General features: G+C 36.8%; 1 protein-coding gene across 1 annotated transcript; it reads right to left on the bottom strand.

The window, feature by feature from the left end:
* Window positions 1-60,461: 60,461 nt before the first annotated feature.
* On the bottom strand, window positions 60,462-142,141 carry LOC113059864 (G patch domain-containing protein 8-like). The gene is made up of 4 exons (XM_026228504.1): window positions 141,365-142,141; window positions 80,032-80,175; window positions 66,727-66,857; window positions 60,462-66,580 (listed from the first exon to the last, which is right to left on the bottom strand). Exons 1-4 carry the CDS (start codon window positions 141,476-141,478, stop codon window positions 63,154-63,156), a joined length of 3,816 nt encoding a protein of 1,271 aa, XP_026084289.1. The 5' UTR covers window positions 141,479-142,141; the 3' UTR covers window positions 60,462-63,153.
* Window positions 142,142-144,179: the final 2,038 nt, after the last annotated feature.

The raw sequence follows: 144,179 nt of genomic DNA, 5'->3' as shown, positions 1-144,179 counted from the left end.
AACTCATCAGTTGTGGAAACACAGTGATGACATCACTCACTTATCTTCAGTCAACAGCATCATGCTGAGATGATATCACTAAGAGGTTTCAATCAGCACAGCTTCTCAGCGGGCGGTCACTATGCCAACAGCGTTACCGGTCTGAGCAACATCTTAACGAGCTGATCTTAATTACATCCAGACAGGCCCTACAGAGCCTGAGACACCTGCTGACCTCATAGAACAGGAAAAGAGTGAGGGAATGAATGAAGGCATTCTCAGCACTAATGAGAGTTTAATAATGTCTGGCTTCAGTAAACTGCTGTCAGATCGGCTACCTGACAACCTGTCCATGGCTTTTGATGTGTGTGTGCATGTGGTTAACAGGTGGTCAGAATGACTTCTATGTTATAAGCATATAGGCAATTACTTCAGCACACTGTGATTGCAGATCCATGTTAACCCCCTGTGATATTACTACTTATTTCAGTCTCTGATGCTCAGAAGATAACTAAAGAAACAATTTTCAATGCAATGTTGCCTTTATAAGTGTTTGACTGCACATAAAGAACAATTATGACTGTAAAGACTTCTCATGGCATGATTGCCAATTGACTTTTTATCTCAGAACTGTGATATTTTGCAATATATCAAATATCTTATATGTTTCAGCTTTATGACATAATGACATATTATCACATGACTATAACTTGCCTTTTTATGTCACAATTATGGTTTACCAAAACAAATTATGATTTAGTTTTTTTCATGTGAAATGGGCTTCCATACTTGGACAAATATAAAAAAATTCTGAAGGTGAAAGTTTTCATTCTTTATTTCTACATCATTTAATTTGATCAAAAAATACATTTTCTAAATTTACTGCATATTTTATGCAAAACGTTTTTTTTTTCACCTTGTCCTTTCACTTCTTAGATTAACTTTTTTAAACAAATGAAATTCATAAACTATTATTTCCCTCAGTTCTCCCATGCTCTACAAAATCAAGGTTGTAGATCTCCATTGCAGAATTCCATGACATTCCATTTAAGTGATGCTCTATTATGCTTTTTAAAGTTGAATGTAACCCACTGTTAGCAGAAATCAACTTGGAACAAAAAAATCTGATACAGAGACCCAAGCCATTTTATCATGGGATAAGCCTTCATGTATTATTGAAAAGTCAACAGACAGAGACAGCACCGGGTCAGTCTAACATACTAATCCTTGTATTGATTTGTTTGGGACCTTATACAGTGTGACTTCAGAGAGATGGACTATGGTCCATGAGTGATTCTACATCTTATGGAGTTTGTGTTGTTTAAGTTTTGAAAAATGGAGCAGAGTCTTCTGAATGTAGAACTGTTGTACCATATACCTTGTGTGGTAACTGCAGGAACTTGGTTCACAAACATCTATATCCACAACCTCCAGCCTCTCATCTCCGTTCTTTCTGTAATTAAGTAGCGTCCCCTAAAGGCAAAGTCATATATGTAGAATGTTCAAATAGGATTTTGGTTCCGTTAGGATTATGTGTGATTACACCTATGTGTGTAAAGCGATTCTTCAGCTTCTTTTCTTGCCACGTCTGATTTAGCATATGTACCCTGACCTTCACCACTCGCAATCACTTCTTGAAAATCAATAGCGCTGCTGCAGTGACGCTGTACTGACACACACCAAGAACAATTGTGCATGTGTGAGACAATCCCAATCTCACCTTCAACTTTCTTAAATGTGTAATAAAAAGCAATTTCACCTCTGTTAGAAGACAAGAAAAAGCATTTCTCCTCCCTCTCTGCTCTGTTCACACAAGGCGATCTGTCAGAGAGCTCATCATATCCAGAGCTTGTTTAAAACGTTCTCCGAGACGACTAGCACAATGCGGCCCGCAGCCTGCCGCTGTTTCTCCTGACAGGCCGGCGCTGCGGCTCTGAAACAGACTGATGGGTCGCCATTGTTCTAAAGGTCATTTAGCAGAGCTGCGGTCTTCTCTGGCTAATGATGTCATAATGAGGGGTTGTGTGGGCCAGCGGTTAACAGAGTCAGACAATAGGCTTTTTCATTGCCAGGCTTAGCTTGGTGTGCTGCTAAAGGGGTGACCAAAGTAAACTAAAGTGAGCATTTTAGAATATAGTCTCCTTTTATGGCAGATCTATTATTTAATGATATTTTCTACTATTTGGCCTATATTATGAACTCTCTTATTTTCCACACTGTATGCACATTCCAACATGAATCCACTGTATGTTCTTGTGATTTGACCTTTTAGTCACTTGTGCATGTCTTTTATAACAGTATTACTCATTGTCTTACATCAGTTACAGAGAATGTCTTATGCTCATATTTTGGAGTATAATTAAGCCATTGCTCCTCTACAGGAGCGGTTAACCTCAATCAGATCAATAATCCAGTTTACTGTAAAGGCCTCAAAATTCAGAATCAATACCACCACTTTCCAACACTTAACAGCCTGTTACATAATTAAACTATTAATTACACACAGTTTAATCTCTTCATTTTTCTTTAAATAAAAGCTGTCTCAGATCTGTTTTTCTTTCTTAGTGCTAAGTGTTGTGTACCTGAAATTTTCTGAAATTGTCTTTTTTAATTGAGGCATAGTGTCTGGTCCTCATTGCTTTTTATTCTGACTGTGAGACACCCATTTAGACATTTAAAGAAACTGTGAAAACTATGAAACTGTAAGAAACTATGCGTTGTGTCTGTGTTTAAGAGACAGAATTTGAAAAGAATTTGCAATAGAATTTGGTGTTTCAAAATATTCATTTTCCATGTTTTTCTATATTATTATGAGTAAATAATAACCATATTTTAATTTTGAAGTGAATTTTTTCTTTATTTGCAAGTTGTCTATTGGATATTCCGTATATTTGTGCTTATTTTAACATTTATATAAGATTTACATTGTGTTTTCTGTAGCTTGGTAAATTTTCAGCAGTTGAAAATGAGAGCAAAATGTCAAATATCTGCAAAAATGCTCAGGGTGCTTAAACTTGGTCAGATTCTAACAAGATTAGATCAGCATTGCATCTCATTCCGAGGGACTTGCTGACCAAACAGCACTGAACAGGACTCAAAACTAATTTTGTTGGCAAACAGGAAAGGTCACTGAATGAATCTGAAGGACAGATTTTTGTGAAAGGATTCAAAAAATTTGATTCAAAATATAATTGCCTCCAAATATATCTCCGCTGGCATAGTCATGCCACAATTGAATTCTTTACACAGTTGGGATACTTTCATTTTCTTAGACAATTTTCCTTTAAAAGTGATGGATTATTAAACATGTTCTCTAGAATTGCAAAACTTCATGGAGCTTCCTGGGATGCTTCGTACTGAATCTTGAGTGTGAAAGTTTGCCAAAACATGATTTAACAGATTTGTGGTTTATAACTAAGCTCTTGGTAATGTTAATAACATCACAGGTAGCTTAATAAACCTGAAGTTCTTCATGTATGTCTTAATATAGAGTAGAATTTAGAGCCAGATTATACAATTAGTAAAGGAAATAAAGCTTATATTGTAGATGACTTATGTGTTTATTGGTATATGTCATATACTGTGTATATAATAAATACATATGTGACTCTGGACCACAAAACCACTCTTGAGTCGCTTTGGTATATTTTTATCAATAGCACAAAAAAAAAAAAAAAAAAAAAAAAAAACATTGTATGGGGCAGAATTATCGATTTTTCTTTTATGCCAAAAAGTACAGATCATGTTCCATGAATATATTTTGTAAATTCCCTACTGTTAATATGTCAAAACGTAATTATTGATTAGTAATATGCCTTGCTATGAATTCATTTGGACATCTTAAAGGCATTTTTTTTTTTTCAATATTTGGATTTTTTTGCACCCTCAGATTCCAGGTTTTCAAATAGTTGTATCTCGGCCAAATATTGTCCGATCCTAACAGACCACACATCAATGGAAAGCTTATTTATTCAGCTTTCACAATATGTATGACACTTAAGACTGGTGTTGTGCTCCAGGGTCACATATGGTAAAGTAATAGCACATCTAGTGAGGTTACACACAAATGGATGTGTAATTTAGGGCACAGAGAAAGATAGGAAAATTGGTAAGGAAAAAAATATAAGGAGGCATAAGCAGGGTTTGAGCTTTTCAATGAACAGGCCTCCTACTGAGTGTGAACATATTAATATTAATGGCTGCATTCCTCTGATTCCTGGCTCACTCAAACAACACATTTATTTGACCTGACAATTACAGCCCCACAAATGCAATAGTGTTATTCAACATTTCCCTTTCACAGCTTTTCATATTCAGGCCAACAGAAGAGGAGTTCAGAGAAAAGATTTAGGATAATTCTTTGTGAAAGGATGGATAAAACATGACTTGCCCCCATGTCATTCTTAGCCCATATTACTTACTTTATTCACCAGATCAGAAACAGAGAAAATGCTCTTTTCATACATTGCAACTGAATGGTGACCACAGGCTATCAAACTTCAAAAATAAATATAGCTGCAAGCAGCGATGGCGGGCTCAAGCCATCAGTGCAACGCCACCACTGTGGCATCAGGTAAATTATGCTCAGCGGGCACATGCATTCACAATAGCCTTCTGGCAGTCAGATATTAAGGGATACGGCAGTTAAAGGGTTAATCTGAATCATCTAGACTTTGAAATCACTTTCACAGAACCATATATATAACTTTAATAACACTTTACAATAATATTTTATTCATAAACATTAACTATGTTAACATGAACAATAATTATTTTAAGATAATTAACAATAATTAGGTTAAGACTTGACCATTGGACAAAAAATGGTGACCTCACTTCCCTCAGACAGACAGAGTGGCCAGAGTGAGATCATGTCAGTTAAGAAGTCTGACAGTTTTTTAATTTTGTGTTTCTGTCCATACAGTGTTGTAAAGTCATGAAACTATGCATATTTCCTCAGAATGATTTGATCTCTGTATGAAAAAAATGCTTTGAAATGTTTGGAAGCTGCAATTTAAAAATACAAGCCAATTAATGATTCCCTTTTCACTGTCATTTAAAAAAAACACCACTACAAAACCGTTCAAGCTAACCAAAATCCATTCGCAATTTAAGTTCCTCAATGTTTTTGCAACATGTAGACAAAGTTTGGTGTGTAATTCACAAAATAATTTTCCCCAAAATCCATATTTAAATCAAAATAGCGGACTTCCTGTTGGTTGTAGCTTATGACTGTGAATTAGAAAGTTGTCCGTCTTGATAAGAACAATTTATGTACCAAGTTTGCTGTCTGTAGCTAAAACTAAATAAAATGCATTATTAGTATTATTATTATTATTATTATTAGCTGTACACTTGATAAAAAATAAATAAATATAAACTTATGCAATCCTGTATATATACATATAAATATATATATATATATACATATAAATATATATATATATACATATACATATATATATATATATATATATATATATATATATATATATATATATATATATATATACACACATATACATACAGTTTTCTTTTATTGCATCTTGAAATAAATATTTCTGAGTTCTGTGTTTATTTATTTATTTATTTATTTTTTAATTTTAGGAAGATTACAGCCTTTAATCTCCTCAAAATAAATGTGCATATAAACCATGAACAATTTAATTATAGCTGTATTTATAAAATGCTTACTAAAATATTAATTTTGGAAGAAGTCTATATAAAGCATGAACTGACTATTTACTAATGCTTAGCTAAGGAGTGCAGCTATTATGAAGTGTTACCAATGCATTTACTAATGTTAACAATTGAGACATTATTTTAAAGTGTTACCAAATCCTTAAATAATTAAAAAATGTTTTGTTATGATTTCATTAACCTATAAGCATTTGTGAAATAGTTAAATAGCTTGCATCACAGCTTAGTCTTCATCTCTGAGCTGAACAGGTTTACTGTTACATCCATGAGATTATGTAAATTCAAATAAATGTCATGTCACAGGGTTTCAGGGGTCAGTATCAAATGAGTTTGAAATTATAATTTGCACCACAAGTATTTTTAGAATTTTTTTTTAATCCCTGAAACTGTCAGAAAAGGATAAGGCCTAAGAGATTTCTTAAGCTGTAATGAAAACAGCACAATTAGCAACAACAACAAAAAAAACAACAATTTAAAATACAGTTTTTTTCTGGTGATTAAAGAGATGTTTAAGTCTTTCTCTCTCTCTCTCTCTCTCTCTCTCTCTCTCTCTCTCACTCTCTCTCTCTCTCTCTCTCTCTCTATCTGTCTGCTACTCAGCTCACACCCCTCCCCCACTCACACTCACACACACAGACAGTCAACACACATACATTCCTCACACAGAGTGACAGAGTGAGATCAGATGTCTGACAGTTTTTTAATTTTCTTTTAATCATACAATGATGTAAAGTCATGAAACTATGCATATTTCCTCAGAATCACTGGTTTTCTAAATGAAAAATGTTTTTTAAAGGTTTGGAAGCTGCAATTTAAAAATACAAGACGATTAATGTTTCACTTTTTACTGTTATTTAAAAAAATCACCACGACAAAACCGTTCAAGCTATCCAAAATTCATTTGCAATTTAAGTTCCTCAATGTTTTTTCTTCATGTAGACAAAGTTTGGTGTATATAGTGTACTTCCCCTGTGAGGAGTATGCATTAATTCACAAAAGAATATTCTCAAAAATCCATATTCAAGTCAAAATAGCCAACTTCCTGTTGGTCGTAGCTTATGACTGCGAATTAGAAAGTTGTCCGTCTTGATAAGAACAATTTATGTACCAAGTTTGGTGTCTGTAGCTAAAACTAACCCCCCCACTTTTGACAAAAGGTGGCGCTATAGAGTGCCTCTTCCACGCCCTTTTAAAAGCTTTTGCCATGGTCTAGCTATCTTTAATACTGATATTTGTTTTGAGTTTCATGTAAATCTGAGCTAGTTATCTGCCTAAAAATCACCAGAACAGAACATTCAAGTTTGACACGTTGCCATGGCAACACTATATTAGATATAAATATCCCCACAACAGATTTTCTTCGACCGTGTTTTGTCATTATTCTGATGAAGTTTGAAGCAAATCAAGTAAAAATAAGATGCTGAATTCAAAGCATTTTGAAAATGATTAACTTTCTGCTGCCAGTTGGTGGCGCTATAACTTTGACTCCTAATAGTCACATATATATGATCGGTATCATACAATGAACAAACCAATTAAGTTTGATCAAATTCAGGAAATGTATGTGGATGTTATTAGACATTTCATGTTTCTCATTTCTCGCCATAATTTCAACGCCTCGCCACGGGCAAACCGTTCGAGATATCAAAAATCTCTTCGCAATTTAGCATCCTCAATGTCTTGAGATCGTGTTCACCGAGTTTGGTGGTGAACGGGCGGAGTTCCTCAGAGGAGTATATCAAATTCCAGAGCATGTGTTTTTCATAAAACCCTAAATAGCCAACTTCCTGTTGGGCGGAGCTTATGACATGCAGTGTGAAAGTTGTTTGCTTTGATGAGTTATATATATGTACCAAGTTTCATATGTATACGTGCAAGTATGCATGATATATGGCCCTCAGTACTACAGGGGGCGCTGTAGAGCCCCTGTGCCACGCCCGTGTATCAGACTCTGCCCAGCCCTAATGGCCGCAGGTTCCAAGGTGTGTGCCAATTTTCAAGAGTTTTTGAGCATGTTAAGGGCCCCAAAAGCCCCCGAAACCTTGAAGAAAAATAATAATAATAATAATAATAACAAATAATCCTAAGGAAAACAATAGGGCTCTCGCCCTCCAGGCTTGAGCCCTAAAAAGCACTACAGAAGTACATCACGCATTAGTCCATGCAACATGTATGCTGTATTTCAAGTCCTTAAAAGCCAAACAACAGCTTTGTTTTTGTAAGTCTTTTTATTCACTGAAAATCTTTCCCACTGCTGTACCTCTTGAATGTCAAGATTGATTCTTAGAATGTCAAGATCTGATTTACAAAAAAAAAAAAAAAGACTCCTATGAACCAATTCTTTCTAATGAGCCACCTCCACGGTCAAGGCATGAAAAAACTATTAAAACAATAATGTAAAGAATACTTTACATTGAAAATAGTTTTATATTAACCAACTTTCTATGAAAGAAGTGCAGGTAAAGACAACCGTCTTTGGCCTCGTTTGATTCATTTTACAACCAAACACCAGAAAACATAATGCCTTCACCTTAAAAATATTTTATGAAATTTAACAAGCTCAAGTGTCGATTCATTTTCAGCTAACGAATGTATTTTTTATTGAAATCTGTGCAAAGGATTGTGAGCGATTGAAGGATGCAAAGGATACGCCTATTTCATCTGAATGAAGGACACAATGCAAAGACTGCATACTAAAGATCTTTTTTAAATTGAGACGTCCTTCGATGGAACTTTATGATGAGGCAGCTTGGATATGCAGCCTTATAAAGATGCATCCTTCCCTGTGAGAAGCACTCTTAGTCTGATTTATAAATAAAGGACTCTTTGGTACTCGTCTTTTGAGTTGATCCAAACAAAACAACATCAGAATTTACCATATGAATTAGTGTGCGGAATCCTGTAAATTAATCTTGTGCTTTCTGAATCACCATTAAGTTATCATCACTTTCAATAGTCTATAATATGTTACAGAATTGGAACTGGATAACTTGCATAAAGCGAAATCAAATGTAATCAGATCAGAATTGTGTCAAATCAGGAAAAGGTCCTTTATGGTCCTTGTTGCCTTTTTAAAGCTTTATTTAGTCTCCATTCACTTTCAGTTTATGCAAACAAAACTCATACTTTGAGTGCCTTTAAAGCTTTGCACATTACTTTTTGCAAATTTTCTTTTAAACCTCTCTTGAGTATCTTCACCACATAGACTGTGTTAATGTAGACACTGCCAGGGGCTGTACACCTCCACCGGGGCTCAGGCACGTTACCAACTCCTGGTCCGCCAGCTGCTGTCAGACGTCCATAATCGTGTATGTATCTAAGAAACATTCAAGCAGATTTATGCATTCAATTTGAACTTCTTAAATGGAGAATCCCTCATAGCCCGTAGCAGTTTTCCTCTGGGCTGAGCATTTGACTTTATCCGTCCCTTTTATCTGTTGCTGAGAGCTTCGAGTCAGCATCAGGCAGTGATATGCAGCTTTGGAGCGAACGCGAACACCAGCATCAATCCCTAAAGTAATTATCTCAGCTCCTCCTCATTCCAAAAGGCTGAATATAAGTGAAGTTTTCAGCGCCCAGTGGCAGCCATGTTGCCTTTGATAAACGGTGCAACTAATAAAATTTGTGTGCAAAAGCAAGTGTATGTGTTTTAGTGTATTCTGCTTTCACACAGCCTGGCTAGGAGTATAAATTCTCCTGCACGCAGTCTTGTCTTTCTGCCATGCAGTCTCTCACACGCACACACAAAAGCAGATACAGATAGGCAGGCGAGTCTGGTTGTGCTAGATTGGAATTGTCAGAGGTGTCACATTAAATGTGCTATTATTAAGTCCAGGCTGAATTTTATGGCCTTGCAGGATCGTAAATTGGTCGGTCAGTCCCTTAAATTACGTATCCGTAGAGCGATGTGCTCTATCTGTCCTCACTTTTCTTCTGCTTTACTTTCTCTTTTTTGCTTTCTCTCTTTTTCTCCGCCTCCCTTTCAGCGCGTACATATACGAGAGCTTGATCTTGACTCTGTGGCCCTGGTTGAAATGGATGGCATGAGTGTGACGGGATGAGAGGAGAGCGGGATGCTGAGAGTGGCTGACATCGGCGTTCACAGAGGCTTTAGGGGTCACCGCGGCCCTTGGCCAAAGCCGCGACCCTCCTGAGGGAATAACAAAAGAGCCTGTCTCAGTATATCGATCGAGAGAAACATACAAGGAGCTTTTTGTGCGTTGTAAAAGTTGGGGAGTCTAAAAGTCGCACTCTGTAGCAGATCTGAACGTTTGCGAAATGTCTTTAAATGTTTTTTATGGAGAAAAAAAATCTGCACTTGCTATTAAGAAAATCATTGTACAATATGCTGTTTTATAACAAAGTTCGGGAGGAACAGTCGCAGTTCATTAACCTGATTAACACAAGTGGAGACCAATCAGTAATCAACTCATGACAAGGTATAAATAACAGCAGAACCTATCTCTGTTCATTGACAGTTTCAGCATCCCTCCTCCACCCCATTTCTCCTCACTTATAGATCCATCTACTCTTACCACAACCGGGGGGAGTACTCTGGGTTCGGGCCACATCCCGAGCTCGGAGCCCTCCACCCGGACAGCACGCCAAATACGCATAAACTTACGGTATTAATATACGTAGATGTGAACTCGTGAAACAGAATTAAGTGACGACTTGGGTCACATTGGGTCTCATTCATGAAACACGAGCAGAACGAATTTTTGTGTAAATCGCGTGTAAAGTGGTTTTGGCGTAAATTTTCGGATTCATTAAAACGTTCGTATTTTCCAAATGTTAGTTGGTACGAAAGAAATCTACACCTGCTCCCAGCCACGCGTAAATAGTGCGTTTAACGTCTGAACGTTTTGCTCATTAATACGGCTGCATTTTAATTCACCTTAATCGGGTACATATTTACCCAGCATTTTGAAAATAATATTATATATATTAATTACATACGTTTTTTCTTTTAACTTTTATTATGAGAGCCAGTAATAGGATCTGTAATATGCTGCCAAACTTCCTTTTTTAGGACCTGATACGCCACTAGTACGCTTGAAAATAAAATGTGGCATTTTGAATGAACTTCTGATAATAAAACTTCAATTTCTGCAGCTGAGAAATGTTTCTTTTTCAGTCGCTTTTGAGAAGACATGTTGAAATCCTTCGTTTGGTGTCATAATATGATGCTCATATGTAGTTGTCAGTCGGATTTAATAGGCGGGATTTATGGTAATTGAGAGTGAGCGTGCACGCGCGTCCCATTTACGACTGATTGGAATTAATTAACACACACACACATTTCACTATCACATCTGACGTTTACGAAGTTTTTGTGAATCAGGAGAAGAGTTTTCGGGAAGTTCTCTTTATGCGCAAATCACTCAGATATTTACTCGTATATTTACGGATGTTTCATGAATGAGACCCAATGTATGGACACTGTTAGTGTTATACAGTTGTTTGTGGCACTCAACTGTTTTTGATTGTTTGAACCTCAAGGACTTTGAGATGAGGTGTCTTTAGGGCCAATATTTCACTTTAACTGACCTTGTCTGTCAACTCTTGTTCTGATGTATTGATGATGCTTAATTAAAACACACTCTGGGTGAAGGGGTTAAGCTAATAGGCAGAGGAGGACGGCAGATACATCAATAACTCAGATCAGGGAAATGAAGATCTCAGGCTCTCAAAGGAGAGATAAAGATGGTGTTTAACAAATTAACATAAGAACTGAGGTGATAAAGCAGTAAAAAAAATCATTAAATTATAAGCACTTTTCTCTCTCGTGAGAACCAGCTAGCAGATCGCAGTCAACACTTAATTAAAGTTCGGGAAAAAGACTGCTGTTGACTTTAAGCCAAACATAAACAGACTTTATTGATTCTGTAGACTATGATTCAGATTATTGGTAAAAATCAGAAAACTTACTGTGAGATTCACCCCAAAGTAATTGCATTTTTTAAGCCTATTTTTAGGACCATTAACGTTTTTTGCACCGTGACACACAATTCAAAGCTATATTTATTTAAATGTCAATTTAAAGGCAGTATAAAGAAATCCTACCATTAATCTATATATAATATATGCTAGTTTAATGAAAATCAGCATTAAAATTAATAGGAAATGCTAGATGCGTGCAGAGGGATGTGCTTAATGTCATCTAAATAATGTAATTTAATTAATGTCACAATGCAATTTCTTTAATGCAAGTCAAATGTCTCTTGACTTTTCGAGAATGTGTGGAATTATTAGGAATTCAAAAAGTTGCATGTCACATTTCAGTGCATGAAGAGCTGTTTTCTTTTTCCAGATGGCCACAGAGGTGTTGGAGGATCTTCTGGAGAAGGGTGACGAAGTTGTGGAGGTGTGTGTTTAGTTTATTATCTTTTTTAAATGGAAGAAGTTACTCATTTCACAAGTTAGACAGATATTGGATTAATCTAAATAAATCATGCCAGACTGACAGATGTTAAAAAAGAAAATAAATTACTTGATTTTAACATTTAAGGTGTTTGTTTCCTGTTGTTGTGGTTGTGTATTTTCAGCTCCACCTGGTAGGATGTTTTACACCAGCATTTGATAAATTGCTCATTGTCTTGGATTAATAATATTTGGCATTGTATCCTGCTGAAATCGTAGTCTGTTTGTGTGGAAGTGCTGTGCTCTTCACTTACATGATTAGCTATGGAAATTCTGATCACAATGCTAGGGTGGCTTTGTACATTGATGGACCAGCATGCACACACATTGTTCATCTTTTTCCAACTCCCTATTGCCACATAAATGATGGTTTGCTTTGGTGCCTCAAAATTATTCAATTAGAAGAAGGCATACTGATCTTTTCTTCAGACTAGATTAAAAATTATTTATACACTACAAACAACATCCTGAGTTGATGCATAATTAATTAGCAAAACTGAAGCCATTACATTATTAAACAAATGAATATGAAACATATGATTTGAGAGATTTAATTTTTTAGAACTTTTATCACCAGTCCTGCTGAATGCTTTGATATGTTGGAATTGGAACTGGCCAATTAAATTCCTTTGATTCCCATTCCTAGTCTACGATCTGATGAGTCCAGTCACACGCACATGCACGCACGCATGCACGCACGCACACACACACACACACACACACACACACACACACTATCTCTTTTTCTCTAATAGATATCTGACAGATTGAGAGCACTTAGAGAGTGTTCTGAACATTTGGCTCAGGAGAGTCAGAGAGTGTGAAACAAAGAGACAGAGAGAGTGGGAGTGAGAGATGTTTGAACTCTCTGTGGTGTGTTATTGAGACATCAGAGGAGGATATAGAGTGTAACAGTAGGTGATAAAGTGAGGAGCACTTCAACACAGCACAATAAAAGCATGCGCACACAACTCTTCCCAAAAGCCCATTTGCATGTGACTTCCCCTTATTCAATATTCTCATTTTCCTGGGTTCAAACAAAGCTGCCCGATTGTTTCTTTCTCCCTCTCTGTTTGCCGCAAAATAAGGTTCTTTTAATCCTGCCTGAAATCAAATATTTATAGCGGTGACAGAGTGCACAGGAAGTGCTTTAGGTTTGTTTTGTTAATTACAAGTGTCTGACAGACTGTCTCTCGTGTACCCTGTTTGTATGTATGTACTGTAGGCAAGAGTGGGGTAAGATGTACCAGATTTTACATAATTTATCCTATAGGCCAGTATTCCCAAACCCTCTTCCTGGAGTAACTCCAACTCTGCTATCTGGAACTGATGTGGAATAGGGGACTGATTTACATGGCAATAAATAAATAAATTATATATATAGCTATTTTTTAGCCAGATAACTAACATTTTTATTCAATGTTTAAGCCTATAAATACAATATATTTTTGAATATTATATATCTATTTTTTATTTTATACATTCATTCATGTACAGTATATGTATTTTATAATTTTTCTGTTTCAGGTGTGGTATCTGTCGGGATGGCTGTTTTATTTGCAGCTGGATAAACCAGACATGACAAGCAACGGTGTGAACTTCAGAAAATCTTGGATGTACCTTAGCAAGGCCAAAAAGTTACAGCTCACGCACATACACATACCGTTCTTTTGGAAATGATGAGGCCATCTGATTTCATCATGGCGTAGTTTTCATTCTCCCCCACATACAGTGCACCCCCCCCCCCCAACACACACACACACACATTTTCTACCTGGCTGATTTCTCTCCTCCTCCCTTGGTCCCTTCTCATTTTTTCCATCTGTCATGGCTCTCTCAGCATGCCGTCAGCTCTTTTTCTACTGTGAAATTTCTCAAACGCCGCTGGTGTCCGAGTGCTATAGAAATGGAAAATGAAAGCCAAAGTTTGAAAGAAAATGAGAGAGGGAATAGATTGCAGGGTGAGGTATGACAATACATATAGCTCTTTTTTTTTTTTTGTTACCATCGCCTGTCCTTTTCTTGTTTTCTACTCCTCCTCCCCATTTCCATCTCTTCCTCAAGCTTTTTCTCTGTTACTGGACATTGATTCTCTCTGAAGAAACCTTTGGTCACTGCATGTAGTCTCTCTTGTTCCTCTTTCATCAGTTTTCTGTCTCTACGTCTTACATGCTTAATGTTGTTGCAGAATGTGCTACTGATGGGTAGTTACGGCCAGCCAACAGGAAAGCAGGAGACATCTATCTCAGTACTCTTATTGATTCCAGTGGCCTTTTAAAGTCTCAGACATGTAAACCTTCAAATTATAACAGCCAGACGAGTCGTAATACGAACTCTGACCCTGTCTCAGCACCCAACACTTCATGTAAAAACCTGTCTGGGTTTTAACCTCATCAATAAATTAAAAGTTATGGGATATACAAATGGATAAGGAAACATAAAGCAAAAACTGACCCCATGTGTAAAATATAGTTGAATTAAAAATTGTCATAATTTAATATGTTTTATTTAATATATATTTTTGTATTATTTTCTTCCTTTATAAATGAACATATGCTCTTTTATTTCAGAGTCATTTAAGAGTATTTCTCCATGTGCATAATTTAGAAGGACTTCACAAGGTCTTTGGAGTTTGTCTATACTGTTTAAATCTGTGAAGGAGAATCTCCGTTTGTGCTGCCTTATAAATGTTCTAAAAGGAAATTTGAGAGTTGAAATTAGCTCATTAGCACAAAACATGTAAATAAGACCTGAGAGTCATGCTCTTGGCTTTGTTTCAGACTTGTGAATATTTAACTACTTTAGCTAATGTCTCAATTATTAATCTGCTCTTTAATCAGTGTCTTATGTTGGCCAAGCTTGTTAGCTGTGTTATTAATATGGCCATAATAAAGCAAATAGTAATTATTTATTAATTAGCCTTTTTGAAGGTCATCTCTCTGCACTGTGAGATATACTGCCAGTTATGAATGAGATACTAGTATATTGCTTAGTATTAAAAGTGATAATACTAAGCAATATGTGATCACCATTGATTTTCTGCCATCTGCTCAATGTCCAGCTCTTTACACATCCATCCCTCAGTCCACCTCTCCTCCCCCTCCATATATACATACTGTACATCACTACCTCTCTTTTCTCTTTATTTCACTCCTGCCATTCCTCACTACCTGTCTTTCCATCTATTCCTTGCTAACTCTTTTCTTCCTCTTTTCCTCAATCCTTTTTTTTTGTGTGTGGTCCTGTTTATACTCGCAATTATCTGTCTTGCTGTTTCGATCACAAATGGTCTGCTGAGATTTATTGCTGCTTATACTTGGTGTTAAAGGATTAGTTCACCCAAAATTGAAATTGTACCCCCTCATGTTTTTCCAGGTCTTCATGATTTTTTCTCTGTTTATGGAACACAGAACATTTTTAATAATATCTTATCTATTCACTATTTTCAATGAAAATATAAAGAATGCTTTCAAGCTTTAAAAAGTATGTAAAATAACTATAAAGGTATCAAAAATGTATCATCTATATAATTCATGGTCCATATTCTGAGTCCTAATAGCATTTTGTGAGAGGCAGACCAAAATGTATTACATTTTTTCCCATTTTTCAGATAGTTTCAGTGTAGAAGTTCTCAGGATTAAGATCAGTTCAGTTCATTAACAAATCATTTTGATATTGCGAATTCATTGAAATAATCTGACTCAAAAATATACTTGTTGGGAAAGATATGAGAATTTTGACAGACAAAAATTTAAGCAGCACATCAGTTTTTAATATTGATAATTTGAGGAATTGTTTCTTGGCCACCAAATCAGCATATTCAAATGATTTCTAAAGGATCATGTGACACTGAAGACTGGCGTATTGGTGCTAAAAAATTCAGCATTGCCATCATAGGGATAAAATATATTTTAAAATACAGTATATTAAAATAGAAAAAAAAAACATTTTGAGTTGAATTTGTATTTCCCAATCTTACATTTTATGGTATTTTTCACTAAATAAATGCTGAGCCCAAACTTCTAAATGGTAGTGTGGACTGTATATTAGTTTGTTTGCTTTACATTAGCAGTTACAGATGCATTTTTGCCATTTCCAAGGAACCTCCAAGTGTAGTTTTGTGATCAGAAACTTGAAGCGTTTTTTAATGAGTTGGCCTGTTTTTCTTTCTCAATTTTTTTTAATTTTTTTTCTCTTTTTCTCCTCCTTTTCATATGTCATTATCTCTTATTTCTTTCCACCAGCTCATTCTTCTTCATCCCTCAGTACATCTCTTTTTATTCTTCATTACCTCCGTCCTTTGTCCTGTATTGATCTGGACTGCATTGATTGAGCTTTGAGTGCATGACCACATTTTCAGCCAGTAATAATCCTACATTTACTTATTTATCATGCTTATGTTATGATGCATATATACTCCAGCCTCTTGCTTCGTGAATAGGCAGTCACACTTTATTGATCCTCAAGGGGAAACTGAGGAAAGAAAAATGCGGAAGGCATTTCATCAGCTTTTGTTTTGTGTGGCAATATAGATCTTGTGTGTCACACTGTTACTGCAGCGTTAGTAAAGTGTCTCACGCAGCCATGGGTGCAGAATCCAGCATGAGTTTTGAGAGTCTCGTTGCACTGTCTGTAACTTAACTTGGCAGCTTTTGAAATCACACGAAAAGCACATTTACTTACACACTGTGTCACACCTTGTGTGAACTTGAGGAACTGATATACACAGTTAAACAATTTGTTTGTTAATGTGCGTAAGGGTCTTTTCACTCTTTTCACATTCCAATTAAACAAATTATGTTTCAGGTCGGTGGTTTTCTTATAGTGTATTTGAGTGAATATCACATTTCCTGGAAGAGACGCAAAAGTGTTTTTAGTTTTAAATGTGTGTTTACAGTATATCCAGATTTTGTCTGAGATTTGATAGTTTTATGTGTATTTTATGCGTAACTCTCCAGTCCAGTTTGGTCTTTTATCTGTTAAGGTTTAGAAAAAAGGTGGAATTTCAAACCACCAGCAAAAGAGAGGGGGTCAGCAAACAACAACTGTGAAAAGATGTGCAAATATTATTTATTTATATCCTGTATTGATTGTTACTGGTTTTCTTTTCCTCAGGTTTAAGCATTGTATAATCATTTAAAGGGAAAAAGGTCAATTTAACTCAAAGGGAATCATTTAAGATTTTAAAGGGAATTTGAACAGAAACACTGTTTCACGGCTGATCAGTGAGACGGCCAGCGATTCATTGAACGAGCCGTATAACATCAACTCTGCAATGGATATTAATATCCAAAGTATTGTGAAAACACTATTAATTAGCACAATAACAAGATCGGCAGTTTAAGACATTAACTTGATACTTCTCTTTTCAATATGAATAAGGCTTTATTAGACAAATCTAATACATATAAACTAATCTAACACATAAGCACACGCATTCAAACATTCACACAAGTTGCAGGAAGATCGAAAGTTAGGGAAGGATGAGTTTAAGAGAATGAAATGAAATCCCAAGTTTACAGCAATATGTGAAATTGCATAGAACAAACATCAATCACTTGATTAACCCTCGCATTGAGTTCCTCAGTGAGGTTAAAATTATATTAGATACACCAGTGATTGCATGATTCCTTTATCTTTTGGATATTATTAGCCTAAATAAGCTGAATAATTACATGATTAAATGTAAAACATTACTTAAGATGGCTAACTTTAATATCCTCTGCTAAATATAATTTCAAGGTTAATGATAATAAATTTGCAATGCTTCATTAATTGTTTCTTAATGTGCATGTGTTGTGAGGATTTGCAGCGCATTTAGTTACATGCATGTGTTGTGAGGATTTGCAACGCGTTTCATTATATGCATAGGTTGTGATGATTTGCAACAGTTGTGTTGTCAAAATGATGAAGATGTTTTCTTCATTTGCTGGTGTTTTTTCAATTTGCATGTGTTTTCTTAAGCAGCGTGTTGAGCTCTCTCGGCCACCGTATATTTCTGTTTTTTGGGACTCCTTTTTTATCCGATATTTACTTCATTCAATAACAGAAAAAAAGACACAACTCTTGATGTGAAAAATGTAATAAACAGAAGACGACGACGGGTATAATATAAAATATCAACTGTCTCAGATATATTTTTTTTTTTTTTTTTTATATTGAACGTACCGTAGCTGTTTACTTGGCTTTTTGATCCATAGACATGGAAATGGACACAGCGACCCCACTGGATTCAACGGCGACAAGTAAAGTCAATTAGAAGCGCGCACTCCCTGGAGGTCGAGCATACTGTGCAGACTCAAACTGAGCTTGATGATGTAGCTGTCACGTGAGCAACCTGTCAGACAATTGTAAGTCTTCTAATCGCTGTGCCAAGATAAATCTGAATCACCCACCGAATCTTGTAGACGTTGTTGAATAATTTTGTCCCGTTGCTTTTATGGACTCTCTATGGGCTTCTCCCTTGACTTTATGCCTCCACGTCCCCCCGATAGCCTCATAAACAGTAAAAGATTGCCTGCGAGCTTCTCCTCCTGTCCGTACGGTAATTTCTCTACTGTGTGTGAGAGAGTCGCATGTTATGACGCAATCATTAGCCTATTTTTACAAAAACTGCTTCTACGGCGCAAAAACGTAAGATACAAGGTAATGGGGCCTTTTATACATTTTCGTGTTTCTTTAGAAATATCGAATTGACAAATGGAGTCTTTAAACGGCTCAGATGCAAAGTTATTCGCTGTCAAAGTGAAGCCAAAATGAATGAGAGTCAATGGAATGCTAACAGCAGGTGGGGGTCCGCTATCCAATGGCGGCGCCCAGGGATGCTTCAATAAAATATGAAACCCTGCCCCCTGGTTTGATCAAATAGCATGCTTCCGCTTAGCCAGCTATGGATAAACTTGTAGCCCGGCAACAGAATCTTATCTTTTTTATAGCGTGTTTAATATCTGAATTCAGATTGACTTTTAGAGTAGATTGATGTTTTATGTATTCTAGTCTAGAGAACCATCCGGTGTGTTTGCTTGTATCTCTGTGCTCCCAGTTAAGTGAGAGCTGCAGAGCATCTTTCGTTCAGTTCATTATTTTTGTTTGTTGTTTTAGCTCAGGTCTGTAGTTTCGATGTAGAGCCATTCTCATCTCTTGGAAGGTGTTATTACTGCTCTTGGAGAAATCACTTCTTGTAGACACGAGCACACACAGGATTGGAGTCACTTTCGTCTATAGATTCACACAGAAACCATCCTTCCCTTTGTTATCACTCTGTGCTGTTTCCTTTTTTGCCACTCATATTTTCCTTTTTTGACACAAAGAAGTATTTGAAAGCTGACCTTTTATCTTTGAACTTTTGTGTGTGTGTGTAATATAGAAAATGAAGAATCAGGGCACTGAGAGTCATGGATATGCTAGTCGTATATTATTTACTGAAATATGTTTTTTTTCTCTGAAGTCCAGTGGAATTACATATTAAACAAAATAATATTTGGTGTTAAATGTCGAGCTAAAGTCCACAAAGAGCTTCTGCTTGTAGCTGCCCCACTTCCCCAGGTGAATGAACCGAGTTGAGAGCCGTGGCGATGGCATTGTCTGTGGACCTGTTGGCTCTATAGGCAAACTGGTAAGGATCGAAGCTGAGTAGGAGGGGTGAGACTATGTGGGTCCAGACCAGCTTCTCAAAGCACTTCGTAATGGTAGGTGTGAGTGCAACAGGCCGGAAGTCATTCAGAGAGCTGATGGGGTTCTTCAGGATTGGGATGATTGTGGAGGTCTTCAGGCGGGATGGAACAACAGCCTGAGAGAGGGACTGGTTAAAGATCTTGGTGAAGACCCCTGCCAGCTTGCCCGCAGCAGATGTTTAATGTAAATAAAAAAATAAAAATACCTGTATATATTTATATGTGCTGCATTTAGGTCTTTCACTCTAAAAATTCAGACTGCAAAGTTACAACTATCTTTTGCCGTCACAGTGTAGTTTAGCAGTGAAGGAAACACTGTTGTCTGCCTCCAAGGAAAGAAAATGATGTGCACGGTTGGGTGGGTGGGTGTGTGTGTAAACTGTGCAGATATAAATGACTATCTGTCAGCTGGACAGTAAGGCCAGTTGTGGATCAGAAGTCGGTCCAGCCCAGTAATTCATCAGAGGAAAGAGGTACAGAACAAGAATGAGAGATATGGTCTGAAGAGAGTGATTTAAGGACAGTGGGAGGAGTCCTTGATGGTAATCTGAATGATGAAAGAAAGCCGAGAAAGAGGGAAGGACAGACACAACTCAATCACTTTTCATTGCTTTCAACAAACAAGCGCACACTATGCCTGCCACACACTTTCTGGGACCAATGAACATATATATAATGATTGAACAGTGAAATATTTAATTTTATGTTACTATTACATAAGATTTGTATGTGTGCGTGTGTATACTGTACTAGATTAACTATACTTGTGACTGATTGTAATGCTGCCTTCACATACAATCGGAATTATCGTTAATACAAGAAATTAATACAAGAAATTCATTTCTGATTATCTTTAATTAGAAATTTGATGTGAAGGACTCAGAAGGGAAAATTCAGAAATAATTTTGATACCAGAGTTTCCGATTTTGGCAGGTCATAATCTTTAAACATGGCGGTAGGGAGAACCATTCCTGCTACCAGTGCTGTTCTCACAACAACTACATCCCATTGTCTTGTTGCTAAACTAGTGTATTTATAGGCTAAATATGAATGATCATTCAAAGCATATTGTATGTTTTATAAGCAGTGAAATAAGTGTGTATTTGACCGAAATTCCAGAATTGTCAGCAAACATGTATAGAATGGTGAATGTTTATGATAGTGAACCAATGGGATGCTACATTTGATTCTTTCCAACATTAAAGCACTTCAATACGACAAGCTCATAATTACGACTTCATAAGTGGGAAATAGGAAATTTGCGATAGCACGTGAATGCACCATAAAAACTTAAATAGAAAATAATTATGACTAGTGAAGATATGTTGGTGCGTGATGTCATATTCTGCTCCTGTCCCTTTTCACAGCACCGTCCAAACGAATTTTGCCTAGTCTAGTGTGACCACAGCTTAAGATGGCCATAGCAGAAGATTGCAGACTCTTTTCTGCCCTTTTATACACAAACACCACCTCCAGCCAATATCCTTCAGCACAGACCTTCTCCCCCAGACAGAGCTTCTCTGTAAAGCTGCTATTTCAGAACATAGAAATACATCAGTGGAGAAGGTAGAAGTCTTGGATAAAGCAGGGATTACTTGCAAAAAGGGGGAGATACCGTTCAGCAGTAGCTGAACATTTCCACTGTGTATATGTTTGAGAGCTTAGAGGCTGTAAAGATGAGGAGATTGAGTGTGTGATGGGTGAACTGTGGGTTTGTGGAAGGTGTTTTTGACTGTGTGTGTCAGTAGATGATGGAGTGTAACTCTTATCGGGACTGGAGATCAGGTCTCAGTAATTACAGGGTTGAACTCCAGATGGTGGCTGCTGCTGAGGTAACACATTAGCTGGAGTGCTGTCCTCCTCTAGAATGATTAAATAAACACAACTCAGATCTGTGAATCCAAATCACTGGAGCTGTGGAACAAGTGTTTCAAAGTCAATTTATTTATTGGCACAGGGAGTGGGTGGAGTGGTACAGGCAGGGTCATTCTCTGTATGCCATGCTTTTTTTTTATCCCTGCGGAAAATCATCTCAGTGGATTGCTCTCATGAGGATTATGTGTTGAATTTAGAGATATATTTGCACAAAATATTGCAAATATTTGAATTTTTATTTTTAAGGATTTTTTTATAATTTTCCCATCAGAGGAGACAGAATTTCCCATGTTTGTAGATGCTGTATGTCACCTTACTTAATGAAATTCTGTCAAAAAATCTCTTCTGTCAAAAGTCTTTTTATTAAATCCATTCTTGCTTTTTCCACATCTCTTTCTGTCTTTCTGTTTTTCCATCAATCCATCGTTCTATCTATCTGTCTGTCTCTATTTGTCCATCCATCCATTCATTTGTCTGTCTCTTTCTATCTATCGTTCTGTCTATCATTTTGTTGTCCTTTCTATTGTTTCATCCGTCCATATAAACTTTACAAACATATATACTGTATACATATACTGCACATACTTCATGTGTGTACAGTATATTTGCTCTGCATTTCATTGATTTCATACAGTTAAATGCACTGCAGTAAATATTTTTTATAAATTATTTGTTCTGATTTCTCTTTCTCTTCCAAGCCCCATCACACAAGCACTCACATATTTTAGTCACTTTTTAGGTGACTAATGCAAGTGAGCTAATGAATGTGCTTCACCGAATAACATTTAAAAGGTTCTTCTTTATTCAAATGCTTTATATAAGAGACTATATAAATTACTTATGCTTTTTTTTCTGATTGGTAAAGTGGATTTTTAAATCTCTGAACCAGGCATGTTACATTTACCTAGAAATGTTTGTTATTTTATATAAATTGGTCTATTAATTTGAGTGCTTAACCTGGAATGAAATGTACAGGAACGTTCACAGTAACCATCCAAAGTAGTTATGCATTTACCAGTATATAACAAATTATTCAAAAGACTTTTAAATGTTCTGGTCCTGTGAGCCTGTAAGAATTAAATGCCTAAGCGTTGCTTTATCATCACAATTAACCTTGATGTCGGCAGCGAAATGGCCCAACAGAACATGCAGACACATCAACACTGTGTTAAAACGCCCTCATGGGTCTCACTTAAGCTTTGTGGCCAATAACGTTGCAACGTTTGTGTGTGTGTGTGTGTGTGTGTGTGTGAAGGTCAGGTCTGTAGAGCAGGTAGGAGTTTCAGACTCTCCTGAGGTCTTATGATCGGTCTGTAAATGAGATCCCACGAGGCCCAGAGAGCCCTGTCGCCACTTGCTGTTGCTTAGCGACCGTTCCCACGGCTCTTAGGGTGATATAAGGGAGCAACGGGCTGCCCACTGACAGTGTGTGTGTGTGTGTGTGTGTGTGATGACCTGGTTAGTCTGTGAGTGTGAAGGACTCTGTGGTTTCACTCCTGAGGGAGTTAAATAAGGTTCTATGGTGCTAAAACTCATTAAATAAAAAGAAGGACCGATAGAAAAGAACAGCAAAGGAGAGGTTGATAAGTTGTGGGGTCACTCCAGCTTTTTAAATGACTGCTCTTTCAAGTATTAATAAGAAATGTGGTTTCTTAATTAAAGTCTGGTTGTTAGAGTGGACGAAACTTGTGCATCTGCATGATTTCAGTTCACTGAAGAGAGGTCTGTTCACCAAACACACTGCCAGTACCACACAAGAAATGACCTTTTAAAAAATGTGTGAATTAGTCATTGTCGCATGACTCTTTCTGAATTTTGAGGAAGTTTAGTGTGACGTCTACACTCTTTTTACCCTTGCCGTCATTAGCCACATTTATATTACATACATAATTACTGCTGCTTATTCATGTCCGGTTTGCAATGATGTTTGAGTACTCAATCAAGTAATATTTTAGGAATTTTCAGTGTAGCTTATCATTCTGTCACGGATCCGCCAGGTCCTACCACACACATTCCTCATTTCCCAAGATCACATTCACCTGAATTCTGATTTACCACACCTGGCACTCCCAATCAAGACAGCACCATAAATATCAGACACTCTCACTCAGCCACCGTCCGGTCTCGTCTCTACTGGCATACTCTAATGCTTGCGACTTTTCCTGACCCATAGCTATTTCTGTTTACACAGAACCGCTTGACCTTCATCTTCCTCGAGGAATCCACCATTGGCAAACCATCCATTGTGTGCACTGGACTCATATCCGTGATCGACTACCATTCATCTCACCTTCACTCTACTTTAAACATCACTTCAATAAACTTGTCATCTGTATTGCAGTTCTGTCTCCGTAGTCCTCTGTCCCTGACACATTCAAATAAACTATTAATTGATTAATTATTATTAGTAGTAGTATTTATCTGTAATTCGACTAATGTAATAACTTTTTGTCTTTCTGTATTAATACAGAATTTTTGTGCATTTATTTTGACCTGGAATTTGTCAAATCATGGTGTCATTTTAAGTTTTTCTTGTTGAAATGTTGTTTTTAATACATTATTACTTTGCACTCAATTCAGTCTTTATTGGTAGAGAAAATTTCAAACTCATTATGTTGTGGTTGCTTAATTTTTACATCTGCTTGCATCTGAATGTATTTGTAATTTAATGAACTAACTTGTTGAGCTTAATTGGTTAAAATGACAATTAATTGATCACTCATTAATCATGGGTATCCCTTATAGTCACAGTTGCACTGAAGCTGTGAAATGTTCTGTTATTAATTGCACTGATTCCCCTGCTGAAACAGGAAGAAATCCCCAGCAAGCTTTTTTATGTTAACCAAAGGGAGAAAGTGTGGGGGCAATATATTATTTGGCAGTCACATTGAGAATTGCTTTTTTTTATCAGGGTATATTTTACAGTGATAAGAGTTGAGACAGTGGGGGGATTGAATTTCTCTTCCTCTCCTGGCAAGCACTTGCTGAACAGTTTCTCACCGATGCAGAACTCGCTTCGTTTGTGCTTGGAAAGGAGTCACTAATTTGTGGAATTTGCCAGCTGACTTTGCTGGCAGCGGACCTTCTTGAAAAAAAAAAAAAAAAAACGGAGGGAGAGAACGAGAGAGTCCTTGAAAGATGGAGAAAAGCGAAGTTAGATAAAAGAGAAATGTATAGGAGAAGAGAGTTTTGATTTAGTGGCGACTGCATAACATGCCAAGCCTGGAGTCAAAGCTGAGATTTCTCTTTTTACTCTCCAAACAAACACTGCCGCTGTTCCTCTGATAATAATCATAAGATCTGTTTTTTTTTTCTTCTCACTATTGTTTATTAATCTATAGCTCTATGGGAAGCTATGCTGTGAGGATGCACAAATGTTTGAGCATACGGAGCAGCTGTTAGCAGAGCTGGGTGGTGAAGAGCATGGGGCTGATGATGATGATGATAATGATGAAGCTGGACCATCTTTAGACAACATTGAGGATGATTTTATTCAGAGCAGTGATGAAGAAGAAGATGCAATGGATCACTGACTGAATGATCCTCACTCTTGTTTATTCTAACTGTTTCTATGGACTCTATGGAGTCAGAATATTAAAGTGAGAGCAGATGGCTCAATCTTCAAACAGTTTCCTAGTTTCCTCCTTCCCAGTTATTTTCCTCCTTCCCTTTCCGTACTGTTTTGATAAGACAAACTAAAGCTGGGATGTATTTTTGCCTGTTTTTTTTTTTTTTTTTTTTTTTTACATGCTGGGACTGCGTATGCGAACCATCAGGACATCTGTCACAATGATTTGGACACTGATCAAGATTGTGTTTCATAATAACTTGTACTGTTTTCTAAGTGTTGCAAATATTTAACCATGCCAAAATAAAACTATTGAAATAAAGGCATTTTAATTCCATAAAATACACATATCCATACAACATTTCATATTATATTAAAAAAAAAAATATATATATATATATATATATATATATATATATATATATATATATATATATATATATATATATATATATTGTTTTGCAAAGCGTTTTGCTTATTTTTATTTTTATTTTTTTAAAAGCAGCTAAATGCCAATATACATGTTCATGTTGCCTTGATGATGACAATGATGGTGGTGGTGTGGAAACATTGTCTTATTCAAACTTTATTATTACTAAAGATCTTGATTGTGAATGTAATGTCATAATCTAGAATCAACCACTAGCTGGAAGACGTTTTGTTAATGTCATTGCCCTAGGGATAAACTGAAGGAGCATTTTGGTTATGGCTGTGCAGAAATAGTCTTGTTGATCCTGATGGAGACCTCAAAAATATGGTATAATAGTACCCACCATCAAAATACATTAATCTAATGAGCCTTGATGTTTGTTTGTTGTTTTGTTTTCCGATGGTGTCTGTCTGTCTTCCAGTCCTCACAGAGAAGTGTCCTTATGAACTGCCTCTGTTTTTACCATCAAATAATTCAGAGACACTAGAACAAGCCTCCTGAGTTCAAACGAGACATTTGGTTTCATTTTATGAATCCTAAGCAAATCTCATAATCCGATCACACGAGGCCTGCCAGTTCCCTGCCCTAATGAAGATTCTCAAGCTTTAATTAAGCTTATGGACTTTTAGCTTCTCATGGATGGAGAGCTTGGATGAAATAGAGTCACATTTTGACTAAACCATTTCTCTCTCTCATTTTATTCTCTCAAGTTTCATGTAACTCTGACCTATGCCAATAAAAATTTGCATAATCCCTCTCATACATGCGCTACAGTTCAGAAGTTTTGGATAAATATATATTTTCTGAAACACACCTCTTAATACCTTCCAAAGCTACAATATGTCCAATCAATAACACAGTAAAAACAGTAATGTTGTGAAATAATATTATTATTACATAATCACATATTTTAAAATTTAATGTGATGGCTGAGCCATTGTCACATGGTTCTTCAGAAATCATTCTAATATGCTGAATTTGTTTCTGAAGAAACTTTTATTTATATTACTGTCAATGCTAAAAAAAAAAAAAAAAAAAAAAAAAAAAAACGGTACATCTTTACTGCCACATTTGGTCAGTTTAAGACATCCTTATCATCCAGAACAGTATACAGTAGTTTATTATAAAAATTAAAATTGTGTGATTACAAAAGCATGTCAAGGTTGAGATGTTATATCTGTTCTAATGATTCAGTGATATGTTTAAGAATTCCTGAAAGACAAATGAATGTGCTGGTGTAACCCCTCTCACCCGGGTCCTCGAACCCGGGTCTTCCGGCATGGGAGGCGGACGCACTAACAAGGAGGCTAAATGGCTACAGCCATTCATGAGGTTTACCTGCACATCACTACTCGCTGGCCTCTGTTACACTGGCTGCAAAATAGATTTTTTATTTTGTTCTTATGCAGTGAAGGCTGTTATGGGAAGCTCTCTTACAGAACATCAGCAGAAAACAACAGGCAAATGGGAAGATCGATGATGAATTGGTCAGCTGAATAGCAGGTCTAACTCACAGAAGTCGTCATTGTGTCTGCACTTGTCAGGTCTTTCTCAATGATACATTTAAAGCTGACTTTCCTCCTGAGGGTCAAGATTAAGCTTTGTACTGGTCCTGATTTAAATTATAAAGGCTAGTCATCTGATTGCCTTCATATTTTGGCAGCACAAAGCTTAAATGTCATAAGACCACCGGCGGCGCCAGGGGGGGTCTTGGGGGGTCTCAAGACCCTGCCAAAAAATGCCTTGACCCCCCATTTGACCCCCCAGCCTCTTCCTGATTAAAAAATATATATATTCGGGATAAAGATCCAAAAATGTTTCTCTTCAAACTACGCAGAACAATAATAAATAATAATTATTTCGACATTTATTCATACACTGAACCGAGAACCGTTTCTGTCGGACGCGTCCGATTCGAGAACCGATGAGCTGATGATAACTGCGCATGCGTGATTCAGCGTGAAGCAGACTGACACAGAGCGCATCTGAACCGAACTGATTCTTTTGGTGATTTATTCTGAACTGATTCTGTGCTAATGTTATAAGCGCGGGTAAACCAAAGGCTTGAATGAAGGGCAATCATCGCCAATGACGGCATTACATCGAGCGCAAAAGAACCGGTGAACCATTTTTTTTTTCAGCTGGTTTATTTGATCGAATTGTCCGAAAGAACCGGTTCACTTGAGCACCTGCTCCTTTGCCCCTTAAGTGCCCTTTTGTCAAAGCAAAATTTCCTCATTTTTTTTTGTAATAACATAAACTTTTGTGAATGCCTGCCCACGCCCAATCATAATATTAGTACAATTTATTAATAATAATTTAGCCGTAAATAAAATGACCAACATGATGACCGTTCACCTGACTACGACCTCATCGAACCAGGAAGATACCTCATGCTGCACGCGCATTTTTTAATTGCTAGAGGATATTTTCAAAATCGTGGCATCTGGTAAGTGGTGTTTCATTCTCAGCGAAGTGATTTTGGTGTTTATTTACTTTGGTGTTTATTTTACAAGAACGATGTGATGTGAGAACATGCAGATACGTTGTTTATATTGCAGTGTGTAGCCTGTAGTCAAAGAGTATAGAAGTAACTTCTATACTCTTTGCTGTAGTGTAGAAGTAACACTAGCGTGCTGTTTGAGGGAGAAAAGTTTCACATGCATCGAGGGGTCTGGTCTTTTTTATGTTATTTGAATAAACTTTTATTATATTACAGTACTTATTTATTTTTAACACGTAAAAATAATTATCACAACACTGGTAAGGCTTATACAGATTTTCTCATTCTCTGAATTATCATTATAAAAATAAAAACAATTCAGAAATGAATTAAAATATAATTATATTTTAAATGTGATGCAAATATTTTTTCTACAATAGCAACAGTGTTTACAACAGCAAGACCACTTTAGCCTGTAAACTCAATAATATCTATCTGGAAATAAATGTACAAATATCAATGTCAATAAAAATGCATAATATACCTGACATGAAAGTGCAGTGTGAAGGATATGAATAACAAATATAGCCTGTCATTTGTTTACATTGCAAAGGTGTTTTTGTTGTTTAGTAGCAGAAATATGCAGTTATTAGCCATGTCCACTGTATTTTTTGTTGGTTTTCATGAGACCCCCCTTGAAAAGACCAGGACCCCCCCATTGCCCCCCCCAATCAAAATTGTCTGGAGCCGCCACTGCATAAGACTTGTCACTTTTTGATCATGACACTGTCACTGTGTGTCATGGAACATACTTGAATCAGACAAAACCAGCTGCCGTTTACGCCTTTTATATTCAGTTGTCATCGCTAAACAAATAGATTCTCACTTACCAGCAGCCTTCCTTTCAATTTGATGATTTTGAGAGAAATGTGATGGCATGCTATGCCTTATGGGTAATATGTTCCCTTGAGTTCTCCTCCTGTATTGTTGACTCGTCCCCTCATCCATCGAAGGATCAGTTTTACACTTGGGCTTTTAGAATAATGCAAAGTTAAGATGGCAGCACGATTTCCACCAGGAAGAAAATTGAGAACATGTTAAATTATTATCTGAAATAGGGATGTAGAGTAAAAGTGTCAAGGGCAAAACTACTATTAAAGTCTTTCATATAAGCTTTACTAAGTTTAATGTTTATTAGGTTCATTCTGAGGTGTTTAATCATCTGGACAGAACTGGGCAGTAATGTGCACAAATGCGGTACACTTTGGTGGCCTATGACTTTTATAAAAGCAGTTGTGACACTAACACAGTCTCACTAGCTGTAAACCAACATTTAGCCCCAACCTAATGATAACTTTAATGAGCCTAAATTTGCAACTCTGATACCCATTCTAGCCTATTTGGGGATGAGTGAATGATAAAATGTTTTGGGTGAGCTGTCACTTTTTACACCATATGTTGAAAAAAAAAAGAAGCCTATATTTTGTATAATACTCGTGGAAAGTGCAGTTTGTGGTTTTCCCTGTTACTCGTCACAAACACTGTATAGCCGTGGGTTATATGCAGGATTGAGTAGAAAGGCTGAAGCACATTAATAATAACTCCATTGACTAATGAGAGCTCGGCTGGAATAGGGGATATTTTTAGTTTTGTGTGAGAAACTCCTCTATGGTGTACTGTACAGGGTTTAATGGCTGCACAGCCTAATACACTAACTAAGTGAACATGCAGCTCATTTATTAAGAGCAAAATTGCATTATAGTACAAAAGTACTTTTTAAAGCTCCTTTATAAAACTCAACTATCTACTGTTCAGGTAATAAATGGTTTTACAGTAGATAAGGCGTTACTGTATGGATCTCAAATATTTTATTCTTAGTGGTGTCTTCTATTTTAAGTTAAAGCAGCAGATATTGCCATTAGTTTTAATTACAGAAGTGCTCTATCAAAACCAGCAATAGCTTCGTCTTTGCTCCCGGAAGGCATGGGAATTGAAAAGAGAAAGTGAAAATCTAATTCCGCAGTCAAATGAAAGTATTAGGCACACATTGTTTAGAGATATTCTTTGTTTTGTTGCAAACAGATAATCACTCTTCAGTATCCACAATCAAATTATTATGTTGCTATTGTTTATTCATTGCCTCAAGTTTTGTTTTGGTTTTCAAGAGAACAGGCTTTTTGTTTTGTTGAGTCGAAACATTGATGGTTAGTGTAGATCAGGGGTATTGAATTAAAATTCTAAGAGGTCCAGTTAGAAAAAAAATCAGCAACCAAAGGTCCGCAAAATCACAATAACTAACTTGTGTTATCATTCAGTGCCACAGCCTAGTAGTTGTATGAAAATATGTAAGTAGCCTAGTCAAGAGACGACTGTCAAATAAAATGAAAGTACAAATTGAATAATATTTCAACAATATTTATTGTCAGTTTATATATTGAGCTGTAGGGAAATAATAAGTACTCTAATAATAAATAATAAATGATCAATTTAAATAAAATAAAGGCTGCATTTAAAAATAAATTAAAAATCAATAAAACACAACAGAGAGCTTTTGAAAAATGTGCATCTCAAAATAAAGTGCTTAATTTTAGAAAAAGGAAATAAAAAGTATAGCTTGAGTTTCCCTTTTACTTTTTAGTTAACTTCCTTTCACAACTTAAGTTTAAACACATTTTAAAATAAACAATCTCAACACGTTAACAATTGAACAGCTTTAACACCTCCTTTTCTCTTTCTTTCCCTTTTATATCCCACTTCCACACTTTCTCTTGCTTAGTGAGAAAAGTGAGCCCTTGGTTGTCCTGCCAGGATTTTAAATCTGGGCTGGAATGGCGTCAGGGCCATTCTCAAACACATGTGCAGGTGCTCATTGGTGAGCCTGGATCGGTATTTGCTTTTAATAATGTTCATTGTGGAGAAAGCTGCCTCACAGTTGTATGTGGAGCCAAACATGGTTAAGATGTACAAGGCTACTTTCCTCAGACCTGGGAAAGCGGTCTCTGGGACCATTTGAATCCAGAAAGTGGTAGGATCAGTTTTTCCGAAATGCTCTTTCAAGGCCACATCTTCTTGTAGATCGATCAGTTGGATCTGGAGAGGCCCAGCATTTTCCCACTTGAAGAGCAGTGTGACTTCCTTTGAGAACTCCCTGACATCTGTGATGAGGAATGGGTTCTGAATGAAGAGGGTGAGCTGCTGTCCAAGGCTGAAGCTGTCAAAACGCATGCTGAAGTTTACAATCAGCTTGTCAAGAAAGTCAACAAAAGAAGACACATCTCTCTCACCCTGAACCTGTTCCTTCACAGTTGGAAAGTGTGCACAGTCTGCCATCAGGTCTTCCCTAAACAACACAAGCTTCCTCTGAAAGGAGCGGACAGCTGTCATCAGATCACAAACTGAATTGTCCTTGCCCTGTAGCTTTAAATTCAGTTCATTCAGGTGTGATGTGATGTCAACCAAAAAAGCCACAATATCCATCTTCTTGTCATCCTCCAAAAAGAGAGAAAATGTTGTTGCCTTTTGGTTCTTCAGCTGTGCCAAGAAAGCTGCGATTTCCCCTCGGATGGACCAAAAGCGCTCCAACACCCTACCTTTGCTGAGCCATCTTACATTGTTGTGTAGCAGAAGGTCATCAGCATTTGCATCAACTTCTCTGAGAAATTCCCGGAGCATGCGATGCTGATGGGAAGAGGAAGCTCTGAGGAAGTTTATCATTCTCATCATTGTGTTCATCACCACAGCATACTCGTCTGACAGGGTGGAGCACAGGACTGACTGGTGAATTATGCAATGGTAAGAGATGAGTTGAGGATTGTCATCTTTCATTCTTGCCACAGCTCCTCTTTCTCTCCCTACCATGGCAGGGGCTCCATCTGTGGTTATTGAAACCACTTGCTTCAGCTCTATTGCCCTCTTCTTTAACATCTCCTTTATGGCCAGGTAGATGTCCTCTCCTCTCGTACTGGTCTGAAGGGGTGTGACACCTAACAGGTCTTCACAGAACTCTTCCTTGTCCTTGTTGAAGAACCTCACAAAAACTAACAGCTGAGCATTGTCAGACACATCAGTGGACTCATCTACAGCTAAGCCTATGCATGGTGCCTTGTGAATCGCTTCATCCAGCTGAGCTAGCACGTCATCGGTTAATATTTCGGTTTTCTTTGTTGCTGATGATGCTGACATAGGTATTTGCTTGATTTTTACACACATGTCGTCTTTTTGTTTCCCCTCAAATAAGGTTTCAGCTACCGCACTCATGCACTCCTTGACAACCCCTCCATCAGTAAATGGTTTTTTATGTTTGCCCAAAATCCAAGCAACTTTAAGGGAACATTCGTTAGCACGTTGTTGGGCAGTGAATGAATGTGTTAGGATTCTGCTGGATCGATCATATTGGGCTTTTAGATCGTTTATTTTCTGCTCCCTCAGTGCGGATTTAAGTGGGTATGTTTGGTCAAAAGATTTGTGCTTTGTCTCATAGTGGCGCTTTACATTGCCGCTTTTAATAATCGCGACAGTCTCTGAACATATGAGACATACCGGTTTTGAACTGCCCGTGGGAAGAATGAACATGTAAGAATCCGTCCATTCTTGATTAAAAGCTCTGTTTTCGCTGTCCACTTTTCTTTTTTTAGAGCACGCCATGTGAAACGTTTTCTCTCATTCGTCTCGTCTCGTCTCGTCTCGTCTCTCCCTCTATGTGTGTGTGTGTGTGTATCTCTCTCGCTGTCTGACTCGAGTAGTATCACATGACATGATTTACAACACATGCTATTGGTCTGTGAGTTTCCTGGGCCGCGCTAAACCAGTACCATAGATGCTAGAAAAGCTGCGCGGGTTAAAATAGAAACGCTCCGACAAAAGTCAATAATTCTAAATAATTTATGGGTTATTGGTCCGGGTCCGGATAGAACGGCGGCTGGATCCGGATCCGGACCGCGGTCCGCCTATTAGTGACCTCTGGTGTAGATCAACTCTCCTTCAGTTGAGTTCAGCAAGCCGAAGGGCGGCTTTTCTAAGAAGTGAAATAAGTGGTTTTGGGGCTTACGGCATGCCAAAACCTCTTCAAACTAAAGCGACTAAGTAAGTGGATACAGATTAAACACAGCTGTATTTCAAGTGCATGTCAACCAGATACCGCCCAAATAATCTGCCTCATCTCTTTGAAGAATTCACATTCACTGTGTGGGAACATAATCTCGGAGCAGAGAGATCCTGGCACAGATTAGCCTCTGGCATACTGCAATCCAAAGAACACGAATAAAGCCGAAGCAAGGCTTTGGAAAGGTTTTCTAGGCAGTTTGTCCTCAGATAAGTCTAGATAGAAGGATTGTAGAAGTATAATCCGAGTACCATCATGAGCCCTCCTAACATTCTCCTTATCGGGGCTCAGGCTGCGTACCCACAGAGGCTTTATTTCCTTACAGAATGAGAGAGAAACAAGTGTGACCAACATTACTGAGGCAGCGCAGGTTCCAGCCGAGCAGAACTTTCCAATTACCTGACACACGGGCATATAAACCGAAAGTTAGCTCTGTTTAAGCTTGCAAGTTCCTAAGAGATAAAGACAGATTCTAATCTCTGTTATTGTGTTCTTAACCTTCACTTTTCATGTTTTACCAGCAGTAATCCTCCACTGAGACACACAGATAACAGTGATGATGTACAGGCTAAATGCAACTTTAAAGGCTTATACGGACTGAAAAACAACGGCTCAGATCTTCTGTACCAAACTGAACGTTGGTCTTGTGTGGCTGAGAGTGCAGAAGTGCTAATTAGATTTATAGACTGAAGGGGACCTCTGAGACCATATGAATCATCTGTAATTTGATAGACCCTTGCAGACTTCATTTTTACAGAAAAAGTTCCAAAACGGTAAAACTACTGGCGAAGCCTGGAAAATTATTCTGTTGTGTATCCCCATAAAGCCTTTTAAAGCCATTTTATCCAGAGTGCTGTCAAAGGATTCACTGTATGGTTTCTTTCCACATAATTCTCTCTCTCTTTCTTTTACTCAAGGTCTGTCTTTTCAAGGTTATAAGCAATTTCTGCATTCCCCTCTATTTGTGTGAAATCTGATATGGCTGTATTTGTCCTCAGTGTTGTACATCAAAACCAGACAAGCATTTTCTGACACTGTCCATGAGTCATCCCTTGTACAACCTCTCTGCCCATTTCACCTGTTCTCTTTGCTGTCTAACATATATATATATATATATTCATCTTTTGTGATGTCTGTCAACGGAGAGCGTGAAAATCCTTTTTCATTTGAAGACCTTCCTTGCAATGTGAGCATTGAATATTTAAAGATAGAATACAGAGAGAGAATTTCCACAGCAATGTAACATTACAGCATGCAAATGCATTTTAAAAAAAACATTTAAAACTAAAAAATAAACTTTTTTAAACAATCCTCTGTCGATGCATTTTTGTTTCCTTCTACTCTAAATCACTTTCAGATTAGTGACTGTTTCCAAGTCAAATAATCAAAATGTTTCACTCATACATTATGGCCATTATAATCACTAATACATTACAATATTCAGGATGGACATGTACAAGGGGTTCTTAATGGATGTATCCATTAAATTAGTCAATGTAATGGAAATAGAGGCCCTTCTTATAAGATTTCAGAAAAGTCACTTGTTCAGCCCGACTAACCAGTTTTGCTCATAGTTGTTGTGTACACAATATTATGAAAAAAAAATATTCTTAATTTCACTGTCAGCTCTTCTGCTGTGATGAGAACAAAGGTAAAACCTTTTTCCTTTTTCTTCTCACTTATTCATTCTTTCACAGATAGCTAATGGCTTCTGAAAGCTTGTTGAAAAGTGTTGTAAATGTATGAGGTGGTAATCTTGTCATTTTAAAAGCTTCATCCATTAGTTTGATCTTGGTCCGACAAAAACACATTAATACAAAGTTGAAGACGGAAGTCATTTTATTAACCTTCTTGTATCATTTAAATGGTGCGGAAACTAATTCAGACCAAAAGTGACATTATTTCTAAATATTTTAGGCAGAGTTATGAATAAGAGAGTGCAGCAATGGCTACATGTTAAGCAAGTGAATTTGGTAAGTTCCCTGATTAACACATTGGTGTTTTTCAGCATTTCTAATGGGATTATGTATTTCAGTAAACCTTAAATGTAAGTACAAAGATATCTAGATGAATAGACAGCAGGGAACACGAAATCATGTTTTTAATATTATGAATAGATTGTCTCTTATTTGCAGGAGTCCAGTTTCTCTTTGATTTGAGGATTGTGTTATTAGGAAACAGAGAAGCAGGGAAAACCTAATTGGCAAACCTTATTACAGGTCATGCAGAGTCTCATCTAAGGAGAATGGCTCAGTGTGTGAAAATGCATGGAGATTTTGCCGGAAGGCAGGTCACTGTAGTTGATACGCCGGGATGGTGGAAGAACTACCTTTTAAAAAGGAACCCTTGAATTTCAAAAACAAGAGATTGTGCTTAGCATTGCTCATTGTCCTCCAGGGCCCCATGCATTTCTGCTGATCATACGTGTCAATTCTTTTTTCAAAGAAAAACACAGGAGGTCGGCGCACGAACACCTAGAACTTTTGAGCGAGAGAGTCTGGAATCGTACCATAGTTGAGTTCACGTATAGAGACCAGCTACAGGAACAAAGCACATTAAAAGTGAAAGAGAGTCTCTTCAGCTCTGAATAGTGGAGAAATGTGGACACAGATATCATGCTTTGATATCATTACAGTTTACGGTTTCATACCCCAATGGGGCCAGGGCAAATACTAAAACAATACTTTAACAGCTATTCGACTGTCCATTCATATTGACAAATAGTTTGTACAGACAAAAGTAACATTAGTGGAAAGGTAAGATAATTTTTTTTTCTCCAAATTTAGTTGTAAAAAGTTTTATTCTACTATGCAAAGGAGAGATGCAAAATACATAACTACCCCCCAACATATAAAATAATAATAGTATTATTATTATTATTTAAAACCGAACACAAGATTAAGTTCCGTATTCATTTACTAAAATTGTTGTCGCAGTTATCATTACAGTATCTGCTGTTGATATTATTTTTCAACATTCATATTTGTTTTTACTGAATGTGTCAAGTTAAGTCAAAGTTTATTATATACAGTAGCACATTTAAAAGCAAAATGGACCTAAAGTGCTGAAAAAAAAAATGCTAGTACAAAAAAAGCTGTTACATATTATTTCTGGCTATACACACATTTCTACTACATAAACAAAATGTTGAAATGTTGGTGTTACCACTGCATTTTACACAAACCTTTTGGTGTATCTACCTGATTGTGCACATATGTACTATTAGTACTAATTTAGCAACTAACAGCTGATAAAGGAACAAGAGTACAGCAGCAAAAAGTCAAATGGATGATCCAGATGCAGATAAGAGCTACTCTCATTGAAAGTATTTTAATACATACTGTATTGTGGTGATGGAAGAGGGACGCAGAGTTCAAATTGCAAATTGAGTTTATTCTTTTGTGGCTATTTTTTTTTTCTAAGTTTTTCTTTGAAAAAACACTTTAATTTTGATGAGAAAGTTCATCACAGAAACTCTATGTCATTCGATCTGCATTATTTATTATGCAGAGACTTTGACTTCAGTCAAGGTTTTAAGAATGTGATATTTGATAATGAATTGTTTATTTTAATCAAATTTTGTTGAGAAAAACTAATTTTCCAAAACATTTGACATTCCTCAAGTCAACCTTTTTTTTTATTATAGTAATTAATTATAATTAATTGTAGTTACTTATACACATTTCCACTTTGAGCTAATTAGCTATACTGTATAATGTTGTTCCTATAAAGGTGGTGGGTTTTTACTGAAGATCAATTAGTAAACAAGTTTTTTTTTTTTTTTTTCATATCCTTTTCTAGATGTTGGAAAGCATTTCTCAGATTTTTGTCTAGCGCTGCTGGGTTATGGAGAAGCCGTAAAAGTTCAACAGGGAGCACCATCCTCGGCAGACAGATATTCAGGTCAAGAAGAACAGCCCAGTGTGTTCAGAAACATGGAGAGGTGGGAGGACAGCAGGTCAGCAAACATAGACACTCCTGGCTGGTGGAAGCATCTGCCCATAGAACAAACCTCTGAACTGAATAAAGGCGAAATCTCACAGAGTGCATCTCTATCCGTTTCTGGACCAGTCCCTTACATTTTGGTTCTTTGTGCTGACTGTTTCTTTAAAGAGCAGGAATGGAAGGCAATAGAGGATCATTTGAGGCTTCTGGGCTACTCGGTTTGGGATCACAGTATAGTTCTGTTCACTTTTGTGGAGCTCCTCGCAGACAGAGCCATTGATCAGCACACTGAATGTGAAGGAAAAGCTCTGTAGTGGCTTGTTGACAGATGTAGGAAACAGGTATCATGTTTTTAATAATAAGGCCAAGGGTGAGAGCCATCAGGTCAGATTTCTGCTGGAAAAGATACAGGGGATGATTGTGGTAAACAGCGGGTGTGATGACAAGGACATGCAGGTGCTACAAGAGGTGACAGAGAGGAGAAAGGTGGCAGAAGATGCAGGGACAAAGAGAGGAAAATAAATCCAGTAGTATTTATTTGAGAGTCGAGAGCATGGAGATGGACGATAGCCAATTTAGATGTGAATTTATGAAAGAAAGTTCTAGAGTTCTAGAAATCATATTCATAATCAGTGCTTTTGGTTTGTGTTTGAGCAGAAATATCTATAAAATTCTTAAAACAAGATAAAATTATTATTAACACAAGTATTAATAATATAACATTTACATTTCTATTTATTATTATAAATGATTGTTGTTATTGTTGTTGTTGTTATTGGAAATAATTATTGGGCTTATTATTAGGCTTATTTTCAGAAAATATTGTAATGAATTGTTTCAGTTTTATTTTATATTTTATATTATGCATAAGTGTATGTCATGTCCTGTTATGCATACATCTAGAGTAAATTTGTTATAGCAAAGCTTAAAATTATAAAGAAAAAAAAAAACATTTTTTACACCAGACACTTTGAGTCTAAATTTAAAAGTGCATAATGTTTTAGCAAATCTGATAACTTCTTGAACCTGATTCCAACTGCGGGCAGCATAATAAATAAAAGCAGTTTTCCCTTGTTTTGTGTGAACCCTTGGTATTTCTAACTGACTCGACCCTAATGATCTGACTGGTCTGTTTATATTCATTGAGCATATCTGGAATGTATTTAGGTCATAGGTCATTGAATGATTTGTAAACGAGAAAAGTACTTTAAAATCAATCCTAAATGTAATGGTCTTCTTGGGAAGGCCAGTGAGGAGACCATTACAATAGTCCACCCTGCTGATGATAATGTTATGAAAAAGTTTCTCTATATCTTAACTGGGAACAAAGCATCTAATTCTTGCAATGTTTTATAGATGATAGTATGCTGATTTAGTTACTGCTTTGACATGACTACTGAAACTAAGGTCTGTCTCCAGAATCACACCAAGATTCCTGACTTGATTTTTAATTGTTAGACCCCTAGAGTCAAGGTACTGTATGCATTCAATGTATGCATGAAGTTGAGAACTTCAAATTTGCTTCCAAATGCAATGACTTCAGTTTTTGTCTTGTATAATTGAAGAAAGTTCTGGCACATCCAACTGTTATTTTCATCAATGCATTGGCAGAGGGAGTCAATGGGGCTGTAGTCATTTGGTGATAAGGCTAGGTAAATCTGGCTATCATCCCCATACAGTGGCTGTGATAGGCAATTTGGTTCATTCTCGTTATTGACTTAGTGGTAGCATATACAGGCTAAACAAGAGCAGTGCAAGAATTGAGCCTTGTGGGACTCCGCATGTCATGGACATCCACTTAGACTTCTGCTCTCCTATACTCAGATAATAAACTCTTCCAAGTATGACCTGAACCATTTGACTACTATACCAGAAAGCCCGACCCAGTTTTCCAGTCTCTGTAGAAGTATGTTATAATTGACAGTGTCAAACGCATCACTGAGATCTAGTAATACCAGCACTGATATTTTATCAGAATCAGAATTTAAGCGAGTATCATTTATTATCTTAATGAGTGCTGTCTCTGTGATGTGATGTGGTCAGCAACCAGATTGTCCAGGTGAGTTTAAGTAGTTGTTCAGCTGATTAAAAACTAGCTTTTCTATGATTTTGCCTATAAAAGGAAGATTTGATATTAGTGTAATTGCACAAAATTTTGTTATCAAGCTCCTTTTCAGAAGGGGTTTAACCACATTCAGTTTTCAGCGAGTTTGGAAAAGTCCCAGAAAGAAGTGAGGCGTTCAACATTTCTAATAGATCTGCTTCTAAACAGTTTAGCACACTTTTGTAAAAATGTGTGATGTGGGAAGTGTGTCAAGATAGCAGGATGATTATTTTAGGTGCTGCACTATTTCTTCCAAAATTTCGCTATCAATTGCTTAGACATAGTATCTTCTTTTTGATATTGCGGCCGAATCTGTCTGACCTCTGCATAACTTGAGGATATGTTAATCGCCTTCCTAATATTCATGATCTTAGGACCACTTTGATGAACTTTCTTGATCCACTTCAAATGCTGACTACTGTCTATCTGAATTTTGTAGAGGGCACTAGGCTCTTTTTAAAATGCATAAATGTGGAAATGTCTGTGGAAATATATTCATCTGCCATATTTTACTCTCATAATGCACAGACCCCTTAGCGATGAGAATATTTAAATTTGATACATTTGCACAACACATTGCTGCGGGCAAAGTCGCACACATTCAGGAGGCATATGCAAAAGAGATGCCACAATATTTCCAGGGGAAAATAAACAAATCTAACAACTAAACAAATAAATAAATGACAAACAACATCCAAGGGGAAGAACAGCAAGAGGAAGTTATGCTTATGCAAGTTACTGTTGCTAACAATGAGATTGTAGTCACTGTAATACTCTTGTTTCTGCTAGATGAAGTGAATGTCATTAGATGAGGCAGGTTTTAGACAGCAGTACTTCATACAGCCAATGGCTTTGACACTCCTGTTCATCATTCACTGTTGGGAAGATGTTTGCCTTTCACTGATATTCACATGTATACATAGTCATTGTGAGTTGTTTCCATATTTTTTTCATCTGAACCTTTCAATGTGACTATTTTCAGTCAGGGCTATTTTTGCTCAAGGATTGTGAACTCTATGGGCAATTCATCCATGGACAACTCAATCAATCATTACTGGACTATTTGTTAAAGGGCCAATTATTTCTTCATTTCCAGACCTTTAGATAAGTTATCTTGTTGTTTTGTCACTGAATTGAATAATAACACTGATTGCTATTCAGTAGATGCTGGTTTCTATGGGTTTTTTTAATCAATAAGATTTGCATTTATTTGTTTTTGTGTTTAAAATATTTTCAGCCTTTTGAAACTTGAAAGTCACATTTGGTTTATTGAATTTAAGTAGTATGGACTAATTTTATAGTGTTTTTGTCATTATAAGCTGCCAAGTATGAATAATGGGACATTTTCATTTTTGGGTAAACAATCTTTTTAATTCTACTAATCACATAAACAAAAAGTTTGAGCATTTTGTACACTGTATCTATTCCCAGGCTAGCATTGGAGTGACCTAATTCTCTATTAATCACAATGTATCTAATAAAACAAATTACAGGTTACAGATATTTTCTCATGCTAAAGGATAAAAATAGTTAACAGAAATGATGGCAAGAAAACGTTTGAAAAGTGAGGAAACTGAAAAGGGCAATGCTGAGAAATGTCAGGGAAGAGGATGAAAGCTGTGAGAGGGGAACAATGCGAGGTTACAGAATAAGACTGAATGAAGCCTCGACGGGTGACAGAGTTGGCCCTTCAAATTCATTCTCTCTCATGCACACACACACAATGTTTCAAGAAATTACACATGAATAATTCATATTTTCAACTTTACTCAGGCCAACTAAGACTGTATAATTAATTGAGCCTTCTTTTACAGGGAACTGGAATTAGAGAGGGATTGTTTAAGATGGGGGAAAGATGTGAGAGGGCAGAGCATGTTTTATACCATAATCATGTGAAGCAGCACTAAGTGATCATGAAATCAATGATAAGAGGAGAAAATGCTTCATGCATCTTTTTAAATTATTATTATTATTATTTCTGTGTAAAAGGCTTGGCATGGTCTTCCAGTCTGTCACGTGATACTATTTGGTTTTCATACTCTGACTATCTCATGCTAATAATATTTGCTAGAACTATTTACTCAGTATGTTAATTTATGTCTTATGAAGCAAAAAGCTGAGTGTTTGTGTTAAACAAATTCATCATTAAGACGTTTTAACTAATGTTACTTTCTCCAGTGAAAAGGTTGCCTTGTCGGAATTAGGAGAGAAATATGCAAAAAAAATCCATAATAGTTTTAAATATTTACCAGTGGACTTTGATGTGAAAGGACAGGGATGGACTTTTGCACTGGAGAAAGCATTAATATAGATTATGGACTGGCATGGACTTAGCCAGATGCAACAATTAAAAGTTAAAACACCTTAATGATGGATTTGTTTCTTACAAACACACAGCCTTTTGCTTCATAAGATGCTAATTGATGCACTAGAGTCATGTTCAACAGAGAAAAACCTGTCTTGGTAGCCTCGTGTGCTTTATATTACTCATGCACTTATTCAGAACATTGTGTTTCTGTATTGAAGACACAGTTGTGCAGACTTGTCAGCATAATAAATGTGCCTAAATTATTGCTTGTGTGAATGAAAACAATGGCAAGTGCTCCAATCACCAAGGCCTCTTTAAAAACTAGCGTCTTAAAATGAGTTACTGTGGCCATCTTTTAAAAAATCTGAAATGCTATTCATCCCTTTTGAATATTAATTTGTTTATCTGTTCTACACGGAAACTAGGGGAAAGGGACAACATATTTGTTATGTTACTCATATATTCAAATTCAAATGTTACTCTTTATTTTTAGTTTCACACATTTTCAGTTACAATCAATGCTATTTATTGATTATAGAATTACATTGCTTATCTACTGTACAACAAAACCGTTTAATAAAAAAGTTAATATTAAGTCAGCAACATTTTAGACACAGTATTGGAAGTTACTTTTCTGTAAGTAATACATATTTACAATTCAAAACAATCAAAATGACCATTAAAGTAGTATGAATTTGTGTTGTATTAATGTAGTCTGGACATACTTCATCTCTTATGTTGTCATGTGACCTACTGTACTCGTGTTAGTTATGTCACTTAACTGTAATTCATACAGTAAATCCTCTTCCATGGCCTCATGGGTTAATAAAGTGGATGCCAACTTTAGAATCTGTTCACTTATTTTATCTTACTGTTTCATGAATACTTATATACTGAATTCGACCGCCATTATGAATTCAGACATACTACTTTTTTCCACATACTGTTTTTTGTCTACTATATAGTAGGAAAGTATGCATATTGGGATGCAGCCAGTGACTTGTTGCCCCCTGCCTAGCAATCAAATTTAAGCAGATTAAAGTTAAAGCCATTTTAAAGCTAAGCTATTTTCTGTATCAGCTTATTCTTCTTGGTGTGTGTTTACATAGTTTTGTTTATTAATGCACATCCTTCAAAATCTTACCACATGTCTAGTGAATTTTGGCTTAAGTTATGTACTTCTAGTTTAATTGTATCTGACTTGATTTATAGTTTATATTTAACTGACACAAGAATTGTCTGCTGACACGTAAAGGTGGCTGAAGTCAAGTTTCAATGCTTTTAACAACATTTTTGGTGTCAATGAGCAAAACCTCAAGAGTTTCCCCTCCCCACAATGTGCAAGATTGTTTGTGCTCCAAGTTGCATTCTGAAATGAAACTGTGTCAAACATCGAAGCTTTGACAGGAGGATTTGCTCCGTCTCTCCTCGCCACAGGAGATCTCTTCTAAGTAACCAGCAGCAGCAGGTGAGGAGTGCACAAGAGCTGATAATCGGAGAACTTTACTGACAAGTCTTTGGTTTGACTCCAGCCCCCTGGAGAATTTCTGTCACAGACACACCTCAACAACAACAAAAAAACTACCCCACTGGCCTTTTTCATGCATGTGAATGGTCAGTGCCATTGTGAAACCAATTATTATCACCCAGTCATCCATCACAAGCCAAGCTCGATTTACAAAAAATGGACCAGTCTCTTTGCTTCATGTTAGATAACAAATTACTTAGACAGTTTACAATACAGACGCATGGCAACTGAGATCAACTTTAATCCAAAGGCAGAGTGTGGCAGTGTTACAACTGTAATGTTTTCTGCTTGTCAGAGATTTGTTTTTACAGACTGGGATTGTTGCGGCCATCTGTCCCTCTCTTTACACGACATAAACACCACAGTCCTCGATGTATTTTCCATTTGTTTGGATGTAACAGCCTTTCAATTACATCAGGAAAAAGTATATTCAGCCTAGACACAGTGCTCAAAATCAACACACATGCTCCAATGAAAATGAGGAATATACCCTGAAGAATATTTTTGCTGTAAATGTCATATTCCGCTCTGTCAGATGATGACAGTGGCCCTTCTCATGAATGTAGAATGTGTCGTATTTGTTTTATTCTCTCATTCCAAGCCAATGCATATTTGACGGAAATCAGAATCCAATGGCAAGTTGAAATTGACAGACACAATAACCATCCCTCACCTTTCACATTTTGTGACAGCATGAAATTGTATGTCTGTATCTCTCTATGACAGGATATGAAAATAAGGCTTCACTATCATATTTTCTCTCCAGTAAACTCCATATTCTTTGTGTAATGTGTTATTTACCATTCAACCAACGACCATGAGTGCATTACAGGACAATGCCCAATCCCTCTGGGTATAAAGTCACCAGCGAGCACATCACAGTTCGTAGAACCAGCAATTTAATCATTTTTGTAGCCGCTGAAACATCCTTCCACACAAATTTAGCTTCAGGCCCCACACAGCTCTTTTTTTTATTATTATTATTTTTTTTTTATCTCTGCAGAGACCCAGACAACCTCCAATTAATCCAAATATTAGTGTTTAATTAGAACTGGGGGAAGAATGAATATTTTAAGGATTAAAGGATTACGACGCGTGTGTCATCACAACAACCGGATAACTAAATCGACAAAGTGCATTAGGCAGGCAGTAGTGCTATCTTAAGGCGGAAACTGCATCAAAGAGTTAATTACCAAGCTAATCATGGCAGCTCCCAAAAGGATTAGAAAACCGAATCGTAAATCTTCCTTAAAATTAAAATCCAATACCGGCTAAATGAAAACTAGAGTGAAAACTCTTTCTTTTTTGTTTAATTAGTAACCTGCAACATTAATATGCAGGATTGTGCGGTCTTACAGTATACAGTGTGTCTAAATGCTGACATATTTACAGTGTTATTCTGTCTTAAACAAACTGTATTTTTGTCTGGCTGTCTCATTATCAGATATTCACATGTCTATCTCCTCTCCACCTCTAATCAATGAAACACTAATGGTCACTCATCAGCTCATAGTAAATATCAATTACTGCCAGCAGTGCTAAAACAACAAGGAAATTAGTTGGTTGGTCCTGAAGGAGTGTCACGTGGTTGATAAATGATAAATTTTAATGTCAAAAAATCTATGTCATTGCCCATACATTATACAACTACTGTACCATTTGTGTAGCATTGTGTACCCTGTATGTGCTGACCCCCTTTCCCCCATTTCTAGTCGTAATACTGATTTTTTTCCCTCTATAAAAATTTTTTTTATCAAGCTTTTAGAAAGCGAATAAAATATATAATAATTTTTTTTTTTACATAATGACGTTTATATTTTCCTGTGACCATTTTTTTTAAAGCAAAATTGTCCTCCGATAGCAAATTAAAATGTGTTTTTAATCATTACAAAACCTCAGGTAATCAGGTTTGGGATTTTGGAAAATACATAGTAGGGCATTTTTCATTAACAAATTATCTTAAGTATTTATTTACATGGGTGGAAGTGCTTTACTGTATATTTTGTTAAATTCCTTTTAGACAAAAGGAAAGTCTAGACAGTTTTTACTGAAAAGCAGACATTTTCTGTGAAGTGTATGTTATTTATTATTACCTTCTTTGGGCAAACAATTGACAATGTTTTTTTTTACTGATAAGGACAATGGAAAGCCTTAGTTTTTTATGTCAGAATCTTTGAGTCCGGCTGTATTTTAGCGTCAAACATCCGATTCTACGGTCGTGTTATTGCTTTTCCTCTTTCAATTACTGTGTTCAACTTTAACGTGCTTGGTTATTTCCATTGTTTGAACTGTCTTCATGGACACTGATTGGTTTCTTAAGGGTTGATAGGTTTCAGTGTCCTCAGTATCCTCAGGCCAAATGAAAACTCTTTGGATTCATTCTCATTTCAGTTTGCCATTATTTCTACACATCACATGAAATTAGCATTTATAAAAGCCTCTCAGTAAAACCAATGACTGCGATTATAAAATGTGATGTGAAATAGGGTAATGAATCAGTTTCACAGCTGAATGTTTAAAATATCTGTTTTACTCAATTTCATTCTCAGGAGGATCAGTGTAGAGCTTTTCATAAAAGATTTGCTCGGTGTTGCTCTTTTAAACACACACATTAAAAGTCTTCCTCAAGGACTATTATTGGATTGAAGGGGTTGAATAAAGTGAAGCTTAATTAAAACCCTGTTTAAAGTGGTGTTTGTGTAGCTCTCTTTGCTCTTTGCGAGGTACAATGCCTCAGAAAACATAAAAAGTAAAATGTTACATATCAACTTATTTGTCTAAGGATAACTGTTAGCTCAGCAAAAATAAACCATAAGAACATGCCAAGAGTGAAAGGAAAGCACAGTTGATTCCCATGGTCACTGTGAAAATGAATGGAAAGATGGAAAATATGAAATAAAAATAAACACACATTATCATTTGGTATGTCCCTGCAGAGATTTTAAAGAAAGCATGAGGCTTGAATCATGCATATATATGTGCCAAGCATTTATAATCAGCCCATTCATCTGTACAAGACAACCGCATACAGTCTGTGGCTATACAGAAACAGGCTAATAGAGTTGTCAGTCTTACAGTTTGACACGTAATTGGTGTGGGGCTTTGGCATTCTGGACTCTTTGAGGGCATGAACAAGGACATATTTGTCATCCTCTTTTTCACCTCAATGTGTGCAGCAATGTTCAGGGGCTCGCCCTCTCACCTTTGGCAAAGTAAGGATTGTCCCGGTGTCTGATTGCAGTTTAACTGATTTTTTAAAGAGGAGCTTCAGAGGCAATTTTGATCACAAAAATATGTAAAATGATGTGCATCAACTGCCGAAATAAAGCCTGCCAGACACTGGCATATGTTGGCTGCATCCGAAAGGTAATTGACTTGTGTCTCCTAAAAGTGATTTTAGACAGGCTTCTGAGGTAGCATAACCGTCCAACAATCTACAGCTAAAAAAAAGTGAGCTTTGGTGACAGTTTAGCAAATATTTAATTGCCACAATATTAACCTCTGACTAGAAATTAAATTAAAAGAGGGAAAAGTTGGTCAATTTATTAAATGAATGGATTAATTTGATAAATAAATAAATAAATAAATAAATAAATGTTTAAAAGATATATGTACTATATAAAGTCTAAATTAATTGTAAAAAAGTATACATTTACATCAACTGGTCAACTGTCTTGTCGGCAGAGCTCCAAAAGTCGCATTGGTAGGGGAAAATTAAATTAAATTAAATTAAATTAAATTAAATTAAATTAAATTAAATTAAATTAAATTATGTTTATATATGTTTTTGGCCTAGCAGAGTGTGTACACATTCAGATGTAGCCTTTGTGTTTATGCAAATATGAAATACTCAAAAGCGTTCATAGTCTTATTGTATCTCTTCATCAGTTAATAGGCAAGCTGAATACTTAATATTTAAAATAAGTTCTCTGAGCGTGTCTTTAAAAAATGAAAGCTATTCCCTCAAGGCTGTCAACATCTTGCCTTTCTTCTTCCATCTGGAATCCTAGAAGAAGTACATATGTGTGTCAGGGGCGGAAAGAAGAGATAAAGTATTTAATTAGGGTAAAATACCATTTGCAAATTAATTAATTCTACCGGTCTGAAATGAAGTGGAATGTTTCAGATGCTTTTGTTTTGCAGCCTTGGAAGAGAGCACTTTAGCACACTTTAACTTTAAAAGAAAATAAATAAGTGATAGACTTTGAAAAAGTTGCTAGCTAGTCAAGACAGAAAATTCTAATAAAGTGAGCCTGAATCATTAGTTAATTAGAGCAATAAACAATGGCAGATGCATGTAAATTACAGACAAACTTTATTACAACTGAAAACAAACATATGTCTGTCAATGCAAATTTATGGGGACGTTACATCAGGAGATTGAAAAAATTGACAGATCATATTTACATTCTTCAAAGCGTGTCTTACGTTCTTAATCAGCAATGTCTGAATGCCAAGACATCAAATCCCTTAAACGCTTTTCTAAATCTTTTAGACCATGAGCAAAGCAGCAGAGAGGGAGGCATGGTTGTTGTTCACTTTGACATTCAGGTAACCAAAGGAAAGTTAAAAGAGTGCAAGTGTGAAGCTAGGCACCAAGCTCAATGTGATTTTCCACTCATTTCAATTCAACTGGCAGTGAAATGGTATTTAAATCACAAGTGTGTGCAGAAATGGCTGAGAGGAAGATGATTGCATGGATAGGTTAGGACAAAAAAAAAAACACATCCAGACAATGTGCCACAAATAAACTGTATACAGTAATTAAACACAAATATCTGCAGCTAAATGAAACTTATAGCTGCTCATGCAATGTCGTATCTGTCAGCTATTATCAATAAATTAGATTTCACAACAGTCAATTTTGTGATAATTTTAACTGCTTATGTATGCAGTGTCTCAGGCTTGTGAAGATACACAGAGGATGTCATAACTAGAGATGAGAAATGAATTCCTATTTTAGTGCCATTAACATGTTGTGCTTTTAAAGGGGTCATACGATGCAAATTCAAATTTTCCTTTCTCTTTGGAGTGTTACAAGCTGTTCATGCATAAATAAAATCCCTAAAGTAGCAAAGACTAATGTCTCAAACCCCAAAAAAAAGAGATATTCTTTATAAAAGTCCCGCCTGAAACACCTCATTTAAAAATGCCTCCACATGTCTGTGTCACCATGTTGGAAGATTTGCATAACGCTTTTAAATGCAATCCAAAAAAAAAAAAGATTTAAAAGTGGTGTTGTGACATTGACTACATTTATAAGCTGTTAAAATTCGGGTTATGGTCGGGTTAAGGTCACTATTTGGGTTTCTGAAACATTTGGGATAACCCGTTTACATGCGTGAGCAGAGAGAGTTACTCCTGTATACATGGAATGTGTAATCAGTCGCCAATATCCCGATGTAAATGGCGACGCACGGTTAGCGTCTGAACGTAAGACGCAATATGCGTCATTTCTGATTCTTCTTCCTGTATCCAAAGACTCAAAAGACCAAGATTCCTTGCGAATAGAACATGCGCAGAACACACATTTTGATGGGGATATGCCGAAACGCGTTTACAAGACCAAATATTCGGGTTAGAAAAGGAGTACCCCATGTATAATATCCCGGTTTTTGCCGGTGTTTACATGGCCGTGCGCGACCGGGTTTTTGCTAATATCGCGGTTTTGAACGGGTTATTGGCTGTATGTAAACGTAGTCACAGTTTAATAAGTATTTCAGAAAATGACAAACTTCCGCTATAATATTCACCCATAGGATAAATTGTGTCACATGTCATGTTGCAATATTGATCAGAACTAATTATATTATTTTATAATGTAGTAAATTATTAATTATACTGAACATTCAATTTTAGAATCATATATTAAACATTTCTGTAATGAGTTCCAGAAGCTTGGAATACCTTTCACGTGAAAGTGGATCGTATAAATATTGCTATATCCTGTTGGGTGACATTTTATCAAGTTTTAATTATGTGTGAAATTTCCATGCACTCCACTGCCACTGCACTGTCTGGATATATTAGTAGAATGTCATTCGGTTCTAGTATTTTTGAAAATTAAAGTGTGCTTTTTTTTTTTTCTTCTTACATTTTGTCTGTGAGATGATCCTGATACCTGAATTTAAAAACTGTATGGGAATAAAGGAAACCTTTCATTTCATGGTGAAAGGGTGCTGATGCGTTCACTGGCTCTATCAGCTCAGTGTTTGGTTCTGGATTGCGGTGTCTAATGAGATGTGGGGAGCTATTTTCCCCCTCACAGTCTGTGGCGCTCCACACATCTTAATTCAATATCCGCCATAGAACATTGGCTCTCACCTCCCTTAAGGCAGCAAGGGTCAGCCAAATCTCTGTGAAATTACAATGTCTTTGAGTATTTTGAATAGAAAGAAAAATAAGTGAATGAGAATGAAAGAGAGCGATGGAGAATGAGTGAATGGAAGAGATGAAAAGGTTTTGGCATTGAAAAGCAGCATATAGTGTGTCAAATGGCAGACAAACAAGCCACACACAGCAGCTGAAGTTTCAGAAGGATTGCATGTGTTTCTGTCTCTGTGTGTCAGCGTTCATGTTCCCTGATGACAGATTGTAGACACACGCATCACCAAATTTATGGTTCATTTGAAACAACATTTGGTCTTTATTTAGCTCATGCCAGTGGGTTTGATATTGGTTCCAAACACCAATAGTTAAAAACAGTCTAAATATTGATTATAAATTGATTATAAATGCTATATGACAACATCATTACATGATATACATATGCGTTTTAAATTAAGCTTAAAAGCCATGAAATAGTCTACAATATGCAGTTTAAAGATGGGCTCACTTTGTGAAAAACAATCAGATTTTTCCATGGCAACAGCAGTTTTTTTTTTTCTCTCTCTCTGAGCAATATTGCCTGGAATAAAAAGTATGACAAGCAGCCTCTATTGTGTGTTTTTTTTATATATAAATTGTATAAATTGTATTTTTGTCTAAATTTGTTGTCAAAAAACGAGACCAAAATGAGATCCTTGGGAGTTATTTCGCCCCATCATTGCCTTTGGCTTGCTACTGGGGATTGTAACGCTCTATTTTTTGTAAAGCTGCTTTGGAATAATTTGCAATGTGAAAAGAGCTATTAAAATATATATTAAATTAAGTTTTAAGTGAAACGTATCATGGTTTATTGCTTTGCTTTTAAGCTACATTTAATTTGACTGTTACTATAACACATTCATAATAAGAGCCCTGGCAACTTTTTTTAAAAGTTGTTTTACATTCTTGTTTGAAATGACTGTAAATGTCTGACAGAGCCAGCTCCAAGCTCATGAATAAATATATTAAAGTGAGAGCAATATTACTTTTTAGTAGCACATTTTTTATTCACCTTGACACTACATTAATCTAATTATCTAGTGCTGTATTTGAAGCATCATGTTACCAGGAAAGGCTTTGTTTCTTTGTGACGATGCATTCAGCCGGGGTTGTTATAAACATGTCTTTGCTGGCCGCAGGATCAATGCTGTCTTCTCTGACCAGTGACTCCTGAAAGGTGCTAAGGAGAGTGGAGCTTTTAGTGCTGTCTGAATTATATTGCCAATTCAGTTTAAAACCAGGCCATTGCAGAAAAGGCAGTATACCAAGGCTCAGCCTCAGAGCTTCACCTTTGCATGTGAAAATGCTTTTTTCGTTTTTAGGTATTCTCCCCGGACTACAGCCTTCCAAAGTTTCCTTCTGCATGGAAGCTCATCAGAGACCAGGTAAACTGTGCAAATATGATTTCAGAAGTAATCTTTTATTTTCCTCTGCTTGGCAAGGGCGTGAAGCAATCAATTGGTATAGAGCTGAAAACGCACACACATACGCATAAGCAGTAAATTATGGAGAGGATAATAAGAATGCTGGGGAAAAATGGTGCTCATGCTGAGGGCCCCAATGCTGTGGTTCTGAGAATGACTTAATCAGTCATCTGCAGACAGCAGGAAACTCTGTGACAATGTGATTTATCTCTCCTTCCTTTCTTTCTCCACTCCTTCACCTGTTCCCCTTTCTCCTCCATCACTTTGCACCTTCTCTCTTTCGTTTGCATACACCTTGCTCTGCATCTCCTCTCCTCACCTCTACTGTACCTATACCAGCTTGTGTCTTTAGTGGGAATAAAAACACAAGAGAGAATGAAAAAAGATGTGAGCAATGGGAAAGCTGAAAATTGTTTGCTTGGAAAAGTAAGGTACTAATAGCTTTTTAAAAATTAAAAATTAAAATTTGTTTCATCTAGAGAAGCTAAAATAAAAGATCCAAATGTCCATAATTTGCCAGCATTTACTAAGTTACCTATGCATTTGAACTCAAATATTGATCAGTTTGTTTGAATGTAAAACATTTGATATTTGTTTGAAAAGACATTATAAAATAATTAATTAGGAAAAAAAACTAAAGTTAAAAATAATAATAATAAAAGCTTGTGCACAAGAGTGAAAGTGAGACTATGTTTACAATGGAGAGACAAATCTCTTTGTTTACGCTCAAACTGGAAGGAAATTATGTTGAGATGTTTTTTTTTTTTTCAAGATAAAATCTGGTTTATAGTGTTTCATCCACGTTTCGTTTAGCAACAGTCACAGGTGGATCACTGTTGTGTGACAAACTTCCTTCCATTGTGTTTAAAAAGCATAAACTGTTTGAGAGTTGCAGTAGATAAAAACATAATATATTTGCCACAAATGGGACACAAACAAAAACTCTGCCAACGGTGTGTTTAGAAGAAGAAGAAAAAAATCCCTGTAATGAGAGAGTACAGATAGATGTGAAGTAAACCAGAGAGAAAAGCAGGAAGAAAGACTTTAAAAAGATGAAAGAAGTTGGGAGAAAAGACGAGAGAATGAGGAAGATTAGACAGAAAACACGTGGGTGAAAGAGATAAGTATAGAAAAAAGAAGACAGGAGAGAGAGACAGTAAAGAGAAGTAAATGTAATGTTATATTTTTTGTAAATAAATTTTATATTTTTGTATATGTTTATTTTAATTCTGTAATACAGTATACTGTACTTTATATATATATATATATATATATATATATATATATATATATATATATATATATATATATATATATATATATATATATATATATATATATAGTTTTTTTTGTGTGTAGTATATCCGGTTCTGTATGTGCCTGTGTTCACTGTATGTTGAAATATACAGTGCATTGCTGTTGATGGTAGTTAATAAGGTTTATAGTTGTGTTAACCAGTGCATTGCTGTTGATGATATTAATAAGGTTTATAGTTGTGTTAACCATTCTAGTTGATGTTACCTACAGTATGCCCTTTAATGTTAAATTAACTTTTAAGATTCACGATCACACAGTAACGGTCTTTCTAACATTCAAACCTTGTTCACAAAAAAGAGTTACAGTGCATTTCTAATTACCAGCATTCTTTGCTTTAGACTGTAAAGCCATTGCTGAGGTGATGTAGCAATGGTTTTACTTAGTAATAAAGTTATTCAGGTAGGCTTTAAAATATTGCTGTCGATTTCTTCAAATGAAATTCTTTAAATTGCCTATATTCAGTATGTAGAGGGAAATGAGCAGGAATGGTGGGAAAGAGGGGTTGAGCAAATGAGCAAGAGAAGTCAAAAAAGAAAGTAGCACTGATGAAAAATGAAAAGCACCTCCTGACATGTGATTTATGTGGCAGTGAAAGGCCTATCCTTGTGATTAGGCACTTTCAGCAGTAAATTGGTTCTGAGGTTTAATGATGCAGAACTGAAAGTTGGGTACGTGGCACTTTGTCAGAAAGGGTTGAAGACGAAGAGAAAGGTTTAGACTGAAGGAATTTCTCTATTTTTTCCCTCTATTTCTTATTCCTCCAACTTACGCTGAAAAATGGTTGAATCTGCATGATTTTGTTTGTCAGATCATATTGCATTAAGAAAACAATTTGCGATGCCACAAATGGATCTGAACCCGATGACTTTACAGGGGAAATGACACATAAACAAAAGGAGCTAATTTGACAAGGGAATGATAACAGCAGGAGGGAGGCCGAACGCAAAACGCGTTGTAACATTAGTGTGTGTGTGTTTGTGTGTTAGTGAATTAAGAAGCGAATGTGAACATTAGCAAGAGACAGACAACAAGAAACATGGGATCTAATGAGAGAGGGAGAGAGAGAGGGTGAAAAAGCCAGTGTAGTGATTGTGGAATTGCTTTGGCTTCCTAACTGAATCCAGTAGATACAGCAGCACATTCCTGTCAAGCAACAACGTAAAGCTGAGCCATTACCTCTGCAACAGCAGCACACAAAGACCTCACAACTGCAGAGCTGCAGGCCTCAGAGGTACAAAACCAGCGCTAGTCCTTGACACACAGGAGAACGGTAAATTGATATGCTTGAGATGGAAAACTTTGATCACTTTTATTTCACTTTTAACTAAGTATTGTCAAACATATTATTCTCATAACTGATTCTCTGTTACATTTGTCGCTGTAAATGTAGATTTGCAAAGCTTTACAGAGCTTTTACCTACTGATCTGCCTGTAGGCTCTTGTTGAGAAGAAATATCAGCCAATTTTGGGAAAAATATGTGTACACTGGAAGATGTAACAAAACCCTTTTATGTTACGTCCTAAAGTATACACAAATTGTTACCACATTGAACTGTTCAGAAATACTGTTCACAATACAGTTCTAAAAATTCAGGTTCATTATGCTATCGTAGCATATTCTTTTTTTCTGATAATAGGCCCACAAAACAGTAATAAAAAAGCTAAAAAGACCAACTTTTATTTTTTTAAAAGGTAGAAAAGCAAGTCGTTTGTTTTGTTGTGTGAGAATCTTTAAAGGTGCCATCTGTAATGTTTGGCAAAAAAAAAAAATCAAGTCATACTCCACATTCCATAACAGATGGGGGCAGTATGCCTCAATAAAGTGAATTGGTCTACTCTAGAGTAACAAACGAGAAACGGCATAGTCTCTATGCTCCGCCCCTACTTTCACAACAACACTAGCCGAAGCCTAACAGTGCGTTCACACCGCCGGCGTCTAGAGCGTCAAAAATCGCTCTTGCCACTATGCTCACGACGCTGCAGAAAGATTTGTGAGCGCTCAGACGCTCTAACGTAGATCAAATGCTTATTTTGCATTTAAAGCGGCCGCAAAGCAAACATGCTTGTTGATCTCGTGCAGACTAACCACAAGGAGTTATAAGTTAACCTCATTAAATATTGTTGTGGACGAAATATTAGGATCCTTTACTTAAAATGAACAAATCTCAGACACCTTGGTCCACGTACAGTATCACTTTTAATTAATTTTTTATGTCCCTGTATGCAAACGGACACATCATAGATTAATACAAACGCTAAACAGCAATAATCAACCTGTCCTCTATGTGCCAACTCTCAAGCATTCACCGTGAGACACACGCAATTGACTCATTTCATACGCTTTCACGCCACACATCAATTTTTTCACGCACAGAAAAACCACGAAGCAAAGAGGACATGGAGACCAACATACTAGACAGAGCAGGTTAGTTATGATATAATAAAATGGGTAACGTTAAGTTATAGCTAGCTAATTATCAAACGCAGCTATGGTTAGCCATCGCTAACATTAGCACGTTTATCGAACAGCCTTCGATACATTGCTATGTTATAACTTCCCGAAAACAAATACACAAACATATAAAACAAACTTCTAGCGAAATACTAACAGCATCTAACTTACTGTTAGAAATGTTGCAAGTTCCGAGTCGAGCCTCATTTCTTTATGATCCATCAGTTGTCTCCAGCGATTGAAAGCAGTGCCGATGTTTACTCTGATTTGGCTCCTTTTCTTATCGGATTTGATTTGTGATTCCGAGCGCGGTTGTTTCCCTGTAGCTGCTGGTGGTGGTAGGGGTCTCTTGCCAAGGGCTTGAGACATCATTTCTCTCTCTTCCCTGAACTGAAATGAAGTGCTGGGCTGTACTTTCCACACGATTGACATCAGGTTCAAGTACACGCCCACAAGCCATGCAAGTTATTGGTGTATTGCAGGTTGGCTGGTGGTTATGTTGCCCGCATACCGCCTCCCATGGCCGAACTGGTATTACGACACCTGTTGGGCCGGGGCTAGTAATGCTAATGCTAATTAAGGTTGATATCTCTGCAGCACTATAACTTGACATTTTTTAAATGACATCATCGCCCTTATTTCTTCTCATTCTTTTGATGCGTGTAGGTCATGTTATGGATATTATTACCTCAATTTTTGCATATGGCACCTTTAAGAGCCAGGACTTTGGGCTGTGTTTTTTCCGAGGCAGGTGCCCGTGAAAGCAGGAGAGCAACTACCCTCAGCAGTCCGCGGTCATTGTTTGTTCAGGCGCTGTGCCTAATGTTCCATAACCAGCATGATGCAGAACCGTACCACCCCACCCCCAGTGAAAACACCCTCTTAAGGCATTCATTCACAGCTCTGATCACCAAGACTTCCACTGGTGCTCCGAGAGCCAGGCCAGGGCATGATTTACACACACCATCAACCCAAATAAAAACTCTGATTACAGCATTCTCTCTCTCTTACACACGCTCCCTCACTCAGTTTCTCTTTCATTTTGATTAGCTCCCCGGGGTCTCCATCAGACTCTAATCAGAGGTGGATGCACGCTCTCACACACACACACACACACACACACACACAGAGAGAGAGAGATAGAGAGAGAGAAAGGTTCCAAGGAAGTTAAATGTTTTTCATAGGACCATCAATACCAATAAAGACATTTTTCTTTGAAGAGTGTAAGAACAGCAAACAAATTTAAACTGGTTTAAGCAGGGTAAAAGTTAGCATCACACTGGTTATCTCCACAAAAACCCAGTGGAATTTTTCAGTTGGCTTTTGGATTACCGCAGAAAAAGCTCTGTGATCAACAAAAGAATATGATTCACGTTTTGTTATTCATGATAATGTTCACATGTGAACACAACTATCATGAATTTTGAAGAATAAATACATAATCAAAAAAAAAAAAAATAATAAGCAAAAAGCTAAATATAATCTGTAAACAACTAGACCATAGGCGCATGTCTTTATTAAGCTTCCGTTAACTCTCTGTCTTTATTTAAAATACTTCTCCTTGAAAGTGTGAGTTAGAATACTACTAATTACTACTAATAAAGTCACATCCAACTAACTATGTGTAATTTTCAAACTTTCAGTAATTAATTTTCAGTGTTCTTTATTTCCCTCCCATCTCATAATGGACTTCCATCTTATTCATCTTTCCATCGCAGGAAGATACGAGTGTTATTTTTGAGTGAGAGGCCGTCAGAGCCTCACCGTCAGTGCTGCGCATTCAATTTGATAAGTGAGAACATCTTCCCACACCTTTCGACCCACTATGATCATCTGCCAGTGGGATTACTGATCCTCTTCCTTCCTCGCACGCAAGCGTCTACATTTCTTTTAAGATATGAAAATAGTCAGCCATTATTTTTTTACTTTCTCTTTTTCCCTGGAAGTTTTGTAGCATATCATAGTTTCAGATTGTCTGAGACTTGAGAGCAGATCAGTGAGATGCGGGTTCAAAAGCTTGTTCTCTCATGAGGGGAGCTCACAGGTATGAATATGTATCAGGGAGATGGCAGACGTGCAGTTGCTTTAGTTGGCCTAAGAAAGCCTTGCGCTCGGTGCCACTAGCACAACTCTGGCTCTGAAATCTCAGAGCAGAGAAAAAAAATAAACTTCAAAAGCATATCTACAGCGATACAGCTCCAAATCCAAAGGAGGAAGTTTCTAGTGAGCGCTTTACTTTCTCTTATATTCTTAGTTGATTTTTTCTTCTTTCCCTCAGCCCTCTTTCTTGCTCGCTTTCTTTATGGCTTGCACATGGAGAAGGTCTTGCCCATTGCCTGGGTCTCTTTAATCATCAGCACTAGGCACCGAATAACTAAACCGAACATTGCTAATGCTGCCTGTTGTAGCCAGCTGGCTCGAACCCCAGGCTGTGGTCGTGTGCGAACTACTGAGCAGCTTTTTTCATGATGTAGTGCTCTTGCGTGGTGAGAGATGGTTCGTTTTTATGCATGGTGCCTTGAGATAAGGCTCTTACTGCTTGAGTTTCCCTAAAATCTCTCTCTCTGTGTCAGAAAAAGGAGAGGGGAAACATGGCCCAGTGATGAATAACTTGTGTTGTAACAAATCTAAAGCTGATTTAGGAACGTCTGTCATCATTTACTCACCTTAATGTGTTCCAAGCTTGTAATGATGTATAACAAAGTTCAGGAGGAGCACGTTCAAATTGTGGTACTCTGGGTTCAGGCCAAATTCTGAGCTCTGAGCCCTACATTTGGACAGCACGCCAAATATGCATAACCTGTGTAAAAACTTGTGAATGGCTTTCTTTAGCGGAATACAAAAGAAGATGTTTTGAAAAACTGTTTTCATCCAGTCTGTGAAAGTCAATGGTGTCCAAAACAACAATGTACCACACTGACTTTCACTTTATAGAGATATTTTTCAAAATATCCTTTATGTTCCAAAGAGGAAATACAGAGGTTTCAAGCATGAGGATGAATAAATTATGAAAGAATTATAATTGTTGGGCAATTTGTCTCTTTAATATAAGATATATACAGCTGAAAATTACAAATATAAAGAGAATGTGAATTATAGAGATACCTTACCCAGTCTCTATGATTTATGTCAGTTGTTTTTATTGCATGACTTGTAGAGTTGCATCATTACAGGCTAATGGTAATTAGTTTGTTTTAGTATATCATTTAGTTTCAGTGCAACCACGTCTTCAGAGCATATAGACTTGATTTCACAGATTTCTATGGCTTTACTGGTATTCAAAGCACAGCAGAGGGTCTTTCAGAAGCACAAGAGCTGCGGACTAAGTGGCTTCCTGAAAATGTATTTATGAGTTATGATCACTTCAGGGCAAAGCTTACACTAACCCTCAGGAATACTAATCTGGTTATTTTATTAAAATGAGTCTTGGCATTCTCTCTTTTTGGCTTTTTCTGAAAAGGGGATTTGGAAATGAGAGTGGAGCATTAAAAGATAAAAATGCATAATCAAACATGCAACTCGCGTTTTGCTGCTGAATTATAGGAGTATAGCTATAATGTATGTGTATGCTAAATTTTGTTAGAGGCTAACAGAGACAAAACTCTTAATATAATTCTTATTAATTATTAGTAAATTATTCAAAATAGTTTATCTAAATAGTTTGAATAATGTTCTCTGTGCATTTTAAATATATTTTTTTCATTTCATAACTAGTGTTATAACTGACCTCACAGCCGTGATAAATCATTCATTATTATTGTCTTATATTATTTCTAACATTTAACCAACAACCTAGAGAAAACATAGATATAGGCTAACATTTACATTGAAAGCAGTCATAATTTTAGACAGCAAAACAACTGTATATTATTCTGGGAATGGGACTGGAACATTCAGTAAAAGGAGGTTGCGGATAAAAGTGCTGGAGAGAAATCACACAGTTTGCTCTGTATCAATTAACGCTCTTTTGAAAATCTAGAAATTACTGTTGACTGCAGCATTTACTTTGTAGGAGGCAATAAAATTAAGCTTTTCAAAAGAATATAGTTTAATTGAATATTTCCCTGGCAGAAGAAAGATAGAGAGACGGGGAGAGGGAAAACGAGATGGTGAGGGCAACTGACTCAAAAAGTGAGTCATTTTTACTGAATATTTTTAAATACATCACCGTCATTACTGGGGTCAGACATTGCATCAATTTCAAGAAAAGAAAAATAAACATGGCATAAATGCTTAGATTTACATGCACAACATAAATCAATATAAAATTAGATTTGCCCCAATAGAGTCATGGATTATATGTGATGTGAAAAGGAAGAGACTTCAAACCAAGGGGACTGGAGCAGAAATACATGTACAAGAACACACACACACACACACACACACATGCCTATTTCACTCTTTGTCACTGACTCAGTCGAGCACCTGTGGGATGATGGAGAGGGAGCCAGAAGAAAGGGAGGTTTACATAAAGGAAAAGAGGAATAATCAGATGAGTGCTTCTCCACAGGTGGGTGAAGTCATTTAAAGCTGGATCAAAAACAGGCTCTACCTGACCTAACTTTAATTCTGCCAGTGCAGAAGATGATTACTCAAACCAAGGCTGTCAGATCTCTCCACCGTTTGGCTGTAAGTCTGAGCATTATGGATTTTGCCTGGCTTTAAGAGCTAGCCTATGAGCAGATGGGCTTTGGCTTTCATTTTGATTTAATGTCCCATATTTATGTTTTGTTTTTGTTTGTTTTTTGGTTAGGTAATTATTTAATTTAATAGCACAGTGTTTCTAACAGATCAACCATTAGAGATTCCATCGGCAATATCCATTGGTGAATTTACTGAACAGTTGCATCATGTTTGCATCATGTTTGTCTGCATCATGTAACAACAAAATCTGTGTGAAAGCTACACTGTAGTTTGCAAAGCTACTCATACATTAAAATATCCAAGCAGATAAAGTTAGAGCTGCAATTTTTCTGGCATTAAATCAATAAATGTTCTCAAAGGTGATAACATCAGCTAATAAATCAACAATATAATTCTATAAATACAACTAAAAACTAGAGAACACTACAATAGTTAAAAAAAATTACTAAATAATTTTTTTGTCTATAATGAAAGACACCATTCTTTGGCCAGTTCATCTGAAGGAACCAATTCATTAGCATGAATACAATTTTACAATTGCACTTGTCAGACAGAGGGCTGTTCAGGACTTTTCAAGTCTCAACAGACTTTAATTTCCTGCTATTCTAAAAACACAAATTTTCAACAACAAAAATAAAATAAATAAATAAAATAAAAATTGAGGAACCAATTCACTAGAATGAATAAAATGTTACAGCTCTTAAATTTTAGAACTCTGTTTAGGACAATCTGATTCACTAAAAATGATCAGACTTACCAATCCTACATATAATACTTTTTTATATATATATATATATATATATATACTTTATATATGAGGGTCTACAAAGCCTTCATTTTACTCAAATAAAAAACTGCCATTTTAAAAACATGAAATTTATCAAAAGAATTTTAATGTGCCAAAAATGACATCATAACTGAACAGCACTATTAAATAATCAGTTAAACCAGGAGCTAAATGTGCTGAAATACATTTGAGTTAAATATTGTGTTTGTCCACTGCATCCTTGACAAACTAGCACTTAGAATCAAACATTTCAGACAGCATGTGGCAATAAACAGAGCTATCAACGGCAATTAATTCCTACCCTCAGTGCACAATTACAATGTGGGCTATTACAGCAGAGAAAACAGTTTGCTTGGTACCCCTCAAAAAACCGCAGGGAGTCAGTTCCCTTGGTCATCTTTCTGTCTGCTCTCCCTGGACTTTATGAGGAAATGTGAAGACATATACATAATAAAAAATTAAATCAAAGAATCACATGAATAACTGAAAAATAATTCACAGTGATAAAAAGTGGCTTAATACTGCTCTGAATAGATTATATTTTTCAGTGATTGTTGTGGGTGGTGTCAGTAAGACACTATCACCGGAGGGTGCAAGCTAAGAATGGAAGAATGAGCAAGGAAGATATGTACACTGTCTGCACCATACTGGGCATTTAGCAGTGGAGATGGTGATGTCCTATAGCTTTGATACACGCTAAACAGATTCTGAGTGGCCCCCACAGGCGTTGAGCGGCAAGCAGTGGCTCCCTACTTCAATGGCATATTAAATAAGCGGCTGGCAGGGCACTAGACTGTGAGGGGCATGCAGTGTTCTTCTGTCTTACTGTATGCCTCATAGTTACTGTAGAAGAAATTAATAATGAGGGAAAAGTTTGGCTCCAGAAAAAGTACAAACTTTACATTATATAACCCTTATGTGATTATATTTAGCTCCAAGGCTTAGTGATATGGAATATGGATTTCTGTGGTCATATCAGAAGAACTGATGTACATCAAACACACTTCACCCTGATGTAAATGCTCGAAGCTTCTAACTATTTTGATTCCTCTTGTTTTCACATTTCTGATCAGTACATCTCATCTTCTTTTCATCTTTCATGTTCCACCACTCCCTTTTCAAATTTAATTTTTTTTTTTTTTTTTTTTTTTAGTGGGAAAATTCAGTATTAATCAGTTAGTTTGGTTGGTTGCAAAGAATTAGTTTATTTTGTAACATCTGCTAATTATCCCCGCTCTCTATTTCATACAGTCTGTTTGATCTACTGTCCTGTGGAGTACGAGCAAGTGGCAGCAGGTTTGCCAGCAGAGAGGATGTATTTGGGGCATGGGAGGGCAACCATTCCACACACTGCTTCCCCTTATGTCTCTCCCTTAAGGTAGCCGGATATCTGCATGAATTCTTGTTGAGGTTGTCAGAAAAATCAATTGAGTCTCTCAAAATCATTAGAAGGCCATCAACTCAGCCATCATTTTTATTTTCATGTTTGTACTTTCCAGTGGAAGCAACCAAACAACCAAAAGTGCTTGCTGGAGTAATGAAGGTTGCAATTCTATGTTTGTTGTGTAGGACACTTTGTGCCTTATAATCAATAGACCATCATTGGAAACTTTTGTAATCGCCTAGCATTTCCAACATGAAGTGCACTCAAAAAGAGAAAACCATTCTGTTCACTGAACTCATAATGTTGTCTAGAACCAAACAACACATCTTGTCAGCTTCTCAGAATCTTTTTTACATGCGAACTGACCACGGCACCTGTCCAACAGGACACAACTTTGCCTTCATTATGTGTTTCCTAAAGGACAGGCCCAACACAATTTGAGATTTGAGTTTGGACATATGAATCACCAATCTGTGGTAACTCTAGAGAGTTAATTAGTGCAAATGCACAGTTGTGTTATTGGGCCACTGCTGGCAATGAGAAGCATCATTAACACAAACTCCCAGTCCCTTAGATCTAAGCAATGAAGCACTGCTCATTTGAAATGAAGGCGTTAACAATCACTGAATTTGACATGTATTATGCTATTTTCTGGAGGATTGTTTTTTTTTTTTTTAGAGGTAGGTATATGCCAATTCAGCCACAGTCCTCCTCCAGGCAAAATGGTAATTGCTACTCTGTGTCTTTCAAAGTATAAAAGTCCTGAACCTTAAAAGCCTTGAGTCAAATTATAGACTTCAAAGACACTAGTAACAAAACTGTCATTTCTTGGAATGACATTTAATTTATTATTATTACCATGACATTATCTTACAGATGAAAGTATGTCTGGCTCTACCAAAATAAGAGAGAATAAAAAGCATCTTAAACATGTATGAACAATCAAGTGCATGTTATTTGTTATTACTTACATTACAAAGTATGAATACATAAATACTGTTCAAGATTTTACATTTTAAATAGATTGAAAAAACATTATTGCATGTCCACACTACAGCTGAGCAAGAACAAACTTACTCTACACAGAAAAAATATTTTAAATTAAAAACGGGACATTTTCAACCAAAGTGGTGAACACTGCTAAATCCATTAAGAGATATAATAGCTCAATCACATGCTTTATTTCTGCACCAAATAATGATGTACATTTACATATTGTAAAAATGTTTCTCTGAATTTAATTCTGAATTATTTCGAATTTTCATGTACATTTTGCTTAGTCAGTTTAAGGTTGCTCAAGGGTATCTCCACTAAGTTCTTCATAAATAAAATCCTTTTGAACACTTGCTGGGTAGCCTAACTGTAAAAATATGCTAATTATACTTATTACTAATTGAAGAAGGCATTAACATTTGCATTTGACTTCAGGTTATGCTTAATTTCAGCCAACTGCTGATTGGGCTCAACTGCTGATAAATCACAGTGTGCTGAGGCAGGAGAATTTCATCTGTGTATTAATGCGGGGAGATGATAGATGGCTAAATAATGTAACAGTAAACAACTAGTAAACAACAAAGTAAAAAGTCCCGCTATCCTTGAGTCTACACTGCAACAAATAGAGATGGAACAAAAATCAATCACTTCTCAACATGAACTTTGGCTGAAAGTAGAACCTAAACTTCAGAAAGTTCACTGCACAGAGCTAGCTGGTTGGTCCAGGGTGGCGTTGAAGGTCTTGGCTGTGGAACAGAGGGTGTAGTAGGGGGTGGATCTGCAGAGTACTGGCAGCAGCAACAGCAGCGGCGGCAGCTGCAGCCATGGGCATTGGACTGAGCATCGTGGGAAGCAGAGAAACACGAGGCAGGGGGTGGAGAGTTAACCCAGGAACATGATGGTGAGGGTGAACTGGGTGGAGGGATGAGGCTGGGATCAGGTGGAGGGGTTGAGCTGCCAACATAGTAGCAGGCAGCGCTGGAAAAAAGGCAGCAGGAATTGGAGGGGCAAAACGGGGCTGAGAGATAGAGGCGTGAAGGGGAGTAAGCAGGGTAACAGAGGAGGGATGAGGAGCAATAGAAGAGGGTGTAGAAGAGGGCTTGAGTATGCTGTATGGCAGACAGGCTGAAAGAATGGTCTGGTCGGGTGGCTCTGGAGTTGGTACTGGTAAATGTGTCATGTCTACAGATGCTTGATCCTGAAGGTGCTGCTGCTGCATGTGCTGTTGAGCCTGGAGTTGAAGCAATCTGTACTTCTCAATCTCGTCATCAGTGAAGGTGATTGGTTGCTCTGAAAGAGGAGGGGTGGTGCGTTTTGAACAGTCAATCCCAGCGATTTCTGCATTGTCCCCTTGGTTTCTGATGTTGCGCTTTTGTGTCAAAGTCTTGTCTGGATTCAGAACTAAAGAAGCACAAGTTTCTGTTGATGTATACTTCTTGGCAACTTCAAGACAAACTGGTGATGCACTGGGACTTTGCCCTACTCTATGCTGTAAGTCTTCTGAAGTATTGCTGTCAAATTGAGGTATAACTTGTGGATTTGATGGAACAGTTGAAGTTGTTTGAACCTGTTTACTAATGCAGGCACTTGCATCATCTTTATTAATCCTTATTTTCCTTGCCCCTTTCTTAATAGAAGGTAATTTACCAATTAGTGGAAACATGAGTGTGGCATTTGCTTTCTTTACTTTAGGATCCTTTTCAGCCAACTGGTCTGTTGGCATTGGGTTAGATTTTTGTTTAACACATTCTATCCCAACACCTGAGTTTAATGACGTAGGTTGAGTTGCATGGTTGCTTGTAACTAATGGGGGTGAATGGCTCCTCTTTCTAAGAAGAGAATGGGAGGATTTGGTCTTGACCAATCTCTTGGGTGGCCATCCAGAATAACTGCAATGTTTCTGGCTCTGTCCAGTAGTAGATGGCCTAACATGGGAATTAGACAACCAGTCCCCACTAAGATCAGAGATGCTAGTGGTACTAGAGGAACCAGGGCTATGAATGGACACTGGCTTGTTATACCACATGTCTTCACTTCTTTCTGGACTTGACCAAGGAAATTCTTCTCTCTCCCGGTGCTTCCCACTTACAGGGCTAAGCCTTTCATACCACCAGTCCCTGTCATCTTCTTTAGGTTCAGGACTGTCATAGACTCTATAAAATAACTGCCTACCTGTATGCTGAAATCTGTGATCTCTGTATTTACGCTCCTCAATAAACCTTTTGTGCCTTCTGATACTGTTCCTCTCGTGCTGATCTGGGCTGTCACAAACTGTTGAATATTTTTGGTTATTGTAGACGTAAGGGTCTGTGTAATCCCAACTTTCTCCTGTATGTTCAAAATCTTTGCATGGACTGTAACTGTAGTAAGGATCATTGTAAGGGGAACTTCTAATGTAAGACCTGGACTGACTGTGGTCTTTTCTGAAAGGGTACAGATAGTTTGATCTTGGTGAGGTGGAACATCTCCCCATGTGGTACACAGGTGATTCCCCATCTGAGTTTAAGTCTAAAAGGCCACTCCATGACCCAGATTTGTCACTGGTGGTAGTTGAGGCAGCATCCCTCTTTGAATCATAGCTGTCGTCATAACAGTGATAATTATCCTCTCTTCCTGTTGTGTTGTGAACAGAATATGGTAAAGGCCTTCGCCTTAGCCAGGGCAGCGCCAATTCAAACCCCCTCATCGTTTGACATTGCTTTCTTTTACGTGCTGGGGCGGAAAGCGAGTTTACAACAATGCTTTTGAGGCTGTGCTCTGGGGTGTCACTTTCATTTGAAGTCTCATCTCTCACTGATCTTTTTCTCTTTCCCAGCTTGTGCCTCCTCTCAGTGCATGCTTGCTTGTTTTGTGACGTGTCAGCTGGAGTTCTTTGGAATTCAAAGTGTCCTCCAGGTTCTGTCTGCGAGCAGGTTTTGAATGAACAGCCTGCTTCCTGGATCCTGACAGCATCTAATTTATGCCTAATTTTTTTCCCCTTTCTCCTGTGTTTGGGTCTCTTTGGTTTTAAAATGCCTGATTTACCTCCTGGAACATCCTGTGTTTGTTGCCCAGCCCTGTCGTTATGGCCTGCAAGTTTGCCGACAACATATACATCTGACTGCTCAGCTTTTGTGCTTTTGCCCTCCTTCTGTTTGAAATAGTGGTATAGAGGGTTACAGCTATAAGACACCTGTGGCTCGCCGGAAGTGTACTGCACCAGCTCAGAAGGCCAGTTCATCACACTTCCATCCTTGCTTCGTACATTAAGGAAAGAACCTGTAATTTCATTATTGCACACTTTGTGTATTTTATACTCCTCTGTCCCTTTTTCTGATAAACAGTCCTTCCCATTCTGCATAATACCATGTTTGCTGTTTTTCTGTGTATGGTGGTTTAAGCCTTTGTGTATTTGGAGCTGGCCTTGGGCCATGGTTCCTTGTCCATCTGTGTAAACAGTAGGGCTGGGGAACTTGAGACATTCTCTCTCCTCTGATCCCCCATAAGCCCTCTCTGCCCTGGGCCTCTGCCCCCCATCAAGCAATCTGTCCTCTGAACCAGCTGGCTTCCAGTCTGCTCTAGGACTGTATGTGTCAGGACACCCCAGCTTCTCTGGCTCACTTGTGCTGTAGTTTGCTTTAATTTCAGAGCTTTCCACATTTTCTGCTTGTGCTTCTATTTGCAGTGTTTGAGAGTCTCCATCCACCCATTCAAGAGTTGGTGGATCATGGGATAGATCATGCCCATCATTACTTGAGGCTCTGGGTGAGCTTGAGCAGGACCAGAGGTCCTCTAGAGCGAGTCTATGCCTGTGGCGCTGGAGCTCTTGATAGTCACTAGTGTCTTCAAGTCCATCACTAAACACAGATGCACAGGAGTCAAGCTTCAGTTGAGCTCGCCTGGAGAAACAGAATGAGACCCCTGCCCTGGTGCTCCGGTGTTCTGCAGAGGATTTAGTCTGTAAGGGTTGTTTTTCATGGCATAGCTGCTGATGTGTGGGTATATGAGTGGAGGACAAGCCCTTCAAAGAGACAGTTGAGTCTCGGACTGACAATGCTGTTGGTTTTGTGTCTAACCTGCTACTGCCAGTAGAGGGGAATTTAACTTGATCTTTATCCTTGTTTGTAGACCTTAATTTTGGACCTTTCCTGTCATCACTGTTGGCAAGAATGGAAGACCATATTATGCTTAAGCAGAGCTAAATCTAATATACAGCGAATGCATTATATATATAAAAAAAAAAAAAAATCCTGCACTATAAGATACATTATCGTATTGGCATTAGAAGTATATAATGTTTTACCTGTTTCTTTGCTGTTTAAGTTGTGCGAGCTGGTGCAGTCGTTTCAGAGCTCTTTTCTGCTTTTTCTCATCTTTCCAAGACTTGGAGGAGACATTCCTTGCAAATTCTCTCTGCTTCAACTCTTTCAGTCTCTGTCAGGAGAAAACAACAGGCATAACGATATGAGAAATTCTACATTTGAACAACAATATTTTTTTGGCTTGGATAAAGGTCCTAAAGAAGAAAAGTCAGGAGGAAAAGAAACATCAACCAAGGTCTAACCTGAGGTTCAACTGGGGCAGAACACTCCTTTCATAGCCTTATGACACCTTTAATAAAAAAAAAGCATCTCTTTCATCTCTTAATAGAGACTGAACAGTCCATCAATTTTCACATAAAAGACTCCTTTGAAAAGGCACAGACCACACCGATGGATGCCTGTCTATTTATCACTTCATCCCTTTAGGGCAGAGTGGAAAAATCAAAACAAAGTAAACTGAAAATCAGCAAAGCCAAAATACAATCAAAAACAATAAAAGTGTCAGTGGTGCCTGAATTTGTTCAGCAGACATGAATGGAAAGTCACACTAACACAGCCAAACATTTTTGACTTCACTCAGTAGGGAAATAAAAGAGAAGCCATATTTGTCTTGACTCGTGGGGGGCAATGAAAATGTAACAAACGCACTGCATCCCTTCCCTCCTTTCATCAGGACCATTATATTCCCTTCATACTCCCAGAACATGAATGTTTAATTTGATCTGGTAATAAAAACACTCTCACATTAAAGTAAGGACAAACACAGTTTTTTATATTTTTTTATTTTTTATTGGTATTATCCAAAATGTGGTATAAGCTATCACTGGTGTGTGTCACAAATTCAAAGCACCTTATTTCTTCCAAAACTCTTTTATTTTTATAATCACATGCATGTACACACCATACCAAGATTTTGTTGGTGGGTGTGAAAGGAGTGCCAAGAGGAGGACAGTTCCTCTGCCGCATGGTGACAAGCACAGACAGGAAAAACACTGTGTCTGTGAGAAGTTAGCAAGCTAACTCCCAACAGAGCCCGCTGACTTTACGCAGAAAAAAGACGCTAATGATGGCTGCTTCAAGGGAGCTGCACAGAAGATTTCTCAGTATACACACACCAGTGGAACCACAGAAATGTCAGTGTATACTCGAATAAAAACCTCCTCCTTCCAAAAACAACAACATTGATATGGACAAGCAAACTCACAATTCAATTAACAAATATTAAAATCTCAGAAAAACTTAAATCTTCCATCATTCAATACACCTTCATTCATAATCAGACTGCTGATGTAATTGTTATTCATGTAAAACTATTGGTGTAGCCTTTAGCTTCTAAACAACAGTTTTAGAATAATTTTGTGGCAGCCTAACCAATTAACGTTAATGTGCTCATAAAAATACTCTAAATAAGAGTGTAAAAGGCAGGCAGAGAGAATGAGAAAACAATAGAGACAAGATTTTCCTTGTCTTCAGATTTTGAAATATTAACTCAAAGATACAAATGTGAGTGCTGTTTTATTAAAAATAAATAAATAAATAAATAAATAAAAAAAACCTTAATGGCATAGATAGGTTACATAACCTAGAGACTTGCCTCGCTGTCTTATTGCCTTCTAAAGTTTAGTGTTGCATTTGGGAACAAGGAAAAAATGCTTTAGCATGTTGCTTAGCTAAAAATGTACCACTCCAAGAATCATACAGACCCTGAATCAACAAATAGAACTATCAAATATTTCTACAAGTGTGAATTCATCATATAATAATTGCGGTTAATAATGTTCATCGTCTGGCTGACTACGTCTTGTATTAATATTTCTGTAAAATCCTGTCATACGTGCACAAACTGACAGTCACCACTTATAAGCTACTACTAAATATTGTATAAACGTAATTTTCTGTAAAGTTGCTTTGTAACGATTTGTATTCTAAAGAGCACTATACAAATAAACTTGAATTTAATTAATTGAATAATGAAAATAGAGAACATTCGCATGTAAATTAATACAATTTGAATTATGTGCAGAACAATTTTTTCTATATTCTATATCAGTACTGAATGAAATATAAGTTTATTTAAAATAATCTATATCACCCTTGCCATCTTGGATATTGAGAAATATGCTAAATTGTTTGGCTTTTTAAAAACACTAGGTCAGCCTCTTCTGTTATTAAGTGTTACTCCAGAAAGCATTGCTCTCTCTCTCTCTCTCTCTTTCTCTCTCTTATAGCCTGGAAACATTATGATGTCTTTGATAGAATGAGATGTTTATGGTATAATCCTATTCCATGAGTGATGTGATTGATAAGGCACATTAATGTATTTGTCGCTAATGTTGATGAGCATGTCTAAACACTCTACCCATAATTAGCATTTGGATATTCTCATATTCATGATGCCTTTGATTTCGTCCTTCAAAAGATAATTTGAAATTTCAATAAAACATCTGCCTCATGAATACATGACAGATAAGGAAGAATAAAATATTATCTGAACCATCCAAAGGAAAGTGTATTCTAGACTGTCAAAAAGAACCCATGTCCTCTGATCAGAATGTTTGGGCAAGAATCAAAAACATTTAATTTAAAGATGCAAAAGGATCCTCTGATTTTTAAAACCTAGGATTTGTAAAGTATTACAGTAATTAGTCCTGTGGCGTAGATGGCAAATCACATACACATACTTTAACCCTGAGTTGTGTTGGGATTAATGAGAATTGGAGATAATGAGATGCTGTAATTGACCTCTGACCTTCAGTCCATTAAATCAATTCTGTTGTGTGCTAATGATCAAACACGGATGGATTAATCAATGTGGAAGAGCAGAGGTTTGTCTGCATGTGATGTGCAAGGATAGATCCTTTAGCATATTATTGACATAAGTGTCTTTTCACCACAATGTGAAAAAAGCCCATTAGGATACTTTTATAAACCTTTAGCAGGGGTTGCTATTCAGAATCTCAAGTAGTGCAGCAGCATTTTGCTTCTCATATAGTGTAGGGCCTTTTGATATATCTGCATCTCAAACACACCCAGTTGAGATAACAGACCTCAAAGGGTTTTATGTTGCTACTAAAATCCTAATGTTAACAGACCTTAAAGGAAACCCATCAATATGGTGCAGGGTAAAGAGCCTGTATCAGAGATATAAAGGCACTATAGTGGAATTTAAGGACAATGTGCAAGGCACTTTAAAGACAATAAAACGCTATGAACTGCAAACAGCATAAGGTTTTCATTAGTTCTCTTTTTCATGGTTAACCCTTGGTAAAAAAACTAAAAAACTAAAACTGGATTTATTGTTTAACTGTTTATTGGTGCTGGCCTGGTGGAATCTTATCAAATGAGTAAATGAACAAAGAAATAAAGAGGAGAAAAAAAACATGCTCTGTTAACCATGTGTCCCACTACTTTTCTCTGCTTCTCATTAGGACAAACTCACTTGCATCACTTCTGTGCACAATATTTTAATGGAAAAAAACTGCATCTTACTCGACCGTAATTAAGTTGACCTGTCCAAAATGTGGACTAGCACCATAAAAATGCAGTTTAGTATTTTTTGCACCATTTTCATGATTCCTTGAGTGAATTAGCAGCTAAAAAGATGCCTTTTTCTGGATATTTGTCTTTTTCTTCTACTTACTCTAATATTAAGGAATAAATCTGCAGGGCGGGTAGATACCGCCTTAATATACTGTTGTGCTTAGAGTTACAGTCAACTTCCACCTTATATCACAACCTTGAGCAAACACACTGTCATGAAAAACAGTTGAGTCATGAAAACACTTTTGCGCGCTTCACTTTCCCGAAGAAATGAGTAATGCTGTACAAAAACAACATAAGACCTGAGTATCGAGCAGCATTTTATCACATAACAAACACATTTAACACACACACATCTCTCATAACACTAACCATTGATTCATACACAAACACAGGTGCAATGGTAGTGTGAAATCTGATCTGACAGCTGACACTGACTGTGAACTCAGGCTAACTGTAGATATTAGCAGATTTGCCATTTTAGCACTGGGCCACGAGCAGGCTGTTCCCTAATTGGCTGAAACATCTCTGTCCACCTCACAGAGCCCAGACATGGCGGTGTCACCTTGTAACATTTCACCGGGAACAGGCTTGCAAAGAACTGGATTTCTGTCAGATTTATTTATTTATTTTTGAACAACTTTGAAAAGTCATTGCGGTTCATCTGCTACCTTCAGCATGGGTCATGCAGACAGCTGTCATCTTTACAGGCTTCAGTGCCAATCATGGCTGCCTTGTTCAATTATGTAACTCCAGTGCAGAACTTTCTACAAAAGGGATGGTTAAATTCATTGTTTGCATACTTGGGTGTTATGTCAACAGTGTTACACGCCAAGAGTGAGAGATTCTGCTATATAATTTTTACTGAAGACTATCTTTGGCATGGTTTTAATAATCTCCAAGCAGAAAACTACTGTTTACATTTCAGTTCAGTTGAGGGGTCTCTGTTGATTATAATGGTTATTTTTGAAACCATGCAGCTCTCAGCTAGTGTTAACGTGTTGTAGCTGTTGGTTTTATAGGGTGGCCAAACAACATTGCAACTTGCCATATTAGTTCTGAATTCAACTGATGTGCATTTTACACTGTCACGGGTATTCATATTTTAGCCATTTTGAGCACGTTTTTCAAAGCTAAATTACTACAAATCTGTTCCAAAGAAGAAGTAAACTCATGCACATCGTGTACAGCCGGAGGGTGAGTCCATTTTCATCAGATTTGGCTTATTTTCTAAACTATAATTCAACATTTAAAATAGTTATCTGCAAAAGTAGGATTAAATTCCTGAAAGCGTTTATAAATATAATTCACCCAAGAACAGATAATGCCATTTTTATAGCATTAAATTTATGCTCATTGTGCTAACTTATAAATAGCTGGTCTGCTACAACAGCCTGTTCATCGAGTTAACCCGAAACACCTGCCTATGCATACGAGTATGAGAGTATGTGTGTGAGGTCCGTCATGCTTTAGTTCCTCTGGTTTAATCTGCTGTATTGTGACAGGCGTCTCTGGACCTCCTGAGCCACTGAGCACAGGAGAGCAACATTAGTCAGCCTGCCTCCAAACCTCACACAACAAACAGGTGGGACTGCCTCTCTCTCTTTCCACACAGACGAGGAAAAGCATCAAACGGAGTTAAGAAACAGGAAGAATATTCTCTGCATAATGAAGCATTGAAATGGAATAGACTGCACACCTGTGTCTGTGTGCGTCTGTATGTGCAAGTTGTCTAACACCGTTCCATCAGTCTGTTCTTCCCCTGTTACGGCTAGTCCTCTGATGCTTTCAAAATGAGTCATATCTCCCTCGCTACCTTTCTGACTCGGATTCTTTTTTTAACACTGTGCTCTCTTGTACCTTTATCGGGATGTGGCAGGTGGAGATGAATAAAGCCTCAGCTGGGCTGCCAAGACCCTGGAGAGCTCTAGGCGTTTGACAAGGGCAGAAGACAATAAGAGCCTACTCATCCTGGCAGTCTACAGAGAGAGCAGCGCACTGCTTCCTCGTTCTCCCACTCATCCCAAATAGTGCACTGCACTGTTGAACAGGCAGTCCCCTTCTTTGGATCTTCCTGCAGCCCACGAATCAACTTCTTTACTTTATCTTTGTCATTGAGCAGGGTCAGTTTGCTAACACTCTCCTCCTCCTTCTCCTCCTCCTCTTGGATGAGATGGAGAGACCGAGAGAGACACTGTGTATTGCTTATTCTCCTAGGGCTGTCAACAGGAAACAGAATCATGGATAGAGAGAGAGAGAGAGATGAATGAGTTCTTGTGTTTAGAGAATCATTGTGAAAAGTTCAGCAGCTGTATAGACTATTACACTGAATCTTAAAATACTCATGGAACAAAAAAAGCAGAAAAGATGCCTGTGAATGGATCCTAATTCTGCCAAAGACAGACTGATAAACTGAAAATCGATTGCAAATGTTCAGTGATACTGAAATAAACCAAACAATTGACTAATTACTAAAGTCACTTTAGATAAAGGTTATTTAATGCCATGCTAAATATTATCTTTATATTCTATTATTCGATTTGACACTTTTTCTCTCTAAAATCAGCATATAATGTTATAGATTTTAATCAATAGACAGCCTTATAATGACTGCCCAGTCACACAGTTAATGGCAAAATTTTCCATTACAAGAAATATTTAATATAAAAATAAAAGTATACATACCATTCGAAAGACTGGAGTCAGTAAGATTTATTCATGTTTTTGAAAAAGTCTCTAATGCTCACCAAGGCTGCATTTATTTGATCAAAAACATATCATAAAATATTATTACAGTTTACATTCTGGTTTTATGTAATTTATTCCTGAAGCTGAATTTTCAACAGCCATTACTAGGTGTCACATGATCATTCAGAAATCATTGTAATATGCTGATGTGGTAACTCAAAAAAACTTTTTTTTCTTATTATTAATGTAAAAAAAAAAAAAAAAAAAAAAAAAGATGAGCTGCTTAGTATTTTTGAGGAAACTGTAAAGAACAATTTTATTTTAAATATAATTTCTGTAAAAATGCTAATGTCTTTACTTGTTCTGCTTGTGTAAATCACATTGTTCATGAAGAAATCTTGTCAAATACCTTTCTCTCGAGTACCTGCACTAGTAGTGCTGCTTCTGCTGAAGAAAAGTTTTATTTAGCATTCAGTGTGTTAGTAAAGGGCTCTTTCTACTTACTTAAATCTGTAACAAAGACAGATAACATGCCACTTTGCCCATTAAATATTACTAATGGCTGTGCATTACCTCTGCTCTGCTGTGTGGCATCTATTCAGCACATTCCCACATCTCTAAATCCATGTCTGCCAGATGAAAAACCTGCTACCTATTATGCCACCTTCAGTGCAAACACTCTCTGCTGGGAGTCTGCGCAAACCACACTCAGCCTAATCTCATCAATGCTGACTCTGTGGCCAACTGCAGTTTGTGCAGAGAGGCAGCAATAAGCCTCAGGCATTTACTTGAAAAGAAAATGAAAAACTCCCTCTCTTTCTTCTTTTTCTACCCGCAAACCATTGCTATGGACAGTTTCGTGCCGAGCTGGAGCATTTGGCTCAGGAGGACATTTAATAAAATTCCTGGAAATATAATAAAACCCCACACATGAGAAGCACATATCCAGCAATTAGGAATTCAAACTAAAGTGTTCCGGTTGAAACAATGTATCTTCCATAAACCTCTTCCTGACAGCCGCGAGCGAATAACTATGCTATCCAGGGCCGAGATTTGGAGGCTGGTGTTTCTACTTGAAGGGTTAGTTCACCCAAAAATTTTAATTTGTCTATGTTCTACAAAAACGCATGGATTCGGGTCTTTATTCACCCCCTGGAGCCATGTGAGGGACGTTTTATTATAGATGCGCTCACTTTATTTCATGTCTTGACCAGACAATTTTTAATATAAAGAAAGTCACATACAGTACATCTAGGATCCTTCGAGGGTGAGTAGCAGATGGACGAATTTTCATTCTTGGGTGAACTAACACTTTAACGTTGATTACTGTATGTGATTGACTAACTGTCACTCTCATTCACCCCAGCAGGAAAGCATCAACCTGTGGATTATCCTCATCCCCACCGGCAGATAATCCATTAAAGACATTTCCAGTATCCACCAAATGATGCTCTCCGAGCTCGGGGCTCATGTGTTCAGTGTTAGCATGGGGCTGCAGTCTGAAAGCTGTCTGCTAAAACTCCTTCGGACCCTCTTCAGCAGCTCCTAAGATGACAGGCTGTCAGGTTATGTGATCTGTAACATTTGTGTTTTCTGTATATGTTTGAATGGTGTAATGAGTTCGTGCGTAAGGTGCCTGAGAGGATCAGGAAAGGAGACCCTTTGAAGCAGAGAGGATGTGAGTGTATGAGAGGGAGGAGAGGAAATTTGGAACCGGATATTGTAGGAAGGTGCGGTAAAGAGCTTTCGGGGAAGCTTTCATCCATACAGAAGCTGTTTCTCCTGCTGTACACACATACACACATACACACAGGCTGAAAGATGCTGCTAAGGTTTTTTGAGTAGACTGGGGAGTTTTGTAACACATTTTTATGAAACATCTTTTACTTTCAAGTCAAATCATTCTAATATGATGATTCTGCTCAAGAAATATTTCTTATTATCAATGTTGAAATCAGTTGTGTTGCTTGATATTTTTGAGGAATCTACTATTTAAAGTTTGGGTTTGATTCAAAGTACTATTTAAAAAAAAAGAATAATACTTTTATTCAGTAAGGTACATTCAGTCGAATTGTATATATATTAAGCAGCAAAAATGGTTTTGAAAATTGATAACTATAAGAACCATTATTAGAAATTGAGCACAGATAATAACTGATAATAACTGAGCAGCAAATCAGCATGTTAGAATGGTTTTTGAAGGATCATGTGACACTGGAATATGCAGCTTTTCCATCACAGGAATATAAAATGTAAAATGTACATTTCAAAATATTATTTGAAAAAGAGATATTATGATGTCAATATAGCTAGTACAAACAAGTATCACAACACATCGATTATATAAGCCTTGTACATTTCTATTCAGTTTTCTAGCAGAAGTAGATATTGACTTGCTGGAAGTGCAGAGATATTATTTTATTATCAGATACTAGCAATGCGGTTTCAAATAATGACTGGGACATCTCAAGTGTTTGTTTACATAATAGAGCAGCTCTCAATACCCTCAGGCTTTTAAAAGTTCATGAGGAATCATACAAATTCCTCCATCTGCTGCAAATGAAGTGTTGTGCAATTATTTGTCTGAGTTTATCCCCTCGTCCTTTTATATCTGTTATCTTTTCATTCATTTCAGACTGCTGACTCACCACTTTCATCTGAAAAGCAGACACCGCTTTTTACTTTTTCTTTTCTTTTCTTTTTTCTTTTAAACACTTCCTGAGTGCGAAGCCACACAGAAACCATTCATAGAAGGACAAATGAACTATTTGTGCAGCATTAAAAATACATTCTCTTTTTCTTCTCCCAATGCTGCCCCCACCCTCACACACTAAATGACCTGAGGACCTTACACTTACACACTCTCATGAGTCCCTCAGCTATTTTTTTTTTAGCATTCAACAGCCTGCTGCACTTTTTTATAGAAACACAGACATGACTCGGCTTGGACTCCTTCAGACTGGATTGAATTCTTCCTCTAAAATACCCCCCACTCCCTCCCCAGTGACTGTAGCTTATGAAAAATGGATTATCTCCAAGCTCATATCTGCAGGTCTCTATTGCTTGAAATCCACCTCAGCCATGGGAGTCTAGCAGGGGATTCCCTTCAGATTCTGCACTTCTGTCTCTAGTGGAATTATTCAAAAAATGTCCTCTTGACACTCCTTAATAGTTGCTTCTCTTTTTTCTTAATCTTCTTTTCTCTGTCATATTATAACCCTCACATTAGGTTGAAATTTTCTTGTTTTTAAGCTTGGGATCACATGTTTGGCATCATTCAAAAAAAAAAAAAAAAAACTGTTGAGAATGTCTTTTAAATTCCAATTCACATCTTGAATTTGAGAAGAAAGTATAAAAGTCATTTGTAATGAGAAAAGCAAAGTTTGTCAATACAAACTGTTTGCTTGACAAAACCCTTTTTAAAAGATTCCGTTTGAAAAATAAATTTTAATCTTCATATGCCAGAATGATAAAATGACAGACAGACTGACAGACAGACAGAAAAACTGATTTTTTTTTGGAGCTACAATAGTAAATTCCTTGTTTTAAAATTGTGACTGGTATCCTTTCCATTAATGTTGTTCTCTTAGGCCTCAATAAGACCTCCCACAAAAACATTAAATAAAATGAAATTAACCAAACTGAATTTTGAACATGAAGTTGAGAGTGTCTCAAAGAGTCTTAGCATTTAGCTCACAGATTAACAACATTATTTTGCTGGAAAAATGAGTTGGTCGGTATAAAAGCTCAAATGGTACAATATTCAGCTATTTTTGTACCTGAACAATGTGCATTGGTAAAAATGTAAAAGTTCACTGATTTATGAGCTGAAAATGAAAATCAAATGCTTATGATTATGAAATGATCAATTGTAATTTTCATAGTCGAATCAGAGTTTTCAAATCTTGACGATATTCGACTGATAGTCTAATCATATGTTTGGGGGCGGGGCAAAATACATTAACAAGAGTCAAATCAGACATTCGACTCACATAATTACTGACACATAGGGAAAATGTGTAACGAACACCTTGCAGATATAAACAGGGTAAATAATGTTTTATGTTTTGATTAACAGATACCTAACACTTAACGTCGTTGAAACCATAACAATTAACAATTTTATTTATTTATTTATTTTTTACAATAGTGTAATAATATACAATAGCTCTCATTATAACGTTAGTCAAAAATGTTAGCAATTAATGTTCTGCATTTCTGTGTTGGGCTGCGCGCGCTCAGTTTTTAATCAATGGGATTCAACTCATAATTTCATATAGAATACGCTTCTTATTTATACAACATAACGTTAATATTAAGACTTAAAGGCTATTTGCAAAAAGTGCCCGAATGCACATGAACGTATCTGCGTGGCTCTGAATGTGAACTCCTTTTGTGAACGTGTTATTCACGAAACAATCTGCAGAAACACGGTAGCTAAACTCTAAAAATTCATAGCGTTTTAGTATAATGGTCTTCTCATTATAATAGTATGTATATAACATTCTCAGTCATAGTTATTAATATTCTGCATTGTAGCTTGAACTGCTCGCACTGTGCGCTGAAGAGGTATAACCGTAGTACTACAATGAAGTGCTAGACTAAAAACCAAATACATCTTATATCACGCACTTTAAAATATTAACTTGAAGCTTCTTTCTTTTCAGATTCTTGCAGCTTTATCATAATAAGCTGTATATTAACTTATTGGGAAAAAACCGGTAGTTCTATGTGAAATCAGACATTTGAGCTCCCCCGTATAGTCAAAATGGTATAATCAATAACACCCCACGAATATTCAACTGTTAGATTGGTAGTCGAATCAAAGCATTGATTCGTCAAATATTCGGGGTCACCCCTATACTGACATTTTGAGATTTGGTGCTCATGCAGGAGAAACATATACAGTATAAGAATATAATTGTGATGTATTATGTAAGTTGTTATTATGTATTATGATATTATATTTCATATCTTATACCATAGTAGTACATCAGAATATATTAACATGTGTCTCCTGCATGAGCGACAAAGCTCAATTATTAACAATTAGGTATTGATATATGTTTTCAAATTAATCTATTTTACATATTTTGTCATACTGATGACATATTGATGTATTACTACAGTATCTGCCATAAAATAGCATTATTTATTACATTTTACATAAAGATGAGAAATATCGACCTATAACACTAAGGGAAACAATATTTGGTCACAGTTAATTAAACAGAAACAAGAATGACATGCTAATTTCTCCGTGACAAAGCACGGATGTGAAACACTCGACTGAAACTCTCATGATTGATTATGGAATATTACGGATGTTCGAGCTGAGCTGGCATCATTCATCTCTGATTCATTGACTTTGAATAACAGGAGCAGACACATCTGCATGGCGAACAAGTGTGCAGTCATCTGTGGTTTGATCAGAGCCATGTTTGCACTGAGATGAAATCCATCACAACAACTTTTAAGTATTTTTTCTACCTCTCTCTGTCATTGGTGTAACTGTCACTGACCAGTCCCTCAGAATAAGTTACATAACTCTCTTTCTGTATCCCTCACCTATCCCAATTTCATGCAACTGTACATATGAAATGTTTCATTAGTGTATAGTTTTATATTTTTCATTTTTTGACTGTGCTGTAATGATGCAGCGATGGGCTTATGATGATTAAGACATGTGAAGTTGAAGGATGAAGAGAGTTTAATGGCTCTGTGTGCTGTTCCTTGTTAGAAGCTCAGTTTGTCTGACAGCACCCAGGATAAAAGTACTGCACATACAGTGTTATCTGCTGCTCGAAATGTTAGGGACCATGTTTAATCTCAGATGCCACGCAGATGGGCACCAGACTCCAGTCTGAGATCCTGGCACCAGTGACTACATCCTCAGCTCTCTCCTCCTCCTTCTAACTTTTACTATCTACTCCTCCAATCAATCTCATCATCATTTTCCTTAGCAGAATTTTTTGGCTTATCTCTTCTCATCTGTTTTTGTTTTTTCCTGATTTTTTTTTTTAAATATCTGCCACCATTATTACTTATTGCTATGAAAAGGGGTAAAACAAAATATAAGGTGTCTATGGATATTGTTATTTTTAATAGCAAACCAACTTTTATATTGTTAAATTGTTCCACGTTATGTGATTAATTCTGTTCTCTCTATGAATTATAAATAATACATAAATAAATAATTTATTCCTGTGATCAGTCTTCAGTGTCACATGCTTCTCAAAAATCTGTGTATTTGGTGCTCCAAAAACATGAATTATTATTATAAATGATCAAAATAAATTTAAAACAAAAAAAAATCCTGGGCTGCTTAGTATTTTTCTGTGATGTTAAACTGTTAATATGTATTTGGAAACTGTGATGCTTTTTTAAAGCTAAAAAAAGAGCAATTATTATTTGAAATATAAATCTGTTTAACAGTTTACAGGTCCTTACAGTAACTTACTGTAAAAAAATAAAAAAAAAAAAAATAAAAAAAAACCTTTGATCTCAAACTTTTGAAAGGTAGTGTTAAAGAGTTTTAAAGTGATTTCTGTTTATATATATCACATGAATGATCAATAGACAAAAGCACTCTAAAAAACCATTAAAATGCAGAAAGCAGATGGATGTGACACATAAAACCATACAGCAGATCTATTTGATCGTGTTTTGCTTGAATCAGATTGAATCAGAATGTTGACTATAATAAAAATGTGTAGCACTTGTGTCTATGGAAATTGCTACTTTAATTAAATAATGAAATATAATTAAAGGTGCAGAATTTTTGTATAACTTTTTGTTAACGCAACAATCAAACTTGGCCCCTCTTTGTGGGTGGAACACCTCCCAAACAGCACAACACCTCCCCTAAAATGATATCAGTTACCAGAACACACACAGTTCAACCGACTAAAGAGACTATCTGCAGGAAAATCCACTGAAAGTGGTAATGGTTTTATAGACTGTAGGGAAAGAGTTTATTCACGGTTCCAAACATTAATTTCTGCATTCTTTCCTGCTTCTCCATCTAATGAGCTAGACCAGCTGCTGTTGGAGTTTACCTGTTTATGTGCGTGGTCATATGAGTTGATGTGGTTGTCAAACTCCTGATGTTTGTGGTACTGCTTATCGCATAGTTCACAATAGAAGTTAGCCTTCAAATCCCCCAGCGCTTTTGCAATGGCTTTCTCTTTCTTAGGGTAGTCCTAAAAAAAGAGATAGAGAGAGATAGAGTGTGCGAGAGAGAGAAAGAGAGAGAGAGAGAGAGAGAGAGAGAGAGAGAGAGAGAATCGGTTATGCATGTGGATGCTATAATTTAATTAGACAACTACACTTGACAATCACACAGATCTTTTCTAAGAATAAATGATTTCACCACAAAAGGAAGTGTACATGATGGCACATAAAATCAATTAAGCATTTTTATTTTTAGACTGTCTTATCCTAGCTGAATTTGACCATCAAGACTGAAATCAGACAACCATCACAGAATGTTTTTTTTTTTTTTAATTAGCTGTAATTACTAGTTTTTAATGACACCTGAGAGGTTTCTGTTCCTCTATTGAAAGTTGTTGCAAATGAATCCATATGAACTGAGAAGAGTCTTGTGAAAAGATATGATCACTTTATATGATTGTATCACTTCACAAGATTTGAATTACACTGCCTAATAAAAAAAATGATGGTGCCTTATAACCCTTTTGGATCTTGAAATTTTTGGTTAACTGGATTTTCAGTGGAGGGACAGAAACTTATCAATCTTCTTTTGTGTTTCAACGATTAACAACATTCTCATGGTTTTAGAACAACGTGTAAATCATGACAGAATTTTCATTTTTGTGTAAACAATCTCTTTAAGAATTAAGATTCAGAAAGTGAATATCCACATTCACCTTTAATAATCAAAGCTGTTCAGATTTGAGACTGATATATCACCATGTAACATTCACTAATAACATGTTCACGAATGGATGCACACACACACACACAGTATAGGCTGAAACTCTACTTCTAGGGATGCCATCTCTTTTTTTGTTGCGAACTTCACATGAGATTCAGCAAGCCAGTAACTTCAAAGGCTCCTGCGATTCATTTAGTATAAAAGGTGTGCTTATACAGACCTCAGGGAGCAACATCAACCATACAAACACATTGTGCGGACTGATCCGGTACACACAGACACACGTACTGTAAGCAAAGAGTACATCTCTCTGGAGCATCATTACCGGAGCTTCCAGAGTACGGTTAAACATTTACTACAGGAAAACTAGGTGGAAAAGGTCACTCTGTAGCAGCTATTTAACACTACACTCTTGTTACTTTTGACAGAGCTTCTGATAAAGGAAACTTTTGGGATAGTGTGGGTTGAAAGGAGAGAGTTCGTATACAGAATAGCACTGGAACAGTTTAATAGAGCTTGTTAACAAGTTTCTACATAATACAGAGAAAGCTGACTTGTGTGACAATAATAATGATCATGTGCCTCACAATTGGCCAGAGGACCTACTTTATGTCTCGCTCAGCCCTGCAGCGCGTGGCAGCGGATCATGAATGAGGTGGATGTGATGCAGTTAATGGGACATCGGGTATTATGAGGCACACAAAAGAAAATAGGAAGTTAATTAGAACTATAGGATAAAGAAAGGGGGTGAAGAAATTAAGAGTTTAGAAACTACCAGAGATATCAGCAACCAACGACGACCTGATTGTCTGAGAAAAACAACAGTAGTTGATGACAGACAAATCATAAAAGCTGTAAAAATGAACCCTAAAATGTAAAATCACCAACGACCTCCGGAAAGCTGGGGTGATAACATAACAACATAGCATAGCATAGCATAGCATAGCATAGCATAGCATAGCATCATTAATATACCCAACCATTGTGACACATTAAAAAAAAATTCTAAGCTTCTAGCCATGGAAATGTCAATTTAAAAGTCAAACTTGTGAAAATGCATCCTGCATTTTGTTGCTTTCCGAGTACTGTACCTGCAGCTGTTTTTAAACAAATGTGTCTTATGTAAATCCTCCCTAAAAATGCATCTAGTCATGATTCGGTGAACCTGAAACCAGTCTTGTTAAACAGGGCTTAAAGTTGACTAGTCATTCAGGCAACCTAGTAAGTCGATTTTTTAAAAACATTTTGTTTCATTTTACATCCCTACAAATGAAATTCCCCACAGGGCTTTACAACTCATTCGCAAAATTCATCACCCCCATAGGCCCCCTGTAAAATGTTACCCTAAATTTAGTCTCACAGATGTGTGGCGGAGTGAAACGAGAGAGCTGAGAAGAGCTATTCTGTACATCTGTCATTTTAACACGCGCCCCGTCCCTGAGACTCAAAACAACAGATGTTAACTCTTAATTGCTTTTGGATGCATTTTGCATCAGAATTAGTTATATGTGTTCTGCACTTACTCAACACCCACGCCAGACAGGCCCAGTCGTGGGGTTGCAAAAGACAGAACATTGGCTGAGTGATCTGGCAACCACCTGCCCTCTGCCACAAACACAGCATCATGTTCACAGGATGCATCCGGACCGCAAGCTTTCTGTATCTCCAATTAGTATCTCCATTAGCTTAAAAAAGTAACATTCAGCAGAAAGAATGAATCTTATAAAAAAAAGTGAAAAGCGACCTCAAATTAAACTTTGAACACACTTCCTTAATTGTAATGCATGCACTTGTCTCCAAAGTCCATCTGGTTTTCACAAAATGTCAGACAGTAGCAGCCAATATAGCAGTATCATTTATGTTGAAAGTTTCCATGTATACATGCCATACCAGTACCGTGTCTGCTTTACTCCTGAATCTACTTTTGCAAATGTAAGCGTTTTGTAACAGCACATGCAAATACATTTATGGAGCATGTGTAGGTTATCTTCTTAATGCTGCTCCATTACAAATCTTAGCAAATTAAATGTGCAGTCAATTCTCTCATTCTTTTCATTTCACTCTTATTTTATTTAAACCACAGGTTGAAAAAGGATCATATGTGTTATGTTACTTGTTTGAAGGCTTATCATGTCATTTTCAATTTCCAAGCAACTGATTTTGTTTTTTGTTTTTAATTAAGCATACAGATAGAGACACAAATAAATAATGTCTGTAGATCTGTGAAGACACACACAAGCATGTTGACTTAGCTATATACAGTAAGTGAGTAACTTCCATAGACTTTTACTGCTTTGATATACAGCTTATTATAAATACTACCCTAACAGAAAACTTTATGCATTTTAAAATGAAAAGAAACATACTTAATTTTATATACATTTTTCTGTTTATACATATACTGTTAACTATGTTTTTTTTGTTTGTTTTTTTTACAAATGAGCACCTCCCCCAAAATGAGGTTTTGCCAGATTTAGCTCGCTCATACCAAATTATTCCCAAAATAAATTGTGCACTGACATCTTTTCTTATACGAGGCATGGAAAATCAAGTGTCAAGTCTTTCATCTTTTTCTGAAAAGAGAGAGTGCATAATTAAGGTTTATTAAACCTATTCTACCTGCACTTGGCATTTAGAAATTGTGTGTGAATCAGTGCAGTATCATTACTCTCACTCTCAGACAAAGAATAATAATATGCCGCAGTAACACTGCATTTTACGATGCCACCTGTTGGCCGACTGTGGCTCTCCTAAGTGTGGAAGTCCTGCAGAGATATTCCCATGTGGCCGGGAGATTGTAGATATGCGAGACAAGTTGATCTCATGCTGGTTCTCTCATCCTCATAATTCCTCTCAAGCATCTGACTTTATAGCTTCCTCTCAGATCTGTGAACTCATCAAAACCATCACTTCTGTATTCCATCTTGAAAACCCCTAATAATATTACTGCTTCATTTATGAGTGCCTGAATAAACACAATGCTACAGCAGGAGATCTTAACATTACTAGAAAATATGCCTCATTTTTTTACATTTCCAAGAACGCCATTAATAGGTGCCAACTACTGATCGCTAAGTGCCCATAATAAAAAGTGTGATGAAAGCTGAATCTGAATGAGTGAATGAGAGCACATGTGGAAAGATGTGAGGCCGGATGTAGGTGGAGCCGAGGGTCTAATTAGGGGTGTCGTGGGTTCAAAGCAGTGCTATTCAACCTTTGCAGAGGAGAAGAGAACAAGGTGACACCCACATCCATAAAACAACTATTTAGATCTCCCACTTTAATCCCCCTTTACAGAAAGAGAGAGAGGCTTTTCTCTGCCTGCTCAATGACCTTAACAGCTCTCACATTCAGCACATTAAACACAGGTTGACAGCAAACAGAGCACCAGGTTTCATGGTTCAACCATTAAAACAAATTCTCTCTCACTTTGTCTCCATCAAGCACAAGTACAAACACCTGGACAAAAATATTACTGGGTACCTTTTAAATTCGGCCTGCTTTCCATGTCACTTCCATGGTAATTAAACAATGATATCTCTCACTCTTTTTCTCCTAACTGTCCTATTACTCAATTGCTTGTGCTGTTTGAAATGGTTCATGTATTAAAAAGAGAAGAATTTCCATAAGCCATTAAGTTTTATCTTTAGTCTAATTTTGAGATTTAAAAACGGAAAGAATGGCATCAAAAAATGTAAATCTTTGACAAGAAAATGCCTCATCAGTTATGCTCCTCAAAGGATTTGGGAAAATAAATTTTCAGAGCATGCAAAGTCCCAGTTAATGAGTAACTCATTACATTTTTTTATAAGGCAGTTTGGTTATACTCAGACAGACTGGTGTGTCTAGATGAAGGGAAATTTACTCTGTCTAATGGATGTCCAGTCCAGTACAGGAACTAGTTTCCACTGAAACATTCCCCCCTGGTTCACAGTGACCCCCTTTCAGCATCTTCCACATTTGGGCACCCTCTGAATCATAATGCCCATTCAGACCCGGCTGAAACTAAAACTATACCACGATACTAACTCATCTTATATTTGAATGAATGAAAACTACAATACTTTAATTACAAAATTATTAAATAATGACAATGCAATTGATGTAACAAAAGATTTGTATCTCAAATAAATCCTGTTCCTCTGAACTTTCTATTCATCAGAAATCCGGGGGTTTGGGGGGGATGGGGATGCATGAAGTTTCCATAAAAATATTAAGCAGTACAATTGTTTTCAACATTGATAATAATAAATGTATCAAATCAGCATATTGGATATGATTTCATGTGACACTAAAGATACTGGATTTTTTTTTTTTTCATATTTGACATTTTTAAAATGTAATTTAAAAAAAAATTAATTTAGACAAAATAATGTATAATTTTAATGTCAGTCATAACATGAACATTTCTGAAAATTACATAGTAGTATAGCAGACAGAGTACAGTGCCTCTTTGTAATTATGCACTTAATAATAATAATAATAATAATAATTAAAATTATAAATAATAATTAAAATAATAATAATGATGATGATGATAATAATAATAATAATAAACAAAATAGTTAGTCGCTATCATTGATATTCTGTGGTTGACTTCTGCTTTTCACCCTTTACTTTCGCAGCAAGATCATATCAGAGCAAAACATTCTTTGCAACTTTGAAGGGCCCAGATCAAGGCTACATCACTGGAGTTTCTGAGGGGTATGTTGTGAGATGCCTTCCAACCTATGTGGGGTGTGTGTGTGTGTGTGTGTGTGTTCTTGGATGCATACTAGGAATTTCAATCATTTCTGTCCTTCTTTGTCAGCCCATGCAAACATCCAGAACAGAGAGTGGGGCAGTGTTCCAGTAAAGCAGACAGACAGAAAGAGAGAAAGATCCCTGTGGGTCTCAAATTAAATTCCTATCATGTCAGGGCAGGAACAGGATTCAATAGTGTTTATTGGCATCTCTTGACCGGAGGGAAATTAAATTCCACTGGCTTGTTTCATCATGGACAGCAGGTTCAGGCCTCTGCTCCCTCTCTTCATCCCTAACTCCCTCTCTTTCATTGGCTTTGGGTTAAGTGGTGAGGGCCCAGAACTGCCCCTAATTTCCCTGGTAATTTGCCTTTCTGTATGTTTGTGTTTTTCAGCTTGTGTGTGTGTGTGTGTGTGTGTGTGTGTGTGTTCGTCAGCCAGCTGAATCTCCTACATGCCAATGGCCTCTCTTGCCAAAATCATATAACAATATCAACCCCTTAAATGCATTAAAATAAAACAAAAAAACACCTGCCAATTATCTTCAGACCAAATCTAACCTGAAAGCTTAGATTGAGGATGAGATTCGCAGAAGAGAGAGAAACATGGTGAGAGATGGTGATGAAAACAAGAAAAAATAAAAAGAAGAGCCGTGGTGCAGTGATGTGGGCCCATTGTGCTCAAATGGGAAATGCATGTTTAAATGTGGCTTAGAACATGCCCCATGCAGCTGCATTTATTTCTTAACTACTGTTCAAAAGTATAGGGATAGTCAGATTTTTATTTCAATAAATAAACACATTTATTCATCAAGGATGCGTTCAATCGTATATATATATATATATATATATATATATATATATATATATATATATATATATATATATATATATATATATATATATATATATATATATATATATATATATATATACTATTAACTCTTCTTTGGTGCTGGAAAGATACCAAGCATGAAGATTAATCTGAGTTGTCTCAGCTGTCACTCACGGTGACAGTCACCGCTTATCAATGTCAGAAAATATTTGAGATGACCAATCAAATCAAAGTAGGTGGGCTTTATGTTCACAAAGGCTGCATAGCATGAATTTTAATGCAACGCTTCAGTTAGCGCCCATAAAGTGTGGGATAAGATGTAAATAGCCAAACATTTCATGTTTGTCAGCTGTTTTATAATAGAATGTTACATGACTGACAGAATTTGGGACCTCTGTAGATATATAAAACCCTGACTACATCCCTGATTGTCACATTGGCCTAGAAATAGTGCAGAATCTAAAATATTTTATATTCATCTTACATCACAGCATATCATTATTTCACATTTGTCAGAATCTACACATGTATTTCCAGATTCAAATGAGACTTTCAGTCAAACTGCCCCCCCATTGATCACTACAAAAAGAAGAAGTGATGAGAAATGAGTCTCGTGTTTACTGTAAGTGTGATGTGTTTGCATTGTGGGTAACAAATGCTTTCCCTAATGTATCAGTATCACAGTGATATATACTGTACATATAAAGAGAGATGAGGGAACAAAGGAAGCCAGAGAGCGAGAGAGAGGGACTATTTAAGTAAGATGTAGTGGAGCGGTTGGCCCACATGCCCAGATCTGTGATGTACTTACTGAGTGGCTTGCAGAGGCACGACCATCTGGCCCCAGCTACAGGCAGACTGATGACTACTGCACTAACATACACCCAGATGGGCTTCACACGGCCTGCACGGGGGCCCTCTCTCTCTCTCACACACACACACACACACATATGCATAAAATATATACACATATATGTAAAAACGTAGAAAATACCGCATAAAGACAATAGAATAATACACACACACTTTCTAAGCCCCCTGATGTGTCAAACTGTAGCTGAGAGTCTATGTGCTTGGGGTGATAGATTGTACAGAAGAACCACAGACACAGGAAATGAACCAATTATTCACCAGCTTAATATACCTCACAGGGGTGGCACAAAATGAGTGCGTGTCTCCGAATGTGCGTAAAGCAAGCTCGCTCGAGTTTGACCTTCTCTGTTCCTGATCGTATCAAAACATAATAATGCACGGTGTACACAAACTCACACATACGCACAGATCAGATCAGCAATTTACCACAAGAGCAAACTCACGCATTTAGCTAAAGTTCAGCACAACTTTATAAGCATCAGTAAGAGAAGCCAGATGGCTTTAGCTCATGTGAGTTAATCACATGACCTGCTATAAACAGTCTTTCCTACAGTCTAAAGGCTTTTGGTGGAGATGATAACCCTAGAGCTTTGTGCCGGTTCAGTTTTATGGGCGACTGCTGTTAGTACTGTAGTACTGTCTAGGTGACACTGAGGGACCTTAAAGGAAAATCAAGACCGTAATGATAAACTAAAAGCTGTCCTCTGGAATAGCACAGCTTTAAAGAAATTAAATACAGTAACAAAGAGAGAAAGAGTCAAGGAGACGAAGGCTCTTAAATAGACTTTTTATAGAAGACTTTATTCTGTCAATGGTCTTCAGATAAATATTCACATTCAGAAATGAAAATAAATGGAAAATCTTTGTGTAAATGGTGAAATCGCAGACACATCTAACAGGTCTGGGTATTTTAAAATACAAATAATCATATGTTATAATTAGTGTATTTGTCAGCCTATCTTGTACAGATTACAAGACTGCTCAAATGCTTGATGTACTTTGTGTAGATGTTCCTAAGATAAATAAGTGCCCCAAGAGAAGAAAAGAAAAAATCAGAAGGAAAAAAAAATATAAAATACGTATGAAGTCTCTAATCTAATTATTATTTTTATATTTACTTAATATATTGTTAAATTGTTTGTGTGTGTGTGTGTGTGTATATATATATATATATATATATATATATATATATATATATATATATATATATATATATATATACATATACATATATACATATACATATATATATATATATATATATATATATATATATATATATATATATATATACGTATATATATATATATATATATATATATATATATATATACGTATATATATATATATATATATATATATATATATATATATATATAATTTAATAATATATTTAGTAACTTTAATAAGTTATTATTAGATATTATTATTATTGTTATTATTAAATCACAAATTATTACATAAAAAAAAAATATATATTTCAACAAAACTGAGTCAGTATGTTAAATTTTTTACTGATTCACTACCGGTTTAAATTCACTTCACTTTTTTTTTTTGCAACATATTAATAAAAGATTATTCTTTTTTTATTTTTATAAATTAACAGATTCAGATAAAATAAGAAGGGCATGTCATTGACCTTCCTACTATTAATTCCTCTAGCACTGTCTGATACTCTGTTGATGAAATATTGCTTTCTCTGAATGACATTCATATTGCTCATCTTTCTCTGGTTGATATTCGTAATGCTTATCTCTCTGTAGCTGGAGGTCTTATTGTTGACATTTCTGTGCCTAATAATCATATTGCTGATTAAAATGACTAAAGAAATGAAACACATTAAAACAGCAAAATAAAGCATGTTCTGTCTGTCTGTGTCCATTATGAATTAGAATGGATCCTATTGGCTCATTTAACATGTGAATTACTGTATCTGCTGCCCTGTTTATGGTTTTCTAAATGAGGAGATAATCAAGCCAAGCAGCATTGACAGAGATCAGTCCAATAGACTTAATCTGGTCCAAATGAATCATTTAGGAGGCTGTTCCACCTGTTAGCAGACAGGAAAAGACCTGCCATCACCTGCCAAAGTCCTCTAGAATATACTGTAACCACTCAGATTTCTTGCTTTCTCTTTCTTTTTCCTTCTCTCCTCCTTTTATAGAGCCACAATATGTGGGCCTAATTAATAGGATTTCTTATTAATTTCTTGCTTCTGCTGTGAATAAAAAGATTGATAATTATGTAGAGAGAAGAAGATGGGGCTCAAAAGTAATGAATTTCGAGAAGAAAGGAAAAGATCCACTGCCTAAATGATACAGTAGCACATGTGCAACAAATGAATTTTTTCATCCTTAGATGGCATCTGAGCTGTCTGATATCTCTTAGTTTTCTTCTACAGTGAGAACTTGAAGAGCTAAGCCTCGGGCGAATACTGCCCCAAAGGAGGGAAGCCAAATCTGGGTTAACTTTTTTAGTGCCCCCCTCTTCCTGTCAAAGCAAATCACAGAGTTTAGAATCACCATGAAATTTTTTAAATCCTTTATTTCTTTAGCTTTTAGTGGGTGAGTAGCTATCTCATATCTTCAGAAGAAGAGCTTAAATGGTCTGCAATTTTTTTCAGTACTCTAAACATTAAATAACTTAAAAACAGTTCTTTCATATTTCACAAAAACAAAGAGACCAGATATTAAACACATCAGAGTGCTCTCATTTCTATATATGAGGGGAAAAGACTCACACATATAAGGTTCCTATGATTATACGCACTGAGACCAATTAAAAATGTCTAGAGCATATGGTGTAACGGTGTAACCAGTATTTACCTATGCAATACAATTTCTATGGAGTCTGTGACAAGCTCACATGCAACGTTTATCTGTGCATCACCAAAATGCCACTCTGGGGATATTTTAACCTCATTACGAAGAATTGTGTAAATCCCCAGTTATCCTTGGACTTGGTTTTGGAGGATTTCTGTAAATCCCCAGTTGTCTTCTGATCTCTTTGACGGCTGTGGCTGTGTAAGAGGCACCAAATTCTAAAATTCTAATTCTAAACCGTGGCCTCGGGTTTTGCACTGTGGGTGGAGTGAGTGTGTGTCTTGCGTCAGCACTGATTGTTTCATGTGGGCATCTCCGCTAATTGTTCATGATCACCAGCTGCTATTCATTACCCTTTCCCTACATATTGCCCTGTCTTTCATTTTGTGTTTCTCAGTGCGTTGTTTGTCATGTTTAGTGTTATTTCCGGTTTCTCACGTTCCTGTTTATGTTCTTTTCGTCATTGGATTGTCCTGTCTTCGGAACCCCATCCCATCCTCTTCATCCACGGACTTAACCACTCACCTTCACGGCTCTTCCCCCACAGTTCATGTCTCACGCTCTCCTGCTGCCAACTCACCACCGCACCCTGGATCCCCCCTGAGCTTTGTCTCTTCCCGGATTATACTATACATGCAGATAACTCGTTCTCCTGTCTTTGTGTTCAGTGTTTGTTATATTGTTCAATAAATGTATAATTTACTCGCACTTGTTTCCTCACCTCTTTACTACCGTTACAGAAAGCTCTGACCTAACATGGAAGCAACAAGTACCACTTCTCTCAGACTTTATTCATCACAGTGTCACCCGTATGGATCAGCAGCAGGAGAGCATAGTCAACACTTGACGAGCGGTCAAAGCGCTTGTGACACAGGTGTCTAAGCTCACCCTGCAGATCATTCAGCTGACCTCTCCTGCTGCACCACCCATTCCCCAGGACATCCCCGAAGCCCACTACCCACCCGAACCTTGTCTTCCAGCGCCGGAGAGTTACTCTGTTGAGCCAAACATCTGCAGAACATTCCTAACCAAGTGTTCCATGCACTTTTCCCAACAGCCTCGCACCTTCGAGATGGAAGAGTCCAAGGTAGCATTTGCCCTCACATTACTCTCCGGTAGGGCTGCTTTGTGGGGAACGGCGGTGCGGGAAAACCACCACCCATGCTGTGCCTTGTTCCACTCTATCTCAGAAGAGATGAACAGAGTGTTCAACTGAGCCGCGGCCGGCAAGGAAGCAGCCAGTCAGCTCGCGCAAGAAGATCTATCCGTGGCTGATTATTCCATCAAGTTTCGCACCTTGGCGGCTACATGCAAGTGGAACGAGGGGGCGCAGTGGAATAGATTCCTGCATTGGTCGGCCAACCGTGTTCACAAGGAGATCTACCTCCTCGAGTTGCCAACCAGTCTCAACGAGGTCATCGACTTGGCGCTAGGATTAACCACCGGAGGTGAAACTGCGGTGGGGCAACAACACTAACACCTGTCACGCCCTTCTGGATTCTGGAGCTGAAGGTAATTTCATTGACACTGACCTTGCACATCCCCTGAACCTTCCTGTCCTTCCCCTGTCTCATCATATCCAAGTCAGCGCACTCAGTGGCCAGGAACACGTCACCCACACCACAGAACCCATGACTCTCCTCACATCTGGCAACAACACAGATACCCTATCCCTTCTCCTCATGGACTCCCCTGTGGCACCCATCGTGTTAGGTCATCCCCGGCTGGTCAAGCACAACCCACGAGTGGATTGGGGTTCCAACACTGTCACCTTGTGGAGTGAAAGTTGTCATGAGTCTTGTCTGGTTTCTGCTTGTCCTGCTGTGTCTGTTTCTGTCTTACAGGAGGAGACCATGGTTCTGTCAAGTCTGCCCGCGGAGTACCTGGACCTGAAGGAAGTGTTCAGTAAGTCCCATGCTGCTTCTCTCCCACCGCATCGTCCCTACGACTGTGCCATAGATTTAGTTCCAGATAAGTCTCCGCCTAAGGGCAAACTTTACTCTCTTTCCATTCCAGAGAGGAAGGCCATGGAAAAATATATTTCTGATTCTTTGGCATCGAGGTTCATCTGCCCTTCCTCTTCTCCAGCGGGGGCGGGATTCTTTTTTGTTGGTAAGAAGGAATATTCCCTGCGACTACCTATCCTTTGCCGTTGATGTCTTCAGCGTTCGAGAGGTTACAGGGAGCATCCGTCTTCACACAATTGGATTTACGTTACGCTTATCATTTGGTCCGCATCAGGAAGGGGGATGAGTGGGAAACTGCCTTTAACACCCCTAGAGGGCACTTTGAATACTTGTTAATGCCGTTCGGGCTCTCCAACTCACCAGGGGTTTTTCAAGCACTTGTGAATGATGTGTTGAGAGACATGGTAGATCAGTTTATTTATGTTTACCTGGATGACATAATGATTTTTTTTCATCTCTCCAGGAACATGTGCAACACGTCAGACGAGTGCTTCAGAGATTACTTTAGAATGGTCTTTTTGTCAATGCGGAGAAATGCGTATTCCATGCACAGTCTGTTCCCTTCCTAGGGTACATCGTCTCATCTGAGGGAATACGTATGGATCCTGACAAGGTTAAAGCTGTGATTGATTGGCCAAATCCAGATTCCCGTAAATCCCAACAGTGGTTTCTGGGGTTCGCCAATTTTTATCAACGTTTTATTCGTAATTTCAGCCAACTAGTCTCACCTCTGACAGCCTTGACCTCCCCCAGCACGTTCAGGTGGTCTAATACAGCCAAAACTGTACACGTCAGTTCGTGGTGAAGGTCGACACATCAAAGGTGGGAGTAGGTGCAGTTCTTTCCCAACGTGCTGCCTAAGACGACAAGATGCATCCATGCGTGTTTTTTTTCTCATAATTTATCTCCTGCAGAACGTAATTATGACATTGGTAACAGTGAATTGTTGGCCGTCAAATTAGATTTAGAGGAGTGGCATCACTGGTTGGAGGAGTCGGGGGTACCTTTCATCATTTGGACCGATCATAAAAACTTAGAATACATTAGAACTGCCAAAAGACTCAATTCCAGGGAGGCTCGGTGGGCACTTTTTTTCAGTCATTTTTATTGTTCTCTATCGTACCGCCTGGGTTCCAAAAACGTCAAACCCGATTCTTTGTCACATCTTTTTGATCTTTCCGAACGCCCGGTGACTCCCGAGTGCATTTTACCTGATAGCATATTCGTCTCATCACTCGTATGGGAGGTCGAATCGAAGGTCAAGATGCGTATTCCATAGTGGACCGATTCTCAAAGGCGGCACACTTCATTCCCTTGCCCAAATTACCTTCAGCCAAGAAGACAGCGGTCACTGTTATTGATCACGTCTTTGCGTTACATGGCCTCCCAGTAGACGTGGTTTCTGACAAGGGATCCAAATTTGTATCCATATTTTGGAGTTTTGTAAATTGTTAGGAGCGACGGTTAGTCTGTCTTCGGGGTTATCACCCTCAGAGCAACGGTCAGTCGGAGCGAGCCAACCAAGATTTAGAGAGAACGTTGCGGTGTTTAGTCTCCAAGAATCCTTCCTGGAGCCAACAACTCTCTATGGTCTCTAAGGTACGCTCATAACTCATAACTCAGTGTCAGCCATGGGCCTCTCTTCGTTTCAGTATAGCATAGGTTACCAGCCACCTGTTTTTCCTAGTCTGGAATCTGAATTCGCGGTCCCCTCCGCTCACGCGTTTGTTTGTCCTGCGAGACTCTGCTCCAGGTGAGGGCACACACTAAGGCCAAGGCCGATCTCCACCGGTCGAAGCCTCCTGTATATGTCGTGGTTCAAAAAATGTGGCGTTCTACTAACAACATTCCGCTCCATTACGTTTCTAATAAGTTAGCTCCCAAATTTATTTGCCCGTGTTCAGTGCTTGTTATATTGTTCAATAAATTTATAATTTACCCTCACTTGCTTCCTCACCTCTTTATTACCGTTACACTTCTACTATTATCGTGGTTAATAGTAGAAGTACATTTAAAGGTAAAAGAAATTTAATGTAGACAATTACAAGTTGTATTTTATACAGGGCCCTTTGCTATAATGGAAACATTGTTACAGCAACCACAGATGCCAGTTTGCTGTATCACCTAAATATAACATGTAGACATTGCATGTTAATATAATATTTTACAAATGAGAATGTTGGTATGTATATATATATATAGTTCAGCCCTGATGTAAAAAGCTGATGGTGACAGGAAAAATATTCAGTCCAGTGTTAATTTACATGCAACACAGCTGTTTCAGAAACCTCACACTTGTTCAATATTAACTCTCTGATAAACAATCATTAAAAGTTCAGATGCATGATAATTCACAAACATCTGCACTCTAAATCGCCTTGCAAGTATGAAAAATTTAAAGTGCTGGTGTTTTATGGTTCATTTGTTAATTAGGCAGCCGCTGAAGGATAACACAATTAAACAATCTGTTTAAGTATTTAAACAAATACTCCTCATTAAGGTCTACATATAGACCATTTCTTAATCATTAATGACAATTCCATCAGTTTAGTGGGTGTGCAAGCATATGCATGCGTTTGTTCCTCTTGACAGCCCCGTTATGTTTCAGCATCTGAGACTTTGCTCATTGTGCTCCTGCAAATGTTTGTTTGAAGATGTGTCAAGATATCTGCATGAGTGTGCCAGTGCAAATGAAACCTTTCATGTCTAATTACTGTGGTTTAAGTAAAATGGTAATTTGCATGCTGGAGCTGTCATATGCACTCTGACACAGAATACGTTCAGCTCTTTTAGTGCTTTAGCATAACACATTCACGACTGGACAAGGAATGAGACCTGACTGACATAAATGTTGGACAAACCTTCTCACACCAAGCACACACTCCATATGCCTCCCCTCAGCGATTCTGTGATTCTGAAATGTTCTGTAGCCTATACAAAATTACGCACATTAATCTCTGATAGGCAACCTTTGAACTTCAATAAATGGGGAAAAAAAGTAACTGGTGTTACTTATTTGAATAAGTAACTCAGATATTCTCTAGTTAATTAAAAAGTAATGTGTTACTTTACTAGTTACTTGAAAAAAAGTAATCTGATAACATAACTCATGTTACTTGTAATGCGTTACCCCGAAAAAGTGCTGTCCTTTCAGAACCCCATAAGAATTAGTAAAATAGATCAGCACCATGGACAGCGCTGTTATTCCTAAGCATTCTAAGGGCATTCAGCAATTTCAGCACTAGAGCTCATCTAACAGATGCATTGTTGGTTGTAGTAGATGCTATTAGTGGTCTAGACATTCTATTGAATATCTAAGCTCAAATGGGATGTATTTGCAGGGAAATAAATTGTCATTCTGTTTTGAACTAAAAGTTACATTGAAATACTGAAAATGTTTCTGGTTGACAAAAATGTATATAAGTGTATATAAATGGCAGAGCATAAAGCATTATATATATATATATATATATATATATATATATATATATATATATATATATATATATATATATATTTATATATATATATATATATATAAAGATTATCTATGCATGAATCAGACTCTCCTTTTTTTCTTTCTTTTTTTAACATTCCTTTATGATGGCAGAGATAAATAATATAGAACAAGGAAAACACACACAGTTACAACAACTTGACTGAAGCATCTAATAGAAGGTGGATCAATATCTATAATGTCTGATGTTAAAATTGTACTAGTTGTCTACATTTTTGCTACAGCTAAAAGTGGCCATTGACATGAGAAAATATCTTGCAGAGATGGAGTTTATGTACAGCAACATTTACTACAGTACAAACCGTAAAAAGATCACAATTCTGCACTCTGAAACATGCAGTGCATCAGATTACATATTTGTATAATTACAATGAAGTCTTAGCAATTTCATAATTACACTAAACCATATTGCATTCTCAGGCATTGTTAGAATGAATAATAATAATAATAATAATAATAAAAACGAAATGCCTGCACATTGAAGATTAACAAGGTTTCATTCAATTTCTTCTTGCCAATTAATAATTTTAGGCTCTGATCACAACATGAAAAATTTTAGTATGTAAAATGGATATTCATTTTAAGATCTACAGAAGATACCATGAAACATATAACAATTTATTAATCTTTAAAAAATTAAAAAAATAAACTTAAGGATTAGATGACAGTTAAAACCTTTAGAGACTGGAGACATGACATAACACAAGATGCCCTCTTTTAAGTAATGATACCACATCTATATCTATTGAGAATACTTGAGGACGTCTCAGTTAACACGGTTTGTAAGGAGGAGTAAACGTGTTCTCAAACACCAGCTGAAGGATTTAAAAAAGGCTATGCGATTAACTGATGCCATCTGACACGAAGCCTGAACCAGACAAATGAGGACAATCTGACCTGCATGTCTGATTTTCGATTAGATGTGTCCAGTCAGGTCAGAGCATCCAGATGCACACACACAGAGGTGGAGTGAGTTTTATTAGGATTCATACCCTGTTAGATCTTTAATGATTTCTGCCCAGTGCAGTCTACTAGGTGATGGTCTCTGTGGGAGACAGATTTGGTGCTGGGTTAAATTGCTTTTTTTCCTCCATGCTCCAGTAGCCTGCTACTCTCTGCAGCGGTAATCAAGGCTCATCATCATTACATATTATTATACACTGAGAAAACAAGGTCTGTGTGAAGCTGGGGAAAGACAATATCGCCACCCGGGGGTCCACTTACCCCGGGTTTTTATGCCATTCTGAATCATTGCTGCACCGATGGCACTACAGCATATTAAAGTGTGTGAGCATGTTTGTGTGAAGGCGCATACTGTATGTGTGAGTTCTGGGTGGTCCCCCCCACAAGGTCCTGAAGACGATAATTAAGAGATGAAGAGATCAGATGAAGTGCGATCAGCCCTGTGTGAACACTTGTTTTGTGCTCAGTGTAGAATTTTTTTTGTGATGGTCCTGTACTCACCATATGGGGCAAATCCAACTATTGAGAGCAACATCTGTACTCAGCATGTGTGTTTTAAAAAGAAAACTGTGGTTATTGGTTTGTGGGTGTAGGTGATGATGATGTCGGTGGGCTCATTTGCATGGGATATTTTAAGGATATGGCTGACAGGTGGCAATATCTAATTTATCAGTTGTTAATGTTGTTTTCTCATCTCGCAGTGAGTCCTATCATGAAATTTGTCCTATCATATGAAAGGGAGGGGATATATCCAGATGATTTGAAATTGATAGTTGTTCTTTTAAAATAAGGGACAATAATTGATAAACAAATTGCAGATATTAACATGATACTGAATATGTTTACTTGTCAACATCTTTACATGTCTAACACAAAAAACTTTCAGTAGAACTCAACAGTAAAACTCAACACTGAATCACTGGACATCATACTGTAGAATAGATGTGTATAGTATACTGTATAATGCTTTTGAAAATACTTCTACAACCCAAACTAAAAACAAATTCTGCACATTATATCAGTGTATTCTATAGCTCAAATAAATTGCCTGCAACCCTGTCCTTTGGTGACCATTTTGCAGAAGTTGTTCTTTGTGTTTTTTTTTTTCGTTTTTCTATGAAATACCATTAATTCTCCTGCAATACAATACATGAAAGACTTTCAAAAGCAGTCGCTGATGTACTAGGTTCATTCCCAGTCATTCTCAAGCTATCTCAGATCTCCGACACTTTTACAAAACAAAATGGCATTTTCCAAGGTAAGAGGAGCTCAATAAATTGACGATTCATTTAAAAACATCTGAGGTTTTCACATTAAACCTTGAGCTACCTCTGCATCTGTGACTCTCATGAAAGGGGAAATGGAAAGGCTGTTTTGCTGTTGTGTGATGAAAATCTCTTTCTGTATCATATATAGTTACAACTCTTTGTCTTCACATAACCCTCTCAAGTCACTGTTTATGTTTAAAGTGAACACTGTCAGTCAGAGACATAAAGACAGATGGTTGAGAAAATTATTAATGGCTGATAGTGATTTAAAATAGCCCAGTGCTTAAAACATGCAGTTTAAAAGGAATTCTTTCTACACATTGCTCTAACATCATCTTCTTAGCCCCAGCAGATTGGGAGGATTTCTCTACAAGCTGTGATAATGACAACATTAAGTCCCAGGGAGGGCTCGTGTGCATCACAATTCCTCACCACACACAATGTATACTATAAGGCACAGAATTCGAGAGAAACTGGTTTAACTGACAAATATATAAAGTAATGCTGTCAATAGGGTTGGGTATTTTATTTCCGGTCTTTTATGATATCAGTGCCAAACCGATCATTTTAAAATGGTACTGGTGCCGGTAAGAAAAAACAATATATATAAAAAATGTATATATATATATATATATACATATATAAACTACACATACAGTATGCTTCATAGAAGTAATAGAACTTCTGATGCTCCAGAAAATCCCTTACATGGACAAAGGTATCTAGCTATCACTGTGGCTAGGTAAAAAGAAGATAGAAACATAGAAGACAATAAACATTTGTCTGTGAAAATGCACAATTTATCTGTGTTCTTCAAGTCATCTCCGGTATTTTCAAAATAATTAAGAATATTTATAATCCATTGCTAATCAACATTTTTACAGTATTTAATTTATTTTTGCCTCGTTCTGTGAAAAGAAGCCACATCAGATCACAAAAGTAAGTTATTTCAAACATCTGACTGAGAATGGGGAGTAAGAACATGTTATAATCTTTTCTTTTGTTAAACAACAGGTTTATAAAGGCTTCTCGATACAGGTTATTGCAAAGGAAGTTTAGCTTTAGGCATTTTAAGGTAAGCACAATTAATATAGCAAGCTATCTGCTGCCTTCTCTGTCTCATTTCTCGTGTTTTGCTTTTAAGTCTGAATGTAAAAAAAAAATAAAAAAAAAAAAAAATACATTGACACTAAACTTACAAAGATGTGTTGGATTTGTATTATCAGAGCTTTCCAACTTTCCCTTCCCATTAATGTTCTCAGTTGGTAAATAATCTTTCTGATTATTCTGACACCACATAAATACAATATAATTTAACTAGCAATCACAGAGGGGAAATATTTCAATTGACAGCTCAGACATTTAAGTGGCATCAGAATGAAGTACCGAAATCTGTGTTCTGATTCAGTCCGGTACATTTCAGTCATAGAGGTACATGTGCTATAATGGCACCCTGTGGTTAGGTATTCCCAAAATAAAACATCCAAAAACTCGTGATTATTAAAATAGGGCAAAATAAATTGTTTATCTGGTTTTCCAGCATAACAAACCTGCCACTGAAGCCTAGATATATTCTGAAAATTAATAGGCATTCTCATCTTTGAAATTTGTTTTGGCCACTAAATAAAATATATTGCATTTTTTGCAATATAAGCAAGTGGGAAAAGGCATTTCAGTTCTGGATTTTCATCACCCACTAAATTAAATGTAATAAAATGTGCTGTTTAAATTATGGAGTTCCTTAGCAAAGGTCCTTGATGGCTATATTAAGTCATAAATGTCACCTTTTTATAGAGGGTTTTACTTGGATTGCTAAGATTAAGTTGCATGGTATAAAGAAACCAGTTATTCATTTGCATTATGATTACTGTGTTCAAATGTCTACCTTTTCCTCTGCTATGCCATTCTGATCTGCTATAAGTGCTGAGCAAAACAAATATAGAAGGGATTTATTGAGCAAGCAGAAAACAGCTGTAATCTCTGAGCAATGGCTACATATGCATATGAATGGTTACCTTCTCAAATCATTTGGAGCAAGAGCTTTTCTGTGGATGCGACAGTATTTTTTAACTGCCATCAGAGGTTTTGCATTATATTATGGGTTGTGCGATGTGTTTTCTCTCTGAATTCATGAAGACCCTTTGATTTGAAGGTAAAATGGCATCATATCAAATTTACAAGGAGCACTGCTGTTAGCTCAGCTAGAATTCAAGAAAATCTTCTACTATAACTAACAAACTGTAGGAGACGCCTAAGTATATTATAATGAAGTAATGAGGGCTAAATTATATTTGTTAAAAGAAACAAAAAGCACAAAGCAATTTTCTACAGGAAGTTTATTACTTTGCACTCAACAGAGGGTTTTTTTCCCCCTTTAACAGCGAAGCCAAAGATTTTCACAACTTCAGTAATATACTATCACAAGTGCTGTTGGTCGGTGATAAACTGTCTCTGCAGTATGTGCTTTGGCAACTGCTGAACACAAGTACTTGCAATTCTACCCAGTTTTGTTTTAGAGCTATATTGTAGAACAAAACCATCAGTAAACTTGCTTTTAATTGCATACAATGAAAAAAAAAAAAACACAGAGGGAAAAAAATACCCAGTTCTGTGAGTGGGGCGCGTGTGTGCACCATTTGTCAGGTTTATTATAGACCTATAACAGGACCATTTTCTCTACTGCTCCCAATGCACAATCCATCACGGGAGAAATAAGCTAAAGTAAAGTACAGCAGAACATCAGTGAGTAGGAGTGAGCAGAGCAATGGAAGAAAGAAAAGCCTGGCCACAGACTGAGGAATTTGTTTTAGCAAACTTTCATACAAACTCAAAATGTTAAAATCCCCTGTAACAGACTAGGGTTGCTTAAGTGCCTCATCGACACAATGGTGATCATTCCAGGATTGCTCCCTGCAGGGTTCAAGTCTACAACTCTTGATACCAGTCCAGAATTTTAAGGAGCACAAATCTGTAGAATAAATTGGAGGATATTACAGTATAGATCAATGCAAGTGAATGTGAATGCTAGATGAGTAAGCAGAAGGTGTGAATGTGAATTACACTTCACAGGCTTAAAGTTAAATACTCAATCACAATAATACATAATACAAGATTACATTAAAACACAAGAGCATACTGATAATGTAATAGCCTTTTAAGCACTGAAAAGGTGCTCTGATGACTGACAGACTCAAATACCCCTCAATACCTTTGTTGAACTGTACTGATCTGAACTGAAATAGTGAGTTGGAACAATGGAAGGTTGTCTGGGATCCACCTGTTCAGAGTGGAGCATATACACTGTGTTCCAAATTATTATGCAAATGACATATCAGTAGGATATAGGTTGTAATTTTTCAAAAATGTGTTTTTTTTTCCTATCATATCTTTTATATACACGTAATTGGTATCAATCTCAGACAGGCTTGTTTAGTTTCCCAGGTCTTCTTAGGTAGATGGAAAGCCTACTTAATAAAGTTCCACATTATTAAGCAAAGATAAACAGAGATAAAACCTTACAGTGGATGCAGAAATACATTTTCAAAAAGTTTTAATGCTGAGGGTGTTTTTTGCAGCATGGGATATGCATTGCCCTGCAGAAGACATAATCCTTTTTATACCATAACAGAAAATAATCAGTTTCTCCACATATCTTGCAGAAGTCATTTGGACACCCTCAGAGACTCTAAATAGACCTTCCATCTCCCTTCCCAATATTACAGCCAAAATCATCACCCGACATCTCCTTGCTGACATCACATCTTGTTGGAACACTGTAAAGTTTCTCTCTCTGTGAGCTTTGATGCACAATTACAGTGTATGTAGTTTTATAACATATATGTATAATTACTGTTGCTTCTTAAAGGGCTTCCAAAGGGGGTAAATATGAGATGGTCCTCCCTGCAGAACACAAAATCCAGGGGGCATGGTTGAAGTCAGATCCAACTCCTTCCACCTTACATTTACCTCAAAATACCCATCTCCACCACATAATCCTTAAACCCACCCATCTCCACCCCCTAGATGTGGATCCAACCATGCCCCCTGGATCTTGTGTTCTGCAGAGAGGGGCTACTGGAAGATCTTGCAAATCTTGGACACTCATTTAGCAGGAGACTCTTTAACTTTTAAGAGGTCAATTGTTTGGTATTTTAAAAACAACAGTCTTTATGATTTCAGCTGCATACACAAATCATGGCAAGACATCACCAGCAAAGAAAAACAGTGGGGGAAAACCAAAAGTGAATGTTGGGGACGGTCAAACAATAAAGTGTTATGTCCAGATACTGTAACATAGAACTACTGCAACAAAGTGACAGCATCCTCAGAATTCACCTTAAGCCCCAGTTTTTCTCTGAAACCCACCAACTTCACAAAGCCAAAATCCATAAAAGAGATGCAACTGCTAATACTTTAATCATTGACACCAACATTAAAATGTAAAAAAAAAAAAAAAAAAAAAAAAAAAATTGTCCTGTTCAGTAAATCTGGAGAGAAGAGTGAAAAGACGATTCCCTTCTTCAACATCTCAGCTGGCAGATGTTCTGATAGCCAACATTCAACTGGAAACTAAAACATTGTATGAATCTATCATAAGAAGGCTGGAAGATTTATTTAACACAAATGTTGATAAATAAAGAAATATTGCCAATTTCCCAGGCGTTCATTACTGTGCTGTTTAGTCAATGTTTTTAAACTTCGTGCAAATAGTCCCTCTGACCTTTATGGGTAGGATCAATACTGTATGTTAAATTGTGATGGACCCCCTGGTCACAAAGCCCAGGATCAGTCCATCAAGATTATTCATACATTATTTTCATGGTGTCTGGATATTATTTCTTGCAGATCTCTTCTGTCCACCCCTCTACTACTTCCTTGTTCAACATTCTTCTCCAAAACAAATCATAATTTTCCTTTTTAACTCCTCATTTGAGCAGGCATGCATTGTAAACTGACAGTTTCTGCTGCATAACAGCACTATGACCCTATATGGAGAATAAAGTAATTCCTGCTTCACAGCAACTAACTGCCATAAACTATCAAATTATCAGGAGTCGGCCATTATTACAAACTTAATTAAAATCACATTTTTGTGAGGGTGGAGATCACATTTACATCCAAAGGATAAATAAACTTCAGTACATGGGATGGAGCCAAAACCACAACGTGCAGAAAACCATCTGCCAGTACTGCAAAAGACCATGATGATAAACAGGTTTAGAGTGAATTTTTAACATATTCTCTGCAGAGTTCAAGCACAACCCTGAAAAAATAGGCTCAGTGCCGAAACTCCACTTGTACTCACTGAGCTGCTCACAAACACAGTACTTGTGAATACTGTAAATTGTTCATCTGTCTGCTGTGTCAAACAGGACACAAACTCCATCTCAGTCCTCTGTTTCAAAATTGACCACCTTATTCACTCATGTGTGTCTGGTTTGCTGTTTGTTTGTGATTCCCTTGTCCTCACTTTATAAAGTCTTTGTCTTTTCCTGGATGTGAAAAGTCTATAGTAATTCTTCCTTAAAGTCTCATGAGTTGTGATTCATAATCAATAACTTCCTTTTTTTCTAAGCCTCTCTCAGGCTTGCTGTGCTGTCATTTTATAATTGATGTCTCACAGGAGAAGGGTCAACCTTGGTCTCAATAATTTAGAGAGCTGGGGAGGAACCATGAAAGAAATAGAAAGCGTGAGGGAGATGGATGGATGAGTATCGATCAGTGGAGCCCAAGAAAAGCATGTTCCTGAGTGGGAAGGAGAAAGAAAGAGAAAGGAAATGCGCAAAACCAGGTAGTGCCTGCTCTGCATTAAGGTGAAGTTCACTTTTACGGTAATACACATTTAAAGCTCTCATTTACAGTAAGCAATGACATCAAATACACTGGGACTGATAAGAGCATGTAAATAGATGTAATCTGTATGTTAGTTGTCTTAGTGGGAAATAAATGTGATTGAATATAGCTTGAACTATAAACCATAACCAATCAAAATTAATTGCCTCGTGATAATAAGGTAATCTTGCATAATCAGTTTCACCCAATAAGATCTTTACAATAAGCACACTTAACTATTTTGTTAAGTTGTTGTTTGTGTAGCATCATTATTACAGTACAAAGCAACTATAACAGTTATTATTTACAACACAAAATGTAATTAAAAATATGAGTTACGTTTTTTGGCAACTACTCAAATAAAATGGCTAAGTTGACTCACAGTGAAGATTACTCAATTACTCTAGGCAGTTAATTTAGCTTGTCGGGTTTACAGAGCAAGTAAAATAGAAATCACATCACAAAGTCAAAAAGTGATTTAGACTTAAAGGATTTGTGAGAATTGGTTAATTACCTTTCACCATTTACAGGGTTTACACCATTTACAATGTCAGTCTCTGATGGCAAACAGTCATTTGTCATACTTCACTCCTGTAAGCACAACCAGATGGCGTGCTTTGTGCAGATTTAGTGTGTCTGAATGATCACTCAGAAATGGAAAAACAGATCAGAACGCATCAGTTTACCTACAAACATCTCAGCCGCGCTCTCTCTCTCCTCCACAGCAACCGCATTAGTGTGTAAAGCGGTAGCAGATACCACAATCCTTTTGTTCTATTTCACTCAGCAGATTGAGAAAGGAGGCTTGGCTGGTATTTCAGACGAATAGAGGTTTCCTCCGACATGGGAATCATTACAAGCTAATTTACCCCTCACACATGTTTTCTGCCTCCCCACCATATGCTGTTTATGTACCTTCTGAAGGAGTGTTGATGAATTTCCAAGGCACTGCACTGTAAATTCGTCAGCCTCTCTCATTATTAGAGCACTCTATTGACACACAAGGGTTGATTACATTTATGCATTGGCCAATAGCTTCACCCGCGCTTGCTCAGATGATGACTCCACATCTGACTTGCAATGATAAGAACAATTTCCTGGATTGTTTCAACCTAGGAGAGCTCGAACAGCTCACAAATTGCTTAAATGTGTGTTGCTGTGGAAACAGCCTTGATTACAAATAAAAGAGAATTAGGTTTATGAAGAAACAAGAAGAAAATGTTGTTAATGACTCCCAGCAGTAAATTAGTAGAACTGATACAACAGTAAAACTAGGCAGGGCTGCTTTAGAATAAAGTTTTGTTTTGGTTTTTTGAACTACTTTTAAAATGAAGTTTAACCCTGTTGATTTTTGTTCTGTGCTTTAAGGGTTTGATAGTTCATACAAATGGGATATGAATACAAAGAATTGTAACCAAGTAACTATTAAAGCTTTTTTCCACCACAGAATAAGTCTGAATTCCGAGATATAAATTCACAATTCTAATACGTTTAATACACAGAATTTTAAGACACAATACATTCTCTATTGCTAAATATTTTTATTCCATTGTGGAAATATGCTTATAAAAAATAACAGCGCCTTTAATCTTAAACAAGTCATTTTGTTACTATATATATATATATATATATATATATATATGTATAAATAAACTGCATTGTTACCACTACTATAAATTAAACAATACTTATTTGAATTGTGATTTTGATCATATTAATAACATTAGTATTATTAGTAGTATTATTACTACTACTACATTGTAATTTTATTTATTCCCCCCCCCCCCCCAAAAAAAAAAACCTTTAGTGAAAAGTACACTGAGGATGCATAGGAAACTAAAAACAGTGGCATTATTTAAATGTTGGTACTGTTTTTTGTTGTTGTTTGTTACTGGCCTATCTTTGTCACACAGACCTAGCAATGCTTTGTGGAAACACTCCATAAAATCTCACCATAGTGTTAGCAAATTACTAATTCATGTAGAGCATGTGCTAAAATCCTTCTCAATGATCCTGTGCCAGCCATCTACTCCGGTTCCTCTAAATAATTTGCCTTTTTTGGGAATTTTGCAAGCGGCAATGTGTTTAGCCTGCTCCCCAGGCGAATGAGGCGCAGTCACACATTAGCATGGGAGCAGTGATCTAAAGCAACAGTCTGTCTTTCCCAGAGCCCACTGTCCCTCAGGGGATCTGCTCTCAACTCCCATTAACATCACTTTACATCACACTCACCACATGACCTGGACCATATACCACAACCCCACCAGATATAGTCTTGATCCAACAATCTGACTAATGCATAAGCAAGCATTTCGCAAACAAATTGTCAGTCTATCAAAATGTCTCTAACATCGTTTTTGACATCTAACATGCAAAAAGCTTTCAAACTCGGATCCAGATAACCCGCGGAGGGCACAGAAAAATTAAAGAGGAAAAAGATTTTACAAAAAAAGTATTTTTAGGGCTGTTTGCATTCTTATAAGGGTTTGAAAAAAAGAGAAGACAGAAAACAGAAATTTGTGTTTAATTTATACTTTAGTTTTTATTTATACTTACACAATGTTGGGCTGAATCATAAAACTACACGTTGCTTGGTAATTCCGCAAGTTGTGCTTCAGGAAAATGAGTCTGATGGCTTGAGGTGCAAGATGTTCCATGGTAATCATTGTGAATGTTACCAATGACAACAAAACTGCCAACGAAATGTCATTTTTTTTTTAAACATTAATTTTTGCTACTCAAGGTAAAACAGGTATGCTATTTAAACGAAATGTATTTCTGAAATGTCAAGCTGATGTTTTATTACAGGCACTGTCACATTCCTTTATTGTTTGTAAACATTTTTTGTTTTTGTTTTTTTTTATGTTCACTTGTTGTGGCTTCAAGCTACTGTGAAACCACAGCTCTATTTCTTAGCTTTATTTACTGATGTGAAGATTCCTTTAAAATATGTTCTGTCAGCTGTAAAATATAAATTACCATGTTAGATTTACTATAAAGATGCAGGGCAAAACACAGGTTTGAAAATGGATTTATCATGTAGCCTACTTACTCATTTTTTTTTTTTTTTTTTTTTTTTACATTTCAAACAAGAAAATGTAGCATTAAATATTTTATGATGTAATTTTGGAGGCTTTCAGGTTGTCAAATATTAATGGACTATTTAATTAATTTGATAAACTACATGTGTTACTCTGCCAGGACACCTGTGAGAACCTGAGAGGATACAGTCACTGATTGGTAAAAAAGTAATAACAAAAATGACTCAGTATGAGTTCAGAAGAATGACATCAGCTTCTTAGACTTTTTTTTTTTTTAGATCTGTTCTGTCTTGACAGCACAATAATGTGTGGGCCTGCGAAAGTGTGTGGGATGGTGTTTTGGTATTTTGCTGTGGGGCTCAAAGGCTTCAGGGGCTTTCAGAGGGAGTAAAGCGCTGAGGTGAACCCCTGCAGAGTTGATCGCTTCCTGCCCTGGAGCGGCTCCCTGCTGTGTGTGTTGTAATGGCGGGAATACGAAAGCAGTTTGGGTGTTATTTGCAGGTCCGGGACCGTGTGAGAGAGAAGAGTGTGAGAGGATAAGAGGACGAAAGACTGGAGTCGGCAGCTGGTACAGTTCTACAGATGGATGACAGACAGGTTGGCTGCTATTATGGGCAGCTTCGAAAGACAGGTGCCAAAGTGTGTAGGATGGAAAATTCAGACAGAATTCAGAGTTCTTTTTTTGGTTGAATAACATAATAGAGAGTGGTGGTAAAGTGGTAAAGACATATGTAATCTAGCATATTACGACATGCTGTTCCTCCAAACGAACATTGTCAAAGACAGATGTTGCCAGTCTCTTTATCACGCATGCAGTTACTTTCAAGATACCATTAGATTAATTTTCCCATTTAAGTCAATCAGCTCAACATTCAGAGCACAAATAAATCATTACAATGCCATCACTTTCAGACTGTAAAGATCTGCATCGACAGACTTAAGTGGCGACCTTTATGCTCAATATCACAACAAATGGTACGAATGAGTCGGAGGGAGTATATGAGCCATGATCTCATTCCCACACAGCGCTCCGAGGTTTTGACTGAGTATGATCCACCATAATTCAAACAGACACTGCTCTGATATCTCCTCACATCTGAATATTCATGACAGCTTGTTCAGATTCACATCCCGTTGCTGGAACAGGGTTAGGATATTCAGTAGAGATGGAAAAAGAAAGAGAGAGACAAGAACAGTTGCAACTGTTTGTAAAATATCATGTGATTAATCTGAGGATGATGCAAGCAAGGCTGCATCGAGAATGATGAAAAGACCCAAGACTCTAGTCTTTTACCCAGGAGAACAATTGCATCCGCCCCTTATACATTCATTACAATAAATGTTTCATGTCGTCAACAGGACAAATGAATCATAAATATGCAGTGAGAGTATGCACATGTGGTGAGATATGGAAACTGGTGGACACTGCAGATTTTTGGAGAAAGCGAGGCTGATACTGATGGAATTACAACCGTGTGTGCATTCCATGGTTCACCAAAAAAAGATATAATTTATAAACCTGTATGACTTTAGTCTGTGGAACATAAAAAATGTTAAAAACGGGAGGACCAATGTTTCTGACCTGACTGTAATTTATGGACTCAATAAATAAAAACTTTTAACCTTGGTTGCATGAAAAAAAAAAAAGAGAAAATCACAACTTTTCTGATTTTGTCAGAAATATCAGTTATGTTTGCGAATTAAAATCTCCAGGCCATGCTTTATAAGCACATATCCCTCCCTTAGGGATAGCTGCAATACATAAGCTTTTCCGTTTTATTTTCTAGTTTTCATAGTCTGGTTTCAGTTCCTTGTTTTCATCGTTTTCATAGTTTAGTCTTTTTCTTGTCTTGCCCTGTTTTGACCCTTTTGCTCTGGATACTGGATTATCCCTCTTGCCCTCTGGATTTTTTTTTCGCTCATCGAAGACCCACGCTTGCCCTAGGATTATTCTTTGTCTTGCCCTCTATATACCTGTTTGCCAGTGTTTGACCCATGCCTACGACCATGTCTCTGTGTAATAAAAGCTTGCACATGGATCTGCACGTCACACGACTCATCAGCCCCATTACACCAGCATTTTGAAGATACTGATTTCATTTTTCAGAAAGATTTGCCACCTGCCCACACTGCCAAAAGCACCAACAGTTGATTAAATGATCATGGTATTGGTGTGCTTTACTGGCCTGCAAATAAACCAGACCTTATCACCAGAAAGAATATATGGGTTATTGTCAAGAGGACGATGTGAAAAAAAGAGACTAAAAGAATGCAGATGACCTGAAGGCCACTGTCAAAGAAACCTGGGCTTCCATACCACCTCAGCAGGGCCACAAACTGATCACCTCCATGCCAAGCTGAATTGAGGCAGTAATTAAAGCAAAAGGAGCCCCTACCAAGTATTGTGTACATGTACAGTAAATGAACACACTTTCCAGAAGGCCAACAATTCACTATCTTTTGACAATCAAAAGTTTTTTTTTTAGATGCACCTTTATATAATGCTAATAATGCTGTCTGATAAATAATAAATACTGTAGATATTTTGCTTTCGTAAGTTAGTTTTAGTTTGTCTGTGGTTTAGCTTGTAGCTTGTAGCTTGTCAAGTAACAATTTTTAAAGTAGCAAAACTAGCATAACAGACAAAAGATTTTGATTCTCCCAAAAACTAGATGAGTTGAACATATGAACAGAGAGCAAAAGAAAAATAACAAAGAGATGCATTTAGGGAACATTGCCCCTTTCTGTCTCCTATAATTGCAGGAACATACACATTGCTCCACCCACACGCACTGTATGAGCAACCAAGCACTTTGCTGTCTAAATGTCCCTTTTGATGCGAAGAACAAGAGTATAAAAAGAAACTGAAAAATATTTTCCAGGAAAAGCTGTAAAAGTTTCTTCCTTCTATTGTGCTTCCCTAAAATGAGGTCTTGCATCAGTCTTGCATCTACGAACATCACCCACACAAACATTTATAAAGTGGATTTGAGAAGAAAGTTCACTTATCCAAAACCTTTTACAAGCTGTCAAAAAAAGGCAATACATCATTAAACAATAAAATCTGACTACCGAGTATCACTAATTACGCACATCTAGAGAGATACACACTATCTAGGTATTAATATTATTTTGCTTATTTGAATGCTGTGTGTGTGATGGATTATTGCAGGGCCCATTTAGAATCCCCAGTGACTCTAAAAATGTATTCATAATTTTTTCATACCAACACACACACACACACACACAATCAAGAACTAACAATCTTAACTTATTCCACCAGCCAACTGAACATACAAAAAAAAAGTTACACAAATAAATTTTTTTTCAAATACAAAGCTATTACAATGAACAGAACAGTTCAATAATTCACTCTATGTCTGCAAATAAAAGTCTAGCAAAAAAAAAAAAAAAAAAAGTGTGAAACTTACAGCCTGTAAACAGAGGCACTTACTCTAAAAGCAGAGCCCTTGGGAGACTGGGAAATAAGCTGCAAACAAACAGATGATACGCACCAGTTATATAGTCCAGGACACAAGAGACTCTCTTATGAAACACTGTAAGCCCCGGAAACATGATGGCTCCTTTGGAATGAGCGGAGCGTGATTAGTGTCATGCACAAAGCGTTTGATAATGATCTATGACCCAGCACTGTCTAACCATGGTCTAAAAGCTGGGATAAAATGGCATAGTTTATGGTGCACAATCTGTAAAAGTGTATTTTATATCATGTGTTAAAATGGTCTATTCTGATTCATTGCTAACAATGATTTGCTTTCAGAAGCCCTGACAGGCCTTTTGACCAGATGGTTCTTTAAGAATACATTGCCTTCATTTAATTTTTCCTTTCATCACTCCATCAGCTTGACCCCTTACCACCACTTGGGATATAAGGATACATTTAGACAGGTAGTATGAAGTGTCCCAGATTTGTTTCTCTACCCTAATTTTATTTTATATATATATATATATATATATATATATAAAATGTACCTGACCTTTTCCTGATAATCTATACAAGAACTTACTTTTTGAGGAGTAATGCATTTTTTTAATATATTCTTGTTCTGAGTATGAATGTGTGTTTAGGTACTGTGTGTATCTCTGTTAAAGCTATATTTCAAATGCAATATTTCAAAATTTGCATAAAGATACACTCTTTTTTTTTTTTTACTTAGCTTTCAATTTTAATGATCTAAAGAAACTTTTTTCCACTTTAAAGAACCTTGGAAATATTCCATGGAAGTTAAAGGTTCCTTATGGAATCACCCATGCCAATAAAGAACCGGTGTTAGTGTATGTGAATGGAAACTAGTGACTGAAATGCTCATTAGCCGTGTTTCCACTGGCGAGCTTAAACCAGGCGTGCTAGTGTGTGCCAGGGCCAGTCGTGTTTCCACTGTCACTTCCGGGGCTTGACCGTGCCTCGTTGGGGCTTCCTCGGGGCCAACGGCCAGGGTTTTTTGGCCCAACGAAAACCTTGGGCCAAAGCGGGCCAGCTGGAGCTAGAGGAGGGGTTATGAACAAAGGCGGAGTTTCTCCGCGTCTGGAGAGCTCAGTGATGCGGATCATTTCAGAAAGATAACAGCTTAAACACCAGTATTAAAGACTTTTGAAAATAAGTTGATATCAAAACTCACTCTTAGTCAGCAGCGAGTGTTTGAAATAACTTGATCCGATGTGGATTATAATCACCATAAAAGGTAGAAATATTTAAAAGCTATGTAAAAGGCTACGCACGATAAACATTAACATTACCATAGTAAACATGGTAAATGCAACCACTTGTAGAAATCAGACGTCAGTTTCTTATTCTCTATCACAAATGTGTTTTTATTTAGTAACATATTTTATCTGTCTTAAGTCTCAAGAGTTTAGCTCCGCGTAGAATATGTCATCAAAATAAAATAATGATTTTTTGTTCGGGTGCTTTTATAAACATATAGAGAGTCAGCGCTGCGGATAATAACAAAAAGCAGCTATAACACCAGCATTAAAAACTTGTTTTTAATAAGTTGAGCTCAAAACTCACTTTTTAGTCGGCAGCGTGTGTTTGAAATAATTTGATCTGATGTGGATTATAATCATACAAGGCAGAAATATTTATAACATTAACACAGTAAACATAATAAATATGACTGCTTGAAGAAATTAGACGTCAGCTTCTTTTTCTCGCAATCGTGTATTAATTTTGTAACTTATATTATCTGTCATAAGTCCCGTTTCGAGAGTTTAGCTCCTCGTTGCCATAAAAATAAAAAATCATAAAAATATAATAATATTTTTTTTGTTCGGGAGCTTTTATAAAAATAGAGAGAGATATTATCATTCATTCTAAATGTGACGTATAGGCTACTGTGGCTACAAACAAACAGAAACAGTAAGTGAGTGTGAGTGACGTGACATTCAGCCAAGTATGGTGACCCATACTCAGAATTTGTGCTTTGCATTTAACCCATCCGAAGTGCACACACACAGAGCAGTGAACACACACACACACACACTGTGAGCACACACCCGGAGCAGTGGGCAGCCATTTATGCTGCCGCGCCCGGGGAGCAGTTGGGGGGTTCGATGCCTTGATCAAGGGCACCTAAGTCGTGGTATTGAAGGTGGAGAGAGAACTGTACATGCACTCCCCCCACCCACAATTCCTGCCGGCCCGAGACTCGAACTCACAACCTTTCAATTGGGAGTCTGACTCTCTAACCATTAGGCCACGACTTCCCCTTCTGCTTATTCAGACTCGACTGAATAAGCAGGCTATTTTTATAAGCGTTTAAAATAAATACAAATAAATTTATTTCTGTGTGATTTAATTTTGAGTCCTGATAAATTAATTCATTATTATCAATGTATCACTTATTCTATAGTAAAACATCCTTGCTTTTGAATATGAATATTTAACAAAGCATACAAACACACGGCCACTTTTATCGTTTTCGTTTTGTGTTCACACTAGTTCCAGTGACTTATTTCTTAGTTTTCTGATAACTTCTCTTTGTTGGTGAAATGATGAGGTTGCGTGACATTGTTCCTGAGAGGCGTGTAAAGGGCGTGTTTTAGTGACGTGCAGCGGAGCTTCAGGCCCTGACTGTGGAAACCCTGCACTATTCTGGCCTCGGTGCTACTGGCCCGAGGCAATGAGCCCCGCCCGGCCTGTTTTAAGCCCTGGCTCGCACTGGCCCGACAGTGGAAATGCGGCTATTTATGTCTGGTTAAATGGAATTCCAGCACAAACAGAGGCAAAATAAAAGTTAAAAAGGTAGGATGGGGCAACCGGAAAGAGAAAATGAACGCTAAGAGTGGAGGAGGAGCACAGAGTGTTTAGTCTGTTCCATTCCTTCTGTGTTGTGTCATTAATTTGCCACTTTGCTTCCACAGACTCATCTATCTGTGTGAAGGTGAATGTAAATTTAAAGTCTGTGGCATGTTTTCTCAGTGTGTGCGCTTATATATTTGAGGCTTTCATAGAAGTTGTGTGTGTATATGCCAAAGATCACTGGGGAGCTGTTCCACTCTCCTTTTGGCTCTTTATGACTTTATGAATCTAAAGATAATAGCAATAGTGTGGAAAAAGGAGAGTGTATCTGAGGAAATCACCTCTTCTCTCTCCTCCATCTGACTGAGCTGTGAAAACCACCATTTGCCTTGCCACCATGTTAGCATGTGTGTGTGATTGCATAGGAGAGACACATTTAAGGAGGGCACACACGTGATCATAGTTCTTTTGTAAAGCCTGTCCAGTGCTGACAACTATAGTTCCCCTTTTTTCCATCTCTCCCAGCAAATGAGGAGTAATGTTCTCCATTTCGGCAACTCCGTCTACCATCGCCGATAACACTCCTTTTCCCCCCTCAGCCTTTATTGCCCCTGATTTAGCTTTGAAAATTCCTCTCTCTTTCTTTTATTTGGTCGGTAAGTCTAGGAGTAACTTTCCACAGGTGTCTATACATATGTGCGGATCAGTGATGATTGGCAGTGCATTAGAGCATGTTTACGCATGAGTGTGCATACATCTAGATCTCCGCAGAATAAACTCTTTATAAAGTGCTGATCAGACTGCTTATCTGTGCAAAAGTAACTGATTCAAGACAAGACAAAAAGGGAAGAAATCTCAAGTAGACATCTTATCAGCATAAAGTTTAGGTCTGTAATTTAACACATTATGAAGTGATCAACAGCATGAATAATACAAGAAATAAGAGACTGGGGTGTCCATATATGCAAAATAAATCAACTGACATACTAACAGCAAAAGTACTTAGATGGTTTTGCCTCAAAACCCAGATTTTACATCAGACATAAAGCAGCAACCGAACACATACTAAAATTCTTTGTACTAAAACATCTTTAAAATTAAACATTTATTTTAACAATATTACCAGTTAATTGCTTAATGTACTGTACAAAAATAAACAAACATTTACTTAGGATTAAACATTTATTATTACTGTGTGCACAAATTGCTTATTATATTGAAGTAAATAAAAATGTCTTAAAATATTAAATATTTCAATTTATTACAATAGCTATGAACTGCATACGCCCTACAAATATGCAAGTCACATGTCATAAAAATTAATCATTTAAATGTAAAATATGTTACCATGTACCCAAAAGGCGTATTAAACAAAAGAAAGACCATTTATTATTACTGTGTGCACAAATTGCTTATTATATTGAAGTAAATAAAAAAGTCTTAAAATATTAAATATTTCAATTTATTACAATAGCTATGAACTGCATACGCCCTACAATATGCAAGTCACATGTCATAAAAATGTAAATGTAAAATATGTTACCATGCACCCAAAAGCCGTATTAAACAAAAGAAAGACAAAAATGTATTTGGAACTAAATATTAAATTCTATAAATACTATAAAAACATGAGATTGGCTTATTAACATAAAGTGTTTTCTCCTCCACTTTCAAAGTTAAAAAGCTTTTCGCTATCTATGAACAGCAGTTCCATTTTATTTTTGCATTTATTTTTTCCCTACTGTTCACTACCCTATCTGAATTTTTTGGTCAAAAGTCATCAGTTGAGAACGACTAAGCATTTACTATAACTGTTTTTTGTATAGGCGAAAAAAAAAAAAAAAAAAAAAACTCTAAACAGCTGCTCACAGCTGCTGAAATTGCTGATACCTACAGTACACCTCTGTGTTTTAATGGGCACCATGTCCGAACATCTGTTGCCAAACAGATAATCACAATCAGAGTTTGCTTCCAAATACCAAAGACAGCTCATCGGGGTAATTCATATCAGTGGCTCTCACTCAAACAGAGGCTATGGTGCTGACATCTGAAAATCACACAGAATAACACTCTAAGCTGGCACTGACAGATCTGACTTTCCGGAGCAACACCTCACATTTATATTAGGTTTACTACCGTCTGTGGCCTCCTACTGCTCACTATTGTTAACACCTCAATATGTCAATATGGACAGTCAGATTTTTAAGTAATTATCATTTAATTAAGTTAAAACCTACCCTAAAATCAAGTAACAGTATACTCAGTATGAAAGAAAAATGCTTGTAATATTTACGAGTGATTTAAAAAAGATTCTAGTTAAGGCAACTGCATTTGAGTAATAATCAAGTTTACGACCTAGCATAAACAAAGACTGTACACGACAAAGACTGTACTAAAAACATTTTTATTTTTTTTACTTTTACTTAACTTTGTAAAATTCCAGTATTACACATTACAGGACAGTAGTTGGTGATGTCATTTTGTAAATAAACACTATGTCACATAATACATAACAGAAACACTACGACAATAACAGTAAGCGTTTTCAAAAACATTTTTTCAAAAGTTTGAGTTTTTAGACCCTAAAAGTTTTGTTGTTGAGTAAATGAATGATCAAAACACATAAAATGCTTTTAGTTGAACTTGAAAATAGTGTGGTGCAAACACCCCCTGAGAAGCAATAATTGTGGCCATAATCTAATTTGTGTCATATTTTTCTTCAAATAACGATGTTGGTTTTTGATATGTAGAGTATATTTTCACTTTCAGTCATGTGTTTCCAAACCTTTATGTCATCCTTCTCTAGTTTGGCAGAAAAACAGTCTTGGTCACTATTCACATTCATTGGATAGAAAAATAAGTAATGGAGACTGAGGCTGTCAACATTCCATCTTCATCTGTTGTGTTCCACAAGATCTATGTATTAATTGCATTGCTATTTTCATTTTACGCCTTGACTAAAAAAATAAACCTGTTTTATCTTGTTGCTCTGATGCCAATTTCTCACATGACTGACAACCGCGCCAGATTCATGACAGTGTTTGTCTTCCTCAGCCTGTCATGAAAGCCATTCCGACCAAACGAGTGACAGCCGAAGCCTCTAATCAGAGATAAACAGCACACCGCTGGTCCATGGACACATCCCTCACATAAGCCACCGTAAATTGATTGACATGATCTCGAAATACTATATAGCACTCAGAGCCCTGCTGTCTAAAACTTATCCGTTTGCTGTCATCTTTTCAGCCATACCGTCTCCCCGTTCTGGTTCTGATATAAACAAATGTTGAAAACAAGCACAAAGAACATGCTCGTTTCTTTAGCTTCCTGTTATTTATCGCTGCTTCACTCTCGGCCCCAATTTTTATGGCTGTGCCAAGAAACTGTCATCAAGGGTATTTGTCCGTGCTGATATAAAACAGCCGGCCTGTCTTACTGGATTTCCATTGAGATAACTTCAGTCTTCCTCATTCAACACTGATGCGCCTCTTTTCTTGTACAATACAATACTCCAAAGTGGAGATGGCAAAATACTTTGGTACAAAGCCAATACTAATATGAAGAAAAGTAACCAAACAAGTCATTTTGTCAATGAAGTGCTCAGTTCAGTTTGACTGATGAGCGGTTGTCTGTGAGCAATCAAATGAACTTCTTGGTCAATTTCTTTGTTGTTGTTGTTGCAGAGATATTAATGTGGACATGGTTATGTCTCATGGTAATGTTACCAGTTGAGACAAGAAATTCAATGTGATTACATTAGATTCAACTTGCAACTGCAAAACCAATAAAATGCAATAAGCACTCAACCAGAATAACATAGGAAGTGGTGCAGTTTTTTTTTAATTAAAAGACTTAATAAAATATTAAAGCTAACATCGTCTTTTATGTTTAATTAAAATTAATCAACCAAATACTGACAAGAAGGATGAGAAAACCACTTAATGCTCTTCGTTAAAAATGTCAGCCCTTGCTTACTTGAATAACTGTGTGAAATCATAAGGAGAATCATAAGAAATACATACCAGTGTTATTCATAATATTAATAATACCTAACCTGTAAGTGTTCAGTTAACCTTATATCAATGTATCATATCAATAACTGGAATTTCATCGATAGGACACTGATATTTTGTTATCATGACAACTGCAGACTTAAAACCTTTCAGAGTTTCTTGACCATTAGAATAGGCAGTGAAGGTTTCATTCTAATGACATGAATTGATACCTGCTTTGAGTGTTATATCCTCTTGAAGGACAAGAGCATAGAGGCCTGAAGCAAACCACTAAAGCTCGAGTTGCTTTCAGCATATCAAACCTTGATGACCTTTCCCTCCTGAATCACTCTTTCAGCTCAATCTGCATTGACAGCTGAGGAGAAATGTAGTAATATAGAGATCAATCGTAGATTTTAGTGGTCAAATATTTCTGAATATTAACTGCCGCCCATTGACAACTCAATTAGGAAACATACAGTACCATTCAAAAGTTTGGAGTTGGTAAGATTTTAAAATGTTTCAAATGTTTTTTTAAAGATTTGGGAAAAAGTAAAAACAATAATACAATGAAACATTATTACACTTTAAAATAGCTATTTCCAATTTTAATTTATTGTAAAATACAATTTATTCCTGTGATGGCAAAGCTGAATTTTCAGCAGTCCTTACATTTCTTATTATTATCAGTGTTGAAAATGACTGAAAGGTTGAAAGTAGTGCTGTTCAATATTTTGGTGGAAGATATTATCCTTTTTCTGTTTTCTTTTTTTAGGATTCTTTGATAAAATTATGAATTTATTATTAAAAGAAATATAATATTATATTGCTTTTACTGAGCCCAAACTTTTGAATGGTAGTGTATGTTTCTTACCAGAGGTGTTATGCCCATTCAAGGTGAGGCATGTCAAGTTTGAGAGCGCTCAAACTAGACTGTCAGTGAAAATGTTCTTTGATAATGTAAATGTGCTTTGCTCTCTTTCTGTACAATGAAATTATTATAATTAGCAGGGGCATATTTAATGATTTGAGGGCCCCGGGTAAAATACAGAAATGATGCCCTATACACTAAGCAATTGTCTACACAATGCTAGGTTGTTTAATTTCTAAACTTTAAAATACATTTATTTTATTTATTTTTTAATTACAAATATAAACTGAACCGAAGGAAATTACACATTTACACCGTTGAGGATTATTCCAACCAAACATTAAGTGTGCCTGTGTGGAAAGTAGAGCATGCATCCTCTACTTGGGTCACAGAAATGAGTGAGTACCATTTAAAACAATAAACATATGATACACACTGTTTTTAGTATTAAAATATAGCTTTAGATATTTTCATTTGTAGTGCCCTAGGAAATTGGGTTTTAATCCATATTAATTGTTCCCGAGTTAAATACCAAAATCCCATTATTCTGTTTTAATTTTTCTGGATTCAGTTTTTTTTTTTTTCTGGATGGTTATATAAAATTTTAATCAAAAAGCATGTGTAATTAATTGAAATCATGGACTTGTTTAAGTGTAACCAAAAGAAATTACATTATTAGGACCCAAATTCTGTGCTTTTTCTATTTAAATTTAACTCTATTCTATTTTAATGGTTTAATCAAAAACATATCTAATGAACTGAATTCATAAAAACAACTTAAAGGGTTAGTTCACTGAAAAAAAAAAATTATGTCATTAATGACTCATCCTCATGTCGTTCCAAACCAGTAAGACCTCCGTTCATCTTTGGAACACAGTTTAAGATATTTTAGATTTAGTCCAAGAGCTCTCAGTCCCTCCATTGAAGCTGTGTGTACGGTATACTGTCCATGTCCAGAAAGGTAAGAAAAACATAATCAAAGTAGTCCATGTGACATCAGAGGGTCAGTTAGAATTTTTTGAAGCATCGACAATACATTTTGGTCCAAAAATAGCAAAAACTACGACTTTATTCAGCATTGTCTTCTCTTCCGTGTCTGTTGGGAGAGAGTTCAAAACAAAGCAGTTTGTCATATCCGGTTCGTGAACGAATCGTTCGATGTAACCGGATCTTTTTGAACCAGTTCACCAAATCAAACTGAATTCGTTTTAAATGGTTCACATCTACAATACGCATTAAGCCACAAATGACTTAAGCTGTTAACTTTTTTAATGTGGCTGACACTCCCTCTGAGTTCAAACAAACCAATATCCCAGAGTAATTCATGTACTCAAACAGTACACTGACTGAACTGCAGTGAAGAGAGAACTGCTTGTGATTCCAGCAAACCCATCGTTCCATCACAATTTCACCATCAATTTAGGCACATCAACCATAACTCATTCAAAAACAGCTAGAAGGCTTGGAGTTATGATTGATGATCAGCTGACTTTCTCAGACCACACTGCAGATTTGCTTTATTCAACATCAAGAAGATCAAGCCCTTTCTTTCGGATCACGCTGCACAACTCCTTGTTCAAGCTCTTGTTCTGTCCAGGCTGGACTATTGCAATGCCCTCTTGGCAGGTCTTCCAGCCAATTCTAACGCGGAAGCAAGATAAATTTTTAATGAGCCAAAAAGAATACACGTCACACCTCTGTTTATCAATTTGCACTGGCTTCCAATAGCTGCTCGCATAAAATTCAAGGCATTGATGTTTGCCTACAAAACTACCACTGGCTCTGCACCCATTTACCTAAATTCGTTACTTCAGACTTATGTGCCCTCTAGAAGCTTGCGTTCTGCAAGTGAACGTCGCTTGATTGTGCCATCCCAAAGAAGCACCAAGTCACTTTTACGGACTTTTAAATTTAAATGTTCCCTTCTGGTGGAATGAACTCCCCAACTCAATCCGAGCAGCTGAGTCCTTAGCCATCTTCAAGAATCGGCTTAAAACACATCTCTTCCATCTTTATTTGACCCTCTTACTTTAACACTCACTATTTTAATTCTATTCTTTAAAAAATCTAACTACCTTTCTAATCTTTTTGTATTCTATTTTCTTTTCATTTATTATGCGATTGTATATGTATGTGTGTGTATGTGTAAAGACCTCTAACTAGCTTGCTGTATTCTTTTATTTTTTTATTCTATCTGTTTTCTTTTTATTTATTATATTAGTTAAAATCCCATGCTACGTGTACTGTGTTAACCTAACTGAGACTTGTTATAGCACTTATATATCATTGCTCTTTTTGTTGTTTTTGATTGCTTCCACTGTCTTCATCTGTAAGTCGCTTTGGATAAAAGCGTCTGCTAAATGAATAAATGTAAATGTAAATGTAACTGAAGATGAACACCGAGCCGAGCCAGATAACGAACAACAGACTGACTCGTTATAACATGTTTGAATGAAACAAGAGCGAGTAGCGATATGAAATAATTGAATACACCATTTTGAATTGAGTTTTAATATTTTATTAGCCTAACAAATGCAAAGCTTCCACCAAGAAAAAATAGTTCAAGTTAGAGTACAGCGCCGACTGCTGTGACCCGGATGAGCCTCTGTCTTTTGCTTTTACCGGTTGTTATCTAGGGCAGTGGTTCCCAAACTTTTTCAACTCACGGCCCACTGCAAAAAATGTACTGACCTTGCTATTGTTGGGTTAATAACTTATTACTCAGAAGCTAGATTATTAACTTTCTTTATTGAATTAACTGGCAATGAACCGAAAATAACTCTGGCTGGTACCGCTTGGCACAACTGCTGGTGTTCTGTTGTATATGCAGAAAAAATATCTAAGATAAATTGATTAATTTATTCTTAAACCAATCAGTAAGCTCGAATAGTGGCATAGTTACAGTTTAATATTTAATTTTTCTTATTTAATTATATATATGAAAGGATGTTATTATGCAATACCATCGCGACCCACAGGTTGAAAACCACTGATCTAGGGATAACATACCTCGCAATATGTCACGACTGACCAATCAGAATCAAGTATTCCACAGAGCCATGTAATAACTCCACTTCGTGTTGGGGTCCTGATTACCCTGTCGAGGTTGATTCTGAGAAAACACCCGGCTGGATGTACATTATCCCTTACTTAGATGACATCATTAGGTTACTTTGACCATCACCCACTATACTGTAGATCAGCATAATCTATAAAGGTGAGAATCAAGATATTTCATGATAATTCAGTTAATGCGTTTGGGAATGTTTCAAATAAAAGGGAAAAAATAAATATAACATAAGTGCTGTTGTGTTCGGTCTCTCCACAGTCTCTACAAGTGAAAAAATAAAATAATAAACTAATCAAATAAATAAATGCAAAAGGCTGACAGGGGCCACTGCTTGTATATATTGCATTTCTCATCTTTTTGTAGCCATGACATTTTAAATCGTTCCAGTCTGTTGAGGTTCCAGTCTGCTGAGGTTTTCTGGACAGAGTTAAATTTTTGTTGGTTTGTGCCAACGTTTGGAAACAGTGGGGATGAGACCAGCTGTTGGTCTAATGCACAGAATTAGAGAAAGAAACAGCAATGCTGAGGCCGGTGAAATTGCACGTTTAGTGAGGTCAAGAGAGTTGTGAATGAGGCATGATGCAGAGCAGGGCCTCCTGTGTACCGATAATGCACTCATACACCCCAGACTCATCCTCAGGCTTTTAGAGATTCATCTGGGGCATCAGAGTGCTCTGCCTGCTAATGCATCAAAGGTGTCAATTCCTCCTCTGAGCTCCAAGGAAACATCACAAATGTGACAGACAGACAGACATCAATGGATGGGCAAGACATCACAGGCAGGTGATGTAGAGACTAAGCAGCTGTAAAAGCATGTGCAATGGAACCGGCGTCAGCTTTCTGTCATTCAGCAAGTGCTCAGGCGCTATTTGTTGTGAGACTTATTTAGTGTTGTTTGTCTACTTATATGCTCCAGTATGTCCATGCTTCAGAAAAAAATAAGTATTTGGGCAAGGAGTGCTGAAATATTGCGGTTTCCCCCGTAACGGCTTAACACATAGCAACTCGGCGCTCATAAATGCTGCATCATCAGGAATTATAGGTAAATTAAATAAAAATGGCAATGACACATTTCTGTGGACTGATGTTTCCCTTCAAATACATTCAAATAAATAAACTTATCTTAAATGCAGATCTCCCACTGGTCCTTAAAAACTTCTAAAGTGAGGAGCATCAGATATAAGGCCATAAAAAGTTTTTAATACATTAAATGATATAAGTGTGTCTTCTGTGTGAAAGCAAACACGCCCCGGGATTGATTCCGGTATTGAACCCGGGTCGGGGACCTAGTAACATTGCCGGGTTCAACCCGGGACGAGCGCTGTATGAACAAAAGCCAGATCTAATGTTGTGTCGAAGTGATGACGCGAGTTATCGCGCGACTCTTTTACCGGCTGTTTTGAAGGAAGATCAACGTTCGCGACAAAAAATATGTGCAAACTGTAATGAAGCAGAGATCAGTTAGTTCCTTACTTTCCGCGCTGATGTCGAGATCGTTTGCTTGCTTCAGTGAAAGTATAACATGCCTAACGTTTTCAATTCGTACATTACACGTCACACCCTGATGTCATGTGTCATTACGGGATCTTTACGGGTTGTGTGTGAAAATACGCACATATCCCAGGTCATCACTGGCAGCCCGAAAGTGCAAAATCTAGCTACCCGGGAACAATTGCCGGAAAACTTTACCCGTGTATTTGACAGAATGGCAGTGTGAAAGGGGCTATGGAGAGCCGTTGAGGAGGGAAATTATGTCAGAGAAAACATACTTGGCCCGACCAGAATGGGGCCACTAGTAGTAGACGAACCCCGTCCTGGTGCACTCCCGGGAGCAGAACAATGGGGAAAAGGCAGTTCCTGTGTTTGTTAGTTTATTTTTTAATGTTACTAATATTTACACTGTAACAAAACAAATTGTTGGAATACCATTTCATCACCCTTACCCATGTATCTGAGTGCTGCACCAGCTTGTCAAAGTCTGTAAACAGATCTGTTATTAAGTGAGAACCTTATCTTGGCTGTTAGAATTGGTGTTTGGTTATAATTTAAACAAGAGTGCTGACTCTTGCTTAATACAAGTGCTAGCAAACTGCACCAGCAGTTTTCAGGCACTCAGTCAATGCCACTTCTGCATCTTGAATGCTGGTTGTTTTAGATAAAAGCATCTGACAAATGCATAAATGTGAATATTAAACTGTTGTTCCATCTCCATCTCATCATCACACACATCTCATACTCTGAATGCAGATGGGGTCATGAGAGAATACTATCCATCTATACATATGCCATACCCCACCCCATCAAACACTCATACAAATTTACATTCATGCATAGTGCATAGTATTCTATCGTGACCATTCTTACGTGATCTGCATCCCATTTGGGGTTGGTAATGATTGGAACAACTTTTTTAAACAGCATAACATCATAAGATCGCTTTACCACCCACTAACAACATAAATTACAAATCTCACACTTCAGTTCACATACATACATATCCACTTATAACCATCCCTCACACACACACAACCGTGATGATTAGTGACTCTGTTTCATCATCAGTGCTTTTATGCTTGTCAGCATCATAAATTTCCTCACCAGCATTTTCTTGCCTGAAAAGTTTCCCCTTCATAAACTCACCTGATTGACATGCATTTTATGAGGCCGCGTCTGAGGATTCTGTATCTCTCTGATTAAAATAAGAAATAGCTAAATCAGTTCATCCTTGAACAAATGTACAACTGATTATAACAACCTACTACAGAGAATCAGCTGTAAATATGAATCTCTCTACATAGACAATAAGTCTACTGCAGGATGTGATCAACTGTAAACAAAGCATTTATTAGAGGAGCCTCAGGCCATGCGACTTTGTTGCATCGTCAAGTTATTTGTTCAGCTCTTCACTTTAAATTGGTGTCTTGACACTATCACCTTTATTTTCCTCTTTCAAAATGACTATGGCAGCTCTTACATTTTTAAAACAAGACCAATGAATATAAACCCAATTAGAGTCTACTGGCTGCCCTCGGAGGAAATTAGTGCACAGTGGAGGAATAAAGGATTAGTGAATGCTGGGAAGACACATTTATGCCAACTCACACTGTAAAAATGTAATGTTTAGAAAAATAAGGCAGACATGTTGTTTCACTCATTTTGCTACATATTTATAAGTAGTTATATAACGTGATTTCATGAGAATTCAAATGTATTTGACGTAAAATGCGGTTCTACAAAACGTACATTTACTTATGTACAATACTGATGTATTTACAGCATCTAAACATTTAAATGTACAATACTGATGTACTTGCAGCATCTTAACGTACAATACTGACATATTTAAAGCATCTAAACTTAAAACACTGATGTATTTTACAGCATCTAAATGTACAATACTGACGTATTTACAGCATTTAAACTTACAATATTGATGTGTTGATGGCATCTAAAACTTTACAGACTTACAGACAAATCCAGATATTAATCTTGATAATGTTTTCAGTGACTAACAGCTAAAATTCGGCTCTGTACATCACACAAAACCATTGTATTCCAACAGAGAGGATTGCAAATGCAACGCATCGTCATTTGGATTTCTTTTGGTACTGCGTTTGACATTTTTGCAATAAATACATTATTGTGATGCATTTATCTATCTGCCATGTTTTTCTTTATCTGTACATAATTTAAAGAAACACTTACGTTTAGGTTTAGAGGTATTAGTGGGATTAGCGACTATAATATATATATATATATATATATATATATATATATATATATATATATATATATTTTATAGCAGTTTCTAGTTTTAATCGTTGTAATTTTTCCAAATTTTACATTTTAGCATTAATCATTGTACTAATTGTAAACGTTACATACTAATACATATAAACAATTAGAACAGGCTGGGTTATATTGCTGGGTTATAAATATAATTATAATTATTCTGCTTAGTCAACCTCTTAAATTCAGCACACAAATTAGGGCTGCACGATATATCGAAATTATCAAAATATCGTAAATATAAATATCACGATATGCATATTGCAATGGCGTGCGATATCTGAATAATATTAATAATAGGCTACTTAAATCAAAACATCGCAAAAGGTCAAAGTTTTAGTTCGACGCACATACCAAAGAATAGCTTGTCGTTCAAAAGTTATTAAGTTCAATAAGTTGCAGAAAACAACTCTTTGCCGTCTCGTCTTGCTGTCTGACATGCACCTGAAGCGCATGCACAATCCGCATCTCGCACAACGTCTCTTCAGTTCTGCCGCACATGTGCAAAGTGCGCACACACACACAGAGACGCAACTCGGATGGCACGCGAACACTGTGTTTATTTGTCTTTCGGTTCTTCGATGCTGAATTTAATGAGCATTAGCCAAGAGGAAAGGAACATTGAAAAACTCTTTATAAGTTCGATCAGCAAAGCCAAATGAAAAGTGAACAGCGGGTTCTCCATTTAAAATTAATCGTAACTTTAATTCATATTTACAAACACTAATAAATTAACAACACTGTTAAATAAAGTTTGTAGTGAATGTAGTGTAGAAAAATTTCATACAATCAAATGTCATTTATCCCAATGAAGCTTAATATATAAAGTGACAACTGGTAATAAAATGCATTTTTAAAAGTGGTCTAACATACTGTTACAGTCTGAGATTTTACTGATTTACATCAGAAGTTACCAGAATTTAACTTATTTTACCTTAAAAATAACTTTGATGAGGCCAAATAGAAATTTTAAACACAACCAGATATACACACACACAAGTAATTCATTGCTTGATAGAAGTTAACACTGCAACTTAATGGAGTACCCTGCAGTAGAAACTGCAACTAGAAGTTATCTGACAGCAATACTGGACAGATAATTCAAATTACAGCCTCGAAATGTTACTGTGACAAGAGCGTTGATGATATCAAATTAGTGCTGCCCCGGGATCTTATCTCATGCTGATTTGAATCAATGACTGTCATAAACTGCTTGTAATGTGACATAACATAATCATTCTGTGTGGAAATTTTGTCATACACAAGGCGTAAATGTATCAGAGCAGGTGGTTTTATCATCTTCCTGGTTATTATGTGGCCACAGATGAACGTGGGAGGCGGGTGATGGGTAGTCAAATCATGATGTCATGATATCATATTACTGACACCTGCCCTGATGAGTCAGAGCAGTTTGGTCAGATGAGCCGTTTTGAAAAATGCCACGTTTTTGGAACAGAGTGCAGCCACATTATTGACACAATCTCCCTTGCAGAGAACATCAGTATGGAATCCACACAGAGGGCTGATGAGTAAACAAACCCACAGCTCTGAATACAAACACCTCCACATATGCATACACGCACACACATAGGTAATCTTAAGGGGAACAGGAGCGTGTAATCTATGGTAATGGCAGCCGCCCACCCTACGTGATGGAGTATTCCCAGGCCTGACGAACAGAGCTCCTCATCAGTCAGGATGCTCAGGCATTACTAATGGATGTGAGGGGGCAGAGAGTCACACCAGAATGATTATAAGTGCAATACTTTAGACTGATGCGCGAACAGAAATCTTCCCCCTCATTTGTATAGGGATCAAAGATGGATGATATGAAAACACTCATAAATTTCACTTAAAAAAAAAAGTTATTAACTTGTAATAAAGTTCTGATGCACTTTAAAATACAACTTGGTGTAACTGAAGCAAATACACTAATTCGGGGCACAAAAAAAAAGAAAGAAAGAAAATACCACATATATATATATATATATATATATATATATATATATATATATATATATATATGCATTTAGCAGACGCTTTTATCCAAAGTGACTTACAGTGCATTCAGGCTAAAACATTTTACCTATCAGGTGTTCCCTGGAAATCAAACCCACAATCTTACGCTTGCTAAACACTACACTACATATTCTATTCAGTAAATCTGACTGAATTCAGACTATTTAATCAGTCTGCTAAACACAAACCTACACTTTGTCATTTGGATTTGCTTGCATGTAAATTAATTACAATTTGGATGTAAATATGATCACCCGCCTTATGTAAATCAGATTACGTGAGGATTACGGTAATTCTCAAAAAGAAGCCCCTGTTAGCCATTTTATAATTTCTGATTGTTTAATATTAAAATGGTTTATTTCTTTAAAGCAGAAATGCTATTAGTATGATAGCACAAAGTAAACCTGCTGCTTCAGTTACAAAGCTTTCCTGATGTAATGTTATGAGTGCGATATGAAACAGGCCTTATTCTTGTAACAAAAGTAGAATGAATGCATTCTAAAACATTCTTATGTAAATTGCTGCGTTCAGTTCAATGGGACAATTTATACAGAATGGATTTACAAAAATTTGTTCAGCTCATGTTTCGCAAATAAGGCCAAATGTGTGAGGGAAAGAATAATTCTAAACCCGAAAGCCTGGATGGTGGAGTTTTTTTTTTTTTGCCAAGTTATTTATCTTAATGAGAAAGTGGTGCATATATAGAACAGCACAGAGATTTATCAGATGACTGAAATGCAGAGGCACTGATGCATTATGGGTAGTTTCACCAAAAATGCTATTTTATGCTTTTTCAGGTTGAATACCCACCACTGCTACCGTAAACTAATATACTGGTGCATGTTTGTGACTCAGACTGAAAGCCAGGGCTGGGAGTGGATTTTACAATTTTTCCAAAGATGGAGTGATTTTGCCGAAGGCATGTTGAGTACAGGGAAGATGGACCGCTCCTGCTGTGCCTTAAAAACGTAAAAACAGAAAGCAGTTGGTCTTCACGCACACACTTAACCACTCACATTTGGTTGTAATGACTGTGTTTGGGTTTATCTTTGTGAGCCTGATGAGTGTATTGTGAATAACTGAATAGCTCATCAGAGGGAGAAATGTGCACAAAAAGACACATCCACATGAAGAGATCCAATCAGCACAGAACACAGACAAAAAAAGGCACTCGCGCAGATAAGAGAGAGTTCTAAAAAATGTCTAACTTGCTTAAATGCTCAGACTCGCCCCTACTGACATACCTAAAGAGATTTATACACACATGCAAGAGTATATCAGATTATAAATTTATGTCCTGCCTAAAGCACTTTTCTCACTAAAGCAAGTTAATCAATTGAAACAAAACTCTCAGCGGTATTCATACATATTAATAATTAAATGAAATTAATTTTAATGGATTAAGCATACAGTACATGAAAATAGCAAGGTCACAGGGGAAATTTATGAGCCCACTGAGTGTGACGTTTATTCTATTCTATTCTATTACAATAAAATGCAGTATTATAGTGCAAACTATTTTTTATTAAATTAAATAGATTTTACTAATGATAGAAGAAGTCTGCATATCTAAAAATACATATAAATGTAAACCTCAGTTTTGAATTTGTTATAGGTTTATTTGCCATCATATGGCCAGACTGACTAACTTTTTTTCACAAACCTTCTTTTGCAAGACATGGTTAAAATGGGCAATGAAAAATGCATGGTTAACCTTATTACGTGTGCATTTTATGAGTTGTTCATTTGTTCCAATGTTGTTTTCGTCAACGATGACGACAACGAAATGATTTCGTTGACGCACCTTTTTTTATGACGATAACGCGACGATGACTAGCTAAAAATGGCTCTAATTTCACTAAAACATGACAAGACGTTTTCGAGTTTTCGTTGACAAGACGAGATGGAACGAAAATGATTATAAGTCTGACGTTCACAATGCATTTCATTTCTGCCTGTTTTGGAGAAGCACCCGGCTGCAGCCTGCAGATCGAGGCAGGGCTGCACCTGGGGCGGGGTTGCACGTACTTTTATATGCGCACTTGAGCAGCGCAGCACACTGTGACTCCATGTTGCTTTGAGCACATCATTCTGCACACGCGGTGTGGATACGCGCTTTGTGTGCTCTGTTTTTCTGTTTTGAATTGTTTCATATTATCATGGTTTTGCGCACTGAAAGATTATTAAAAGCCTATATTTTTATACCTAGCCTAAACAATACATTTAAAATGAGCATAATTTAATTGTATATTATTTGTGTGTAGTGTAGGCTATATAAATACATACACTTCTTAGCTCTTTTACATCCATATATATATATAAAATTGTGATATTTGCTGCGGGATGAGGGCTTCGATAACTCTCTCTTTTTTGACCATACATGTGTTTGCATCTCTGAATGTTTGTGTCACTTTTATTAGACAGGGTTGTATGATGTTTGTGTTTACAAATAATATGCATCTTGTTGTTGCACTGGCAGACAAGTTGAAGCACAAGTTGTAGAGCATAAGTATGTGTTCCTCAATAGCTTATATTTTGGGCACGTTGTTCATTGCACTTAAGCAATTTTTTCAAATAAAGCCACAATTGCCAAAGTAAGAATATTTCTATTCCTGGCTTTTTTGGAGTAAAACAGTGATTCCACTGTTACCACTTTATCTGTGTGTAATGTTGTAGTGGCTCAAAGTTTTTTGCTGTTTAAACTTTAAACCATTCCTTTATTACTGTGATTACTGGTGAAAATAGGCAATGTGCTGAAATTTTAGAAGAGCATCAATTCATGGAAAAAATATAACTTGAAATATGTGGATAAAAGGTTTCTGCAAAATGCAACCATGAAGTACAGCTTGGCAGCACTGCATCTCCATCAATGAGAAAGTCTAGTTTATTATGCAACACTTTTAAGGTTAACTGTTGTTTTATGAATTGCAACACTCGTTACAACCTGTCAAACCTAAGTACATTTCCAATACTTTTTAACCTAAAACTTTTTTGTTTTTTACAAAAATTGACTAAAACTTGACTAAAACCTTTTTGCGTTTTCGTCGACTAAAACTTAACTAAAACTTGTGTTTTCGTCGACTTGACTAAAACTATCAAGTTTATAAGTGACTAAAATGTGACTAAAACTAAAAAGCATTTTCGTCCAAAAGACTAAAACTAAGACTAAAACTAAAAGGTCTGCCAAAAACAACACTGATTTGTTCAACTGCATTTGTGCCAGTAACCCCCCCACACACACACACACAAAAAGCATCTCTTAACCCATTTTGTGCCTGTTTTACACTAGCCTGATTACCACTACTTGTTTGTGACCCTATGCTAATTTGTGTTGCTCTTGGTAGATTGTGTTGGTCATTATGTAAATGAGATAGCTGCACCTGTGTTCTGTAATTTGCACATTGTCAGTAAATCAGCCCCAGAACTTTCCACTCCCATTTGTGCTTTAATGGGATTGCAGTCTCTTCTGCCTTGTTTAGTAAATCTGGCCCACAAGGTTACATAGTCATGGCTTAGAGTTTCAGTACCTGTACCTGCAGATGTGTAAAGGGTTAAAATATTATATACACATATGCTATCAAAGCAGTGAATCTGGCAGATTGTCAAGAGTTGGCTTCTGTCCACATAAGAATTGTTTTGCATCATTATTTAGGTTATTCATGCTGTTAAGATCAAAGAACCCACACATGAACACAAACCTATTTACCTTTAAGCATAAGACGCTTGCAAAACAGGATGTCATCTAAATCCTTTAAAGGCTGTAAACAACAGAAAAATCAATTGACCCAAAGCCAAAATGCTTTTCAGATACAAACTTCTTCTGGACATTTCTGTGGAGTTGAGAAGACAACAACTATTCTGACCTTCTAACATCAAGCATGTTCCATGTCAACAGATATAAAAATGCATGCACATGTCAAATTAAAAAAAAAAAAAAAAATCATACACTGTTTCCTGTTTGCTTCCTGTTTCCATTCAGAAGGGTTTCCACGGGTGTTCGCATCCTAAACAGACCACTGTTTATTCTCATGGTCAGACGCTACCACTTTCTGCTTGCCCTTGTCGACTGACCTCAGTCCAAAAATACAGATGAATGTAAATAAATAATTAAACTGACTTGGAAATGAGGATGGAACTGGATATATAAAACATGCACAGACAAACACAGACAAGCAAAGAGATAATATCACACCCTCCAGGATCCCGCTGTCACTGTAACCTTGACCCCATGAGTTTAACTACGCCCGTAGCAATGCATTTTGGTCTAGTGAATGCCCTCGAGTCAGCATGGAAAAAACTGAGTCATTCTCTTATTGCTGCAAACTGCTAATGTATTATACTGCCAAATGAAAGCCAGAGGGAAACAGCAACATAATAAAACAACATCATAATTAAATAAGTTATGAGGGTAAAAATACATCAGGAAGCATATAAATATTGGCTCCATTTAGGATCTGTTGCTAGTTGAGATGAGCTCATACTTACAGCCAACTCATATTAGCTTTGTCAGTCTGAGTCTCTCAAACTACTACTAACAAAACACTCTGACAGGGTATAGCTCAATCTATATTCACTGATGCACATACTGTATTAATTAATTTCCAAAATGCCAAAATGCTTGGACATTTAAGAAGTGGTATTTAAACTTTTCGAAGCCTAAAATATTTAAAAGCAACCATGTATGAAAAGTGTGACAAAATATATTCATAATGTGTGAGAAAAATGTCAAGTATATTATAAAAGACAATAAAATTAAATAAGTATCTTTTGTATTGTTTTTGACTTTGCTATATCAGTTTGTTAAAATATTATATTATATGTTTACATATATTTACATATATTTAATTTTGTTTGACAGCCCTAAAAAAATGTTTTTGTAAATGGACAAATTCCAGCAAACTGATGGTTAAATCTGACACATTAATTTAAAGAGTTAAAGCAATATTTTCTAATATAGTATAAGTATATGATCTATAAATGTTTTTGTACAGTTCACTTCACTTAATTACTGTTTGATACTGCTAAACATAATCATACTGCAAAAGTAATAATTACAAAGTCACAAACTGTCAGACATCACTACACCAGTTTACAACACATCACATGGCATAATTACAGATGTTTTGAAAGCTACAGCACAGCAAGTGAGGCTAGTGTGTTCGTGAGGGTTTGGTAAGAGGGATGCAAGTGGGATAAAGGGTTAGAAAGGGGTCAATAAGAGGCCAAAGAAATTAATTACCTGTGTTTACCTTTGTATGTTTTAATATAATTATTTCTTCATCAAGCTGATCAGCCATGATTGTGATTAAGGCCATGCCACTGATAAAGACTCACAAACAAACACAATAAGCTTTTCACCAGTATTCCTTCATTCCTGTCTGAGAAAGGAAAGGAATAACAGTGTTAAGAGTGTTGAATACAGCAAACAGACCAGCTGTATAAAGACTGCTCTCTGCAGGAGATTATAAATCCCAGTAATGATGAATGAAACATCTTAATATTACAGTGTGAAGTGGGTAATGAGCAGCATTTCTAATCATATAGTTTATAATCAACAAACAGACTGCACACGTTGAAGCTACTGTTGAAACTTTTGTATATTGCAAGTGTGTGTGTGTGTGTGTGTCTGTGTGCAGTTCATTTGAGGGCAGCTCTTTTCACTTATGCAATTAACACAAAGATGAGATTTCCTCAGAGAGTGCTTGAGTGGGTTTTGATTAGATCAATATGCTCTCATTTAGCTACATGACATAATGAGAGTTTGCTCACTCTTTAATAAATAAATTACATAAATAAATATATAGACACATATGCACATCTATTGTTGCACTAAATGGCATTTTAGTCTTCTAATAATTCATGGTACAAATTTAGGATTGCCTTTATTGTTTGCGTAGGAAAAAATCTAATTAAATATTTTAATGTACAGAGATGTATTAAACTTTTATTGTTTTGATGTTTGAAAAACCCTGACCCATATATATTAATTAATAATAATAAAAAAAACGAATTAATTTGATACTTTATTTGTTCTTTTTCAACAAACCAACAAACTTTTACTTTTAGCAAATTTTATGAGAAGAAGCTGTGAAACAACTGTGTGACACTAAATTTACCAGACAATAAATATTTTCCACAAAACTTCATTTTGCATGATTTGTTGTGTCACTATGAAAATATTTGCTGTTTTATTTCCCTATAAGGCTAGCAGCCAACTGACAAGTCATTGTCATTGTATTACAAGCCAGTTTTTTTTTACTTATATTTGGTTCTTGTCAAGAATTAAATTTGTGCCCTGACTTGTACCTACCTACGCATAAATTATCAAGCACAGTTAGTCAAGATGCTTAATGGATAGCAGCGCAGAAATAAGGTGATTGATACAGTAAACTGATTATTATTGAGCCTGTATGCTTTTTATGGTGCTTGCTGTGACAATGCATTTACTGTACCCTACATCTACTAATAACCACTGCAATATCTTTTCCTCAGAAACGTGTATGAAAACAGATGCTGTGAAGTAATGTCCAGGGAGACAAAGCTTTCTGCTAGAGCAGGCCCAGAAAATTGAAGTAAAGTTTATTTTAATGTCTGCAAGACGGAAGACGAAAGGAAAAGCATGAATAATTCTGTTATTAAGCGGCTTCGGCTCTCATTGTACTGATTTGGATGCTGAAAAACACAGAGAATGAGTCTCCCTCCACTCTCAAAATGCCATTTTTATTTTTTTTCTGCTGTATTAAATTTACCCCGTTGCAGCATTATCAGCCGAATTAAAATTAGCGTGCTTGTTGTACCATCACTGACTGTATTCCTCAGCTCCTCACTAAAACCCCACTAAAATCCACACACACACAGAGAGAGAGAGACTCTCTCTGGAGATATCTTAGTTCATTGAGTACATCGGCAGCCATATTGATAGTGACAGGTAGCATAACTCATATAAAAACCTCTCTCTTGAAGTCTGTTTATAGCAGGTTACTGTGTGGCTAAATGTCAGAACACCCTGCCTGAAAAAATCTCCAGGTCCTAATTAGTACTCTCAACGGATGGTTTCTGCTCAGCTTTGTACTCAAAATTAGAGCTCCACAACAACTTCATGCATACATTAACAACAACAGCAACACACACACACACACACACACACATAACATAACTGTGAGCCACTACACAGTAATTCATCTTGACACACATATCATAAATAAAGACACATAGCTCTGGGAGTAAAACAGTACGCTGTATGTTGAATATATTGGTACCATATACATTACTGGCTGAGGTTTATTGGCAACAGGATATTTAATTTTGCATGCTCAATTAATTCCCATATTTTAACATTTTGATTACCTCTGCCGTTTTGTAATGCTCACTTAAATGTTAATCTTTAAAAACACTAATAATTTTAAAACACTGCTAAATCCAATCTTAAGCAAATCTCACTAATGTGAGAAAAAATATACATTTTTCATAACGTACATGCACATGTGGTTATTTCAGGTTTTACAATCCTGGGGACATTTAGTTTTCACCTTCACCTCACAAACCTGAAACACACAGTCCAGCTCTAGCCACAGAAGTGCTAACATTTTCCTTCTCTCATTCTTTTCCAATCATCTGATGCAACAAAAAAAAAAAAATGGGAACCACACAACTTCTACCTTCACCTCTGGCAATGTTATCCCCATGACAACAGACTTACTGTAGCAATTCACTCTTACAACTACCGTAGTAACCGGCCTCCAAACTTCACCTAGAAAAGATTTTTACTCAACACAAGAACACACAACCTTAAGCATAAACCTCAAGCGTTAAAATAATAATAATAATAAAATAATATAAACCCCATTCAAAAATTAGGTCAGTAAGATTTTTTTTATACATTTATGAAAGAAGTCTCTTATGCTCTCAAAGGCCGGATTTATTTGATCAGTAATGCAGGGAAATAGCAACATTGTGAATTATTATTTTAAATAATTATTACATTATTGCAAATATTTACAAACTACAATTTATATTTTAATACATTTTAGAGACAAACTATTGAAAAATGTTGGGAAAATGTGAAAATGGCATCTGAAATATGTCTGTCTTGGGTTTTCGAACTCCGCCAGACTGGGATGGATCAGTGGATAAGATAAGATGAGATAACTTAAAAGATGTTCTTGCTAATCTTGTTTATCAGCATTGCATTCACTCCTCAAATGAAGCTTATCATTAACCATTATTCTTAGAAAAGATTTTCCTGAAGAGACAGAGAGGGAACAAGGATCCTTAGAGAGAAATGTGAATAAATTCCTCTCTTCCCCTCCCTCTCTCCTCTAGACCCATTTAGAAACACTTACAGGCCATTAACAATCATTTCCCCTGATTAGAATGGCCTTTGAATGCCTGGACAAATTGCTTTCAAACATGTTATAAAATCCTCAAGCCATTTAGGCTGTGTATTTGCCGGTACGCAGCAAGACCCATTCTGTCATTCTCTCTGCCTCTCACCAACCTTGTTAAAACAGTGTGAGGCTGAGATACTTTGAGCTGCGTCAGCCTCAGGCACTCTCCCTCTCTCTCGCTTTCTATTTCCTTCTGTCTTCTACCTCACCTTTCTTTTAATTCATTGCATAATTACAGTAAGTGAGGGCCATTAATGAACATCCAATTCTGCCTACGGTTTGAAAACAATAGATTTCTCGTCTATTGTTACTTCCTCCCATGCTATGTCGGGATTTTTTTTTTCAGATTAAAAGCAAAAAGACTGGAGGCACAGGGAATCGCTGTAATGTGCCGCTGTGTGTATGCGAATGTAGGATGACCTCTTTGATTAATTAGACCCTCATAAAGCATTTAATCAGTTAATCGGGCAAATTAGCGCTGCAGAAATGACCTACAAATGTGTTTAAGTAAGAAGGGTCCATCTGTGTGTTGAGCGAGGTCTGTGTGTTTGTGTGCCCACTTTTGTTTGTATTTTTCTGCACTGTAGACCGAAAGGATAGAGTGATTCATTAGCCTTCCTGTGTGATGAGAGCTCTCTGGCCATGTTAACGTGAACCCCAGGACCCCAACACAAAGAGTTCCAGACAGGCAAACTCAGAGGACGGCTGCGGCCGGGCCTGGGGCTGAATATTAAATGCCGACTGCTACACTCCATTAGCACAGCAACAGCACTAAAGCACCTCAAAAAGAGCTGAGCTAAGTACAGCAGTTGCCACTTATTACCAGAATGGCCGGAATCATTAGTAAGCCATTTGCAATAGAGAGAAAAAGAACAAATAAAGTATCAAATTAACATTTAATCATTATTATAACTTAATATAAAGCCATATAACAGCACTATAGCATTATATAATGTAACAGGGAGCCACCTAATCACATGCCAAAAAAGATACCAATGCTTGTAAACTGAGTAAATATAACAGGACAGGACAAGGTGATTTTTATGCATACTGAGTGAAGTCATTGAGCAATTTAGTTAAGGTAAACCCAAAATTAAACATTACTATAATTTATAATAAGGTTATAATATTATTAGTTTTCTTCAAATGTCTTAAATATTAAAATAGAAATTATATCTATCTATCTATCTAGGCTTTATATCAGCCATAAGACACCTTGCTTGCCAAGATATCAGCATCGGCTGTCAAAAATATTGGTTGACCACTATATAGACACACAGCACTGTGCAAAAGTCCTAGGCCACTAGTATTGTCACCAACAAAAAAGGGTATTAAGTCAGTTATTTCTATCTTTTGCTGTAGTGTGTCAGTAGGAAATATCAGTTTATATTTCCAAACATGATTTTTCCATTAATTGTAATAATCCAGTGAGACTTTTGTTTGCACAAGGAGTCTGACAACAGCCAGTGCTCCACACAGAGATCTGATCTCATCATCATCGGTCTGTCTGGAATAACATGAAGAAACAGAACAAACTGAGACAGACTCAATCCAGAAGAACTCTGGCAATGTCTCCAAAACACTACTACAGTATTCACTCATTAGTGTGTGTTTGTAGGGTATATTTGAAAAACTCCCTCTCCACATGACAGCCCTACAGGGCCAAAAGACTTAGGAGCGCCTGCTAGTTTTTGTTAATTAATTTCTTTATTTGGTACTGTGTCAGAAATACAAGTTGTGGCATCACAGATAACAGTTTCTTTGGCAGCTCTTAACAAGAAAGCACACAGTGGCATTATATCAGTTGACTGGCAGCAGTTCAGAAGAATTTAAGAGCTAATATGCAAGTAGCATGAACAACAAACTGCATAATCCATAACCACATAATATTAATTAAATAAATGTGTTAACTAAGAAGACATTAGGTAGCCAGTGGTTTTTCAAATCACCATGACATTTCCTGACCATAATAACACTCATGAGTCATTAAAGATCATTTGACTGGTCGGGTAAAACATGAAATGCTGCCTGCTGCAGTTAATATCATGCCATTATGATCCATTGTAGAACTATTGCTCAGACCTAAAGCAGAGAGTACAATGATGTAAGAACAGTTCATGTGACTATGATGTACAGTATGTTTACATAGTTGGGCACATAGTTTAATCATTATTCCAACATGCATTTTGGTCGTACCACATGACTTCGATTTTATAGGAAAAAAGGTCAAATATTAGTAAAAAAAAAATAATAATTAAGCATGTATATATATTAACATATTGAATGCACACAAAGAAATGAAAAAATGCCTCTTTATCTCAGTAGCAGCCAACTCAAACTGACAAGTCCCTTCACTCTAATGCAATAACTGCAATGTTTTAGAACTAATTAAAACTCATTGCCTCTGCACATAAATTGTGCATTTGTGTCTCTCTCATGCAGGCAGAGCTATCAACATATGCCTCTTCAGTGGTTCCATGTTTTAAAAATGTGGTGGGAGATGGCAGTTTGGAATGGAAACCAGGTCCCTGCTGCCGCTCAGCGTAAAATATCCACACAGTGTCATGGGCAGAGTGAGAGGAAATAACCCAGATACTGAGCAAGTTCAGCATAAGATCGGTTTGGAGCCTCTCCACAAAAAGTGGAGATGGAGCCCCATAAGACAAGCTTGATAATACTGGGTGGACCACAGGGCATACAGGTGTTGACTGCTGTAGCGGAAAGCTGATCCAAATAAGTACTCTGGGACACCACACTGAGAATAAGACATTCCAGTCCAATGAGTTAAATATAAGACTCAATGATGGGGAACATTTGGAAAGGTTTAGATTTGGACTCTTAAGGCTGTGCCATTGAAAACACAGCAAGATTCAGCTGTTTTTGCTGTTCTAAAGATTTTTATGAACAGAATCTGCACAAAATCTCTCATTTATAGCAATGTATGCTGGTCTAGGGGGAGAGAACTTGGATTAACCCCTTTGAGCAGGTCAGAGAATACAGTACAAAAAAACTGACACTGACTGTATGAATGCATCTCTTTCATGATGAGCATGTGTTTATTTAAAAAAAAATTATTTTATAGGTGTAGGGTCAAAGATGTCACCAACCAACTAAAAACAAACAAACAAGAAATGAGTCAGAGCTTGTGTTAATGGCACTTAAAGTATGATATAATATAATATAGCATGATATGTAAGATATAATTATATCATAATGATATTATTTGATATGTATGATGATATCTATTACAGAGCAAGGTTAAATGTAATGTAATGAGATTCCCCAAAAACATAATATTTACAAAATAAATAGTGATGCTTAGAATTTTTTTTTTTTTTTTGGCATCAAGTTCTTATGTTTTAAATTAATTTGTTTCTATAAACTTCAAAATATGCAGAAGACTTGACCGATGCAGGACTTAACACTTTCTTAATATTCTGTAATTGTTAATACTTCATAATAATTCATAATTCAAATTTGAAAATCAAAATGTTCTTGATATTTACACAGAGTATAAGAGTTTACTCAACAATAAAAACACACAGCAAGCTTTTAAAAATGCCAAATTTAACATATTAAATTATTCTTTCTACCTTTCCAAAATGATATGAAATCAGGAGAATCATGCCTCAATCTTAGTATTTAGATTTCTGCATTTTCTCCAAAATTCCCATTAAAATCAGGAATAATTTACAGTGAGCTAAGATGAAAGTATTGGTGAGAGTGCATAAATAACATTGCAATTAGGAGATCATTGCATTGTGTGTACTGTAGACATGACTATGTGCAACAGGAATAGTCCTAAGAATTAGGATATAATTAACATTTTTCACAATTAGTTAATATTGGCAGCTGTTATAGTGAAAATACAACAAAAACTCCAGAGAGAGTTCCACCTGTAATGCTCATTTCATATTTAAAGATGTTAGCCAGTCATAGTAGTGGGCATTTATATTGAAGTAACACAGAAGACACGCCCCTTCTAATGGAGCGATCAAATCAGAGCACAAAATTTATTAAAATGATCATTTATAATCAAAATTATGACTTTGGTTAAAATAATACATCTTTAGATTATAAGTACACCTCAGAAAACACGATTTAAAAATGCATTTCAATTCCCATGAACTGGCACGTGTTTTAAACTACATTTTTCCTTTCCTTTATTGCGTCCAACATTATACTCTATATCACTGAACCTTGAACACCTATGCACCAGTGAGGTGCCCTCTAGTGCAGGGCTAGAGAACAACTGGAGCATTTACTGAATAACTGCCAATGTTTCTTCCTCTATAAATGAATATAGTTCCCACTTTCTTTTGGCCTCAACATCTCCTAATCTTTTTACACAAAGTACCCTAAATGTTGCATAGTGAAGGGATTATTATGCTATAGACATAGCAAAGCTTAAATGATTTATTGCATATCTGACATTTTGGGAGCACTTCACTGCAACATATGCAAATGATTATTAATGTGCATGTGATGTAAGACAACAGAGGCTGTCAGTCAGAGCGGCTGAGAAACTTGAGCATTTCATTCTGCAGTCATATTCAGCATATGAATATTTGCCTGCATGAGTGTGTGTGTGCGCGTGTGTGTGTGTGTGTCCTCCTCATGTTTTGAGTTAGAGTGAACATGGCACTCTGATTTATTAAGATGGAGCAAATGCACCCTTCACAACAGCTGCTATGAAATTACCCATCAAAACTATCACCACTGAGTCCAGCTTCTTTTCAATCAGCCAGCACTGTCTGCCCATCCAGGGCAGTCCAAATGAAACACACACACACTACTCTCTCTCAACTTACAAGGTACATCAGGTACAAGTCTCAATTTGATTAGGCTTACTTAGGCCGGTCTTTGATTTTGTACAAGTCTTCATTAGCATACATAATTTTCCTTACAGGAAAAGGCCTGGACCGGACTCAAAGTTTAGGCACATACACCAGCACACTGAGCACAGCCTTAAATGAAGAATGTAAATGGAATGGATTATAATGCTGGCTGAAATAGCATTGGCAAGTGAAATTGCTAGGACAAGACAAAATGTTTTCTGTCACCCAGCTCCCATCTTTTGCTTCTATCTGCTCTGTAGAAGCACTAAACATGTCCTGTTATGTTCTGAATTTTTCTAATATAATTCATGTTTGCTGCACTCTTTTTTTTAAGTTTTAAACAACAAATGGAAACTTTTAAAGTCATGAAATATGCTGACTAAAAAAAACTTAAAAATAACTACAATATCATCAGCAGAAGAAGCCAATGACGCCCTCCAAAGATTAAATGTGATGATTCATTGGACAACTTTTTGAAAAATGTTGCATGGGCACTTTCCCATTGTGAATGGGAAACATCTGTATACTTTAGACCAGTCGTGGTCCCTGTTTCTCACCTGACTGCCCAACCAGAAAAAAATATATAAAAATAAATAATTACTGGAGTACGTTTACAAGAAAATAAAATTTTAGTCTACTAAATTTGATGTTAAAATAAATGGGTTACATGCTATTTGCTTTTGTAGTTATTTGTGAAAATTGTTTCAAAGGAAATCATACAAATAATAATAATAATAATAATCAGCATACCCTTTAGTTTTTTTATGTTGTAAATATATATATATATATATATTTTTTTTTTTTTTTTGGGAGTACATAAAGTTAGATCTGTTTTAGGATGGTTAGGACCATCAGAGAATTTCCCTTTTCCGTTGCTGAAGCTTATAAACATGGTGGCATCCATAGTTGGGTACCAGAACAGTGCTCGAGGTCGAAGTTTAACATAGCTCAATAATCTGAGCCCAACAGAGCAAGACCTCTCATCAGTCTCTGATAGGAGAGTGTCAGGGGTCTGTGATCACAACACAAATAAAGTCACAAATGCCTCATGGACTCACAAGCCCGACATCTTCTTAGATATCGGCTATGCAGTGATGCCTTATACATTACCTACATAAAATCCATCATCCCTACTACACAAAACAAAGGATTTAACTGTCTAATGCAAAATTTAGTTAGCTTATTAAATATTATCTTGTTTACATTTCATTCAAAGGTAGCTACGTCAGTTAGTAGCCTATGGCCATAAAAAAAACTAAAAAAAAGTATATGTCCAGGTTCTGCATTCGCTTTATGAACATAGTTTAAGACAATTAAAACACGAAACCAATCCAAAACAACAAAACGTGTTTAATAGCGCATCGTGGCGATGTTTAATAAACAAAAACGACGAGTGAGTAGTATTACCGGTGATTCGCCTCCGGTGCTTTTGCAGAGCGGACCCCGGAAAACTCCTTTGATGCTCCGGTAGTGTCCATTGCTGAGATGCGTGGAGCTGATCACAAGGTAGTAGCACGCCATCCGGTCCAGCGGCACCCATGAGCGGGCTCCAGTCGTGCAAGTTACTTTAGAGGTGATCTTGGAGGAGTTATACCGAGTGGAAGTAGCCGGAGGACGTCTCTGTTTGCTGGTCCGGTCGCTTCAGTCACTATACTGGACGGCGTTACACGTACACGCCGATAAAATACGAATCTGCTGTGATTGCCAATCGGAAACACCGTCCCATATTTGTGTCACATCCTCTGACTGTTTTCCTCTTTAAGATGAGACAAGCACCTGCTCTCCAGTCCAGACGTCGTTACTGGATGTTGCTCTGGATGGCAGGATTGTTCAGTTCCACAGACTCACGCGTTTATTGTTTATATCCAAGACAAGAAACACTTAAACTGAGGTCATGTCCTCCTCAAACACCCTCCCCAAAGTTAACGTCTGTACAGTGATGTGAAAATATACATTCCAGTGCTAATTCAGTACTGTGGTACTTTTTAATCTGAGTAATGTTTTAGCTCGCGTGATTTCAAACCAGGAGCGCTTGTCTTCAACTGACCGGTCAACTCTCTCACGAATTTGCTGAATGGCCGATTGCAGATGCTCTTTCCCTTCGCCGAAACGATCCGCGCTCTGAGCTGAGTCTAAAAGAGTCTAAAGCAGAGGTTTCCTCTCTCTCTCTCTCTCTCTCTCTCTCTCTCTCTCTCTCTCTCTCTCTCTCTCTCTCTCTCTCTCTCTCTCTCTCTGCTAAGGAGGGATTTGAGGGAGGGTAATAAAGCTTTTCTCAGAACGTGGGTAGTTTTTGGCACCTCAATGCAATCAGGGCGCTAAGAAAACCCCTTCGCATTCACGTAAGCTTTTTTCTTTCTTTCTTCCACTTATCTGGTTAGTTATTCTGTGTTTACTGTGTAACTGTGTTATAACTTACATATAATATACACTGCATGATTAAAGGGATAGTTCACCCAAAAATGAAAATTACCCCATGATTTACTCACCCTCACGCCATCCTAGGTGTACAGTATATGACATTCTTATTTCAGATTAATACAATCAAAGTTATATTAAATAATGTCCAGGCTAATCCATGCTTTATGAGTGGATGGTAGCCCAAAATTTTAAATTTTACTAATACTAATTAGTACTAAGTACTAATTTTGACTTCAATAAAAACTTGCCAATTTAGACATTAGCAAAGAAAGCACATTTTTAGGTTTCTTTGGCCAAAAGTCTGGTATAGGCCTACTCAGCACACAATTAGCAACTGCACTACAATAAATGGCCATTTAAAATGAATACACTCTTTCAGATATGCTACAGTAGTAAATTAAAGTCATTTAAAACCATTGAAAAAGTAATAAGAAGTGTAATGCTGGCTGCAGGGAGCACTGACTGGCGCTGTTCACTGACTGTGGTGCTGAAACCACAGAAACCCCTCAGGATGAGAAAGAGATCCTGTAACAATTCATTGTACTTAAGGGTATTGAAAGCAACACTTTTTTTTTTTTGCCCGGAGGTCTGGAATATAAATGCTAGTCAGCACGTCTTGACTTCAATAGACTATACTGTGCCATCAGGCAAGGCTAATTGGTACAATCGATCTTAATGAGCTTTTGTTAAGGTGATTTTTTTTTTCAACATGCAGGCTCAAGATTTAGACTCTCATTCAACAAAACATGTATTACCCAAGTAGGTAAATCTTGCATTGGCTTATTCAACCAAGCTTTTATTGTCTCTGAATAAGGTTTAAATGTACTTGTTTGTATTTTCACAGAAAGCCCTTATTTTCCTAGCAGACTATATTGTTAATTACAAATTGCCATCTGTTGATAAGAACAGTCTCATATGTGAACTTCACAAGTCACTATGGATAAGAGCATCTGCTAAACACTTTAAATGTAAATGTAAACACTTTTTTTTCTCTCAACCGCTCTCTGACTGCATACAAGTTAAACTAAATTATTTTGCAAGTATACAGCACAAATGAGTCCCTGAAGTTACTGTGTGCTTCAGCAGCAGTCTGAACTACTGATGTGCCATTATCTCCAGGGTACAGGGTAATTATTTTGTGTACATTTCAAAAAGAAGATATACCAAATACCAATTTCCCATTATGAAAAGATGCCCATGCAATCATTATGAAGCAAAGTCCTGTCTGTCTTTTAAAAGAAAATGGCTCTTTGAGTTGTATTCATGAGTTACTGGGTATCTAATCTTTGTAAGTTTTGCCCCCAGCTGGGTTCTCCTATTCTCTCACTCTCATTCAACCCCTTCACTCTATCAGCTCTCTTTTTCCTCTCTCTCTCTCTCTCTCTTTCTCTCTCTCTTTCAAATATCCTGATGAAATTATGAAATATTAAACAGACTTTTTTGGTCCATTTTCCAACCTTCCTCCAGTTGCTTTGTGAGTTTCTTAATGCGATGCAAATAGGAGACTGGCATGTCATGACACAATCGCAATTAAACATGCACATACAGGCACATAAACACACACACACACACACACACACAAACTGTGAATTCAAAGCACAAAAGACAGTATATTTGGACTTTGGAGATACTGAAGCAACGACTGGAATTTTCTCAGCCAGTGTAGACTGAGAGAAATGAAATATTCAGCAATCTAAATGTAAGAGAAATGTATTGTTAGGTTTTCTGCAAAATTACAGCATGCTACATTTATTGGCTGTCCCTGCTGATACTGTGAGACAGAAAGAGAGCTAACTTGAGAAAG

This window comes from Carassius auratus, chromosome 41, assembly GCF_003368295.1.
Source record: "Carassius auratus strain Wakin chromosome 41, ASM336829v1, whole genome shotgun sequence".
Classification (NCBI taxonomy): domain Eukaryota; kingdom Metazoa; phylum Chordata; class Actinopteri; order Cypriniformes; family Cyprinidae; genus Carassius; species Carassius auratus.
The sequence above is the reverse complement of the archived record's forward strand: the minus strand, read 5'-3'. Positions and strand labels throughout refer to the sequence as shown.

Excerpts from the sequence above, each read along its gene's own strand:
- LOC113059864 (XM_026228504.1), bottom strand. The coding sequence starts at position 141,478 with ATGGCGTGCTACTACCTTGTGATCAGCTCCACGCATCTCAGCAATGGA. Across the intron at positions 80,176-141,364 it reads GCACCGGAGGCGAATCACCG|GACTACCCTAAGAAAGAGAA; the intron begins GTAATACTACTC and ends CTCTTTTTTTAG. Across the intron at positions 66,581-66,726 it reads CTTAAACAGCAAAGAAACAG|TGATGACAGGAAAGGTCCAA; the intron begins GTAAAACATTAT and ends TCTTGCCAACAG.